The sequence below is a fragment of the Vicugna pacos genome, chromosome 21, assembly GCF_048564905.1.
Source record: "Vicugna pacos chromosome 21, VicPac4, whole genome shotgun sequence".
NCBI lineage: Eukaryota > Metazoa > Chordata > Mammalia > Artiodactyla > Camelidae > Vicugna > Vicugna pacos.
The window spans coordinates 17,679,084-17,803,941 of NC_133007.1; the positions used below are offsets into that span (position 1 = coordinate 17,679,084).

At 44.7% G+C, this 124,858-nt stretch overlaps 1 protein-coding gene across 2 annotated transcripts; it reads right to left on the bottom strand.

Annotated features, from left to right (window-relative positions):
• Nucleotides 1-38,542: 38,542 nt before the first annotated feature.
• On the bottom strand, nucleotides 38,543-104,516 carry UCK2 (uridine-cytidine kinase 2). 2 transcript variants are annotated; one of them, XM_072946206.1, is made up of 8 exons: nucleotides 104,088-104,516; nucleotides 69,857-69,910; nucleotides 54,520-54,679; nucleotides 53,555-53,651; nucleotides 48,906-49,048; nucleotides 42,623-42,720; nucleotides 40,361-40,409; nucleotides 38,543-38,967 (listed from the first exon to the last, which is right to left on the bottom strand). In XM_072946206.1, exons 1-8 carry the CDS (start codon nucleotides 104,184-104,186, stop codon nucleotides 38,828-38,830), a joined length of 840 nt encoding a protein of 279 aa, XP_072802307.1. In that variant the 5' UTR covers nucleotides 104,187-104,516; the 3' UTR covers nucleotides 38,543-38,827. The 2 variants fall into 2 exon arrangements, with proteins under 2 accessions (XP_072802307.1, XP_072802308.1); XM_072946207.1 differs by lacking the exon at nucleotides 69,857-69,910 and having other exon boundaries at nucleotides 104,088-104,505.
• Between the last annotated feature and the right edge of the window lie 20,342 nt (nucleotides 104,517-124,858).

A 124,858-nucleotide genomic window follows, 5' to 3' on the forward strand; every position in this document is an offset into this window, starting at 1 on the left:
GAGGGACAAGAAGGGAAGACAACATGAGGCAGACCATTTCAGTGTGATACAGGCGAGAGTGGGCATGTGAAGGGGGCACCTAGGAAGTTCATAGGTTTCACATCACTCTCTTGCACAAAACTTACAAGTGCACCCCATGTTCTCCCTAACTGCAGCCATCAAGTGCTCTTTTCACCAGTATCCGAGCTCTCTTCTTTCCAGGTCCAGAGTGGCACTTCCTTCTCTCCCTTTCTCATGAACATATGGCTTATCATGACCAACGAAAGTAAGTGAAAGTGATGTCTTACTTTAGGGTGGAAGCCTTTAAGAGCTGGTATGCAAATGTTCACATCCTCTCCCTCCTACCATAGCAAATTACAAACTTCTACATGGAAACTCCACTGGTATGAGCTCAAATTGAGGAGGACAGGGAGCAGGTTCCATGCTGACCTGAGATGGACTTGTAGCATGAGTTAAAATTAAACTTTGTTGGAACCCTCCTACACTGTTGGTTAGAATATAAATTAGAGCAGCCACTACGGAGGACAGTATGGAGACTCCTTTAAAAACTAAAAATAGGCTTAACATATGATCTAGCAATCTTACTCCTGGGCATAAATCCAGAGGAAATTATAATTTGAAAAGACACATGCACCATTGGGTTCCCCTTAAGAACAGGAGTCTTGGGGTCTCATTGGTCTTTGTGACCCACATTCCATTTATAGCAGCACTATTTACAATAGTCAAGACATGGAAATGACCTAAATGTCCAACAACAGATGACTGGATAAAGAAGGTGTGAAATAGATAGATAGATAGATAGATAGATAGATAGATAGATAGATAGATACAAACAATGGAATACTACTCAGCAATAAAAAAGAATGGCATAATACCATTTGCAGCAGCATGGATGGACCTAGAGATTATCATATTGAGTGAAGTCAATCAGACAGAGAAAGACAAATACCATATATCACTTATATGTGGAATCTTAAAAAATAATACAAATTATATTTACAAACCAAAAACAGACTCACAGACATAGAAAACAAACTGTGGTTACCAAAGTGGAAAGGGCAGGGAGGGATAAATTAGGGACTGAGGATTAACAGATACACACTATATATAAAATAGATAATCCAGGACCTACTGTATAGCACAGGGAACTATATTCAATGTCTTGTAATAACATATATTAGAAAAGAATCTGAAAATAAAAAATATATATATGTATGTATATGTGTAACTGAATCACTTTGCTGTAGACCTGAAAATAACAGTGAAAATCAACTACAGTTCAATTTAAAAGATTTTATAAGTAAGTAAGTAAATAAAATTAAGCTTTGTTGACTTAAGCTGCAGAGATTTCAATCTGTTTGTTGCTACAGCATAGCAGCCCATCTAAACTCCCTAGGCTGGCATTTAAGGCCTTCCCATACATCGGAGTACCTATTCTTTTAGGCTTTTGTCTCATAATATCCACATGAATCTACATTCTAGCTAAATGAGCCTGTTTACCATCTTCCAACCATATCCAGCACCATCTGACAAGCAGAAATTTTCTCAGGCTAGTCCTTCTGCCTGAAAAGCATCCTCCCATCTAAATCCAATCAGCCTTATAAAATCCAGTTTAGTAACTCCCACACCCCAGAGGTCCTCCTTGATGACCTGAGTTAGAGATGAGTCATACTGTGAATTCCAGTAGCCCTTTAAGTATTCCATTCATGGGTATTTACCTTACAGAATTTTCTAGAATATTTGGTCATTTGTTGTCTGTGCAGGGAAAGATTGTGAACTCCTTGAGAACAGAGCTTGCGGTCTCGTTGGTCTTTGTGGCTCACACTCCATGTAACACTTACTTTGAGCCCCTGACACATCACAGCTGATGACCATCGTTTGCCCAGGCTGGAACACTCCCTAAACCAGTTCTCCTGAGTCATTTTGTCTTATTCTATACAGAAAATATGGTGAGCTGTCTCAGGCACATCATAAATCTGAGCCACTACTAAATTCAACCTTCCAGTCTTTATCTCAATTTCTTTTTTATTTTCTGGCCCGCTATCTTAACCCTCCTTAATTTCTTTTCACCTCCCTCCTCAACACTAGTTGTTGCTTCCTTTCAGAGGCCGTTTTTCACTGACACTAAGCTGTAATCATTCCATGAGTTATGACTTCCCATGGGTTGAGATACAGGCATTGAGCAGCTCCTCTCCGCCAGCTAACTCCCTCTGCACCCAGCCTCCCAGCACAACACGGACTCAGCCTCTGAAATACTGCAGATTGCTACACACCATGGACCTCCAGGTTGCTTGAGAACAGCTGAACTGTCCGTGATAAATGCTGTTATTTCCACCTTGCAGGGTTCTTATGAGGGTTACAGACTAGCCTGGATAATACTTGATAGACAACAGGCGCTCAGTATGTGACAGCCATCGTTGTTACAGGGCAGCCTCAGCCAGGCCACACGTGGACATTCACGGCTGCCCTACATAGAGACCATGGTGAGATCTAAGTGATGGTCAGCAAGGGCTCCTCTTCCTCACCATGCCCCTCCAGCCTTGGTTGATTCATTCTTTCTCTCTCTTTCACACACACACAAACACATAAACACACACACACACACAATCTCTCCCTCTCCCGGTACATTATCTGAAATTCCAACCTTAGGAATTCTATCATTTGCATTTGAAAATACTGTGTCTGTCCAAGAAATGCCCCTTGGAAAACTAAAATAAGTTTATGTGGTGATGTAAGCCTCCATCATCTAACAACTCATAGGAGACTTCGTAACCAGGGGCCAATCCAGGGAACACGGCATAGGATCAGGCATGCTATCCTGGGATAATGGGGAGAGAGACCCAGAAATATAGAAAGAGAATTATTGGCTTTCAGAGCTAAAAGGATCTTGGAAGTCACTTAGACTAACCCCTCATCATGTGTATGAGGACACTGAGTCCCAGGGATGTAAAGTGACTTGCCCATTGTCCCAGACCCTTAATGAGAATGCTGGTTTTTCATCCCAGACCTCCTGACCCCCTGTTACTGTTTTTCCTACACCATGCATCTCCTGGGGGGCCAAGGATGGAAGGCCCCATAAACTATTTTCCTGGGCCCCATCCTGCACCACCACCCCTACCCTCTTCTCCCCATGTCCCTGGTGTCCTCATCCTACAGCAGTTCACACCCACACAGCAATCCCCTTTCCTATACCACCACCATTGACACAAAACGCCAGTAATTTTTTTTAAATGTTGCTGGAGAGGGGAGGAAAGAACAAAAAAAGGGGGGCTTCCCACACATGTAAAGTCCTGGCAGGCCCCAAGGAAATATACAGCTGCTCTAGCTTTCTGATTTGAGCTGTTAGCAGAGATTCCAGAAATTCAGCGGCTAACAGCAGCAGTGGAAGTCTTGCCTGCTCAGCCTCCCACATCTGCTCCCGGGCTTCAGAATGGGGAGAAGAGCCCAGCCTGGGAGGCCTCTGAGCAGATGGTAGCTCCGTTCCCTGCAGATGACTTCACTGGAATAATTACGACCGATGAGGGGGTAGGGAAGCCTCCTTGCTGGTGATAATTAGCCAGGATAAATAAACTGAGCCTGCTCAGAGGTTTAGGAGAACATGAAATATTAATATTGTGGCTCCCGGTCAAAGAGTACCTACTAAGTGCAAGCACTTTACAAACCTTTTTTTTGGTTAACCTTCCCTACAAACCTGTAAGGTGTAGGTTTTATGATTTACATTAAAAAAATAACAATAAATTCAGAAAATACTAAAGCAACACGCCTAAGATCACACAAGCAGGAGATAGCAGCTTCAGAGTTCAAACAATAGTCTGACCAGCAGGAGATCCTGTCTGGGTGCCACACACACACCATGATGCCACTGGTGATCCAACGTGGGCCTCTTTAACCAACACGATCCGTCCCCTGCTCTGTGACTAAAATAGTCCTGAGCCTCCAAAGACAAATAAGACACCATCCCTCACCCAGGGTCTCACTGTCTAGAGGAAAAACAGAAATAGAGACACCAGCAGTAATTACACCACCGACTGGGAAATGCCTTTGCAGAGCCAGGTAGTCACTTGCATGATTTGTTTGTTTGTTTGTTTGTTTACTTCTTTTCTAATTTCCTCAGGGCCCTAAAGGCCTTAAGGGCCATGGATAAATAATAAAATGATTTTGAGATAAAGAAGGAAAGATGTAATAAATGTAGGAAAGAAAGGAAAGGAAATTGTGTATCTGTGTGTAAGAACAGGAATCCCTAGACTAAGCTAAGAAAACACAATAGGGCACTTGTCACAGCCACTCCGGTCCTGGGAGTGCTGGCTACCAGTGATCAGTGCTGCCTCCTTCCACAGCTCAAAAACATTTATAGAAGATAAGCGGTCACTCAAGCCAGACATCCACCTCACTTACTTGACAAGAGAACCTATGGTTCTCCTCATATCTTCCCACCATTGGTCTTAAAAGGTCATCATGCCTCCCCATTGCAATCAACTTTGCCCTGAAAAGTAAGACTAGAAGCAGAGCGATTCCACACTCATTTGAGTTCTTATAAGGTCCTAAAGAGGTTGGATTGTCACCTTCCAGGTTGGGACAGGGGGCTTCCTACACTAAGTCAGAGAGCTCAATAGTCTGTAAGGTGCCACACTCCTCTGAGGTCCTATGCTATGTAAGGTGATCCCAGACAAAGAAAAGGAGGAGAAGAAATCCAATTAAGGCTTTTGAAATCATTGGAAGATGACAAAGGACCAAAAATGAAAAGGTAAAGAATGTCAGAGGCCAGTTTCATCTGTGAGTCTATTTACTGAGCACAGTTATTCACCAGGCAGCCGTTCTTAGGAGCAGTGGCCAGTATAGACCAGAAATCATCACCCTCAAGGCGCATATATTTTAGTGGAAGGAAGCAGACCATCAGCATATAAACAAAGAACTGTAATAAGGTAATTTCAGGCACTAGTAAATTCTAAGAAGAAAATAAAATAGGATAATGTGATCTAGAACTACTGCTGAGCTGCCTAACCAAAAAGCACGAGTAGAGACTCTCTGAGAAGCTGACATTTGAGTTGCGTTATGAGTGGTGAGGAAGAGGTAGCTCAGAGAAGAACATCACCCAGTGACAGAGTGAGGCTGGTTCAAAACCAGTGCTGCGAGATCTAGAGAACGAGGGGGAACGTGGAGAGAGACCTTGGTGGGGATCAGATAATAAAAGGTCTTACAGGTCATGATAAGGAGTTTTATTTTCTTCCCATTACCATGGTGAGCCACTGGAGATATTTAAGCAGCAGAGTGACATGATCTGATTTATGCCTTAGAAAGATAGTTCTGGCTGCTGTATGGAGTTGGGAGGGAAAGAATGGAGAGGGTAGGACAAGTTAAAATGTAAGTGGGATTCTGCACATTAAAACATTCATCTTCAATGGTGAAGCAAAGTTTATCTCATAAATATAAGGACAGTCCAATACTAAGGAATCTATGAATGTATTGTATCACAAGTTACATATGACAAAAGCATATGATTATTTCAATAGGTGTGAGAAGGGCTTTTAATAAAATCTGAATGCATTTCAAATAAACGACCCTATAAGATTTGAGACTAGACAGGTTGTTTCTCAACATGATAAACAGATTCCATTTCCAATTGCCATATCTATGTGTAAAATACGGGGGCCCAATATAAAGAGACCCACTGTTCCTATTATGGCTTACTATGTTGTTTATAAAGTGCTAGACAATTCAATAGGACACGAAACATAAATCAGGCGCGTGCATTTGGAGAGAGGAAAATTATCATTATTGATAGCGAGTATGATGTCTTTTTCCTGCTGAGAATCTAACCCTTGGCATGAGCCTACTGTGTGCCAGGTCTTCTGATATTCTATCTCAGCAAATCCCACTACACCTTAGGGGTGACAACTTTCTTCTCATTTGATAGATGAAGATCAGTCACCTTCCTAGCTACTAAGCTGAGATTTGAACATGAGTTTGTGATTATGAAGTCTGTGTTCTTACACTCTGTTGCCAAAACATGAAAAGAGAACATCAGAAGCCGCCAACACTTCCTCTCTCCAGAGTCCCCAGCGCTGCGGAAATTTCAGTCTGCTTCCAGGATCAAGGTAGGAGTTAGCACTCACTAGCATCTCAGAAGTCCCAGTGCCAATGAAGGTGACATGGCTGGCAGCTGCCTCCTCCCCTGAATCCTGTGGGCCATTCCAACTGGAAAGAGGTCCCAGAACCTCAGCCACTCAGCACAAATAATGCTGGGAACTCTGCCTTTAAGTGTGAGTCTTAGCCCTTCCAGGGAATATTTAAATTTTAAAAGAACACTTTCCACCCAGATAAATCTATAATTGCTTGAATTGTGGGAACAATATTTTAACAGTAGGAGGGGTAGTCTTTGGGGTTTCTCCTGCTTCCTCCAAGCTGCTACCACAGTCACTTCCCCTTATGCTGGAAGAGGCTAGAACCTTGGCCTCCACCTCTGGAAGTGTGCTGATTCTGCCCTAGAAGAAAGAGCCCAGGCCTTTGAAGTATTACTGCACAACCTGACTGCCCTCTTCAGATCCAGAGAAGGCCCAGCTCCACATCGAGGGTTGCCAAGGGTTGCCAAGGGTTGCCCCAAACCAAGGAACTCTGCTTCTGGGGGCTCCAAATTCCTGCCAGGACCATAGAGCTTTCTCTCTCCATTCCAGATGAGATCAGAATTAAGCATATCTCTCCCCATTTTCAAATAAAATCTACAAATCAAGGAATTGAGTCCTGTGGCCTCTCCAAGATAAACTGAACTGACATCTCTACATTTTCCTCATTACTCTTGCAAAGGTCGTGGGCAACAGGCAGCTAACCAGCTGCCTCACGTCTGTCTGAATCCACAGTTGGCAAGCCCAAACCGGCCTCTTCCCAATTACCAGATTCTTTGAAGCTTTTCATTTTCCTTTGGTTGTTTTCTTTCCTCCCACCCTGAACAACACAAAACCCACCTGCAAGCAGCTGCTGCCTCCTGGCCCTTCTCCCATCTCAACCCTGCAGCATGGAGCAGGTGTGAAGCTGGATATGGTAGAGAGAAGAGGGGCCTGATGGAGAGGACAAGAGGAGGTGAAGGAAAAGGGGGGAGAAGAAGGGCCAAGAGGATGCCAACAGAAGACTGAATCCACAGGCTGGCAGCACATGGCACCCGCTCTGTCTCAGAAGTACAAATCCTAGGGGAAGTTTCTGTACCGTGAGAGTCAAGCTATTCCCAGTTGTCTCAAGTCACATTCCAGCCAAGCAGCTTAGCACTAAACACTGTAGCATTCCGCTGCCCTGGAACCACAGGAAAACTGCCCTCAAAAAGGCAGTTTTCTCCTGGGAAGAAATGGCCAGCAGTTCCTGACAGCCGCTGCAATTCCCCATCTCAGAACCCTGGACAGCTCCCTGCAGCCGCCGCTGCCCCGTTCCTTTCAGAGATTTCCAACCCAACTACAGTTTGCTCCTCTTGGATTCCAGTCACATAAATGATAGAAACAGACAGACTTTAAAAAATAAATTTGTGGCTACCTAATCCACAGGCAGTGCTGGGTGTTCTGCAGAAAACCAACTCTATTTAAACATGGCTCCCACGTCTCCCTCAAGTTGGCCTGTTTATCATTTATGACAAAATGTTTATTAGCAGCAGGGCAGTAAACAGTGAGCGAACATCCGAAAACAGGGCTATAAAATCCTGTAAATCACAACTCCACACAGGCAGCCACCAGCACTGGGACAACCCTCCCTCTCCAGCTCTGGGAACCATGGCAGGTCTCCATCTGCCCTGGAGGCGTGTATCCTGCCCACGTGCTGTGTAGTAAGAAGCAGAGGGCTTTTCCTAGGCAGACTCACTTTGTCCCCTCCTCACTTTGTAGAGTCCCTACTGTGTGCCAGATGCTGCACTCAGTGTCAGGATCCGAAAACAACCCCAGGCTTCAGGGCGCTTACAATCCATAAGCAAGAGACAAGGGACCAACGCCAGACTTGCGTCCTTTACTCTCCAAAGGACCCAGTGCCCCACTGCTTTCTACATTTCTGTTTCCTACCTTCACCATGCCCCCTAAGCTCCTATCCCGTATGCAGGACCCTGAGGTGAGCTTGGCCATGGATTACCACTCAGCGTTAGTGATGATCCTCCACAAGAGCTGCCTGGCACAACTGTACTCTTGCAGGCCATAGAGAGGAAGGCTTGCCATGGCTGGAGAAATATTCAGTGAGCTTCAATACTGTCTCCATGGCAGAGGCCACATCATTGTAGTCCTCCACCTGTAGGCTCAGCTGGCCCCATTGCTACACCCACTTCCAGTCTCCCATGTTGCTCAAAGCACAACTTGGCGATGTACATCTCACTTGTCATACCTCCTGCCCCATGCATCACACCCCCTACACTGGGGACCCACCAAACCCCACTAAGCCCCTGTGCATACACACATTGATTGGCTGGCCCACGAGGCTCCTGCTGCAGGTAGACAGGGAAGGAGGGTGTGCCACTGGCTTATGGCACCACGAGTGTCTTAGGATCAGGCTTCCCCAGTGGCTTCCCACAGGACCCAGGTAACACAACCTAGGAATACAAAGGAGTTAAGGCCCCATGGGGGAGAACTTTAAGTTATCACAGCAGGAAGATAGGAAGAAGGCAGTGGATCAGTTCTTCTTCCTTCCTCCCCGCAACAGACTATTACCAGACTCAGTTTTCTGTACAGCCTCTCCAGAGACCTATCTGATGGAGCCATAGCTATGCTATTTGGTAAACTGTAGCCAGTCTGGTGACACAACTACTTGTATTTGCCTTCCCTTCCTCTTTGCCTCATTCCCCTTTTCCCCTCACTGTCACTTCCCTGGGATTGCACTCTTGAGACCCTCCTGGAGCATGAACTTGTAAGTTTTTTCCCAGCCTCTGTTTCCTAGGAAATGCAGGCCAAGACACTTCTCAACCATAAGTGACCAAAAATAACTTCTTCACCACCTTCTATTTACCCTACTCAGCCAGTCTCCACAAAGGCTGTTTCTGGCTTTGCCTCAGAGCCAACTTCCTGCTACAGGGGTTGGGGGTGGGGAGAGAAAATCAGGAAGGAACTTCTCATATGAGGTCTAATGGACGATAAAGAAAGGTTACAATTTGATAAATGGAATAAAAGCCTTTATCAGCCTGGGAGGGCAGGCTCCTCTTTGGCTGGGAGAAGCATGTCTCAAACTGGGAAACTAGCTTTTGACTGACATACACTTAGTACCCTAAGTTCTCCAGGGAGGATGATGGTGTATGTGATGGGAGAAGGCAGAACGACTATAAGGACCTTGGATTTGGAGCACCATTCAAAGCCATTTCCCAACTGGCCTTGGATAGGGCAGTTCTAGCTTTAGTGAGTATTTATGACATACTTGGCACTTTGCTGAAGATACAACAGTGAATGAGATTGCGCCTGCCTTTAGGGAGCTTATATTTCACTGGAGTGCATCAGGCTTCAAAATTAGCTATGCTTTTGCCCACCCACCACAAACCTTATCAAAACTGACTCAGACCCATGGTCTCATTAAGCTCCCCTTGTGACAAATGCCATGCTCTTGCATTACAACTGTTCTAGCGATAGGATGACGTCTGAGTCCATGAAATGGCCCATCGACTAGGGTGGAAGGTAAGCTTGCAATATGAACCTATTTTTAAAATATGTATTCTGTGCTTACTCTATACCGGCAGTCCAGAGGCTAAAAATACCCAGATAAATATGACCCAGATGCTGACTTCAAAAAGCTTAAATCTATTCTAGGACACCAACACTTTTAAAGTTTTAATATGATTTGGTATCATCACAGAAATGCATATGGGTAGTAAAAAGGAGGTTATCAGGGCTAGTCGGGAACACTGAGAATGTGTAAGAGGCAGTCTTCTAAGGGAAGGTGATACAGGACAAGGGAATGGCATATGAAAAGGCTCGGAGGAATTAAACCTTCCTAAAATCTCCTGCCAAGCATTTCTTTAAATGTTCCTCATTCAGAAGCCCCTGGCTGTTGCTACTGCTGCTGGTGCCACCACCGCCATCACCGGTCACACCCTATGATGGCATAATCCGGCACCCTCCACATCTGTTAAGGGCACTACCTACCTTTGGTCCTTTCCCCCAGAGCGTTTATAAGTATCTACTCCTTTTGTTTCATGGAACATTAAGCATTCCCTGATTATTGTAAGTTTTTTAGCAGATTCCAGAGTTCTGAAAAAGTTGATTCTGACAGGTTTTGCCAGTTTAATCATTCCCAAGGGACAGAGTTTTTCAGTTCCTGACTCTGTCATCTTTGGTGATGCCACTCTTGTTTATTCAGTATGTGTTTCAATGTTTCTATAAATGTTTGCTAAATGTTTTTGTAAAAACTCCAGGTAACTCTGATAAATTATTACTACTTCTCCTCATCCAAGCTTTTAAAACTCACTAGTTTAAACAAATTCTGATTTTTCTCTCTTCTGATTTGAGCAACTTTAACTCACTGCTCCTTTGTGGTGGTTCTTTAGGGCTAAGGAACCACCCTTCATCAGTGTCCCCCAGGTCTCCAGGCACGTCATGTGATCCTCTGTACCCACCAGGGCACCCTGTGTCAGCCAGCTCTGTTGGTTCATCCAGACATGATGGGGCATCACACAGAGCACCCAGAACAGGGCTTGCTGGACAGGTGTCAGTTTTCCTCGTCCCCAGCTGCGAGCAACCGTCTTCTGTTTTCCTGTCCTTGCATCATTTTCCTCTTATGATCAGCAGCACACAGAGAGACAAGTGAGGAAACTGCACCCAGATAAGCACACCTGCCATCCCAAGGACCGTGCGTTGCTAAACAAGGTTTGGCTTTGTTGTTGTTATTTGATTTTTCATCACCTTGGACGTTACTCACCCCCACTCCCCAGAATCCCCATCAGACCTTTGGCAAATGGGCAACGAAAGGGTGAGGCTTTCCCCCTCCCTGCACACACTTCAAGGAAAGCTTTTCTAACAGCTACATACACTGCTAAGCAGCCGAGTACTCCTGAATGCTTTCTCTGACTTTCTCTCTCTGTTTTTTTCCATTTAACCATTTTAGAGGATGTTTCTGGCCACCTAGAGGGAACGCTGAGTAACAGATCTCTATGTGCTTGTTTTTCCTAAACCAGATGCATGTAGCACCTGGCAGCTGAGTGATTAGAAGAAAACAGCTTCTTGTCACACCTTTCTGCACCCCATCAGCCCGGGGAATCACTAGGGGTTTCAGAAATGGTGGCGTGGAACCTGGAACCTGAAACGGTGGGGAAGGGAAACTCTGTGATGATGCTTTTTCTTCTGTGCAGGTTTTGGTTTTATCTCAGAAGAACAGGATGGGAGTACACGCCTTCTCATTTGTTAATGTTTTGTTAATGCATGACTCTATACATCATGCTACCCTCTGCCCAGTAGAAACTTCAGTGGCTCCTCACTGCCAGCAAGTTAAATCCAATATCTTTTCAAGTCTCAAACAAGCTAAACCTGGGCTCTTTTCCTAATCCCATTTCACACTACATAAGGTGCCATGATGCAGGCAAAATCAAGCATCGTCAGCGTTGGTGGTATAGTGGTGAGCATAGCTGCCTTCCAAAATCAAGCATCGTCCACTTTTGAAAACTGCCGCTCGTTACCCACTTTGGGCAATTGTGTGCATGTCACCTCTTCCACCTCAAGTACTCTCTCACCCCATTGTGCCTCCTGCAGGCAGCACAAACCCCAGCCAGCTCGGAGCTCACTTTCCCCTTCCCCAAAGCAGACGCCTCATTGCCCACATTCCACATTCTGCTTCGTAGCAACAGCTATTGATCAGCTACCTCTGTCCTTCCACTGTGTTAAAAGTTTCTACTGGGTAGGGAAGGTGGTGGAGTCACTGTTGTTGCTGACAATAGGTCACAGACACTCAAAAATGTTCTCCTGAATGAATGAATGAATGAATGAATGTTGAATGAAAGGGAAAAGAAGCAGCATGCCAGCCATGTCTCCTGGGCATCCAGCAGCTCCCAGGTAAAGTTAAGCCAGTACCTGTCTCCTTGCAATGCTCTCTTTAGTGCCATGAAGCCACTGAGTTTAGTTTCCCAAACTAAGTCCCAGCCAGCCAATGTAGTGCCTGCAGAATTGACTGATCAATGCGTAAGGGACTGAAAAACTCCACTCCAGTTGCCCTGCCTCTCCTCTTGCTAATTATCGCCAACGTCTCCTGAACAAATTGCTCCATAATCAGGAACTTCATCTACTGCAGAGAGGGCACCTGGGTCTGACTTAAGATGTCTGAAAAACAGCTCTGTCCTCTCCCACCTCCCACAGGGATAAGGGGGCAGCCAACAGGCCTGAGAATGAGGCCTCAACGCACAGAAAGGAAGCCGGCAAGAGCTCAAAGGAATCTTCATGATTATGCGGCCCAGTGTTCTCCTTTACACACAAGGAAAATGAAGATAAAGACTGGGGGGCACTTCCCCTGGGTCATGTAGGTTCCTTAAAGGTAGAAACGGGACCAGAACTCCAGAGTCCCGATTCCCAGGACCGTCTTTACCATTGATTATGCCGGTGTTTCCCCAAACCTACCCAAGCACACAGATCACCTTTTTGTTAAGAAGAAAGAATCATCAAAACTTTGTTATTACCATTGGGTTATGGGTGATGCAGAAAATACAGACTGAAAGGTTTCATGCTTAGAGGACTGGAAAAGGAGAGGGGCTTTAAACAGAGGAAGAGAAATCACAGGCTGATGCTAGAATTGCAGGAGAGGGTGGGGAGCAGTTCAATTTTTAGAAACGTTGACAGCTGCAAACCAAGCACCGAGCTAGACACTGCAGGCAACACAGAAGCGCAGCAAAACTTTTTATGATCTGATTGTTAAAAACTGGATGAGGGCATGCCTCACCAGCGGCTTGGAATTAAGCACTCCTGGCATTTGAAGGAGAGGAAATGACCGTGGTTACGAAATGATGAGTAAAGGCTTTCTTGGAAGAGGTAATGCTTGAGTCAGACCTTGAAGAGAGAGCAGGGCTTAAATGGCGCTGCAGAGGCGTGAGGAGCTGGCGTGGGGAGAGGAGGAGCAAGTGGCATGAGCCATCGCCAATTAAAGGGTCAGGGAGCCCCGAGAAAAAGTGTTAGAGTCAGGTCACAGGAAATGATGTTTCTCTCCCGTGGTCCCTTCCACCTCCCTCCTCTTGGTGCTCCTTACACACCCCTGCACGCTCACCTTCCCCACTCGCAGTGCCCTGGGCTTGCTCGTGACAACACCCCACTTGGATCTGTCCTGCCCTAGACAATGCCCACATTCTCAGCCTTCCCAGTTCCTCACCCCAACTCCCACCATGAACCATACCCACTCCCATAATGGAAAAGAAGCAGAAAAAATATATATGTATATATGCATATGTCTAACTAAATCGCTTTGCTGTACACGTAAAACTAACATTGTAAATCAACTGCTCTTTAATAAAAAAATTGTTTAAACGAGAAAAAATATATAAAAACACAAACAAAACACCAGACCAGCTGCATTTCTGATCACCTCCTGGCCTTTGCAAATGACTGGCTGCTGAAACGAACACCGAAGCGTCAAGGACAGAGAGTAAGTCTATGTATTATTCCAATAATAATAACACGTTAACAGTTCCTGAAGGCTTCCGATGGGCCAGGGCCTGTGCCCAACAAATGGCGTGCAACATTTCGTTGCATGCTCACAATTTAGTGCTTGTAATAAATATTGTTGTTATTGGCATTTAACAGGAGGTAAATAGGGTTGGTAGGCTAAATACAGCACCGATTCCAAAATGTTCACATCCTAATCCCCAGAACATATGTTACTTCCCACGGCAGGAAGGGCTTTGCAGACGTGATTAAGGTACAGATATTGAGATTGGAGCAATAATCCTAGACTCACTGAGGGGGCCCAGGATAATCGCAAGGGCCCCCATAAGGCAGAGCACAAAGTCCGACAGGAGATGCGATGGAGCAGAGAGAAAAATCAGTGCGTCTTGAAGGGGGAGGCAGAGCCACGAGCCAAGGAGTGAGGCGGCCTCTAGAAGATGGAAAAGGCAAGGAATTCGACTCTCCCCTAGAACCTCTAGAAGGAATGGGAGCCTGCCAGCACCTTGATTTAGCCCCGAAGACCCATGTCAGACTTCTGACCTCCAGCCTGTAAGATAATAAATTTGTGTCATTTTAGGCTAGAAGTTTGGGGTAATTTGCTCCAGCAGCAAGAGAAAACAAACACTCTGCGTTTTCACAATATTTGCCCTTAAACAGAGACCTTTACTATCTTAATTCGGTGGAGTTTCTTCCAATAAAGAAAATTTTGTAAAATCTGGCAGGCCAGTCGGGGGGGCGGGATGGGTGTGTGTGTGTGCGCGTGCGCGTGTGTGCCTGCCTGCCTGTCTGTCTGTCTGTCTGTCTCGTGGGGTGTGAGCAGGGAAGTGTTACAAGGAGTAGCTGTTGGAGGATTTGGAAATTCACCAAAATTCAACGATCTGTTCTGCTGGGAAGAATTCCCTGGGTGGTTCATGTCACACCCAAGATGAGATTCTGATCCAGGGGCCGAAAGAGACTTGGCCAGAATGGACCACGCAGAGACCCCGCTCCTCGGAGGGCTTTCCCCCATGCCTCTCTGCCTCTGTGCTTGCGCTTCCACTGGTGGCTTCTGTCTTTGTTCGCCAGGAGGCTGCTGTCGCCCTGACTAATTAGGGTGGTGCGGTGATCAGAAGTGGGAACCGTAAAAGGAAAACTGCCGAGCGGTTGGCTGCACATTAGAGAAGGGCTGTGTCTATCACTCCCCATTAATAAAGGAAAGGTGGGACTTGGCAGCAAACCTCAGCTCTACCGTTGCCTGGCTAGTTTTTATTGGCCATGGGAGACCCCGGGCAGGAGAGGCTGGAACAGTTCAAAAGCACTTTATTACACAAGATTCGCTTTGCCTTCAGCAAGGCAAGAGGAAAGTGGCTGTGCTGGTGATTAGCGGGTGGTGGGGCATCTGAGCATTTTGTTTTCAGGAAAATATAATTAGTTATCGGGGTAACTAAACCCTACCCTTGAGATGATGAGAGGTAAATGACACTTTACCTCTCTGATCTTCCCCCCAAAACTCACAACCCAATTTAATCATCAGACAATCATCAGACCAGTCCCAATTAAGGGATGGTCTACAAACTACTGTATATACTGGCAGCTACAGAGACGGCCATTCCCCAGAGTGTATGAAAGCTCTGACCCCATGCTATCGGTCCCTTACCACTGAGGCCCCCCAAAAAGCATTGCCTTAAGACCCAGGCAGTTTTCCGAACTTCAGAAATAGGCATGATAAGTAAGCCCCCCGACTTGCACTTTCAGAGCTCAGGAAGCAGGAGACACGACCTTGGACGAGCTGTCGGCTTTTGAAGGCCATCTTCCCATTTGTCCAACAAGGTGGTCAGTCTAGATCAGTGCTCGTCAGTCTCTGACTGCAGGCACACACCTGAGGACCTTGTCAAAATGCAGAATCTGATTCAGCAGATTTTATGGGAGGCCTAAGAGCCTTCATTAATAACAAGTTCCAAGCTGAGGCTGATGCTACCAGACCACGGATCACATTTTGAGAAGCAAGGGTCTGGATCCATAGTTCTCAGGTAGAGACAAATTTGCCCCATAGGGGACATTTGGCCAAGTCTAGAGATACATTTGGGTCTCACAACTGGAAGGCAGGTACTGCTGGCATCTAGTGGGGAAAGACCAGGGACACTGCCAAACATCCCACAATGCACGGGACAGCCCCTGCTGCAAGGAATCATCCAGCCCCAAATGCCAATAGTGCTGCGGGTGAGAAACCCCGGTCTAGATCAGTGTGGTCCAGACCAAGCTTAGTGTAAGAATCACCTAGAAGTCTTGTTAAGACACTGACTGTGGGCCCCTTCCCCAGAGTTTCTGATTCAGTGAGTCTGGAGTGGGACCCGAGACTCTGCATCTAGAACATGTTTCCAGGTGATGTTGGTGCTACTGGTCCCGGGTCGCACTTAGGGAACCACTGGTCTTGGTGATGGCTCAGACCCTTGCATCTCTGGCATGCCTTCTTCTCCCACTTCCCACACACAGGAGGCAGCATCGCAGTCAGAACTTGTGGATTCCAAGGTAGGGACAGGCATGGCTCGCCTGTGACGGTGTTAGAGTCAAAGATTAGGCAGCATTAAGAGGGTGGAGGGGGGTCCACTCCATCCTGAAGGCTCTTCCTGAGACATCTGGTCTCATGTTTACATGAATCCACTTTCAAGAGAAACTAGGACGGTCCTCATTGTGAAGTTCAAAACAAAGCATTGCGAGGACAGCCTACTCCCAGTTTTACTGTCCCCTCCATTTTTTTGTTGCTTACAAGTGACCCATTAAACGTCAGACCCATGGCATTCAGCTAATAAGCAGTGAACATTGGCTGTCCATCTAGGATGACGTCTTGGCAGGCCCATGAGGTAGCACAGAGTGCGACCAAGCCACCCCAACCCCTTTGCCCTCCCCCCATAAAACAGCCCAGAATAAAATATCCCAATTAATCAGGGTGACCTGGGAATGGCTATGCGTGCTCTCACCTCCTCACTTGCCCACTTCTCTGTGTGACCTTGGGCAAGACACTTCTCCTCTCGAAGCCTTGGTTTACAGTCCGTGAATGAGAATGACACAAGTACCCCACGGGGCTATGATGAAGATTCAAGCGTGAGACACATGATCAGCCCCCTACTATATGCCATTTTAAGCATCGGGCCAGAGCAGTGAACAAAACAGACCAAAACCCCTGCCCTGCTGGCTCACGGTAGGCCCTCAAAACTTTCTGCTGAATTTACCCGAGGGAGATGGACGGGGGCACCTCCCCCTAAGAGAGCTGTCAAGTGCAGCCTCTAATCTGCTCACAAAGAAAAGCTGCAACAGGCAAGGCAGCCAAAGCAGAGAAAACGGAGGCCAGCGAGGCCTTCTGCGGGATGACTTATCTTTAGCTCAATATGGTGCAGGGCTGTGGCTCCCAGAGCTTTAAATATTAAGGGTTTCATCATGACTACTTCATCACCTTGAACAGTACATGGCAGGAGACAACGTGGTTCAGTGTGACCAGGCAGGAGGGGAGTCTGGCCGGTGTCCGAAACAGGCTCCTGTTGGGCAGGGAGCTCCTGGAGGCAGGCCTGGGTCTTGTGCAGAGATGTGGGACAGGCCCCGCTTAGTGCCGGGCGCTGGGGACACAGTGGCCCTCGGGAGGGGTGAGTGATTGGCCCTGCAGCGGACTGCCAGGCCCTGCCCCAGGACGGCCAAGAGCCAGAGTGCCTTCTGGGTAAAGGCTTCTTCTAGAAGACTGTCAACACAGCAGGATGGTCCAGAACCTCGGCAGGCCCCACGTCTGGTTCAGCTCAACGGGCCAACACCCTTCAGCCCACCTCTGCCCTAAGCCTGCCTGCTGTCCTCCATCACGACTCCTTTTTCGAGCCCCACCTGGGCCGCTTCTCCCTGTTACCGCCTCCCAAGGTGAGACCTCTCCCAGGGACCGAGGCCTTCCTAGTCGCACTTTTGATGCTTACCCAGCTTGTGTCCTTTTCTCTCTGCCCCCACTCCCTGCTGTTTAAGGCTAACTAGATGTGGTCCTCTATCCCGAGGCCTGAGTCAGTGGTTGCACCTTCACCAGCGTTGCCCCTCCTGCAACCCTGATTCATTAAACATAAATCTAAGTATTTTCTACAAATCCCTTGGAGATGATTTCTTAACCCAAGGGGATAATGGATGTGGAAATCTGTGGATGTGGGAAAATGCAGGGAGCTAAAGATAAGATGGTTGGGAGGGTATTTGTTTATCTATGAGGGACTGCATAGGTCACTGTAACCCTAAGAGGTAGACATTATTGAGACAAATTTTTCCAAGTGAAGCATCTGTGGATAAGAGCGTTTAAGGAGCTTCCCCAAGGGCCCCACAGCTGACAAAAGACCCGCCGGCATTTTCTGAGTCTAAAATCACAAGCCCATCACTTCCCACAGGAGGTGGGAGAACCCGTGCTGATAAAATCCGGGGTGGAGGAGCCTGGAGACACAAGGACTCCCCTGACATCTGCACTGATCCACTCCCTCGCTGTCACTCCCAGCCCCGCAAAGCCCGAGACTGTGGGATGGTGTCGACGGAAGTAAATGCTCAGCCTAGAAGTTGAGAGTTGCCTTTTATCTGGCGGGAGGACTCGAGCAGGGATGACAGCCCCTCAGATTGCTCTGAGGGGCTGCTCCGAAGAGGTAGGGGAGGAGCTGGGATATAGAGGAGCTTTAGGACAAAGACCAGGTAGTCGGAACAATAAAAGATTACTTGTTACCTAAAGAAAACCAGGCATCTCAAGTTAAAGAATTTAGTGCTTTTCTATGTATGGGAGGAAGCAAACATTTGGGCTCATTGAATCCATTCCTTTGACAAGCACCTAGCTCTCTAGGGCCAGTATCCTGTCCTTTCTTATTCTGAGTCCCCTCAGGGTGCACCACCGTGAGTGGCTGCAGAGGCCAGGCTGCAGGCCTGTCTTCACTGGGGGGGGGGGGGTGGCAGCGGCTGATGACTTGATGGTTTCAGCATTTTTTGTTTGCTGATGTGGTTTGCAGTGTTTTCATTCACAATGAAGACGAAGCGATTAGAGAAAGCGGCCCAGCCCCTGCCGATGCTGCGAATGAAAACAGTTCTGACGTCCCCAACAGGAATCGCAGTCCAGACCCAGGCAGCCACCTCATCTGACAGCAACGTGGTCCAAACCAGCCAGTTCTGACTGAAGACAGCTGCCCCACTGGAGGGCCGCTTCTCCAGGCTCCATCCTGGGGGCTGAGTGAAGCCAGGCTGGCCAGCTGAAGCAACATTCCACCCAGCAGCTGGTGAGTGGTGGCTTAAGCCATCAGCCTTCCAGACTCTGGCACTGAAACAGCCATCCCCACTTTGCTGCACTGGAGAGAGGGCGACGTGTCTGAGAGAGAAGAAGGCCTTTCCTAGACCCAGAAAAGTTTTTGATTCCCCAAGTGCTATTTTTCTATTTCTTACCTAAGCCTTCCCACCAAGGCTGCTTCTAGTTTCTTTCCTCGTGATGGGGCGGGCTCAGGGCCCCCTGCCTGCCTCTTTTCAGCAGGGCATCTTAGCCTCAGCTGGGGCTCCTAATCAGGCGAGGGCTCCGGCTAATGGGCCCCCTCGGCTCTTCCCCAGCTCTGGAGGGGTCCCTAACGCCCTTTCTGCCGCTGCCTTCCTCCTAATTCTGGGCCACCAGACCCTGCCTCACCCCACTCCCGTCCCCAAACCCGCCTTGGATTTCTGTGTCTCAGACCCGGGGACTCTGACTACCATGCTCCCACCAGCTCCAGAGCACACTTGCTAGTCATGTCTTCCACGTCCCCTCCCCTGACTCATGGCATCTCACAGCTCACCCACACGTGCAGGTGGTGAGACACACAGGGCCTCGGGCTCAGAGCTCAGCTATGCAGGTGTGATCCCAGCTCCACCTCTTGCTAATGGTGTGGACTAACTCAGGACACGTCATCTCTGAGCCTCAGTTTACTCACCTGAGAAAGGGGGGTGGGTGGTGAAACTAAGACCTTCCCATCTCCCAGCAGAGCTCTTGTGAAGGTTAAGTGAGATCAGTCATTCAGGGGCCAATAAATAATATCCCCGTCCTCCCTTCCTGGGCTCCAAACTAATTAAGAAAAAAGACAAAAATGAAACAGTGGGTTTTTTAAATCAGTTTAATTGGTAGAGCTGAACTAGGGAACGTGGGTTGCATCCGTGGCCGGTGGTCCTTCCTAATGTACCCCTAATGTGTCCCTCCTGAGCTGGCGCGTGGCACCCTGGGCCAAGGGGTGTGCCCTTTTTATCCCCCCAAATCACTCAAGAGACCTGAGGCTGGTGTGACTCTCACCTGTTACGGAGGCCCTCAGAGATGAGGAAGCTCGCGTCAGCTCACACAACAGCTAAGTTGCAAGGCTGGGTTCTGAACCCAAGTTCATTGATTCTGCATCCCAGGCTCGCACCGCCAGCCAGCAGGTGAGCGGCTTTCCTGCCACTGGAGGTGGAGGCAGCAGACAACAGTCTTAATCTACCGGTAACACTTCCACTTTTCAGGGTGATTCCCCACGTGTTACCCCGGGTCATCCATTCACCCGTTGGATGAATATGTATTGAGCATGTTAGTAAGATAGACAACCTGCTGAACTCAGAGGACATGGCCGGAAGCAGCCCAAAGTCCCTGCCCACAAAAGCGTACATTCTAGTGAGGGGACAGACCCGAAAGAATTACCTATAGAAGGGAAGATAGGTAGGTGGATATAGGTGCAGACATAGACAATCTCCATGAAAAATTAAGTCAGGGTTAAAGGATAAGCAGATGGTCAAGGATGGCTGCTCCGAGCGTCCAGCAGAGACGCCAACGAAGAGAGAGAATGTATCGGGGAAGGGCATTCCAGGCAGAGGGAACTGCCAATGCCAAGTTCCTGAGAAGGGAGCGGGGCGGGGATCAGGGACGAGCAAGTAAGATGTGATGGCTGCAATAGAGCAAGAAGGAGGGGGTGGAGGGATCTTAGAACTGGGGGCTCTAAGCGAGGGGAGTGTGTAGCCTTGTTGGTCACAGGAAAGACTTTGGAGTTTATTCATAAATGTGTTGGAACCTGGAGGATTATAGAACAAGAGGCGGCTTGATTTGATTTACATTCATTAAGTGCGGCTACGGCTGTTTGGGGGAGAACAGGCTGCAAAGGGCGAGGGCAGAAGTAGAATCCTCATCCAGTTATAAAGCTGGAGTGTCTCAGACAGTCGTGGCTTGTACAGGGTCAGCGGTGGAGGTGGCGGGAAGTGGCTGGATTCGAGATCTATGGCGGAGGTAGAGACAACAGGATTGTGATTCTCACAACACACCTGCGAAGGCAACAGGTGAGTTTTTATCCCCAGAAGCAGAAAAGGAAAGCCAGAGCCCCAGAGCAGAAAGGAGAGAGTGAGTGTGTGCTGTCGGAGGTGACCAGGGAATGCGCACTGAGCCCGCTCGGGAAGCAGCTCCCCTGACCCTGGCCGGGACCTCTGCTCTGGTGACACAAGCATAACACACGGTGTCTGGCTGGAGGCCCAACACCAGCCACGCAGCCGTCCTTGGTTCCCTGCTCCTCCCCATGTCAAGATGGCAGGCCAGATGCACCATCTAACTAACGCGTGCTGTGTATTTTTCAGGTGACATTTCCCCAGTAGTGGAAACACAGCATGCCACTTCAACACAAGATGGTGGAACAAAGGCACAACTCCAGGGGAGGCACTTCAGATCCCTCCCGTTCAGGGAGCCACCCTGTTTGCCCCCCCAAGAGGCTGGTGCTGCTTCGTTTCAATACATGTTCCTGAGCACCTGCTTGCCAGGTGTTGGCTGGGGGACTACACTGTACCTTACAGGGCACAATGCTCTTAGCCTGGTGGTGGGCAGAGGGGCTGGGGGACACAGGAGGAGGAGGGAAGGATAAAGCCGGGAGTAAGGGGGAAAGACCAGGAAAAGGTCTTCAGTGTGTGCCCTGAGCAGGATGTGGGGATGACAGTGTGTGAGCAGAGGCGTGTCGGTGTGAAAGGTTTAAACTCCAAGCAGTCCCGTGTGGGGAGAACCTGATGTGGCCCGAACATCAGGAGCTACAGTAAGAACAACTAATATCCACTGAGCAATGTTCCAAGCAAGCCCTACACTGAGAGCTTCAAATCATTCACTCACCTGGTCCTCCCAACTCCGGAAGGCAGGCGGCGCCACAGCCCCATTGTGGGATGAGGAAACAGGCTCAGAGAGCTTAAGTGACTTGACCAAGATCATTTAGTAAGAGATGAAATCTAATGTTTAAAATTTTTATTGATGTATACCAGAGACAGAAAAAATTACAAATTCTAAGCATACAGCCAGATATAGTATCACAGAGAGAATACACCTCGTGACCACAACCCAAGTCAAGAAGCAGCATCTCACCCTTGCGAAGTCCCTCTCTGGCCCTATCCCCAAACCCTTGCTCTCCCTCCTCCCCAAAGCTCAGCGCCATCCTGACTTCTGACTCCACAGACTGATTTCTGGAGTTGAGATCTGCACCCGGGACTGCGGGACACCTGAGGCCAGGGCTCTTGGTGGGCACATTCTGGCTGGGTCTGCACACCATTGCCAGGATTGTTTTCCTCAGCCACAACCCCTTCTCCATTCTGTGCCACTCTCCTTGCAGCGTCCTTAGTGGTACCCAAAGACAGGCGACAACTCTACAGCAAACTCTGGAGACAAGCGTGGGAGCCGCCTGCACCCAGGCCAGGGAGCCCCTCCCTGTGCTCGTTGACATGGATACGGGATAGACTGTAGGTCAGTGAGGTTCCCCACATCCCATCTTCAAGAAAATATGATTTAATGACAAGTCTAACCTTTAGGAGCAAATCAATAGCCCTGGACAGAGTCCTTGAATAGATTCAACCATATTCTCCAAGCTGAGAGTCTAATTTTGTGAGAATGTGTTGGAAACAGTATAGTGACGGCAAAAATAAAATAAAATAAAAAGACTCCGGTGTGTCAACTGGACAATAGGACACAGCCTCCATTCCCCCACCTCGCCCCCAGTCTATGTTCTGGTACAAAAACAAAAAACTAAAAGGGGATGGTGTAGCTCAGTGGCTTAGCATACATAAGGTCCTGGATTCAATCCCCTGTACCTCCATTAAAAAAAGAAGACTTTAAAAAAAAACTGCTTTATTTCAGTTTAAAACGGTGGAAAAAAGAAGAGTCTATATAAGGAAAAAAATTTTTTTAAGCGTAAACTTTGCCGAGAAAATAGCTAGTTCAGGTTCTTCCAAAGCCCTGAGTAACACCAGCTCTAACCCATGGGCTGTCCCCTTCACCCCTGATCGTGTCTCAGCCAAATCCTTAATACAGGATTCTGTGGTCCGCTCTCCTCCTGGCAAACCTTAGTCTTCTGTCCTTTCACTCAGGACAGTATCAGGTCCTGGCTTCCCCAGGCAGCATCGCTCAGGGCCCCGCTCTCCTTCCCTGGCAGGCCTGACCAGAGGACTGCTGGTTGGAAACAGTCTAGAGAAGACCCCTCCCCTCTCAGCCGCTGTGAGTTTCGAGGAGCCACTGAAGGGAGACTGGGGCCAAGCCACAGAGCCAGTGGAAAGAACTGCGGATTCTATGAGTGTGTTTCTGTTTTATAATTAAGTTCATTAGTGTCACTTTTTTACATTCCGCGTATATCCACAGTGATATCATATTTGCCTTTCTCCATGACTTACTTCACTTAGTCTGAGAATCTCTAGGTCCATCCATGTTGGTTGGGGTGGGTAGGGGAGGGATAAGTGGGGAGTTTGGGATTAGCAGATACAAACTACTATATATAACATAGGTAAACAGCAAGGTCCTGCTGTACAGCACAGGGAACTATATTCAGTATCCTGTAATAACCTATAATGACAAAGAACATGGAAACAAATACATAAGTATCACTGAGTCAGTATGCTTACACCAGAAACTAACACAACACTGTGCACCTCAAGAAAGAAAAAAAGGGGGTTTGGGGGTAGGGTATGACTCAGAGTGCACAAGGTCCCAGGTTCAATCCTCAGTACCTCCATTAGTAAGTAAATAAATAAACCTAATTCCCTTCCCCCAAAACTTTTTAAAATAAAAATAAAGTTGAAAAAGAAAAAAAAAAAAAAAGAAATACCCCCCCCCCCACACACACACACACAAAAAGCTGCAGCTGGAGTCGGAGGCGTCAGTGATGAGGGCCTTTAAATGCAGATATGATGGATGCTGTCCTAAGCGGGGATGCTATACACGAGGCCCCAGGCCAGGTGGCCGAGATAATCGTTTCCTGGTCAGGGGCGCAGGGACCTCGCGGGGACTAGCTTAGCAGAAAGCAGTAGGAGCGCTTGCACAGATATCCAGGTCGGGGAGGCTGGGAGGCCAGAGTTCAGCCGTTGGGACAGCAGGACAGAGGCGGCAGCAGGGTGTTTAAACTCTGCGATGGAGAAAACATGGACACCAATTCCAGCATTTCCATGCATTGCTGACTCGGCGTAATTTACTTAACCTCTCCTAAACCTCGGCTCCCTCTATGGAAAGTGGGGTAATATAATCCACCTCACAGAAGTCAATTGAATTTTGAAACAAAGTAATGTATTTCAGTGACAGACGTACAGCACGGGCTAGATTCACGGTTGTTGAATGAAAAGATTAGGAGAAATTTCATTTACGCCCCCTGGTGGAGTTTTGAAGCCTAGCATGTTGCAGGATGCAGGGAGCATTTAGGAGATTAGGAGATAACGTGACTGTAGGATCTGTCCTGGCCAGGGCACGTGCACACACACACGCACACGCACACGCACAATGCAACCAAGAGAAAAGTCTCCAGATCTGAGTGTGTCCAGAAGCTGTATTATAAAATATGGTGGTGTTGCTTACTGAGTCATCTTTGCAGGAATACACAAATCTCTAAAACAGCAGAGAACTAATTAGAATCATCTCGGAGCAAAAGCTCTTCTAAAACACAGTTTCCTAGGGGAGGGTATAGCTCAGTGGTAGACCGCATGCTTAGCATGCATGAGGTCCTGGATTCAACCCCCAGTACCTCCGTTAAATAAATAAATAAAAATCTAATTACCTTCCCACACCCCCCAAAAAAGGAGAGGTGATTGTTAAAAAGTCACCTCCCCTTTAAAAATAAATTTAAAAAAAGACTTTCTTTTGATGCTCATTCCCACCCCCACCCATTCCCTAAACACACACCCCTCAAAATGTCTGCATGGAAATCTCACTTCAAATGAAGTTTTAAAAACACTGATGGTTTTGTGTGTGTGTGTGTGTGTGTGTGTTTGTTTATATATTTTTTTATTGAAGTATAGTCAGTTAACAATGTTGTGTCAGCTTCTGGTGTACAGCACAATGCTTTAGTCATAGATGAACATACATATATTCATTTTCATATTCTTTTTTCACCAGAAGTTACTACAAGATATTGAATATAGTTCCCTGTGCTATACAGCGTAAACTTATTGTTTATCTATTTTATGTATATATTAGTTAGTATCTGCAAATCTCAAACTCCCAGTTTATCCCTTCCCACTCCCGTCTCTCCTTGGTAACCACAAGTTTGTTTTCTATGTCTGTGAGTCTGTTTCTGTAAAAAACACTGATTGTGACCAAATCGATTAACACATTGTTTTTAAAATAGACTCTGGTGGCAGAGGGACCCAAGAATCCCCCTGGGGTGTTCCTGGGTGCAGCGGGAAGATGAGCATGATGACCTGTCTCCAGGCTGTCCTCCTCTCCCCGCTTCCCATGGAGCATGGATAGGTACCTGGAATCTCCAATCAAATGGAGTCATCGATTCCCTTCCCTCAACAGTGAGTGAGGATGGGAAAGCCCCCACGAAACACAGGTTCCTCTATCACATTGGTCCTGAAACATGACAGGGGCTTTTCCCCTTGGGAGCTTGTTTCAGGGGTTAGGACGGCGTCTCACTCAGCCTTTACAGCCCAACTCCACTCCCAGTGGCATCTTCCTCAAGGCCCCTGCTGGGGGAAGGAAAGCAGCCCTTCTCCCCAGGTTAAGGCAGGTAGGTCCCTCCCACAGAGCCTGAGACAGGCACTGTTACGAGAGAGCCCCCTTCTCCGATGCCAGGCTGCATCAGGCCCAGGAAGCATCAGAGCACGAGGCTCAGCCCAGCACGTCAGTGACACTGCCGTTTCCTTGGCCCGGAACCAGCCTGGCGCACATCAACCAGCTTGGGCCTCCTCTTCCGGAAAAGCTTACATTCTAATCCATTCAACAAATGCCCAAGCGGGCCTAAACCTTCCCTGAAGGAGTTTTAGAGAAATGTTTGTGAACGGTTATTTTAATCCTCCTAAGTATTTGGCGCTTAGGGATTTTCAAAGCATCTTCACCTTTAAAACTTCACTTAAATATGCGACAGCTCTGGGAGGCGGTGAAGACCGATGTTGTGATCCCGAAGTGAAACTGAGGCTTAGAGTACAGTTAACCCAGGGTCACACAACCGCATGCATCAACCAACCGCAAAGCGAGGCCTAGGAGGAAACCCCGATGGCGATGATGAGATACGTACGCACGATGCAGCTGTAAGAAGAGGTTGGCGGGGAGACTGGGAGGGGGTGACACGATCCTGGCGGCTTCCGCCTCGTAGACTGACCAACCTGCGCCCTGCAGGGAAGCACTTCCTCCTTGAGACTCCCTGGGTCTAGGAACTTGAACCTTTGTGCACATTCCATCTTGCCTTGGATAAGCCTTATTTCTCTACATGAGTGCCCACTGGCCAGATATGAGGTCACTGAGGGCAGAAGTCTTGGCACAGTGTCTGGCACAGGAGAGATGTTCAATGTTTTTGAATTGACTGTCGTCTTCCAGCTGCTCTGACGGCTGGAGCAGGACTTGACTGTGCTGTGGCTCACTCTCGCCATCTCGTGGCCAGTTCGAGGAGAAACAGCCCACAGGTGGAGCTGAGTTTCCCAGACCAATCTGGCAGCAGAGCCACACCTTCACCCTTCCGGTCAGGAACAACTCAGACAGAGATTCCATGACACCCTTTAAAAATACGTATGCATCTCATGCTAGCCCTGTGCCTGGCTCCAAAAAAACAGTCAAATAGATGGCCATCGATCATGTGGACAAGTACTCTGCAGGAGCCCATGAACATACAAGAAAAGCGCATTTCATAGCTCCTGAACTTAAAGCGCCTACAGTTTAATTTGGAGGAACAGCACCCCACATCCAGGCATCCCAGCACACCAGCACACTCACATACTTACAACAGTGGATGTTTTAGAACTCCAAGTCATATTTGACCCTGTAGACAAAGCAGAACTTTTCTGGAGAAAAAAAAGTTTGAAAAAAAAATTAGGAAACTTTTTTTTTCTTCACTATTGTGACTCAGATAAGCAGAAAACTCTTTTGCTATAAAATACTAGAAATTCTAGCTAAAATACAAAAAAATTGTGCTTAATGCATAGTTGAATACATAAGAAAATTAACAATTTTTATAGGGGCCAAGAATAGAAATTGAAAACATAAGGATAAAACACTATAGAAAAATCAACAAACAGATTTGTAATAAGATAAAATAGTTTTTCTAAAAGCTAAAAATATGGTCAATGAAATTAAAAGTTCAATGGATAAGTTTTAGACAGCAGACTGAACCTGACTGAAGAGATAATCGAATTGGAAATAGATCTGAGAAACTTTGCAAAAATGTAGTTTAAAAAGAGAAAAAAATAGAATGAAAGAGACTTAGAGGAAAGAATAAAGGGTCCTACAGATCCAGAGGGAGAGAATAGAGAGAAAGGTGAGGCAGCACGCAGAAAATATAATAGCTATGGACACTCTAGAATATATGACACACACAGATCTGGCCAATCAGGAAGCAGAAGCAGGATAAATAAAACTAGATCCACATCTCAACACTTCATGGCAAACTGCAGAACATCAAAGACGAAGAGAAGTCTATTTTTTTTAAGTAGAAAAAAAATGTTCAAAATGTTGAAAGGAAATATACAGCTAAATTATTACTCAAAAGTGAAAGTAGACATTTTCCAACAGAGAGCATGCCGTTAACACCGTCTGTGAAAGAATCTCTCAAGGATGTACTTTGGGAGGAAAACTGAATCCAGAATGTAGAACAGCACAAAATGACATAGTGAACAAAGGCATTAATAAAAGTCTGGGTAAATATAAACAAGCACCTACAGCATGAAACAATAATGATGCTTTAAAAAAAACAATGATAACTAACTTAAAAGATATAAAAACCAGGTGAAAATAAAAACTTAGCAACACTAACATGTAAGCTAGACAGCATGATCAGAGTTAAGGTTTTCCAAAGCTCTCATATTGTTCAGTAGGAGATTAGAGATTTTTTTCAAGTCAAGCATACATGTTAAACAATAATCACTAAAGTAGGAAAAACACAACGTGTAATTTCCAAACCTGTAGAGATGACGGTGGACACAGAAATCTCAGGATCTTCTGGTTGAATGTGGTAGATTGAACCAGTGTTTTATCTCTGCTCACTCCTGAAACTACTCTAAAAGTAGTATTAACATTGGTGAGTTTAGCAAGGCTGCAAGATAAAAGACCAGTATACAGAAATCAATGGAATTTCTATATGCTAGCTGCAGCCATGAAACCACCGTATATGCCCTGGGCTTCCTATTCCAAGGCTTCTTTTAAGGGAAAAATTAACTACCTTGCTTAAAGCTAATTATTTGGGCAGTTTAATTGGTTTGTTTTTCTGTTATTTGCAACTGAACCTAACCCTAATTGGCAGAGCCTCTTTGAACGATGCTTGGTAAGGTGAGCTACTTGTCAGACTTTGGGAAGATTGGACCTCGTGACAGGTTGACACTTTGACCAAAGAAACGAACGTGGTCTTCGTGCTTCCTGTAAGGTCACAGGCACCGCCCCAAAGCCACGCTCTCCGAGTGGCTGACACAGGCTTCCACGCCACGAAACCACTTCGCTGTTTTCATTTGCTCTCGCCTCCTTTCTGGCTACTTACAGACATCTTATTTTCGACATCAACCCACTGGTCTGAGTCCAACTTGATAATTTCTTAATACCACTGTGGCCCAGTTACACTCTCCACTGAAAATAAGTAACACACTTTATGTTCGCATGACAGTATTTATTGTTTCTAATTCATGTTACCGCAGTTCTTTCACGTGCTCTACGAAACCATTAAGTTGAGGAGGGCAGAGAGGATGCTCCCATTTCTCAGAGGGAGAGGACCAGCAGGAGAAGTGATGTGACTTGCCAACATCCCAAGAAAAGAGTGGATGCTGAGACCAGACAGCAGGTTCCCCGACTCTGTGCCTATCCTGCAGTGCATGCAGGGTCTCTCCCCCTCACAATTTTATTCCCCTTTGCTTTTCAAAACTTTGTCAAACACCTGCTCCATGGCAGAACTATGCCATGCCAAGCACTGGGGAATACTAAGAGGAGCCAGACATGCTCTCGGCTCTCAAGGAGCTCCCCCTGCAGGAGAGACAACGTATTACACATACACAGAGTACCTAGCCGGAGCGCAGCGGTAGGTGACTGAGCTGTGGTGAAGATGACTCCCTGGTGTCTTCGCTGATCTATTTTTAGGAAAGAACCAGGGGATTCTGGGATTTCCCCCTCTTCTCTTTTCATTACCAGTCATTTCCAATCACCTCCTTTTGACTGTTGTGGGATAAATGGATTTTTAATGTGCTCCCATCTATTCAAAATCATCTCAAAGATTTTGCCTCACTATATTCCTTACTGATGGTTTCCTTCTAATTTCCCTCCACCTTCAATATACCATTTTATCCTCATGCATTGCTGAACCAACCCATATTCTTCCTGCTGTGAAGTGACCCCCTTCTGCCGTTGCCCAATCTCCCTTGAGCCCTTTACTCCCCCTGAGATTTTCTCTCTTTAGCTGCTTTCCTGGTATCACTCTTCAGCAGGGGCACCTCCAACATGTGGGCCTCTCCTGAAGGACTCAAGGCCTTCAGGACCCAGGGCTGGAAAAAGGTCATTTTTTCTGAAGGGCAGCATGACCACTAGACCAGGGCCTCACTAAGTCGTGGCTCTCTAGCTCACCAGCTATGATCTTGGACAGATCGCATCTTTCTCTGGGGGCCAGTATCCCCTTTGAAAAAAAAAAAGGAGAATATTCAGCTGGGGCCCTTGCCTGGTCCAGACACAATATAATTCTAAGTTGATCTGTGCTGTCCAATAAGGCAGCCAGTAGCCATGAGCCATGGAGCCCTCAAAATGTGTCCAGTCCAAATAGAGATGTACTGAGTGTGAAATAAACACCAAACAGCAAAGACGTTGTATGAAAAAAAAAAAAGCAAACTTTCTCATGAATAATTTTTACATAATGTGTTAGAATAATAGTATTTTGGATATATGGATTAAATAAAATATAATGTTAAAATTAATTTCACGTTCTTTTTACTCTTTTAAATATGGTTCCAAGAACATTTTCCATTATATTTGGGTTCCTGTCACACGAGAAGCCCAGTGCTGTGGCTGGGGCCTGACTCACCCAAGACACACAGCAAAAGCGGACACCTCTGTCTACCTCAGTCACCAGGTGACCTGGAAGATTTGGATCTAGGCCAGGGGTTCTTAATCTAAGGATTAAGGACAGAAGCTTTGGGCAGAATTCAGGTGGTCTGTGAACTTTAAAATTTGCAGCTTTATTTTCACTAGCCTCTAACTGAAATTTTGGCAACTCCTTCCGTTATGAATGTAGGCAACAAACCCGAGGAATGTTAGTTGCAGCTGGACTTGTTTGTCAGCCATAGAAATCAGAGTTATTTTCATAACACGTTACAGTTGTTGTAGAATTTCAAAATACCACTTAGGTTCATTACTGCGACACAGTTGTGGTAGTTATTAGACCTGCCAGTGGATCATGCTATTTGATGTGTCAGTAAAGAAGCACATATGTTACTGTATCCCAGGTTTGGTTTTATACTTTCATAACTGTGTTTCAATGTAATTTATTTCCTTTGATGTGTTTTGGATGTTTTTTCATATATGTAAAAGCATTATTCTGAGAAAGCGTCCTTAGTCTGCTAGAAGGGTCCATGGCACAAAAAAAGACCAAAAACCATTTTGAGGGTCTAAAAAAAACATACCATCAAGTATTTGGATCCATTTTAAATTGCTAAACAATACGTACAATAGATTTCCTTCCTTATTCCATCCCTGAATCCAACTCCCATCTCAGAGCCTCACACCAGGGGAGGTGTCAGGGTTGACAGGAGGCCCAGAAATGGGTGGATCTCAGTCCGGGAGGCCCACAGCCCCAGGGGCTGAAGCTCTGAACCCTGCTGGGTAGGTCTCTGCAACACGGACAGACCTAGGGACTATCACACTAAGTGAAGTAAGTCAGACGGAGAAAGACAAGTATGATGTCACTTACATGTGGAATCTAAAAAAAAAAAAAAAAAAGATACTAATGAACTTATTTACAAAACAGAAAGAGACTCACAGACATAGAAAACAAACTTGTGGTTACCAAAGGGGAAAGGGGCGTGGGGCAGGGATAAATTAGGAGTCTGAGATAAACAGATATTACCATATATTAACTAAACAAGAAGATCCTAATGTATAGCACACGGAACTACATTCAATATCTTGTAATAACATGTAATCAAAACGAATATGAAAAAGAATATAACTGTGTATCTGTTAATCTTATGTATATATATATCACTGAATCACTTTGCTGTATACTAGAAACTAACAAAACATTGTAAATCAACTAAACTTCAATTTTTATAATGTTCAAACATAGCTTTATTGTTTTTATATAAAAAACAGAATGCAGGCATTATAAAAAAAATCAGACAAGTCTGGAAAATTAGGTGGAGGAAGAAATGATCATGGAAGTCCTCTCTTCCTCATTGTAAATTCTTTTTTTTTCCTACCCGTAACTGCACAGTTGAGTACTGCCACGACTCCGTATATACATTCAATTTTTCCTCACCGTGATGGGTGGTAGTTATTGCTTGTTGTTTTCTTAATCCTCGTTGCTTATTTTTATTTATTTATTTTTAATGAAGTATAGTTGATTTACAATGTTGTGTTAGTTTCTGCAAAGTGATTCAGTTACATATATATGTATTCTTTTCAGATTCTTTTGGTTTTTTCCCCTAAACTTCAATTTTTTAAAAACCGTATTTTGGTTTTGCTAAACCCTCCTCTGGCACCAGATGAGGCTGGCCTGGGGACAGGGCTTGAGCAGCATCTATAGAGAAATCTAATTACAGATCCTTCCCTGGGCTACAGAGAAGAAAAAGGCCTTCCAGGGACTCGGTCTCACCCGTCCAACCCAACTACTAAGAGCACAGAGCTAGCCATCACTCCCTGGGCACTTGACGCTCGGGCAGCCCTGCCTCTCCACCTCACTCAACAGTCTGGGCGAATCAGGGGTGTTACCCCTGGGGCACAGCCTGCCTAGGCCATTATGTGAAGGAGTCAACATTTAAACTAGGTCTGTCAACTCCGGAGTGCCTTCTCCAATGGGCTGCCTCCCCTTTTAGCTGAAGCCAGATGACCCTGAAATCATTTAGCAGAAGGTGGAATCCCTTTTAGGGAACTCAAGCTGACACCCGACTCACCAAATGTAATTTTTAAAAGGTGTTCGATTCTCTCTCTTCATTCTCCTGCCTTCCACCAACAAAGTGTGCATTACCAGGGCCTTCCTCCTATAGCTGCCCAAGAGTCACCCCAATAGCAGTGGGCCATCCCAACTTCTGCCGCTGACACCTCCCCGGAGACGCTCTGAAGGACTTACTGAGTCCCTAATCGAGTCCACTGCAGACCTAGAGCCCCATGGTAGGATCTTGCCTCAGTCACTTTACCTCTGGGCCCTCGTTTCCTCATCTGTCAAATAAAGAGCTTGGACTCCTGTGGTTTCAAGCAAACCCTGAGGACTCTCAAAGGAGAAGCTGCTTTCCCATTTCTACATTGAGACTCCAGGGAAGACTTCATGAAGGGCTCCATGATTAAAACATGCTTGAAGCACTGGACTAGATAACTTCTAGACACTTGCGCTCCTCCCAGAACCTCCTAGGAGCTTTCCCAGGGCAGACATAGTCTAATGTCTACTGATTCCACGGTGGCGGGGTGGGGGGTGGTTCTTTCAACCTAAAAGGGCAGCCCTGGACTTGAACGAGCCTTAACGCCCCCCTTTCCAGTCTCCATGCAGGCAGGGAAGGGCTTTAAACAGCACAGATGACATTTTGGGGAGAAACGGGCTCCCCCGTGCTGTGAACACCACAGATTTAAAACAGTCTACAAGATTACAAACACAAGGCCTCTGGTTTTCAAGTCTCCCACGCATCCGATTCACCTGTAGTTTGTTCTCTCCCTAGACCTGCAGAATCAGCATTCTCAGGACTGGGTCACAAGAGCATCTTTATCAGGTCCCAGGGAGGATGATGGACAGCTTGAGCACCACTGCAGTTGACTGCGGCAGCAGAGAAACTAAGAGGCGGGAGTTGATACTCCTGCCTGCCCTAAGGAAGACTTTAAAAAATATATCCCAGGAAAAAAAGAAAAAGAAAGCAATAAAGAAATCACATCAGTATTTAGACTTCTAGGGCCCTCTGACAACGCTTAGAAACCACGGTAGACAAGCAAATGACGTCTGTCCCGCAACCCTCCTGTTGAGAACTGAATCCCACCACTAGAGGGCAGGCACGCACCAGGCATGCTCATCCCACAGCTTGTCCTTCTTAACTCCGTTTTCTCTTCGGTAAAACTGGAGAAGGATCACATTCCTTACATACTTTGCAGGCCAGTTTGAAGTCTGTGAATGTTATCACGAAAGTTGGGAATTTCAGGAACTAGAAAGAAAGTACATGGCATTCACAGATAAAGGGGCATCCGGACACATCCAAACTTGTAATCCCCTTAGTGAGAGCATCTTGGGCTTGTCAGGTAAAAACGCCGCGGGGCATGTGAATGTGTCAGGCAGAGGCCATGCTGGCCTCTCCAAGCCCGGGGCAGTCAGCAGGCCATTTCATCTGGGGCAACACATCGTGGACACTGCTGATCTAGTCCAAGTAGATCCTCAGTGTAAAAGGGGTTGCCAAGCATGGGCCGGACTGTATGAAAAATAAGTCTGTGCAAGACGCAGTTTCACCTTCTACCCTTTACCTCCGTCTATTCATTTGAGAAGAAATGTCTGGATTTAGTCCTAGCTCAAACTGACTCTGCTGGGTTTTTTTTAAAATTATATTTAGTTCATGGTTTATTGAAAAGATATATAAGCATATATGTGCATATAGCCAAAGATTTAGCAAGGAGGTTAACTTCATTCTGGATTTTTAGCAAATAATGTTTAAACTCTGCTTTAAGGTAGAAATCTAAATATCCCCCAGCACCAGATGATGACAGAAATCAGCCCCTGTGGTCCCACCCTCTCAAAGCGGACTCTTCCGCATCCCAGGTCTCCTTCTTCTCCTGTTTTTGAAGGCTTTGGGCAGGTCCTAACAGGTTTCACTTCATCTGAGCTGACGAATACTTTGATTAAGGCAGCCCTCACTCGTCAAACGGGTGTCTCCCAGCTGCAGGGCAGAAGGTAGCTCAGAGGATGTCGTGACAGATGGGTGAGGAGAAAGCAAATTCACTCAAGGATTCGCTGTTCCTCCAATTACAAGGAAGCAGAACTCAGTTCTGAGAAATGAGCGGAGTCCCAAGCAAAGCATCCAACTCCAAAGGTGGTCCACAGAGTGGGGAGACGTGAGGACAAGGCACAGAGGAAACCTGCTCACACAGCCACTACCTGCATGACACTGACTCACGGTCTCCATCTGCCTGCAGGTAAAAGTCCAGTTTGGTAATACTAGCGCCTGTAGAGACACCTAAGTGTTATTTAAAAGTACAGCAGCCTTCTGGGGGTGTGTTCCTCTTAAATGCAAGTTCTTTTCAATCTGCTGAATTCCTTGACGGTTTGTATCTGTCCTTGGAACAAGTGGCTGGAAACAGCAGGGCGGCTCTGCACGAAGGTCATTGGTGCTCAAGAGGCAGTGGGTGAAGGAATGACAGGTGAGCTGAGAAGGGTGGAGAGGTTGGGGAGTGGAGAGGTTGGGGGGGGTGGGGACTGGGGGAATACTACGAAGAGCATAAAAGCCAACTTTTGAGATTGATGGTGGGTGACCTAGACCTTTTGAAAACAAGGAGGTGGATGATTATCTGCATTGATGGATGTCTGAACATCAACTAAATAGTTATGTTCATTCAGAGTCATCACACACGAATGTACATACGTCTGTGTTTTCAACCTGAAATTGTTCACACTGTCATAATGTAAACTTTCCTCCACCCAATCTCAATAAAGTTTTCTTTATTCAGAGGGTTTGTTTTGGCTTTTTATTGTAAAAGCTGAGGAAGGGATGGTGAAGGGAGGGCAGAGAGGAAGGAGACTGCAGGAACCAGACCTCAGTGGGAGCGGCGCCAGCACGTCCCAGAGACCTCGGCCCGGCTTTCAGGGAACATCGGGGGATGCTTCAGTGCACACGGAGGCCTGGGCACAGGCTGGGGCGGGGAGGCTCAGCGACAGCAGGCCGCGGGCCCGCGTCCACCCGGCAAAGGCTTGGAGGCGCCACCCTCCTGTCAGCCCACTGGCCCCAGTCCCAGCTCCTCCGGCCCGAGCACCACAGAGAAGGCAAGAGTTGGTTCTTTCCCATTCAGTCTTTATTTACAGCAAAGTACATAGCATGTGGTCACTTTGTAACTGCTAACAATAAAGGCAGGGCAGCAGAAAGTAAAGGGGGACGTACAAGCGTCTGAAAGGAAAAACAGGCCTAAGTCCTTATCTACCTACTTGCCCTGCTCCTGAGGCAGGACCGGTGAGGCACTCACCGCCTCTGAGAGAGGCCGGGACGCTGCTCTGTGACCAGCCACCTGCCTGAGGAGGGCCGCAGATCAAAGGGGACTCAGCTCCAGACTCACCCCTGTTTGCTCAGACACCGACACCTTCCCCACTCCACCCTGAGGTCGGAGGAAGGCCCGGGGGCAGAGAAGCCCCGCTCTGAGACCCAGAGCCGCCTAGCCTGCCTCACCCACGCTGACAGGCAGGTGGGAGACTCCAGGGCAGAGGAAAACATTTTCTGCAAGAGGTTACCACTGTCCGCCAGTGGCCCTGGGCCCAAGCGCAGGTCAAGGCTGCTGCATCGAGGAGGCTACACCAGGACACCAAACGAGGTGACACACAGACCAATCGGGCTCCAGCCCGTCCTGCTCCCCGATGGCTCTGAGAGGCACACAAGCCTGCAGCCCGACCTCGCGGCCTTGTGAGACTGGCAACCCACCCCAGGCACGGATACAAGTGTGCCAGCCAGCCCGGGAGAGGCAGGAAGCCAGCGTCCATGGCCGCCCCGCAGCCAAGACTAGAGTGGGCTGCTGCAGAGACTGGTTTTGAAGGGCGAACTGGAGACCTTTCCCTGCCACCCTCCCCAGCCTGCTCTTCAGAGACCTGTTGCCTGAACCCTCCCCTTCGAGGGCCTCCCCTACCCACCCCAAATCAAGGGACGCCTGAGGTGACAATGCTTCCATCTTCCTTACACGCACTCCCACCTCTGGGCTCCTATTGGTCTTGGGCCGCCCAGGAAAAACCCAGAGCAGCAGGAGTTCCATGAGCGTGAGGAAGCGGGCAGGGCCAGGCCCTCCCATGATACAACGCTCGTTTCCTAAACACCTGGTCCACGAACAACTCCTGGGCAGCGGGGAAGAAGCAAGCACCGCTGGGCAGCTCTGAAGCCAAGGAACTGCCGTGCACACAACACAACCAACGTGACCCCACTGTGCTCATCCGAGCTGCCTCCCTGGACAGCAGACAGTCCCCAGGTGACTCACGTGGTTTCTGGCCTAATGATTCTACCTGACTCTCCAGTGGAATAAGAGACACACTGGTTCTCAAAATGCCAAGTCCAGGATCTGCCACAGAGAAAGCTCAAGTTCAGATATTCAGCTGGCTAAATGCTGGGGTTGCCACGTAGGGGCAGAGCTTCCTACCCTGCTCCGTCCTCACCCCAGACGTAGTGTGTCACAGAACCAGAGGAGTCACCCGCGCGGCCCAGCCACGACAGCAAGAACTGGTGGTGGTTGTACCAAGAGGCAGGGCAGCAGCCCTGGAGCTGTTTCCCCAGTGAGGACTGGGCTACTCAGAGACACTGGAGGCTTGGTCCCAACACCACGAGTAGATGAGGAAGCGGCTAAGTAAGTCAAGGCTCAGAGATGAGAAGAATCCATCTTCCAAGGCAGTGGGATAGACAGCCAAGGCACTAAATGGTTTGGCACCTGGAAGCTTCAAGTAACGTGGAGCGTGCTACCCACTGAAGGGCCGAGGCTCTCCCAGACAGGATGGGCTTCCCCTGAGCACAGGCAGGAGGCCCTCGGGTCCTCAGGATCCTAACCCAGGCCTGCCATCTACCCTTCACCTCAGAACCACACAAGGCATGACTAGAAAGAGAATCAATACTGACATGAAACACACACTCCAGAACTCGGCCATCCCGCCTTCAGAGCAGGCACCAGGGAGCCTGTCCCCGCTCCAGCCAGGCGGCTGCTGCCCTCAGGGGTTCGTTCCCTCCAGAGCCTGCGCACCGTCTCCTGAATGTCTCAGGGGTGCAAATCTCTGCTGGGGATTAGGTTTGACTTTCTGAAACAGCCAAACTGAGTTAAGAGTCGAATGGAGTCCACAGAAGGGGATGCCAGTCAGAGGGTGCCGAGCGTACACAGACAGTTCGGCGTGAAGAAGGTAACGGCATGAGATTTATCCGCATGGCTCCAACAGGCTATGAAAGCAACAGAAAGAGCAGGGGTCCCCAAAAGGCTTCAGGCCATAGCAGCCACAAGGGAATAACTAAGGGTGTCGCCTACCAGGCGCTGAGATGAAAAGGGTCCGGCTCCTCCGCAGTCAATGTCTTTAGGCGTTATCATCGTACCTCCTCCGTCTCGCTTGGTGCCCCTGTTTCCTTCACCCCTCCACCAGCAACCTTCAGGAACCTGTACTTCTTCCAAAGAAGGAAGCTTCCACCAAGAGGGGCCCTGGGGAAAGCAGGGACTCTCCACTCTAAACGTTTTCAGCACAAGACTCCAACTTGTGACTTAAATATGCTATTTGCTCCTCCCCGCCTCTAGGTGCCCCGTGGCTGCCATTTGACGTCGCTGTACGGTAAATGAGTGAATCCGCGTGGCTGTGATGCTGTTAGTGACAGTCCCTGCTACCCCCGCCTCACTGCTCATCCCCAGGGTCTTGGGGAACAAAGGTTACTATGCCCTACACGGCACAGCTCTCCCGCCACCTTGTGACGGGGCGCCAGCAGGAGCCCTCAACCAAAGCCCAGACTGCAAGGGTCCACTGTGCACTTCACAAGGAATCTGACCAGCGACTTCCGGGGGACACAGGAGCACCCAGCGTCTCCTCAGACTCTGACAGACACAGTTCCACTCCCTCCTTCCCCATTCAACCAGGGCCCAATCCCATCAAAGCCCTCTTGGGGAGGGAGAGATGGGAAGCCCTGGCTTTCAGAGAGACCGAGAGGCAGGTGAGTAAGAAAGGGCCTGGCAGCTGCCAGAGCAGCCAGAGGTGGGGCAGAGGGCAAGAAGAAAACACATAAGACTTGTTCACCTCGGTGGGCCTCTTCCCTGAGTTTGGTTTTTGAGTTGAGGTCTTGCCTAATTTCAACTCAAAAAGAAAAGAAAGAAAAGAAAAGGAAAAAAAAAAAGTTATCTCTCATCATCACATCTCATTAACACCCCAGCTCCAAAAAGGTGGCATCTGGCAGGGGAGGCGGGCAAAGGTTGCAAACTCCACTTCCAACGTGGTCCACAGACACTCAGGGCTGTGAGCCTCCGCCTCCGCTCCCCACCTCCCTCCCACGCGGACGCCGGAGCCAGCCCCACCAGGAACACGAAGGACAGCGTCCCCTGGGGAAACTCCAGCTCCAGGCCCCAAACACTCAAGTACAGGCCCTCCTGCGGAATACTTACGGCAAACAGCTGTACAGTATTTGTACATTTACACAAAAATAGATCCTTTTATATATATATGTATATATATATATATATATATTTATAACTGGTTACACGTTGGATTCATAATTAGGCATCACCAGTAGGAGTTGGCACAGTTTGTCGTTTAAGCTCAGGGTCAAGTTCTGTTCCATTTCGCCGCTCCAAGTACCAAAAAAAAAAAAAAAGGCATTTCATCATCTCCATGGTGTTTTCTTAAATTCTTAAATACAGCAATGTCATAGGAAACCATATGTATAGATGAACAGTGCCTCTGACCCCTCCTCCTGGTCCCTTGGAGATAGGGGCCGGGGTCTGGAGAAGACGGGGGTCAGTGCGGCCGGCTGCTGGACTCTGAGGCCTGCCTCTTGCGTGAAGGGGTATAGCCGTTGAGATAGCCGTTGGTCTGCCGTTTTGAGAGCCCTCCGTTCAGGATGTCCTGGATGTGTTGCACGATGAGGTTGATGGCCACTGTGGGGCAGAGACCGGCAGACTGTTAGGGACGCGGGGAGACGGGGGAGCATGTGCGCAGGGCTCTGTGTCTGTTTGGGTGGAAGGGCACACAGGGACTGGAGGCTAAAAACTTCCAGGTGACCGGCTTTGCCATTCGTGGACCTGTCACTCAAACTCCCCAAGCCTCATGGGGCTATGATGAGCTCCCCAGCAGAGTTCTTAGAACAAGACAGTTAAGGACATAGTAAGTCTTTCCTTAATGAATGCGCTTCTTTTCAGGACCTGATCAGCGGCAGGGATGGATGACAGCCATCAACCCAAAGTCTGTAGATGTGAGGGCTGGCCTTCCTTCCAACACCGTCAATTAGCTGTGAGACCCTTCCCCTGGGGAACTCACCAGCCCCCTACCCCAAAGGAGAGCCACCCCACAGAAGGCCGTCTCCTCCAAAGATAACGCAAGAGAGGGCTCTCTCTTCTTGGCCTTAGAAATAAATCACACGCTTTGAGCAAACGGGTAACATTAACATCCCCCAAAATGGGATAAACCTCAAGTGCTTTCTGAGGTGATGCACCAACAACGTGCCCCTCCCGTGGTTGTCTCCAGATTGCGTGAGACGAAGCCAATCTCAAACCCCAGTTTCTACAAAACAACAGGCCTGTTCTCCTCGAAATGTCAGTGTCACAAAAAACAAAAAAAAGGCTGAGGAGGGTTAGAGGAGATTAAGTCAAAATTAAGCTTCCTGGGGGTAATAAGCACTGTGGCTATAAATGAAAATGGCCTTGTCTTTAAGAAATATACGGCAAGACGGTCATTGCTGCGCCTAACTCCCAAATGGCTCAGCAGAAATAAATAAATAAATAAACTTTCTAAACGGAGGAAGATGGAAATAAACTATAAAGAAAATGAGAAGGCAAGGTCTTCTTACACATCAACTCTGCCCCATTACACCCGAGTCCAGAGATACTCCTGCTTCCCAGACAAGTGAAAACAAATGCATAAATGCACTCGTGGTAGCAATGAGCTCCCTTTAGGGAAGGCTACCTGGATGGGCATCATCCAGGCTCATTCTAATTTAAATGCAGGAAATCTGCCTTTGCTTAAAAATGGCTTCAGATATTTGGTATCAGGTGTCACCACGGGGAATGACAGTAGAAGGTGGTCTACTGCCCTCTGATCGCTGCCAGAAAAGCACAAGTTCACGTCTGTCCCCATTTATGTCCATGCGTATTTACAGAGGCCTGTTCCCAGGGCCAGGCATATAGGGAGAAACTCCTTTTTGGCTCACAGCAGCAGCCTACTGGCTCAGCCACGTCTACAGAGCCCTGCTGAGTCACCATATCCTGCCCCAAAGTGTTAACTGACAAAGGGCAGGCGTTACGCCCCGCAGGATAACACCCCACAAGGACTCACCCAGGTTATCTGCACCTCTAGGAATTATCACATCAGCGTATTTCTTTGTCTGTGGAGAAAGACATTTACAACACGTTAAAGAGAAGTTCAGAGAGAGGCTGGCCCACGCCCCTCTCCAAGAGAATACTGGGAAAGGACCAGCCTTCTCCTACCAACCCCGGAGGGCGGCAGCTATCCGTTACCCACTTTATCTGAATTACAATGAATCAGCTTTTTCTTGAGTTCTCATTAACATTTAATATTGTTGCAGCTTACAACCTGCACTGTAAACATGGTCTCTGAAACCAAATCTGTAACTGCCTCTTCACTACCAGGAGAAGTATCGACTGGTAAAACCGAAACTTGAAAAGGGGCGCAGCTCACCTTGGACTTCCACACACCAGTTTATCTAGCACAAGGGTAAACCCAAGAAAAGCCATCCCCATGGATGACCGTTTTCACTGGCTCTGTTATTACACAGTGAAAAAAAGAATGGGAGGGAGGGAGGAAAGAAAAAAGAAAACAAGAGAAAACAAAAGGAAAGAAGCACATTTTGTTTGTTTACTGAGATTCTGTGGACCGTTTTACAAGTAACTGTGTCCTAGTGAGACAATATAAACGATGCCTCAGGACACTCTCTACTCTGTGCAGCTTCCAAGCTAGACTGTTGAAGTGCCCTGAGTCAGGCTCTGACCCAACTTGAACGAGGCAGGTGACTGGTCAGGTCCAAGCTCCCAGGAATGACCTGCTCTTCCCTAAGCAGAGTGGCTGGACAGTGCGAACTAGCAGACACAACCCAGAAAATGTTCACGTAGGATTCTGAGCTCCCTTACAACTGAGTTCACAGCAGGGAATTGGCAGTTGACTCTAGTTTACACCCAATAATAAGTTTACTTTGTGTTCTATTATTACGTTAAAAAGAGCAGGAGAGGTCCTCAGACAGACAGATAACGGATGGATACAATGTCCCCTCTGCCCTCTTCCCAGAAAAACCTAATTCTGTAACCCCGTCCTCACCAGGGACGTGAACAGTGAGCAGGGCTTCAGGGTTACTCAGGCTGACTCATAAAGTCCACCTGCTCCTGATCTGAAACACAAGCCAAGTCTGGTTTGACATAAAACCTAGTAACAGACTTAGAGAAACAAAGACGGCTTGGGACCATATTTTTCCAGGAGAGAAGAAAGAAAAAAAAGTTAATTATGAGGAGAAGCAGAGAAATTCCCACACTCAGCCTCACTCGATACCTCTTCTCAGTACCCTCCAAGATGCCCGTCTCCCTAAAGGTATCCAATTTCAGACTAAGACCCAACCTCTCTCCTCTCAGGGCTTGATTCTAAATCATTAGGGAGTTAGACCGTAGTCTGGCCAACCTGGAGAAGGTGACACAGAGGTGTAAGAGTCTCCCGAATTAAATACTTCTCCTTCCAAAACTAGGCTACCCTCCACATCTGCCCTCCACCTGCCCAGTTCACCTGTCTTTCCTCAGGAAGCTGGGGTGTCTCCTAAAAGCTGAGCATTCCCCCTGGACTCAACCGCCCTTCTCTGAAAGCCACCTCGCTAGAGAGTTCCCAGCAGCCGTGGGGAGGCCTGGTGAGCCCGTGCTTGAGCAGGACAGAAGCCCGTTCCACACGGCACGTGTTCCCAATGGAACTGACACAGGGGCCATGAGCAGCTCGAAGCAGGGCTCCAAAGTCGTGGCAGAAGAGATTCAGAAGAGAGCACCTTGTAGCTGCTGCCTCCCCACACCAACACCCCAACCACCACAGATCTTCTGAAGATCCAAGTGGCCGAGTCTATCCTTAGATACGACACACCCTTGGTAAAGGGTCTCACACCATGAGTCCAACCAAACGAGAAGGGGACAGTATGCTGGAACCAGACAGCCAGAACCTGAAAGGCTACCCCCCAAAAAAGAGTGGCAGGACAGAGCTCCCGGAGAACACAGTGGAGGGACAAAGCACCAAAGGTGGCCCTTTCTTGGGACTTGAGGACAGAGGCGTGCTCAGAGAGAGACCAACTGGGGAGATCAACTTACATCTCTTTATTTGTGTGGCTAAGGATTTTTTTTTTTAGAAGGCATTTTAAAATTTTTTAAAAAAAATTTGGGGGGTGGGTAATTAGATTGATTTTTTTTTTTTTTTTTTACTGGAGGCACTGATGGAGATTGAACCCAGGACCTCATGCATGCAAAGCATGCGCTCTACCACCGAGCTATACCCTCCCCGCTGTACAGCTGAAATTTTAACGTCTAAATTCAACAAGAAAACAAGAACACAACTCACTGGCAAGCAGAATTCCTCAAAGGCAGGCTTGACGAATGTAATGTACTGAGACAGAATCTGCTCCAGGTCCCTTCCTCTTTCGCTGATGTCCCTTAGTACTAGGAGAGAAGGAAAAACAAAAATCCAAAAAACGGTGCCTGAGTCAACACATGTCCGCCCCTCCCGAGGCCGACCAGGATCACACAGGCCGCGCGATTACTTGGGATGATTCACCAGCTGGATTCCTGTGAGACTTGACCAAGAGCTGGTCAGCAGCAGCTTCGGGAAAAACAAGATGCGAGTTCACATCTTGCCACAGTCAACACATCTGCCATGACAAAGGGCTCTCCAAAGCAAAAGGTTGTCTGGGCCAGGCCAGTAGTCTTCTGGTTTCAAGCAACATCTGACCCCCAAAAAACTTCACTGTGAACAAAAAGAAGAGCAGGATGCTCCTGGAGAGCTCATAACAGGAAGCAAACAGACTGGGCCTAGAGAGGTGGTGGGGCTTCCTGGCAAAAGGCGGGGGTGGTGCCAGGAGACGTCTCCTTTGCCCACCTTGATCCCGTCCCCTAGCACGCACTTACCTGAGCTCAGGCTGGCACATCTGCTGTGGGCCACCTCTTCCCAGCCAGCTCCCACCCACACTCAAGCCCCTAGAGCAGGTGGAAGGCAGGCTGAGGGCACAGCTGTGGTCAGCCATTCCTGCCCACCTCAAGCACAGAGGTTTGCAAATAGAAGACCACTTAGTGAAAGATGAGAAAACCATGTAAGAAACTGTGGGCCGGAGCTGTGAAGCAGTCCAGATAGACCCAAACACCCCATCTTCTAACATCTTCTTCCTTAGGGGGGTGTTACTCAGGGACCAGTGTTAAACACTGCTTTCAGCAGTCTTTTGTCAGAAAACAGAAAAGGGTCTGGAATCCTGGTTCTGCCACTATACATTAACCTCCCTGGGACTGAGGTTCCCCTAAACTCAGTAGTGAGTTTGATTCTCTCAATCAAAACAGCCCCTCCCTCCAAATGTTTTCCATCTTGACACTATGCACTGTTGAATCTTTCCCTCTCACCCCAAAAGGGTATCAAATCCATCCACAATCATTTGCGGTGGCCCCTCGGCTTCTCTCAATCATTTCTCAGGTAAGAGATTTAGCATGGGATGAAACCCGCCGTAAACATAGGGAAGACTTGGGAGTGAATTTCCAGAAAGTCGCGTCTGTAAACACTTCTGTGTTTACACGCAGGCACGCACATCTGCGTGCATATACACACATACACACACAGAGGCACGCATGCATGTGGATGGGGCAGAAAACAGAGAGAGTCTGCGTTTATGATCCAGGCTGGCATAAGTCTGTAAGATCAAGCAGATGGCTAGAAAACCGTCAGGGAAGCCACATTCCAGAGAGCTAGATAATAGACCGCCACCACCACCTGACTTCTCCACCAGCTCCTCAATTTACCAGGTTTTCCCCCAGAAGCCCTGCCAATAAAATACTTGGTTGGTCCCTAATTTGTCAGGACTTGCCTCATGAACCCTGCTGACAGCTTGCCCAGCCCAGCCAGGAAGCAGTCTTCTCGGGGATTTGGGCACGGGGCCCGGCTCCAGCTGCCGCCACTGCCCTGCCAGGGACACGCGGCCAAGGAGGAGCCCCAAGAGCTGCCACGTGGCTCCGCCCCACGAGCCTGTGCGGCCAACGAGCCCTGCTCGCCAAAACACACAGCCCGGGTGGCCTCCAGCTCTTCACACGTCGCCAGATAAAGCCCAAAGGAAAAAGGAAGCCAGACCAAGAGGGTATCAGAGCTGGGACAAAAGCAAACACACGCCTGCACTTAGGCAGCTTTTACTTGAAAGCCCTGCAGGAGCCTGATGCTGGGTTGGTTTGTTTCGCAAGACGTGCATTGCACACAGCTGCCGACAGCTTCAGCGCAGCGCCGTGGGAAGTTCCCTCCGTCCATCCTCCCCCACCGGACGGACACACACGCGTGCATGCTCCCCTTTCAAACGGCTCTGCCACTGCCCTCAGCCCAGGCCTGCAGCAACCTTGGGTCTTGCAGACCTGAGAGCGTCACCTGTCACATCACATGAGCTCACAGGAGCGAGAAACAGGCCAGGGAGAAAGTGGGTGGAGACGGTGAGTCACGCGGCATCTGCTCCAGGGATCAAAGCTGCTTCGTGCCCCACCGATGGCGCAAGCCTGACCCGGATTCGAATCCTGACCCCGTTAAGTGCTACCGCTGTGGCCTTAAACAAGTCACTTGGCCTCTTTGAATCTCATTTTCCTTCACTGTAAAGCAGAGACCGAAATCGTAACTTTCTCACAAAGCTGTCACTTACAAGGACAGTCAAACTGTTCAACACGGTGGCTGGTACATAGTTGATGTTCAACAAACCCGAGTTTCTATGGTGATGAAGACAACAGGACCTGAGGCAGATTCGGGAGAGCAACGGCTCCCTGATAGAGCAGGCCAGCACAGATAGGAACTATGAACTCAGGTAAGCAGGCTGGACCCATCGGAGGGAGGAGGGGTAGGGAGGGATGTGGGAGGGCAGGACACAAACATTTGGGAAGACACGGTGGAGAAGAAGAAACGGGGAAGGCAGGAAGGAGTCATCTCAGTTTCCACCTCGGAAAAGGAGACAGAAGCAGGTCCGAATGTTGCCCGGACACTGGGAACAGGCAAAACCAGAAGGCATCCCCCACCCCTGCTCCTCAGGGCCTTCCGTCCAATCATCACCTTGAAGAGACCAAGACCCCTCCGTGAGCCAAGGACAACCCAGGGCCAGCCGGTTCACGGCACTGAGCTGCCCTCCTCCTCAGGCACAGCCAGGAAATGAGGCCAAGCCAAGGACTGAGTCAGAACAAGGTCTCGGCCCAGACCGGAAACTCCAGAGACGCAAAACTGGCTTCACCATCATCACTCTGACTCTGCACGTTTGCTGGACCAGGACAGGCCCTCTCCGTGGCGGGGTAACGGGCAGGCGACAACAGGTCTGCCTTTCTCTGCCTGGCTTGCCCTCAGCCATTCCAAATGTACTAGTGAGGAGGCAGCCAAAGCTGAGAACAAAATGTGGAAGGACCCAGAACAGACATAATTCCTCAATGGCTGTCAACTCACTTTGAGAATCAGTTGAGGTGGGGAGGATACAGCTCAGTGGCAGAGCTTGTGCTTAGCATGCAAGAGGTCCTGGGTTTAATCCCCAGTACTATATATATATATACACATAGCTAATGACCTCCCCCTGAAAATAAAAAAAAAATTATTTTTTTAAGTTAAAAAAAGTTTTAACTTAAAAAAAACTGGACACCCAATGTTAAAAAAAAAATTAGTTGAGATGTGTGACTCTAGTAAAAGAACAGACTATCTTGGCGCCCACTGCAGCTCTAATTCCGTGGGAACTGCGCACAGAGAGCCACGGCGGGAGAGAGACCAAGAGCCAGCAGTCTCAGGCTCCCTCATCTTGGGTCTTCCCTGCCCCTGAATTCAAGGCCGGGCTTGGAGGAATTCACACAGAGAGGGAAGGTGAGGGCAAGCCCTGTGGGAAGGAAACCCATTCCCTGGAAATACAAGGGGGCCGCATGGGAGGGAGGTCAGTCTCTCCAAGGCTGTGAGACTGGATGCAGAACCCCTCCCGCGTGAGGGTCAACTCAGAATGTGAGGGCCCCGTGCCCAGGAGAGTGACACACGGACGGGTAAAACCACGGAGCTCACTCAAGTCTCCGAGAATGTCCGCATGCCCCACAGCCCCCGACTAACTCTCCCTCCCTCTCCCTTACCATGCACCCTCCCACCCCACAAGGCACATGCCAGGCAGGTTTTTTGTCCAACGGGGACAGAGAATGAGAAGTCCCACTGGAGTGACTCAAGCAGAGGATGACGAGAGAAGACAGCAGACCTGAGAGGCAGCAACCTGCCCCGGGAGACATCAGGGAAGCCACGGGGTGCAGAACGGGCCTTAAGAAACCCCCAAAGTGGGCCCCCATCACCTCAAGTCTCTTCTCCATTTCACAGAAGGATCCCAGTACAGGAAAGGGAGGGCGGGTTTTCAGTTTAATCTACCCCATAGACCATCTGTCAGAATCAGAGGCTAAGATTCATTTGCTTTCCAAGGACGTTGCCACTGCACACAACGTGGTTCTCATTCATTTCCTGTGCAACTTCTTACACTCCTTCCTCCTTCAAGCTGAACTGCATCCCCTGGGACTTCAGTACCACCTGCTAGACTAATGACAGTGTCAGCCCAGGTGTCAGCAGCTCCAGGGGACAAGACCAGTCTTGACAGCACACTCAGGAAAACAGAACTCCAGCTACCACCTCAGGCAAAGCGGATTTCTGATCTACCACATCGGTATTCATCCACTAAAGCCGCCACCAGGCATCTCACCTGCATTATCACTAATCGTCACAACTATTCCAGGAGTTCTAACTAATCAGTAGATGATCAACCAATAAGAAAATAAGGTACGAAGAGGTTAAAACATAATCTGCCCCAGGTCACACATCTACTATATGTTGAAACCAGGATTTAAATAAAGTCCAGGTCATTTGACTCTAGTGTTTCCCCAAGTATGCTCCCCAAATCTGGCAAGCTCACACGGATCCCTGAGCAGGTTAGCCAAGGTTGAACCTGCATTGGTGTGTGAAGGTGATATGGTGATAAGCCCTGGGGTCAGAGCTATGAGGGACTGTCAGGCTCCAGCCTCCATGACTTGTCAAAAAAAGACCATGCAACTCTTCCCTGCCCTGTGTCGTGACCCTAAAAACTAGGCCTGTCTCCCTCATACTGTCCATTAAAAAGAACCCCAAGCCTGGGAGGTCACAGGAGCCACCAAAGTCACAAAGCTAGCAGGAGGCTCTGCTCGACTAGAATTTTCCTTCTTTTTTTCTGTCCAATTACTCCCCGTCCACACCCGACCTGGGAGGGGATGTCCAGCTCTCCTGACCTAATGAAGTGTAGATCCTATTACTTCTTGGGAAGCCAAAGCCCGGGAACTCTTTTCTCTAGATTCTGCTGATCCCATTTATTCTTGTTCTTACGACAAGAGTGCTAAACTGGATAAACTACACATTTGTTTCATGAACCAAAGAGAGAAAAATTTCAGCCTTTGAGGGCAGAAGGCTCTGGGCTGGAGCTTACGAAATCTGAATCTGTGAGTGGTTTGCTCCGTGACTAGGAGCTAAACCAGGCGCTTCCTGTGTCATTCCCCTTCCGCACGATGGGGACTCGCAGCCTTAGTCACCTCTCATGCCTCCTTCGGTCACCCCCGCCCCACTGCCTTGGCTGGGTCTGCCTGTTCTCGCTTTGCTAGTACTTTCTCTTCTCTCCCCAGCTCTCCATCCCCCCTCCCACCACCTGCGGATGACAGCCCCACCTGTCGTCCAGATCAGCGAAAACAGTCCTGTGTCAGAATAACCTTCCAATAGGCAGCTGAAGCCATTTTGCTCAAAACCCCTTGCTTGGTAGCTCTTCCTTGTGCACCAGGAACCAAATCAGAAGCCTCAGTCCCCACAACCTGCCCCAAGCTACCTTCTGGGGGCTCTTTTCACAGCCCTGTGAACTCTAGCCACCTGCCTCTCAGAACGAGCCAAGGTGTCTCTGTTTGCACCATGTACCTCCTTGACTTGCCTACATCGTGATTCTACATCATATCCAAGTCCAGACCCTGCCTCCCCCATGAAGCCTCTGGTCTCTCCCACGGAAGCAAGGTCTCGGCTCCACGTCCTGCAGAGCAGAATTCACGGGCCCAGCTCCCCTGCTCGCCCCCGAGCAGCCCTGCATCTTCAGCACACAGGTGCCCATCTGGTAAAGGCCTGCAGAGGGAACTACTGCTCCCGAGCTGGATGGACAGTGACAAAACCACCACAGAACTTTCTAGAAAGCAAAAGGTGAGAGATGCAGGCTGGTGGGCCCAGCCGCCCGAAGCTGCAGGCGTAGGGTGTTCCTGCCCCCCGATGTCCTGCAATTATTTCCCATCTTGACTATGATGCCAGGGGGTGGGAGAGGAATCAGAAGGAACTGAGCGTTTAACCAAACCTCTCCCTTAGCCAAAGCAGCACGTAAACTTCTTTTTTCATCTCTGTGACCTCACAGGCCTTTCGTTATCCACAACAGTAAGTGACTAATCCCTTCTCAAATGTCACCGAATCCCTGGGCAGCAGAACATCCTGGGGCTGGACTGACTCAGCTGGGCTGGGCCACGTGGCCACAAGGCAGCCGGGGGGCAAGCGGGGGCTCCAGTCTCCTGGTGGGCAGGAGCCTGTCACAGGCCGCCAACAGGGCCATCGGAAGCTTTCTGGGACGCACCTCTGCGGGAGAGCCGGGTGTCCGCATCTGTGTCCACGAAAAGCTTCATCTGGAACAGGTCTCGCACCTCCTGGGAGTAGAAGGCCAGGATCCCTTCGAACAGCACCACGTCCGCGGGGTAGACAGTGACCGTCTCCTCCTTCCTGCAAACCACAGGGCAGGTGACGGGCTGGGTGGTGCCAGGCAGGAGGAAACAGGAGCAAGGGCAGCTGCCTGAGAGTCTAGGGCCCTGCCCCCTTCGACATAAAGGGGGCTGAGAGGGTTTAGCTAACACAGCCTCACAGAGCCCTGAAACCACCACTGAAGACCCCAAAACGGGGGCCAGGACAACTAGGGCAAAGGTTTCCTGAGCTCTGGCCATAGAGTAGCAAGGGAGGGCAGGCATCCCTCTCCTGAGAAGAAAAGACCTGCTGTTGAAGGAAGAATGAAGACAGACAAAAGCACATGTGGTCCCCAGGAACACTCAGGCCTGGCGTCCGTCCGTGGGACCTGACACTCTGAACTTCCAAAACCAGAAATGCAATTTTCTCCCAAGAGCCCCACCCCTCCCCCAGCCCTGAGGCCACTGGGAGGAAGAAGGAAGGGGCGGAGGGAAAAATAAAGCTTTAGATAAGAAGGAGAGGAGGATGGATCTACAGGCAAGTCAATGCTCCCAGCGTCCTGCCCGGTCTGGCTCAGTCTCGCTCCTAGAACCCTCTCCCTTATCAGTGCAGCAGGGTCATACATTACCTCATCCATCCACCCGAGGGCTGGGAGGCCCAAGGCAGACACCAGTGTAAACAAGACTTTTCAAAAGCAAGGGAAGTGAAACCAAACGGATAACAGGGGCCTGCTGGGTCCAGCTCCGCCCTGCCTCAGCTTCCCTTGCATTCGTAGGCTTGGCTGCTGTCCTAAAGCCACCTTGCATTTCACCTACTGCCTCTCCCCCAAAATTCACTGAACGGGAAGTGACCAGGTACCACGGCAAGGTGTACTACAGCCCTGACCGGCAGAGCAGCAAACATCTGTGAATAAAACCAAACAAACAGTTCTTCTAAAATGCCCTTAAGATGATAGGAAGGTTTGCACCTTGCCTTATCAGTGCAAACACAGGGAGGTCAACAGTAGCTGCCCACCCCCCCCACCCCCAAGGAGGATGCCTTTGAACTTCCTTCCCATAAACAAGCTTTGATTCTTGATTAGCTCAGACTTCTGGGTTCCTGTCGACATTCTAAGGCAGCACTGTTGAAGCAACTACCAAGGTAGCAAAATACAGAGCAGAAAAGACAGCAGAACAGGTTAGTAGTTAGGAGACTCTCCAGGACAGCAGTGTAACTCTGGATGCACACAGAATCATCTAGGGAGCTTTAAAAATATATATATACCTAGACTCTACCCGCCTGGGGCTCTGATTTCATTAGAGTGGGGTTGGGCTAAAGCATGGTTTTACCCTAGGTATTTCTTTTCTTTTTTTTTTTTTTAAAGTCATGAAGCTTTATTTCCTTAACCGCAGAGCTTTGAAGTATATTGAGCTGATATAAATACCAGGAGAAACCATATCCACATTTGTAATGGAGAGACTTCTAACTTCTGTATTTCAAAAGCTGGCTGATTGCAACAAATGTTAAAGGAACTTCTCTGGTCATCAAACCATAAGAAAAGAGAACGAAAAGAAAGAGAGAGGAAGAAAACAAAAGAGACCTACAAATTTTGCTTTGGCAGTTCGGGGTCTTCTATGGTTCCATATAAATTTTGGAATTGTTTGTTGTAGTTCTGTGAAAAATGTTGTGAGTACTTTGACAAGGGGTTGGACTGGGTTTGTGGATTGCTTTGGTTGCTTTTGATAATGTTGATTCTTCCAATCGAAGAGCACAAGGTATCTTTCCATTTCTTTGTATCATCTTCAATTTCCTTCACCAATGTTTTGCAGTTTTCAGAGTATAGGTAACCTCTCTGGTTAAGTTTCTTTCTAGGTATTTTTGTTCTTTTTGATTGAATGGAAATGTTTATGCCAGTTATAAAATTCTGGTTTTTGAAGTGGGGGAAAAAAAAGTGCATGAAGGGCTGCAAATGGCAAAATATCCTTCTTTCTTACGGGTGCACTGTATTCCATTACACATATATGCTGCATCTTCTTTATCCATTCATCTATTGATGTGCACTTAGGATGCTTCCATATCTTAGCAATTATAAACAATGTTGCTGTTAATAGCGGGGTATATGTGTCTTTTTGAATTAATTCTTATTTTGGGGTTGGCTTTATTCCTTTGATAACTATGTAAGTTTAAAAAGCTAAAGCTCTTAACATTCTTAGAAACAATGAACAGTACGTATACGTAAATTTTTTAAAAAGATGTGCAGTATATTGTGTATATATATTTATATGCAATACATTGTATATGTGCAAATTGTAACAATTCTACCTAATAAAAATGAAAAACAAAAAAAAAGCTGATTGATGAAGCAGACAGTGAAAAGGAAGTGGAAATTAGCAAGCATGTATGTGTTTGTACAGACACACAACTTTGTACAAACCTTCAAAACACCTCTGTAGCGGGCACAAAAACTGTTAAGTCACAATGGAATATTAACCAATTCCAAAGAGAAGAACTTACAACTCACCTGTGTATGTCTTTTTATGTATCCTGCCTGGGATTTGTAACACTTTTTGAATCTATGGATGTGGTGAGTTTTGTTAGTTCTAAAAAAATTAAGCTACTCTTTTTTCAGACATACTGCTTTTGTTCTTTTTCCTCTCCTGGTTAAATATTTTTAAGGTCTTCTCACTGTTTTCTATGTCTCTTAATTCCTTCTCTGTTTTCTTTTTCTTTCCTTAATACATTTGTGGATAATTTCTTCAGATCAATCCTCTAGTGTTTGAATTGTGTTTTTTAGGCCCCAGTCTGCTGCTAAATATGTCTGCTGGGTTTTAAAATTTTGCCACTGTGTTTTCCATTTCTAGAAGTAATGTTTGATCTTTTCTCATACTTGATAATGCTCATTTTTGTAACTTTTGTTTTTAATTTATGTTTTCTTCCAGTTTTCCTGATATATAACTGACATACAGCATTGTATCAGTTTACAACATGATACACTGTATAGGTGTAGAACACAATAATCTCATCACATACATCATGACATGATTACCACACTAGGTACAGTGAACATCCACCATCTCATATTGACTCAACATTAAAGAAATAGGAAAAAAATGTTTTGTGATGAGAACTCTTAGGCTTTATTCTCTTTCACGTATAATGAGCAGCAATGTTAGTTATTTTTATCCAGTTGTGCATTACATCCCTAGTACTTATTTTTCCTAAAACTGGAGTTTGTACCTTTTGACTGTCTTCATCTAATTCTCCCTCACCCCCTCCACCACCAATAGTGACAAATTTGATCTCCTTTTCTGTGAGTTTATTTGTTGGTCAGCTGAAGTATAATTGACCTACAATACTATGCTAGTTCCTGGTTCACAACAGTGATTTGATATTCCTATACATTTCAAAAGCAACACCATGGCGTATCTTGTTCTTTGAATCTCCAGCACAGTAGAATCGGGTCCACGGTAGGAAGTACTTCAAAAGATTCTGATGAGGGATGAAGGTGAGTACCAAAGCAGCTCTGCCTTCCATCACAATGTACTATCTTTCCTCTTCCTCCACCCAAATCCTTACCATACCCTCAAGCTCTGAGAAAGTTCACAAGAAGAGCATATACTTCATTCAAGGCTGAGATCCGTACTAAAGGGACGCACGAGAAGATAACGATTGGGCTTTTAATTATAGACACATTTGGCAGTAAAAGAAGTATGAGAGCTAATTTCCCATTAAAAAAAAAAAAACCAACTCAAGAGGGAATAGGATAAAGGAACCAGGAGGGAAAATGAAAAAGTAGGTGGGAGAAACTTTCAAAACAGCCCAAAGCTACAAACACTTGCTGAGCCATTACCAGCCCAGGAATATGAAGGAGCGACACGTGGTGCAATACACGATAGGGGCTGAGGTGTTCAGAGTGTGCCTGGGAGGTCCCAGAGGAGACCACGTGAGCAGAGAGCTCTGGGCAGCTCTGAAGGAGCTTGGGGTCTGGCTCTCAGGAGGGCAGTCCTCCAGGAGCCCCTTCCCATCCCTCAGAGGGAAGGAAGATGCCATGGACGAAACCACTCCTCTACTAATCAGGAGCATGAAACAGACAAACGGGGAGGACAGGTCTGATGTGAGGGAGAAGCCCTCTGGAAGGTCTAATCTCTGGGGAGCTCAGTGCCCTCACACTTCTCGGTGCAGCCCAACCCCAAGTCAACCCGGAGAGCAGAAAGAACTGTTCCCTTCGTTCTTCTGTGCTTCCTCCACCCCGCCCCCTGACATCTCACTCCAGGAATGACAGCTCGGGGATGTGGATGAGGACGAAGATGCAGTCACCGAGCCCAAATTCATGAACCCGTCTCAGAGTGGACAAAACATGACGATCGTGATCGGAAGGTTTCAAGCAGCGCCTGGATGAACTCCTGACCCCCGTGCACACCACACCCACAGGCACACTGCCACCACCGCGCTGTTAGACAGGCTGCAGTGGGCACCAGCAGCGGGGAGGCAGAGGCCTGGGACTCAAGAAGTCGGGGGCGCTCTGGGGAGCCCTGGGGAGCAATCCCTGGCCCAGAGCAGCTCACTTACCGGGAATGGGAAACAAAGTCATACACGGGAATCTGGACTGTTTTCCCTTCGGTGATTTCTTTGAGGGTTTTGAAAATGAGTTCATTGTCAAAGGCATCTGAAGGAAATCAAACTGTTAAAATGTTTCTGAATTGTAAAATGACTTCTTCTCCTATAATGATGAACTACACACATCGCTGCACACCCCTAATTCATGTGACCATATCGCACTCTAGAGAAGCACCCCCCACCCTGCCCACCCCCCACCCAAAAAAAGCCAGATTTCTACCCACAGCAGAATGCAAACTCCCTGGGTCTCAAACCAAACCGTATAAAGGAGTTCTGCCAAGTGGGTTTCTCCTTGTTTTGCCTTGCTGTCCTATCCCTGGCCTCGGACCTCTCTCTCCCCTTTCTAAATCCAGCATGTGATCACCTGAAAAGCATCCTCACGACTAGGGGGATGCAGCAGGCATCACACCAGCAAGTATTGACTCCGACAATCATAAGAAACCCAAACCAGCCAAAGGGGCAGTGTGCCCATCTGGGACCGTCTGGGCAAAAATCATTCAGGCAGCCATCCTGGACCCTCCGTCTCCCTCTCTGCCCGTCAGTGAGTTGAACACACAAATCGTGTACACACATGTGCTGGATGATATAAAATGGCTGCTTCAGATCAGAGGAGGCAGAAGAACCAGCCACGTGTTCTAGCCCGCATCTGGCCCATCCTGAGTAGTAACAGGCTTCTCCCAGTCACCCTTGTCCAGACACCGATTCGATCAGTATTTAAAGAGCCAAGAATGACAGGATGCTGCAAGATTCCTTCTTTCACAGAAGCCCCACCACAACCCTGCAAGGTTCCTATTGGCCCTCCCTCTTATGGATGGGAAACAAGACTCAGAGAGGTTAAGCAACTTCTTCAATCGACCAGCACACACACACACACACACACACACACACACACACACCCCTTCAATGCCCCAACTCACCCGGGTGATCAAAATTGAACTGGCCCTTCAGGGCTTTGGCCTTCTGTTCTGAAGTGAGGACACGATAGAAGCTATCCTGGCTCAGGATGACCACCTGCTTCTGGCGATAGTCCACCTCATTCTGTCCCAGGAGCTGGACAATCTTAGCACAAACGGACGACTGTAAGGAGAGAAGAGAACACCAAGGAATGAGGGAGGTCCGGGCACTGGGCTGACACGCATGCCCTGGGCCAGGGCTGTGGGAAGGAAGAACCCAAAGGCCGCCTCCTGTATGATGGGTTAGGAGGAGGGCAGCTACACCGGCTGAGAAGAAAGTCTGGGGGCCCCAAACATCTCCTCCTTCCCTTCCTTAACACAACTTACTAGGCTCAGGTATCCGCAGTGAAGGCGGGGGAGCAGGGCAGTAATTTCTACCTCCTCTTCCATAAAGCCACTAATAAAACATGACACGGTTTTATTCTTCCTTGCTTGAGCCCTGGTATAAATATATCCAAAAAGGCAGCAGCAAGTGGGGAAAGGGCACACTGATGATGTGCCGATGGGCCGAAGGGCCTCTGGCTCACAAAGTGACTGCGCTCCACACGACATCTCTCAGCCCCGGCGCATCTCTTCACATCAGCAGAATCAAAAACCACAGCGGGGAGCTTGGCTGGCCGGCAGTAAGGCCAAGGCCGTGGCCTGCACCCCCTACTTCTGTTGCCTTCTTTTGCTCTCATCCATAGGCGTGGACGTCATCACCTTCATAGTATACCGGGCAGCCTTTTCACCGAGGCGTGTCCCAATTACAGAGCTGTCACGATGTGGGACACAAACAGCACCAACAACTAGAGTGGGGGGTGCCAGTTCCAGATGAACTCAAACCTACATGCTTTGTGCTGTGTTGCTAGCAACACACACATCTGCCTCTTCTCTCCAAAAACATACACTCTTTGTTAAAAAAAAAACAAAACGGAAAAAAGACAAGTGCGTTCAAAAGAATGAGATCGTGAAGGGCTGTATTTACCAAATAACCCATTTCTCTCTCTCTTTTTTTTTTTTCATTTGCTATAAAGATGAACTTAAAGCAAGCATGTCAACACTACAAAATCTCTAGAAGCTGTAACTCAGGCCCCTTATGGAACTGGCGGACCTAATTACAACAGGTGAAGAAAAAATGAGCAAGGTTAGAGGTTTCTTGGTCTGTCTCAGGAGCCTGACCACTGAACTTACTTAACCAACTGATTTTAACAGGGAAAAACCAAGAAACTTTTAAAAGCTACAATTTTTTATAAAGAATGTATCTGACTTGTCCGAGCATAAAGGAAAACTGGCCATTCCTGTTGCACAAGTCAGTGCAAATTCAACTACGTTGCACATGTCCTGTTGTGCAAGTTGCGAAATACACTACCAAAGAGGGGGTCTGTGGAGGAAAAATATTTCGACTCAATTGATAATTAGGAAGTTTTCTTACTTTTATGACATTTTTGCATATTAACACAAAAAAGTACTTTAAGGTACTTCGGATTTTTGGAACTAGAGGTGTGCCACTAAAAAAAAAATCTTCACAGGAAGGTAAAGCTTGCACATGACAAACTACATTCAAAAATGAAAATGCTACAATAGAATCCAAGGTTCTACGCAATTATAAACTCTAAGTTTTTAATCATGTATAGACCCATAATTCCCTTTTCCTAACTTCCATCTGCTTCTTATACCCAAAGGCTATAAGAGAGTAATGTTTATAACTGTAGCCTTTACTAGGAGATAGAATTCCTTCTAGAAGTCCAAAGAATGAAAGTGAGAAGGGATTTATGGAGTAGGATATATATAATCTATCAGGTTATTCAAATAACGGTATTTTTGTTTATAGTTCAAACCCATTAAATGTGTGCGTTTTTCTAATAAGAACAGTAAGGCCACCGCTGCCCAAAAGAAAAAAAAAAAGGGAAAGAAATTTCACTACTGAATTTTGCAGATAAACAATCATTTCTCCAACCCAGGCACACCTAGGGCAGAACCTTCCCAATGGCCAATCAAATCAGGACCTGAACATACAAGAGATACAATCCTACAAAGTCAGCGCTCATCACATTCTCTATCAAGAGTAAAGGTGGTGGCCATTCCATTGGTCCACAGCTGCGTGTCTCAGCACCGTGTTTTCAAGGACCTGACTGGTAGGCCTTCTTTCCACAAATACACCACCGCCACTGCCTGCTAACATTTTAACTGCTGATTTATTAGGTGTCAGGCCCTCGGCCAAGTGCTCCATTATAACCGCCCTTAGAAGTCACAAAATGCTACCCTTCGCAGATGTGGAAACCAAATTAAATGACTCAGCTACAAAATCATACAATCCTGGTTCCTTATGAAGGGTGCTGGGGCTCAGGGGAGGGGGCAATGGGGAGTTGTTTAATGGGTATGTTAGTTGATGAACAAGTTCTGCCCAACAATGCGAGTATACTTAACACTACTGAAAGCTATGCTTAAATATGGCTTAAGATGGTAAATTTTATATTATGTACATTTACCACAATATACATTTACCACAATATACATAATAATAATTATTGGTGGGGAGGGATAAATTAGGAGTTTAGGATTAGCGGATATACACTACTATATATAAAATAGATAAACAAGGACCTACTATATACACAGGGAACTATATTCAGTATCTCGTAATGACCTATAATGGAAAAGAATCTGAAAAAGAACAGATATATGTATATGTGTGTGTGTCTATATATATATATATAGACACACACACACACACATGTGTAACGGAATCACTTTGCTGCACACCTGAAACCAACACAACATTGCAAATTAGCTATACTTTAATACAAGATGGTTAAAAGATTAAAAATTATTATAACAAGAGTACACATTTAAGGGGCAGTTTCTTCCTGTGTGCTAGATACTAGGCTCAACATTTTAAAATCATCTCATTTACTTATCACAGCCTTGTATGATGACTATTATTATTACACCCACTCTACTTACGGCGGAGACAAGTGAAGTGATTTACCCAAGGCAAGGAGCAGTAGAGACAGGACTCCAACCCAAGCGCCCAACTCCAGAGCCCACCCTCCTTCCAGCTGCACCTCACAGGCAAACTGGCACCACCCTGAAGCTGGAGGTAAACGTAGTTCTGCATGATCTCCCCACAAGTAACACAAAGCATCCAGAATGTGTCCTGTCCCTGCCACTCCTAGCACATTATTTGGGGTGGTGGGGAGGGTTGGGGTTGGGAGGGGTTGTAGTGATAAGCCACCTAGGACTGTGGCTTGCTGCCTGAACACAAAGTCAAGATCAGGTCAGTATGAGGTTATTTTTTGACAGAGAAAATCATATGGAAGAATCAGTGAAGGCGGTTTTCAGTTTCTTCACTTGTATGCCAGTTTTGAAGATGTTATCTCCCTTAATTCTATTACAAGACATTATTGTATCTTATTTGTCTCCCTAATGAGGAAACTGAAGCTTAGTGATTTCAATCAAGCTAAATGACCTGCTCAAGGCCATGAGCTGAATCCCAAACCACAGATCTCACTCCAAACGCACAATTCTTTTTACCGTTCCAGAACCGAGGCAGCTTTGGCATCAGCCTCAATGTTCCCCATAAATTTACTCCACTTTCAGAGAACAGGGAGGGAACTGGTTAGAAATGTAATACTGTTTTGTCCCACTATATCATTAAAGTCAGCATTTTATGTTAAATTTCACAGAAATTCATATTACTCAAAGCAGGCAAGTGATTTATATACCAAAAAGAAGTTAAAAGTACATATAGGGAGGGAGGGTATAGCTCAGTGGTATGGCGCATGCTTAGCATGCACAAGGTCCTGGGTTCAATCACCAGTACTTCCATTAAAAATAAGTAAATAAATAAACCTAATTACCCCTCCCCTACAAAAATAAAAGTCAAAAAATAAATTAAAGTAAATGGGGGAAAAGTACATAGAGAAACACATACACACGCATTTAAGGTATCTGGAAACTAAATTTGGATTATGTTCAAAAGAATCCAGCATTATATGAGCCAGTAATTTTGGGGGGCCCAGAAAATTCTTTGAAGAAAAACCGGTAGGACTAAATCTCACCAGCAGTTCTGGTGATGGAGGACAACTCACAATGACTTTAAGATTCCTCCCCATGCTGTAATTCTGAGAACATGCCCACATTGGACTTCACACTTAGGCCAGTCTGCCAGATGTGCTGACCAGAAGGGTGGACACCTTTCCCAGAGACACTGCTCATCCCGGAAGCCCCAGGAGCGGCCAACAGCCAATCAACAGGCCCTTCCAGCTAGTGGTTTCCAACAGGGCAGCTGTTGTGTCCCCACAGCTTCCTATATTGCTATCAGAAGCATATTTCTCTAAAACGATTCTCATACAGAAGCACAAGCTGGTAGCCCAGCCCTGTGGAGGGCTGCAGGCTGGCTGTGTCCCCAGGGGAACGGGCAGATGTTTCTCATGGGCGCCCACACAGAAGAGAATGGGCCATGTTGCGTAACATTTCAGTCCTATCAAGTGGTCTGCCCCGCTCTGAGTGGGCTACTGCAGAATCAGAGGGAGCAGCGCTCAGATGGAGGAAAACCTCGCAATCACACCCATCAGGGCTTCAAACAGCCAACCAGCCCCAGGTGAGGCGCCTTGACTCATCACTCCTTCCCCAGCCTTCAGAACGGAGTTAACACCTGCCCTGAACGCACCACCCAGCAGCTCAAGAGTGCAAGAAGGCCAGACGCTTGGCCTCCTCGGGCAGGAAGACCCCATGAAACTCCTTCACTCTGAAACTGTGTACAAGTCACCTCAATTACTCTTGACAGCAGCTCTCCCTGTCACTATCATTAAGTAAGAAACATACCACTAACTTATACGGTGTCCAGCACGGCCCCCAGACATTACATCACTCCTTTGGGGGCAGGGGTTGCTCCCCACGCAGCCCAGAAGCTCTAATTTACAAGTAGGAGAAAACTAAAGCCCCAGTAATTTGCCCTGAGACGCAACAAAGCTCAAACCTGTTGACTCGATTCCTGGTCAAACCCACTGACTGTGTGGCAGCAACAGGAAGGTGTCACTCAGTGCTTCCCCGGGAATACCTGTAAGGCCATCCAGCCTTGGGGCCATGAATGACCCCAGAACCCTCGCACTGCTAAGTGGGTTCTCCTGGCTATAGTACAATTACTACCACACACACACACACACACACACACAAAGATCTAAATCAGAAACTCACTAAGTGGCTATATAATTTTAAAAAGGCTCTTAGACACCAAACAGCAGCCACAAGTCAATCCAATAACCAGGACCAGTTGCGACTCAGCTTTTATTCCCAAGATCTGGCAGGCCGTGGCACCTGCGGGGCTCACGTTTAACATGTGGTTTAAATGGATTACCACAGGAAATGTAGGAATTGATGACCCAGCAGTTTTCTTTTTCCTTCAGACCTGGAAATTTCAAAAATGATAGTTTGCCTTCCTCATTTCATCCTAAAGCACGTAACATACTCAGGCAACACTTGGTTATATATCTAGATCTCAGTCCCTGAGTTTTAACTGGGCCACTATTTCTCAGCCTCCTTTGTAGTGTTTTGTGTTTGTGCTAAGTTCTGATCATTTAGATAAGCAGAAGTGTGAAGTGGCAGCTTCCTGGAGTCTCCTTAAAGGATAAGGGTCCCCTTTTGACTCAGCCTTTCCTGTTGGCTGGAATGAAGACTTGATGGCTGGAGCTCAAGCAACCACTCTGTAGCATCATACTAAGGGTAGTGGAGCAGATTAAATAAAGAAGCCACAGACTCAAATGACCACAGAACTGAGACAGGAATGAGATAAATTTTCTTGTTTAAACACTGTTGTTTGAACTTTTCTGTCACTTTCAACTTGAATAATCCTAACATCAACACCCACATACCCAGTATACTTCGTGTAAATGTCCTCTTGAAAGCTGGAGTAATTCTCCAGTCCTGGGTCAAGAGGCTGCCTTATCCATCACAGGTGCCACAAACATCTCATCAACCACGCAATTCCCTTGCGAATTTTAAAAGGTGAGATGAGGAGTATCATGCATGGACCAATCAATGTCCCAAGGCCACTGGACACCTCTCTGCCACCTGCCAGCCTCTCTCCCTGTATTTACTCCGATGTGTCAGAGTGGAATTAAACATCCTCCCCATCTTTCAGCACCTTGCTTGTGCTGCAGGCCAAGCTCTCCACAGAGAAAGCAGTAGCTGGGAGGAGAAAGCCAGAAGACTGTAAGCAGTGCTCGATCAAAAACTCCCACAGCAGAAGCTCTCAATTTTAATTCCTGATCCATGTTGTCACTGCCAACGTAGCCCAGCCTAGAAAAACCCAGATGTTAGCCTGCACCTGAGAAAAATGCTGGTTGATCAACAGTCACCAAAATAAACATATTCCCAGGACTTTTTGGTGAAATGTCAATCTTGTTAGGCTCTATTCCTAGGAAAGACATTTTAAAAATTCACTTCTGGGTTCATAAAATTACACGGCTGGCTCTGTTCTCTTTAGAGTCACGAGCCCCTACTGAGAAACCCCTCTCAAAGAACACTTACTCACGAAGTTATTAAACTTTTTGATTATTTTTTATTGATGTATAGTTGATTTACAATGTTGCCTTAGTTTCTGGTGTACAAGAGTGATTCAGTTATACACATATATACACGTATGTTCTTTTTCAGATTCCTTTTCATTATAGGTTACTACAAGCCATTGAATACAGCTCCCTGTGCTGTACAGTAGGGCCTTGTTGTTTATCTGTTGTGTACATAGCAGTGTGTATCTGCCAATCCCAAATTCCCAATTTATCCCTCCCTCCCCCCTTTCCCCCCTGGAAACCACAAATTTAAATTCAACTGATTTAGAATCGACCGAAGGATGACAAACAAGAGCTACTGCACAGAACGCACCGCATGCCAGAAACTGTTCTAAGGATTTCACATTTACTACGTGATTTAATCCTCAAACAACTCTGTGAGGTGCGTGTTCTTATGCCCATCTGACACAGCAGGAAACGGAGGCACAGAGCGGTGGACTGAGCGGCCTGGCCCGAGATCAGACAGCTGGAGAGCAGCCAAGCCGGTCTTCAAACTCAGGCCGGCTGGCTTCAGGGTGCCGGCTCTTAACCACACACGCCCCTGCTGACACTTTGTCAGAAGGGGACGGAAACCTCTTCTCTCCCCAGGAGCCACGGTGACCCTACTACAGACAGGTGCAGCGCCCACAACGGATACAGGGGAGCTGCCAGGAACAGAGCACTCTTGGCAAGGCTCTGTCACTTCCTCCCTGCGGGCTCTGCCCGGCACAGGCTGGCTGGACTTCCTTAGAAGTTCATTTTCCTGACAAATACTTCACTAGGGAAAGAGCAAGAGAAGTAACTTTGGATTCTCTGTACTTTGCTCTCTGGTAGAAAACAGGGGTAATGGGTGGAGAGGGGGATAAAGTGGGAGTTTGGGATTTACAGATACTAACTACTATACAAAAAATAGATAAACAACAAGGTCCGGGGGAGTGGTAAGAGTACGGGCTTGGCATGCAGGAGGTCCTGGGTTCAAGCAATCAAATCAATCAATCTAATTACCTCCTCCTCCAAAAGAAATAATGGGGAAAAAAAAAAACAAGGTCCCACTATATAGCTCAGGGAACTATATTTAATATCTTGTAAGGGCCTATAATGACAAAGAATATGAAATGGAATATATATATATTTATTTACTATTTATTTTTATTTATATATTTATACATATTATATATTTTATATATTTATTATTATCTATAATTCATTTATATGTATATAAATGAATCACTATGCTGTACATCAGAAATTAACACATTGTAAACCGACTATACTTCAATGAAAAAAAAACCTGAATCTCTACACATTAAGGGGCTCTGGGACGGATGCTCTGGAAACAGGTGAGCCTTCGCAGGTGCTTGGGAGCAGAAATGAGCCAACTCTTTAAAATCTCACCACGTTAAAACAGATGCAGTCCTACTGGCTGGTATGTTATGAGCTGGTGAAACCCTTTTAGAAAGCAGTACACAGTAAGAATCAAAACAACATTCCTACTCTCTTACCAAGTAACAAAGAGATCAATGAGGGTTACAGAAATAGGAGCAAATATGTGAGCAGAAAAGAAAGAATATAAACAGGGGGCGGAGGGGACCACTATGACCGTCACCATGTAAAAGATACCGGGGAACATGGAGGGGGAATCAGGAAGGCAACCTGGTCTGAAATGACTGCTGCAGTTCTCCTACCTCATCTTAAGCAAAAATGGAGAGGGAGGGGTACCCATACTCCTCACGTGAAGCCAAGTTCTAGTCTCACCCACAGCCTGGATAAGAGCTGCCACCAAACACAGGCGAAACATCAGGCAAGTCTAGGGACGGAGCATGTACTCAAGTGTTGATGGGGCCTCACAACTGCGTTACAATTACTCAGTACAGAACAATGATCGATTTCAGCCTCCTCTTGTGAATTGTGAGCCTGAATGTGCAATTTGTGGATACGTCCTTTTATTCCCCACAGGAAAAACACAAAAAGGCATCACCATCACCACCACTCCCAAAACTGAATGCATCCAGGCTTACTGCAGGCTTTGATGAATTTGTTCCTTACGATGCCTTCTGCACAAGGTAGGATCATGAGGCGGCCAGCTGGACGGTCAATTCTTAAAGCCTCGTGAGTGAGCTTGGATCTCCATCCTTCCTCTTTTATATGAGGAACAGGAGGCCCGTTGAGATGGTAAAACCCAGCAAACTGAGCCCCCGGACCGAGGAAAAGATGACATCTTTGGATATGGCAGGCGCGCCGAAACCCACCCACCCTCTCGCTGCAGTCTGGCTTACTAAGCAAGAAGAACATGCCTGTTACAGAAATCCTGGCCCACGTCCTTCTGGGAGAGAGGCACAAAAAGAAAGTTGACTCCCGCCCCACCACCCTGTTTTTAGAAAACTGAATGGATAAAGGCGAGCACAATGTGCCAGTTGGAGCCTCGGCTGAATCTTTCCCAACTGAAGGCCACACACGGGTAAACATTTAATGTGGATTTAACAGCACAAGAGTGCTTTGTTGTACAAAGTGTATTTGAGTTAACACTTTCTTCCCAGTAGTCCTGCTCCAAATTACGGGAAACCAGAAGTGAGACTACCTGGCTATGAAAAGTTGTTATTTTTGTTTTTTTTTTTTAATTTTCTAAGTCTCCTCCAGCACCTGTGTCTAACTACAGCACAGGGAGGTTGGCAGGGGGGACTGAAAGCATGTGCCAAGCACCCACTTCCCTTTCCTTCTTGAAAGTCTCCTTTACTGTCCTTAAAAACCCAACTTCTTGTTCATTCCTTACAGCAGCTGAAGAAAGGGGCGCAAATCCTCTATCAACAGACTCCGCTCCCTCAAGTTGTCCCTTCTGGATTTTGATGGGTTCATTTTTCATCGACCACCTCCTTGGCCCCCCAAACTCGTCTGGAATCAAACAGTAAACAAATAAAAGAACTGCCCAAAGCTATACCAAATGTGTTACTCTATCCATAAAGGATGGTGACTTTACCGCAATGAAGGTCATCCTGAATCATCTGGACTAATCCACTGTCAGCATTAAGAGGAGTCAAAGCACACACCCTTCGAAGAGAATGATTTTCATTCACTAATTTGCAAAAAGGGAGCAACTATCGGTAGACCCAGGTCAGACTTTTGTTTCAGACCCACACAAGTAAGTCCAGCAACTTTGATGGAGGTGCAAATGCAGTTCAGTGGAGAAAGGACAGCCTTTTGCAGAAATGGTGCTGGAGCAACTGGTCATCCATGGGCAGAAAGAAGAACCTGGGCCAAAACCTCACACCTTATATACAAATTAACACAAAACGGATCACGGGCTCATGTAAAACATAAAACTTATTAGGAAAAAACACAGAAAAAAGTCTTTAGGATCTAGAGCTTGGCCAAGAGTTCGTAGACATGACACAAGGATGACCCATAAGAGGGAAAGTGGATAAACTAAATTTCATCAAAAGCAAACCATGCTCTGTAAAATCTTCCTAAAGAGGATGAAAGGACAAGCTACAGACTAGGGGGAAATACTCACAAAGTACATGCCAAACAAAGGACTAGTAGTAATACACAAAAAACATTCTCAAAACTCAACAGTGGAAACAAACCCTCCTATTAGAACATGAGCAAAAGATGCGAAGAAGCACTTGGCCCAAGAGGGTGCACAGATGGCAAATCAGCACGTGAGAAGATGTTCAGTGTCATTACCCAGGAGGAAAATGTACATGAAAACCAGGATGACATTTCACTGCATACCTACCAGAACAGCAAAAATTAAAACACAGTACATGACACACATGAATGTATTTACAAAAGAGAAAGAGACTCACAGACATAGAAAACATGGTTACCAAAGGGGAAAGAGGGGAGGAATAAATTAGGAGTTTGGGATTAGCAGATACAAACTACTATTTATAAAACAAATAAACAACAAGGTTCTACACAAAGGGAACTATATCCAATACCTTGTAATAGCCTATAATGAAAAAGAATATGAAAAAGAATATGTATATATAGTCACATGTGTAACTGAATCACTATGCTATATACCAGAAATTAATGCAACATTGTAAATCAACTATACTTCAAAATAAATAAAATACATAGATACATACATAAATAAATGTTACATTCTGATGGGCTATTTAAAAAAAAATAGTGAACACACCAAATGCTGGTGACAACGGGGAGAAAAGCGATCGCTCATACACTGCTGGTAAAAGTGTAAATGGTTCACCTCCTGAGGAAACAATGTGCCACTTTCTTTAAAAGCTAAACATGCGACTACCATATGATCTGGCAATTGTATTCCTTCCTGGGCATTTATCCCAGAGAAATGAAGACATGTTCATAGAGAAACATGTACACATATGTTTTCGTAGAAGCTTTATTCACAAGAGCCAAAAACTGGAAACCACCCAGATGTTGACCTTCAGGGGGTGAATGCTTAAAATAAACTGCAACCACACCACGGAACGCCACTGGGCAACTGACAGGACTGAATGACGACCCGCAGGGAATCTCCAGGGAATGATGCTAAGGGGAGGGGAAAAATGGGGGGAGAGGGGCCAATCCCGAAAAGTCACAGACCGTATGATTCCATTTATATATAACATTCTAGAAATGACAAAATTAGGGAAATGGAGAACAGATCAGCGGCTGACATGGATGAAGGATGAGGAGGGATGGCGTGGAGGAGGCAAGGAGTGGCTCATAAAGGACAACGCACGAGGGAGGGCATCCTGTGTGACGGAAATGTTCTGCATCTTCTTTATTAATATCAATACCCTGGCTGTGTTCTGTAAGGTATTACCATTGCGGATACCGAGGAAAGGTACGAAGGAATCTCTGCATTATTTCTTACAACTGTATGTGAATCTACAATTACCTCAAAAAAAAAAAAAAGAGTTCATCTTAAAAAAAAAAATAATGGCCATCCATCTTCTGCGACTGGTTTTTTTTTTTTTAAATATCAGAAGTTCAACCTCTCGCCTTTCAATTTTTTTTTTACTCACAAACCACTGTTAATTAATAATTGATCAGAGTGAATGTATTTTGTACATGGGACAGACACTAATTTTGGGGGGGGTCAAGACAGACTGTCGTGGGTTGAATTGTGGCCCCACCCAAAAAAAGATATGACCATGTCCCAAACCCTGGGGCCTCAGAATGTGGCCTTATTTGGAACAAAGGTCTTTGCAGATTGTAACTGAGGTTGTGAGGATCTCGAGATTGAGATCATCCTTGGACTGGATGGGCTCTGACCCCAGTGACAAGTGTCCTTGCAAGAAACAGAAAGGGAGGAAACACAGACAGGAAGGAGCGCCACGTGAAGATGAAGGCAGAGGTTGGAGCCATGCATCCCTAAGCCCAGCAGCTCCACCAGAAGCGAGGAGAGAATGGATCCTCCTTCAGAACCTCCAGAAGGAACCAAGGCTGCCAACACCTCCCATGTGGACTCTGGCCTCCGCAAACCTAAGAGAATAAACTTCCGCGGTTTTAAGCCACCAGGTGTGTGATAATGTGTGACTGCGGCCCTAGGAGACAAATACACTCGTCATTTTTCAAGGGGTGAGTTCAATTTCTCTCATTTTTTTTAATCACAGAAAATATGAGCATGTTATTCAACTTCTATTTTTGTCTACTCCTGGACACAATGTTTTTCTTCTTCCAGAGGATTTATGCCATAAAGATGTGTATCATTTCATTTTATAATCTTTTCCCTGTTGCTTTCCGTTTGCTCTATCTATAAACTATTACTAGCTGGCATATAGATGTGTCTACTTCATCAAATATCCTGGTTAATAATTGTCATACACGCTAACCAATTTTTTTTGGGGGGGGTGGTTCCGGTTAATGGAGGTACTGGGGATTGAACCCAGGACCTTGTGCATGCTAAGCGTACGCCCCATGAGCTATTCCCACCACCCTCCACCAACTTTTTAAAGATTTCAACTACACTTAAAAGAAACTATACTCAGCACTGGGTTAAATCTACAGTTTCCTTAGTAACCAAGAAGCTGCTTTTAGACCCAGCCATGTGCTTCAGGGTCTTCAAAATGAGTAGCAATTATTAGGATGCAGATGTGTTAAAAAGTACCATTCTGTGTCTTGATAGAAATGCCCTACACTTCTGAGCAAGATAAATTTTTTTTTAAAAAAAGGCCAAGATGAACAAAAACTGCACACTTACCACAAAGTTCGCAAAGGCAAAAAAAATAGGTCCTTTAGAATCAGGCTGGGCACACAGGACCTGGGGCTTGATTCCCAACTCAACCACACCCACCTGCACCAGTCATATGTCAGGCAACTCAACCTCTCAGACCATTACTGTCCTTGTTGTAAAGAGTGAGGAATGGGGGAAGGTATAGCTCAAGTGGTAGAGCACGTGCTTAGCATGCAGGAGGTCCTGGGTTCAATCCCCAGTACCTCGTCTAAAAACAAAAAACTAATCACCTCCCCCCACCAAGGTAAAATAAAATAAAATGATACAATAGTAAATAAATAAAATATTTTAAAAAAAAGAGTGAGGGATGATGGCTATTCCACGGATGGGCTCTAAGGGGTAATGAGATACTATCCATAAGACAGAGGCTAACACAAAACCAATGCTCTATAAAAATTATTCTCACCTCTAAAACCCATTAAATTTTCACATCAACAAATATTTCTGGGAAGCAGTCCATTGCGAGGCGTTTCATTTCGTAACTCAATTGAAGACTTCATCGTGATTCACGCCCATTCATTTTATTTTCTTCATATCTATGAAACCACACAGAACCACGTTGTCTCTCGAGCTCTGAATTCCATAATTTGTCCCAGCTCTGTTGTTAAACCTTGGTACAACCGGAGCTGAAATTCTGGGTTTATTTTTCTTGTGGTTCTTACCTTGGTTTTTCTATTTACTTACTAATCTCAATTACCCTTGTGTTCAAGGCAGTTAGCTTTTTAAGAGGCAGTATCTACAACATGGTACCAAATCTAAAAGGTACAAAACAGGACAGAGTGCAAAGTCCATCTCCTTCCCACCCCACATTCCAACCACCTTTCTGACTCCTTCTTGGCAGCCAGTTTACGGTTTTCATGTACATCCTTGGAGAGGTGGTCGCTGCATATGAAAACACGAGTGTGTACAAACTTTTCAGACAAACGCTAACACACAACCCTATCTGTACCTTCATTCACGCGTAATAGTTTGAAGATTATCCCATCAGTACAGTTAAGACCACCTCCTCTTCACAGGGCTTCAAACCCCGCCATTGTTTGAAGGAACCGAAGCTATCACCCGTTTTAAGCGTGCCCGACTTTTCCTAAAACAAGCCCTACGAATATGCATATGTACATTTACATACCTGTTGGATAAATGTCTAGTAGTGGATCTGCTAGGGCAAAGAATCTGTATTTTTTAAATTTCCATACATAAGCCCAGACAGCCCCCCACCATCAAGATTTACATACACCCATTTCCTCATACTCTTAATATCTAACTGAACGCTACCTGCTTAATTTACCTTTCTATTTTAAGTAAGGATAAACAGCTTTTATATGCCAAAAAGCCTTCTGTTTTCCCTTTCCCCTAACCAGTCTATTGTATCCTCACTCCTCTGTTGAGTTATTGGTCTTTTCTTATTGAAAAGCTCTTTATATCTATTAAGAAAACTATTTCTCACTTGTTATCACAAATATTCTTTCCAGTTAACTGTCTCACTTTAAAAAAAAAGTGATGTTTCCTGAAGAACTTTTTTTTTAACTTTTTCAATTGAAATATAGTCAGTTACAATGCATCAATTTCTGGTGTACAGCATAATGTTTCAGTCACACATGTACATACATATATCTGTTTTCGTATTTTTTTATTAAAGGTTATTTACAAGATATTGAATACAGTTCCCTGTGCCTGGGGAACATTTTTATTTATGTAGTTAAATTGATGAACTTTGTCATTTTTTTTTATGATGTGATACTTAAAAAGGTCTTCTTCATGCAGAAGTTTATGATAAATTCCCCCAAGTTTTCTTTTCTCAGTGGCCCTTTCTTTGCCTTCAATTCCCAAGATCCCGACCAGATCAAGGGAGGACCACAGGAAGGCTCCAGGCCAGCAGCTCTCAGAACCCTGAACCCACAGGCCAGACACCCAGGGAGCACAGAGGGCAAACAACTGAGAGGAAATGAGATCTGAGGGAGTGGGTTGTGTGGAGCTTCCTTTGCTCATACAAAGAGCTACAGAGAGACCTGCAGCTGTGTCCCTCTCGAATTCATCTGGAAAGAGGCACACGCTCTGCTTTCAACCCTTGGGTGCAGCCCACAGCTGCACACGTGCTAAAGGATCGGCTCGTGGCACCACTCCTAGAGCAGAAATCAGCAGCGGGTCTGGGGTAGATCACCGACGAGCACCACCTGCAAAGTTATCTTTCTTTTGAACATGAGGTGCGTTTCCCCACCTCACACAGGGTATTCTGCTAAGAATGTGAAATTCCGGAGCGGTGGGTACAGCTCAGCGATAGAGTGCATGCCTAGCATGCACGAGGTCCTGGGTTCAATCCCCAGTACCTCCATTAAAAATAAATAAATATATACACCTAAATACCTCCCCCCAACCCCTTCCCCAAAAAAGAATGTGAAATTCTGTTTCTCCCCTATGATGACAAATAGCTAAAGTAAGCACGTACATCCTCACCAAACACAAACAATATCTACAAATTAAAGACAAACGGGAAATTTCAGCCCAAACAAGCCTCCTAACTAAAGATAGTAAGTTAAGAAGTACGTTAAACACCATGTGTTTCTAATCTTACCTTGATACTCTCCTTCTCCTTCCCCCTTCTTCTTGAAATGGCTCCTGCAGATTCCTAGGAAACGGACCACAGAAAGTTCCCTCAGGGAAGCCTCCTGTAGTGTGCTGTCTCCCCATGACAGAGTGACAATCTTGAACCACTGACTGGGGTTAAGTAATTCCTTTGAGTTGCAGCTAAGCATCTTATTTCACATATTAAAATTAGGAAAGCTAAACATTCACAGGCAAAAAAAAAAAAAAAAAAGAAGTTGGAACCCTACCCTACACAATATACAAAATGGATCAAAGGTCTAAACATAAGATTTGAAACCGTAAAACTCTCAGAAGAAAACACAAGAGGAAAGAAAGCATCCTGGCACTGGATTTGGCCATGATCTCTCAGATATGATACCAAAAGCACAGGCAGGAAAAGAAAAAATAAATAAGATGACTTCATCAAAATTAAAACCTTGTGTGCATCAAAGGACACTATCAACAGAGTAAAAAAGCAGCCTAAGGAATGGAAGAAATAATTGCAAACCACATATCTGATAAGCGATTGGTACCCAGAATACATAAAGAACTCTTACAACAACAAAAATTGATTAAAAAATGATCAAGACGTAAATAGACATTTCTCCTAATATATGAATGGCCAGTAAGTATATGAAAAGATGCTCCACATCACTAATCATGAGGGAAATGCAAACCAAAACCACAATGAAGATACCTCTTCACATCCATCAGGATAGCTATTAAGAGAAGAAAGTAACAAGTGTTGGGGAGGATGTGGAGGAACTGGAACCCTGTGCGCTGCTGGTGGGACTGTGATATGTGTGCAAGCACCGCGGAAAACAGTATGGCGATTCCTCAAAAAACTAAACATAGAATTACCATAGGATCCAGCAATTCCACCCCCAGATATAGACCCAAAAGAACTGAAAAGCAGGGAATAGATATTTGTACACTCATGCTCAAAGCAGTATTATTCACAATAGTCAAAAGGCGGAAGCAACCCAGTGTCTATTGATGGATGAATGGATAAACGATATGTGCTATATAGCCATACAATGGAATATCTATTCATGCTTAAAAAGGAAGGAAATTCTGACACATGCTACTACATGGATGAGCCTTAAAATAATCCTCAAGGGATTAAGCCAAATGAAATAAGCCAATCACAAAAGGACAAATGCTGCATGATTTCTGGATGTACCTATATAAGGTACCCAGAGTAATCCAATTCGCAGAGACAGAAAGCAGAATGGTGGTTTCCAGGGGCTGGGGCTGGAAGGGGTGGGGTGGCATGGGAATGAGACATTACTGTTTATTCACTACAGAGTTTTAAGTTGGAGAAGATGAAAAAGTTCTGGAGAAGATGAAAAAGTTCTGGAGATGAATGGTGGTAACAGATGAAGGACAACATCCATGTGCTTGACGCTGCAGAGCCGTACACTTTAAAACAGTTCAATTGGTAAATTTTAAGTTATGTATATTTAACCACAGCAAAAACTCATCTGCTTATACTATTATTGTCTTATCACTAAACTGCATAAATCACGGGCTAGGGTCTTATCTCATTCATCTCTGTACTCCTATCCCAGCGCCAAGCCCTCAATAAAAGTATCCTGAACCAAAGTCACATTTCTCAGGTAGAGTCTAAAACCAAGATTAAAACCAAGATGTCTTCCAGGCTCAGGTTCAGAGAGCTAAAAAGTAGCACCTGAAACCACAACTGGGGTAGGAGGGAGACACACTTTGTCACATAACCCTTTTTTCAGTTATAGAACCAATAACCTCATTAATACTTAACCAAATATATATATATATATATATATATATATATATATATATATATATATATATATATAGTTTGCATTATTAGTTACCAACTTCAAGCCAAGCTCTTAACAGGTGCCTACTTTCTGATATATGCTAAAAACACAGCATATACTCTAATCTCCCAGTTAACTTCCTCTTCCAGGAAGACCTCAAAGATTGCTCCCTGAAAGTGTCTTTGCTCTCTACCCTTCCTTTTCTTCCTCCCCCTATTCCTCATACTAGCCAACCACTCAGTTTTTCTGCAGCCCATCCTTGGTTTCCAGCCACACAACAACTGTGAACAAAACCCAGGTCAGTGAAAGAGAATTAGATCTTCCTGCTAAGTAGGTGAGAAGCATCAGGCTTGGTCTCACACCTTTGCAGAAGCAAGAATCCTGGCCTGAGTCCTCCCACCACTGGTAGAAGTACAATCTGATTAGATGAGCATTGTGTAATTAGTTATCACGGCCGTGGTTATCCTAGTTAACCATCCCTCCCTATTCCAAGCTCCCTCACAGGGTCCTTGGCTATGATTGAGGTGTGTTCCCTTTAGGTCACCTTTGCTGTCTTCCCATGGTGGGCATTTTGTTTGAAGAGCTTCCTACTGAAACAGAATAAAAAGTCAGTAGCTTGCTTTTTTGTGTGCAAGAGAGGCTTTTTGTTTTTTTTGTTTTTTTTTAGAGACAATTTTTACATGAAAAGCATAAGGAATATATAAACAGGGCTGAGTTTCTGAAAAGAAACTCCTCACCCCACCCCCCCAAAAAATGCAAGAGCAAAGAATGCAAGGAACAACTGTTTTCCCCGTTTTTCCTACTGCGGCTCTCACTGTGGCACTGACCATGCCTTACTGCGTTGCCACCCCAGCAACACATTGCATCAGAGACCCAGCTGTCCTGGGAAACCACTCACAGCGCTGCCAACAGCAAGCACTGAGGATTTTGTTCCCAGTTTGGCAAGAGTATGGAAAATGTTCATCCTTTTCACCTACCATTTGACTTCTAGGAATTTATCCTAAGGAAATAATTAAAGACGAACAAAAAATTTATGAAGATGTCCATCATTGCAAAAAAGGTAAGGACAACCTACTTAGTCAACAATGGGGAGATGAGGTTTGTTAATTAAATCTTGGTACACTGCACATGAAATGTAGCACAATTATCAAGCCATGTTTGCAAAAATTTTTGGTAATATGGGAAAATGCTCAGCATATATTAAGTTCTAAAAGACTATGTTTTTCTCAATTTTGCCCAAAAACAAAATAAGTTCCATGGATATATATATATGTATAAGTCCAGAAAGAAATATAATAGTTTTAACAATGGTCAGGTCTGGGAAAAGGAAGTAGAAATCATTTTCCTTCTTCTTTACACTAGTTTAATTATTTTTTAAATACCAAGGGGTCAGTTTCAAGCAGAAAGTGGTCCAACCCAAACTCCCATATGCGAGATGCTGATACCCAGAAAAATAGCAAAATGATATTTGTTCCTATTTCAAAAAAAAAATCAGTCTGTTTACTTTAAAAAGACTGCTAAAAAGGAAAGCTGTGCACTCGTGGTAAGGTTTACAACCCATTATCACTAGGACAGGTAGTGTTCCGGCAGAGATGGAAAAAATTCTGTGGTTTCCCATTCTCATTTGGCACCGAGTCTGATCATTACAAAAGCCAAAGAATGCACAAAAACAGGTGGCAGATCCAGGACCCTGATATGAGGGGTCACTTAACTGTTGATGGAAAAACAAGGGAGGAACTACTGAAAGTTAAGTGACAATGACTTTTTATAAACACACGGAAGGGGACTGCCACATTTAACAAAAATGTAATGCAGTTCATATACCATATACGTTTTCTATAGACACTTCACAGACCCTAATCTTTATCCCAGAACAAACCAGCTTGCAAACCAGCAGCTGGGAGGCTCTAAATGACTCCACTACCAACATCTGCATTTCTACACACCCTATTTGAGGTTATTCAGGCTCAACCACCCAAAGAGCCAGTCCAAAACTGATTTTGAGCATGCTTTATTAGCATCTGGTTCCAATGACTACCCTTTAACCCACAGAAGGCTCTGGCTTAAAAAGAATGTTTCCTTCTTTACAAAATACCCGATGAGCGGTCCCCAACTTAAAAACACGTTGCCATCCAAAGTTCGCTGGCTGTGTAAAAGCAGAACACATTTTTCCATACAAGTGAGTGAGGCCTGGGTTCCCGGCCTAGCTTCTAATGTCACCGAACCCACACTTGTGATCTGTCTACAAAATAAGAGAAAGCAATTTTTGCCGTAATGCTACGATTTAAGTGAAAACGAACACCAGTATGACTGAGCAAAGGCTGGGGCTTGAGGACATAGAAAGACCTGTCCCTGAAGCTTTTGTCTTCATGCCACTCACAGAAACTGCTTGCTCTCCAACATACGACCTGTGCACCTCCCTCCAGACCACTCAACCACACTAGTTTTCTGTGTGTCCCCAGAGACGAGCCCTCACGCGCATGCATCCTTCCTAGGGTCAACCCGCAAAGCTATTCTCTAGCACAGCTGGGCACCAGGCACAGGAGAAGACAGTGCCCTCTAAATGGACTTCCTAATAGCTGGACATTTCTTTTTTCGGGGTCCATGGGCTCACACATAATTACCCGTTTCCTAAGTTCCAGATCCAGCTGGGCGTAGTTGAGAACCAGACAGTAAAATTATCTCTAAATAGCCAAATGCCTAGAAAGGTCCCCAATTTCAGTAAAGCTCTGCTTTTTCTATCCAGGGAGAGTCTCAATGACAGGTTATTTACTCTTTATTTTTAACCATGAATCTGACAAGCTTCCCTTCCAGGTGTCAAGGCAAAGAGAAGGTGACTAACAACTGCTGAGTGCCTCCGTGTGGCATTATTTCTTCATTTAAGGATGTAAGTGTCTTGTCTTCTCACGGCCACTGGGCAATGACCTGGGACCCATGAGCTGAAACCAGACCCTACCTGGTGGCTGTGAAGTCCATGGAGGCAGAGTCACTGCCAGTAGCCAGCACCCAGTGGAGTGTGCTAGTAAGGTAGTGAAAAAAAAAAAAAAAAGCCAACACAAGTGTCAGACAGCAGCAGCTCCATTCCCTAACTGCTCCTTCTAGAAACAAAGGGGTGTCTGGAATACCCTTTTGATGGTTTCTCTCTAAAATTAAGTATTCCCAAGTGTTGGGACTGAAACCAGGCTCTCTGAAACATGCTAACCTCAAGGTTCCAGGGGGGCTGGGGTCTCTACTTCAAGGGACCTCATGCCTCCAGGCTTCTCAACTCACCATTCCCCAAGCAGTGGAGATGGCACCACACTACTGCCCAACAGGTGCTTTTTCTTTTTTTTTTTTTTTTTTTTTTGGATTTTGTTTTTTATTAAAGTGTAGTTGATTTACAATCGTAGTTTCCGGTGTAGAGCAAAGCGATTCAGTTATACATATACATGCACTTTTTTTTTTCAGATTCTTTTCCATTATATATTATGACAGGAAATTAACACGGTCCCCTGTGCTCCACAGTAGGTCCCCCCGACAGGTGCTTTTCGAGGTGGATGCTGTCCCGTCCTGAGTGTTTGTGAAGTAGCAGAAAGAGACGGTCCTTCCCAAGCAGGTGACAAGATTAGTTTCTGAGAGTCCTATCACCTGAGACTACTCAAAAGGAAAGGAAAACAGAGGATAAGAGATTACGCATGTGAATAGAGACTGATGAGAGCACCTACCAGGGGACTTTAATGTTTTCAGTCAAGTATTTAGTAAGTATCTCTACTGAGGCTGATAAAAGGACTTTGGCTTGCTTTTCAATAAGCAAGGACTTTCAAGTGGCAATCATTACAGAATAAAAAATGATGAGGGTCTCCCATCAGAACACCTATCTCCCGAGGGCTACCTAGTAATTATCAGTTTACTGAAAATGATAACATAATTTACTGAAATCTAAAAGCAGTTTCATGAAATCGGTATTATTTCCCTGGAGGCAAGACAGCATAGTGAAGAGAAAACAGCCTTGTGTTACAGTGATCTTCTGTGTTCGAAATCGAATGTGGCTGGGTGACCTTGAGCAAAGTGGTTCACCTCCTTCAGTCTCAGTTTCTTCATCTGTAAAATGGCTAAGTAGGGGACTTCTATCTTAACTGGCATGTGTGTATTCAATAAACCACCGCTAGTTCATTTTACTGATGCTAAGACACAGATTATATCTGACAAGTTGCTTTCTTCTCTTTTTCTTCTTTTCAAACAAAAAACAGCTTCAAGCACCTACTTAAGCCTGGTAAAGTAAAGCAAGTCATATAGATTCAATCCCTACTGTCTTGGAGTTTATCACCACGATCCCAGGAATAGGAACAAACAAGGGAATGAGAAAATAGATATCAAATAAGATTAAGAATTTACTCTCTATAAACACCATGTGTAACCTCGGGGAGGCCACACAGTCCCCTCCTCTTTTATTGATAGTGGAAAGACTTCAATAAAGAAAAAGGCAGCTCAACAGTGGTGGTGTGCAGACTTGGGGACAAATTCGAGGGTGGATGCGGACAAAAGTGGGGGAAAACAACAACTAAGAAGTTGATCCTGAAAGGCAGGCAGTCAACACAGCCTGAAAACACAGCAGAACAAGGTAAACAGCTCAAATCCACCCTGCAGTGCCCCAGGCGCACGTGAAGGCACACTCGGGTGCTGATGCAAGTCCAGGGCTCCTGTGGGACAGCAGGGGCTTGTCCTACAGCAAATGTGATGCTGCTGTGAGACGATTCAAAGCTGTGAGCTATGGGGAGGGTACAGCTCAGCAGGAGAGTGCGTACTTAGAATGCACGAGGTCCTGGACTCAGTCCCTAGTACCTCTGTTAAAAAATAAACCTAATTACCACCCCCCTCCAAAAATAAATAAAAATAAGTAAAAAAACAAATCTGTGAGGGAGGAATGCTAACAGCCTTGGCCCCACGGGAGCGACCAAAAGAAAGGACCTGGTCACCACAAGGAGGCGGGGTGGGCAGGTGCGCGGTGGGATGGGAAGACTGCTGTCCTCGATGAGGCAAGGTGGGCAGAGAGGGCAAAATCTGCACAAGAGAGGTGAGGGTCTCTCCCCAGATTCAAGTTTAGGAAAGGACTTTCACTTTCAATCCAGTTGATTCTGTTAACAGGGTGTTTTTTGGGTCTAAAATGCAGGATAAGATTTAGATAGTTAAACGTATGTAGATTTCATTACAGCCCTCCTGTCCCCATGTCATCAGTGTCACAGCACAGTGACCTGGTCTTATTTTTTTCAGTCTTCTAACCATAGAGTTTCTAAACAGGCTGTAGCAATGAAAAGCAAACCCAGCAGACACCAATCTAGGGAACTGCATTCACGGCTTATGCATCCCTTCCAACACTGACTTCGCAAACAAAACAGTCTCCGGAGCCTCAGAACGAAGACAGAGAACAGCGTGGGCTGCCGCAGCAATGTCTGCAGCTCCGAACACGGTGGAAGGCCTGGCCACTCCCCGTCACCGCTGCCTGCCTCACTGGCAACTCATCTGTTCTTGCAGGAAGGCCCCCTGGCTCGGCCACCGTGGACACCTTCTCCAAACTAAAGAAACGAACGGAAGGGAACGTTCCTAAGGCACAGGTGGCCAAGTCGCTGAAGCGCTCCCTCCCGCAGGCGGATCTCTCCCGGGCTGAGAGGTGAGCACCAGACGGGAAGTCAGTGCCGGCATCACCTGTAACCCAGCAGAATGGGATACGAAACAGACACCGCGAGCTCAGCAGATTCTGTGACATGTCCAGACACTTCTGCAGCAAGGCCTGGCGTAACCTTCCTGCACTCCGCCGTTGTCTCCAGGGACAAGTTCTCAGGCCTATCAGAACAGCTGCTGCTGGCTTGTTCATCTGTCAGCAAATTCGAGCTCATAGAGGCAAGGCTGCCAAGGGAGCAGACTGGGAACCATGGCCATCTTCCTCACAACACCCAGGGCAGTACCGCCAGACCCACTGACGGCATGCCACAGGCACACGGCACACAGGAAGAGTTGGACAGACCCATGTGTGAATCTTTGGGTCTATCCCTTATTGGCTGAGCAATCTTGGGCAGGTTACTTAACCTCTCTGAGTCTCCATTTCCTTCCTTGAAACAGAGGACCAGAACCTCACATATTCAGAACAGAAGGAAATGGGCAGCTTTTTATCTTGAGGTGCTAGGATGCTCAATAATGCTAGTGGTGCCTCACATGCCTATCTCCGGCACATACATGGTATCTCCTAACTTGGTATTTTTTATAATGGTCTGAAGGAACAGGCCTTTCTCCAGTCCTCCTACCATGCTCACCTCCCTCACTTTCTCAGAGTGCTGATTCTAGAGGCCAAGATCCTCAGAACGCCTTCTGAACCACTCTCTCCATCCCTCCAACAGACACAGACAGAGGGAAATCACTCCAAGCTGAGAGCATCTAACCCTGTAAAATGTGAGGCAGACACTGGCAGCCGAAGGCAAAAGCTGGGAAGAGTAAAAAGGAGAAAGGAAGATAAAGGGGCAGGGGTGACCAGAATGGCAGTCGACAGCCAGAGCATCAGGTGAAGGACACGTGGGACACAGCAGCCATGGGGCATCATTCAAACGCCTCCACTTGGCACACGGGGCTGCAAAGCTGGCCTCCAACGGCTGCTCCTGCCTCTCGCTCCTGTTATGTACCCGGTGTGACCACACACTGCTGTTCCCAGCACTCCAGTTCTGTCTGGAATGCCACCCTGCAAGTGTCCCCACCCCCTTTCCAATCTGGCAAACTTCTCATCCTTCCGGCTCCAGCTCAGTCATCACCTCGCATCTCTGCCTTCTCCAGCTCCCCACCCCTGCATCTCCCCCCGTGTGACTCGCCCTACTCTGCACCCCACATCCCTGTTCCTTACCCAGCTGCACGGTCATCGCTTGTGTCAGTTGTCTGTCCTCTCCTACTGCCTTACTCATCCTTGTATGCCGGGTCCTAGGAACGCAACAGCCACTCAACATTGGCTGAATCAGTGAATGACTCAGGTGGTGCTCAGAGGACCAGTTTGCCTACTGCTTTGACGGAGCCTCGTCAGCTCGGTAGAAACCAGGATTCAGTGAACAGAGGGTTCAGTACTTGCTCTGTCACCTGCTGGGTGACTGGGGAAGACATCTGGGGAGACATTTTCATTTCTGAACCCCAGTTTTTCATGTATTAAAAGAAAGAGGGAGGGAGAGGGCATAGCTCAGTGGCAGACAGTATGCTTAGCATGCATGAGGTCCTGTGTTCAATTTCCAGTGACTCCATTAAAAAAAAAGGAAAAGAAAAGAAAATTCAAAATAATTTTAAAAAAAAGGGGGGGGATGAATGCTACCATCTACCTTACATGACTGTGATTGACCTCAGGGTCTCGAGAAAGCGGGTGTGAGAGGACTCTGGTCACTCTTCAGAGTCCACACGCTTCCCAAGCCCCTAGGAAACGTTCTCACCACAGAGAATGAAGCCACGGCACGTTTGATGCCTTCTCAGTCTCCACTCCATCGACATGTTGCCAAATGTTTAAAAGAAAACCACAGAGCCTGTGAGGGGTGCATTTAAGGCATATCCGTGATTCTCAGGTTCTAAATGCTGGTCCCAGGTGACACCTGGAGCTGCCAAAGGAGTGACATTTGATTCGGGAAGTGTTTTCCAATTAACTTATCTATTAAAGCTTTCCAGCTCCCCCTAGATGAGCCCAAAGCTGAAGAGTTAGGAGGGTTAACAGTTAAATCACCACCTGGCCAACTGAACACAAGCAAGCTGACACAGTCACATGTCACAACTCTTAGCTCACTTACTGATGTCATTCCAAGTCTCTTTTCCTAAAAGACACGCCTCTGGCCAGTTGCATGACAAACAGACACTAAGAAATTACGACTAGGAGAGGACAGCATAGCTCAGTGATAAAGTGTGTGCTTAGCACGCACAAGGTCCTGGGTTCAATCCCCAGTATCTCTACTTAAAAAAAAAAAAATCTAAAAAAACAAAAACAAAAACAAAAAAGAACCAAGGGTGGAGTGGTTAAAAAGAGGAAGGGAAAAAAAAATTTAAGCCCAATGCTTTAAAGATCATTACAAGTTACTTAGGGGGAAAACATGTAAAAGACAACAAACAAAACTCATCTAACACCTAAAATGCCAGGTATTAGAGATACAACAGGCATCTAATGTTTGCAGAAGAAATTAATATATCAGATGGTTCCTTGTACTGTAAGATGCCTACTGCCTTGATGGACCCCAATTAGCTTTGTAGTAACCAGGTTTCAAAGAGAAGATTCAAGCGCTGACTGTGCCACTGACAATCTGCGTGCGCTTGGGGAAGACACTTATTTCTGAGCCTCAGTTTTATACCTATAGTAAGTGGGACTGGGTATCTATTTTCTATACAACGTAACACTGTTTAGAACACATAATACATAATACCTTCTACAATGGAAGATGAATGTCATTTCATCATGGAGAGTTTCTTAGGGTTTAAAACAATTTCATACGTATTTTCACACTTTATTCTCATGACATCTGGGTGCCAGAGACAGGGCAGATTCCTTCCCACTTCACAGAGAGGATAAAACATCGCAGAGGTCAGCTGACCGGCACCAGGGCATCCCCGGAGGCTGGGCAGAGAGCGGATGCAGAGTATTTTGACTTCTCTACTCTGAGACTCTTCCCCGGGGACAGGGAAACAGAGTTCCAAGTCTCCCCCCGACCGGGCTGGCTGCACAAGCTCCCTATCCTCACCTCTACTCCCGCCCGCACTTCCGGAACCTCCAAGTTCTACACCACTGGTAGCCCCGCTTCCACACGTGGGTCTCAGACACAGCAGCTCCCAGCACGTCATCCAGAGCAAGGTTCAGACAGCATGTATTCCAACACCCCGCCCGTGTGCAGACATCTATAGAAACCCTGGGATGTGTGACCTGGCCGACAGAGGTTCCGTGGGTCCCAGGCAGACAGGACAGAAGGAGCTTGAGACAGACAGCGCAAAAACTGGGAAGTGACTGAATACATATGTGAAAAGTTTTACTTCCTGCCGTGGCGGATTCTGTGCCTGCTGAAATGTGCTCAACCGTGAGCTGTTCTGAAACAAGATGCAAGGAAGTAGAGGATCGGTTGCTATATATAAGTGCTTTATTTTGGGACATTTTTGCTGCAAAATAAATGGAGATTCAGAGAGACTTGGAATAGGCGTTTATGGAATAAATTCAGAAAGCCTGACTCATTGTAAATAACCGCCACATACTAAGGCCTTAGACATGGGGTCCCGAAGAGAGCTGGGTGGACCCTGCCAATTACAATCTCTATCATTCCAGAGATAAAGAACATCCTTTCCATTTATTTCACAAGTGTCCAACTCTCCAAGGAAGAACAATTCAGAACAGACAGAAAAAAAAAAAACGTAGGCTGGCAAACATTCTGCACCACCTGCCATTCAAGCTGAAGAAGTGACAATCATCATTTTCCCCAGCAAGACACTTTAGATTCTGTCCCTTCTCTTTTCAGTGTCCCTGTGTGCAAGGTACCCAGCAAACCATTAATTACATCTTCAAAAGGGACCGACTTAACTTTCCAAACCCAGTTAAAAGCTTCACAATGATGTTCTCCTATAGTAGGGTCCAAGAAGTGCTGGGGATCTGTAGGAAAAACAGAAGAATAAGACAGGAAAAAAGAGAGTAAGGTATTATTTACAGACTCGAAAAGATACAGTGAAGGTAAGAGCCAAGCGGGGAGGATGAGGAATGCTTCAGAGTGAAGGGCTAAACAAAAATCAGGACGTCAACAGAGGAAAACACAGACCTTTTTTTTTAATCTCAAGAAATTCAAAAGATACATTTAAAAAAAAAAAAGAGGCTGAGTTAGAAACATACAGTTTAACTCTAAGAGGAGGTGTTAGGGCTGGGGGAGGGGACATAGGTCACGGGAAAGGCCACTGGCTCACCGCTGCCCATCTGACTGGTCGGGGCTGGTCAGGGGGCCTTACACTACCCGTCAGTTGTCTGCACTTTTCAGGTGACCAAGTCCTAGCGGGAAACCAGAGGAACCAGTTTTCTTTCCCATGGGATGCATGGGAATCACCTGGATGAAGTTAGGAACGTGTATCTTAGGACCAGCCATTTGTTCCCTGTCGCTCTCTGTGGCACAGGTGGCTTCAAAGGGAGCCCCTTCTCTCGGCGTGGGCTGGGATTTTGAACTCACGGTCCACAGTGCCTGGGGGAAAGGCATTCCAGCGTCCACTGCCTGACTGCCCCCGACCTCTCCCCCAGGAACTCTCAGGGCCATTCTGCCTCACCGCTGGAACCCCCGAATGAAGGGAGACACGAATGGGACCCCAACCTTCAAGCTTCCCAGGGAGGAGGGGGGTTCTGACAGCTCAGTCCGCGGGGAGAAGGCTGGTGAAAGGTCAGTGCCCAAGATTCCAAAACTGCTAAGGAAGGCTCTTGGCAAGATGAGATCTTTACATTTAAGTAACTACAGACAAGGGCTCCCATAAACGGGTGTTCCAAAAGCCCTGATTCCTTACCCAGAGCCTTGTGCTTGTGAAGTTAAGGGCTCCCAGGAAGATGACTCACTTGTCCCCAGCGGTGAAGGGACGTGGAGATGGGAATGAAAAAGTTCCAGGAGGTCACTAGTACCTTCACCTTGAATCGCCACGGGCCCAAAATAAATACTTTCCATCATCCTCACAGGTTATAGGCACCAAACAAAGGAAGGAGTGGAGAAGAAATGCTCTCTGTTTGAAATGCATTTTGACCAAGGATGACATTCAGGGAAGGAGGCAATTCCTTTTTGAATAAAGACCCTTTCTGCAAACACCCCCACTGGAGAGGGGAGAGGGGAAAAGCATTTAGCAGGCAGACTTCATACTCGGCCTACTTTTAAGAACACAACTTTTCTGGTCTATTTGCCATGCTTTGTTTATTTTTCATGAAAAACACCTCAGAAATGTACCTGGTAAGTTCAGGGTTGGAGGTGCAAGGGTCCTTTGACTTTGCAAATACAAGTGGGCATTAAAATCACTCAGATTGTCTGCTCTACGCTGAGTTGCTTCCCAACACCTGAATTTTCCCATTCCGCCCGCCCCCATCTCTGATCAGATCCCGGGGAGAGACATTGTCAGTAGATTCATTTCTTCCTGGTGTCTCCCGGTGCTAGTCCAAAAACCTGATGGCAATCCATTGCTTTAAAGTCTGTTCTCTATAATCCATGCGGTTTTGCAAAACTCTATGGGAAGGTGGCTCCTCAGAGCACACGGAAGCAGGACTGGGACCCAGATGATACTGACATGACATATAACTCACAACAAAAGGGGCAACTTGGAAGAAAAGACACCAGAGCCAGGGCCCTGGGGGGCGGGCGGCCTTGGGATCAAGAGCCTGCAAGAGGAAGACCGCGCTTTGATATTTGAGAGGTATGTGACTCAAGCCACAGCCAGAGCTGTACCAGCTTGAATTGACGGGGAGTCTCATCACTCGCTAAAAGGGCTTTTCAGAATGTCCCAGTTAAGCCAGACTGTACCAGGTATCCAGGCTGGGCATTGAGGTCACCCCTAAGAACCGCACCCAGATCCAGGGAGAAAAGAAAAACAGGGACACCAAAGAAAAGCTTCCTTCCAAACGTTCAAAGAGAAACTGAGACAAAAGAAAGAGCCTGGGAATCTGTGTGCTTGTGGGTGAAGCCGGGAGACAGAAGGATACACTAGAGACAGGAACCATCATCACGACGCCATTCACAGTGCTTCCTCCAGGGGCGAGAGAGACGGACCGATCTGAGATACCCGGGTACGCTGGGGAAGCTCCACAGATGAGACACAGGTCACAGAGGGAACAGAATCTTGTGTTTGCCCTTCCAAAGATCCAGACTATGCAACCTGGAAGGGACTTTAAGGGCTGTCTTAATCCAGGTCCCCTCAGCTTATACCAAAGGAAGGTGACTGTTCTGGGAAATGCCATGATCTCAGGTTCCTTCCCGGGCTATTCCATACCATTTCCGGGTCACTCCAGTCAAATCTCTTTCCTGTTGATCCTGTCCATTTCTCTGAGTAATGGGTGGTATTAATTTTACCTACTTTATGTAGCAGATGGTCAAGTTACAGAGGCTTATATCTTGCTAGTAACTAACTATTCAGCAAAGTCTGGTAAAGGCCGGATGAAAAATGTGGAATTAGGCACCCCACCGAGAACAGAAGGGAAGAAAAACCACTGTGAACAAGAAAACCCTCTGCTACTCTTCCCAAGAGACAAGCATTCCTAGCTGAAACCAGCTTGTCCAGCATCTACCGATGGCCCATACTCCCCCCTACAAAACCGGTCACTAACCCCCAACACAGAAAGGTTAAAGCCAAAGATGAGAAAAGGAACTCTGCTTTAAGATGAAACTAATCTCGAGTTTCTCTCCCAATGCGGGACCTGACCATTTTGGAGAAAACCATCACTAGTCCCCAAGCACTGGCCTCCCCAGGCCCCTCCACCTCCCCAGCCCCATCACCCTGCCCTGCCCTCTTCCCTCTGAAATCAGTGGCCAGAAAGCCCTAGACCAGGATCCCTTCAGGGCTACTTCATGAACTGCAGCTCCAGAGAGAAATTCGGCTTGGGTACTGGGCTTCCCCCATCCCCTCCTGTGTCCAGAACCCGCAATTTCTCCACGTACTGCACAAGGACAGTGTCTTGTCTCCAGGTCGGATTCTCAAGAGTGGAGGCATTGCACCACCTGACCTCCTCTATCTGGTTCGTGGGTAAACGCTTGAGATCCACAAAACCACAAGTCCCGCTTTGTCTGTATCCTCTGCCCCGACCCTGGGTAAGCTGTACCACAAAAAAGTAAATCAACACTGACATTCCAACTGTGAGAATCTGTCCAGCCCTTCTGCTGAGTGCGCATTTAAGACTCTGCTCTTTCCTACTACCATTCCTATTCACTCTTCATAATCATATTGGGATTCTGCCTTTTCCCACTTCGGGCTCATTTCAACCCACATCCACCGAGGTGGACCCCCTTGTGCTTCCCTTTTCTGAAGCCTAAGACTAAGGAGCTGAAGGGCACCAGGTACCAAAAGTTCACAGACCTACAGACCACCTGTGTCTGCTCCAAACTCTCAGCCTATCTAAAGTCTAATGTTTCTTCTAGGAGTTCAACCTCTAAGATTCCAGGATGGTTAGACAAACGAATGAGGTAAAACCGAACATCGGAGGACAAAAATGAGCAAGTCACAGAAACAAATGTTAACGGTCAGCAACCACATGATGACCTTTAACTTCATAGCTAAGAGCCATCAACAATACCCCATTTGTTTCGTTCAACTCAACATAGCAGTTGAAATGTTCCACAAAATCCAACACTCTCATACACTGTTTCACAACTCAGCAGTGGACAATGCTTGTAAGACCACAACAATGCACAAACCTAAATGTCACCCTAACCAAAATTTGATATAATTATACTACAAGAAGAGACATGGAGGGAAGGGGGAAGTGCCAGTTAAAACCTCATCACCTACAACAGGAAGCCAATGAAGACTGCCTATGTACAGATGGCCAACAAGCACGTGACAACATGCTCCATGTCACTAATGATCAGAGATATGTAAATGAAAGCTACAATGCGGGACCACCTCACATCTGTCAGATGACCATCACTGTTGTCCACAAACAAGAAATGCTGGAGAGGGTGTGGAGAAGAGGGAACCCTCCTACACTGTTGGTGAGGATGTAGTTTGGCATAGCCATCATGGAAAACAGTATGGAGACTCCTTAAACAACTAAAAATAGATTTACCATATGATCCAGCAATCCCTAAGCATATATCCATGGGAAACTCTAATTGAAAAAGATACATGCACCTCAGTGTTCATAGCAGCACTATTTACAATAGCCAAGACATAGAAACAACCTAAATGTCCATCAACAGATGACTGGATAAAGAAGTTGTGGTATATTTATACAATGGAATATGATTCAACCATAAAAAAGAATAAAATAATGCCATTTGCTGCAACACGGATGGACCTGGAGACTATCATTCTAAGTGAAGTAAGCCAGAATGAGAAAGAAAAATACCATATGATATCACTTAGACGTAGAGTCTAAAATAAAAGACACAAATGAACTTACAAAACAGAAACAGACTCACAGACATAGAAAGCAAATTTATGGTTGCCAGAGGGGAAGAGGCTGGGAAGGGGTATATTGGGAATTCACATTTGTAGATACTAACTACTAAATATAAAATAGATAAACAAAAAGTTTATACTGTATAGCACAGGGAACTGTATTCAATATCTTGTAGTAGCCTATAATGAAAAAGAATACAAAAACAAATATGTATGTATATGTATAACTGAAACATTACACTTTATACCAGAAAGTGACACAACATTGTAAACTGACTATACTTCAATTAAAAAAAAAAAGGAATGTGTAATATTGAGAGAGGGGACATCAGAAAATAGCACTGAAAATGTGATTTTTTGAGCTATGAGATAAATAAAAAGAGAAACAACCAAAAAGAGTTGAAAGTGTTTGTCTCTAGGAAATGGGATGGAGTCAAGAAGGAAGGCCTCCTTATTTTGGGTTTATAGGTCTTACTATAAATGGATGGAGTTACCCTTACTGTCATCATCACCTTCACAAGCACTAACACTTACTGGCTGTTTACCATACTCCAGGTAACATTTCAGCTGCCTTTTCTGTATTATTTCATGTATTATTTCATCCCTTTGAGAGGTAGGCACCATTTGGGTACCCATTTTACAGATGAGGAAACTGAGGCACAACAAGCAACTCTGCCCAAGATCACTGCACTAGGGAACAGCAGAGCTGAGGCTATTCACCTTTTTTTTTTTTAACCAGACGCATTTTCTTTAACTTTTACGAAAGTAATAATATACAGGTTAAATTTTTAATCATGTACCTGCACACAGGCAGCAGCATTTGGAAATAAGAAGAGCCAGTTAAATAGGAGGCTGTGAGCTAGGTCCAGACTACATGATAGAAGGTTCTGATGGGGACAAAAGCAGGCATGGCACTGCTGTCACACCAAATGTTTATTTAATCTGATCAGGTGCCCCCTATATACAGGCTGAGTCAATGCATTCACTCAGTTAGTGAGAATCTCTGAGTCCTAGTGAGGAAAAGTGCAAACTGCTCTCTCCAGAGTTTTATCCTCACCCACCTCATTTTCTCAGACGAAAAAAAAGCATTCCTGATCTCTGTATCAAGTCAGCCTCCAGGATCCCTGCAGCCTGAGAATGAGAGTGTGTTACATCCCACATCAAAAAGGGCTCTTTGAGTCCTCACGCTCACTTCTGGGATGGAAAGCAGCTCCAGCAAAATGTGCACGCTTAACAAAATTCTACACAGCTTAAGAAACTGAGAGGCCCTTCTGGAAGCCCATCCCAGGGCCTCAGACTAACCTAAGAGCCACTGCCCTACAGGGAAATCCTCCGCTCCCACTGAAGGGGAAGAGAAGAGAAGGCAAGACTTAACAACCTCTCAAATGTTATGATAAAATGCTGTTATTACACACACACAAAATTTTAAGCAGTCCCTTTTTCTCATCAGCACAATCATAGGAACTAGGAAAAGACCACAGTCAGTCACCAGGATGTTCAAACCTCCAAATAAGGTATATCCTCTGATTTAGCAGCATTAACTTTCTTAACAGGGGTGACGTCTTTCGGCACGCATCAACACAAAATAGGTCGCAGCTGCCACCTGCAGGGGCACCCCCTCCCCAGGATATTGCTGATGAGGCTAAAATGTTTCCCACATCTCAAGGAGACTGACATTTAGGTAACGTAAAACAACTTCAGTCGTCTTAATTGTCGCACAGCTAAGATAATGTTGCATCTTAAGGGACATGGTCCCCAAGGACTCATGGGAGGTGAAAAAAAAATTTCCCAAGAGGGGTAACATTTAGGTAAAAGGACTATATCTGTGCATAAGTGTGTGCTTGTAATTGAAAATAAAAGTCTTTATGAGGAAAACAACCAAACTGCACCAAGGAAGAGTGCTGAAGAAGTATTTTATCTTCATTTTTTGCTTGGTCTGATTCACCTTCATTCCACACACCCAGAGCAGAGCGCCACGCTGGAAGCAGGCGCACCTGCCCTGCCAAGCCAACACTGAAACTCAGCAGAGCAGAGCGGGTTTTTGGACTCCGGAGCCAGGCTACCTGGATTTAAATACCAACCCCACCACACAGTGCTTTGGCACTTGACACAGTTACTTAACTTCTCTGTACTACCATCTCCTCACCTGGAAATTGAGGATAATTTCAGTAACTTACGTCTTAGGGCTCTAAGGATTACAGGAGTTAGTACGTATAAAACGCTTGGGACAGCACATAGTCAGTGCTCGGGAAACATTAGCTATCATCTGTAAAAAGCGTTTTGAAAAAAATAGATAATAAATACACACACAAATAAATTCAGATAGTATTCATTGATATAAACAAAATAAAGGCACAAAAGGGCAAAAAAGGCAATAGGATAAAGTGACTGCAGGCACTCCAACAGTTATTATGCAGATGTTTTACAAGAGGATGTGTTACTTTCTCTTTTTTTGACTTTTTAAAAACAGCTTTATTTAGATAGAATTCGAATAGCACATAATTCACCCATTTAAAGTGTACAATCTAATACTGGCTTTGAGTACAGTCAGAATTGTGTACTCATCAGCATGTTACTTTTGATTAAGAAAAGAAGTGACAAAGATAATAAAAGTTGTTCTTCCTCATAAAAAAAACTTTGAACAGAAATAGACTCACAGATGTAGAGGACAAACTTACGAGTACCGGGGAGAAAGCGGGTGGGAAGGGATTAAACTGGGAGTTCAAGATTTGCAGATAGTAACTACTATATGTAAAATAGATAAAACAACGAGGTCCTACTGTACAGCACAAGGAACTATATTCAATATCTTGTAGTAATCTATAATGAAACAGAATATGTAAAGGAATACACGTATATATATATATATATATATATATATATATATATATATATATGATTGAAACATTATGCGGTACACCAGAAATTGACGCATTGTAAACTGACAATACTTCAAGTAAAAAAAAAAAAAAAAACTTACAAAAGTCCTTCCTAGTGAATTAAAAGTCTGTGCCACCCATCAAAATATCTGTCACCAAGTAAGTTCTTGAAACTCAAATGTCTGTACCTAACAGCCCAACAGATAAGCAATGGTTTTTGCTATAACCGCAGGGTTCGTTTAAAGCTGACTTGACAAAAACTAGTAGTTTTTAAATTCACGAGATCGGAAGTTTTCTACACTAGTCCCATGTTCCGAAACATCAGTGCACAGTCCATCTGCCATCTCCACTCCCACTCCTCTCTCCCTCCACACACCTACACACTCACATGGCAGGTGGGGCAGAGGGTAAGCCAGATCCAACAAGTGTGCCTCCTGCTAACACACTTCCTACCAGCACTAGTCCAATGTTCAGCTCTGCAGAGAGCCTACTGTGAAAATCTGAGATTCACCTTTCAGATCTCAAATTCTGATGTTAGAATAAAAAAAACAAAATGACCCAGATGAATCCATACACAACCCAACCCCACATTCATAACAAAAAACAAAAAAGACCCTCATTACATTCACTCAAGTATTTTGAGCACCTATGATATTCTAGGCATAGTAGACAGAGATGAAAGACATCGCTTTTAAAACTCAGTCTGCTGGGAAGACAGAGTGCACAGCATGCAAGAAGGAGGAGAACACAGGATGGGAACCGCAATGCAGAGTGCAGTGGACTGACAGAGGACACCTTCCGGGGAGGGGACTGGACGTCGTGTGAAGCAGAAGCAGTGACACATCCAGAGGTGTGGAGGTGAGCTCTCCGAGATCTGGGCGCTGACAACCAGGTTGGAAAGGACAAGCATGGAGTAGGGGGAGAGACAGGAAGTAAGGCTGGAGGGACCACGCCATAAGGCTTAGGGGGGTGGGCAATGCTGACAGCAAGACTGAAGGTGAAGAAGAACCACTGAAGCTTCAGGGGACTGACAGGCATGACCACTCCAGCAACAACGTAGAGAATGTCTTGAAGGAGGTCTGGACTGGCGGCTGGGAAATCAGCCACTGGAGAGTTATCCAGGCAAGAAATGATGGATGTGGGGGGACAGGGGTGGGTAACTTCAAGAGAAGTTCCACCAGGAGAACTGATGGGAGCCCAGGAGCCTGGACAGACGTGGGAGGATGGAGGAGTGCAAGAGAGGGACAGAGCTGATGCAAGGTTTCTGTCCTGTGCGTGTGTGTGGAGAGAAAACACCAGTAGTGCAGTATCTGTGGCCGGAGCAGGTGAGGTGAGGTATTAGCGGGCTAGTTCCGAATAAACCTGGTCCTGGAACAGGAAGGGTAGTGCCCAGGAGACAGCTGGATAAATGGGCAAGGACTCCCAGGAACGGACTCAGAGCAGGAAATAACCTGGGAGCCACCCACAAATGGAGGAGACAGAGGACGCAGAGGGCAAAAACCAGTGAGCCAGAGAGGGAGTTCTGAGGCATGACACCTTCACAGGCAGAAAAAGAACCCTCAGAGGTGACTGAGAAGGAACAGTGAAACAGGGAGAAAGCCAGCCAGCCTCAGATGGCGAATTCAAAAACACTTCCTCCAGAGGGAACGGTCATTGTCAAATGTTACCACAAGTAAGCTCAGGAACCAGTGGCTTTAACGGGCCTTGGGAACCAGGTGATGATTGGTGATTTTAGCAAGAAAAGCTTTTCCAGAGCCATTGACACTCTCCAACTCCTTTTAACCCCCTGACAGCACCATTTCCTTGACACCGGTCACACCTTCAATAATCAGACTGAATTCCTTTCTATGCAAAAGATTAGCAATAAAAACATAGACACCTGCAGTCCGGGGTCCTGGAATCTGGAGGTCAGAGTCTTGGATGGACCTGGAGGGCATCATGTTTAGTAAAAATAAGTTAAAGAAAGACAAATAACACATGTTATCACTTATAAGTCTAATCTAAATAAAACAAACTTGCGAATATGACAAAAAAAAGATACTCACAGATACAGAGAGAGAAGCGGGTAGGGGCAAGGTAACAGTAGGGGATTAAGAGATACAAACTACTATGTAGTAGATAAATAACCCAAGGGAAGGGTATAGCTCCGTGGTACAGCACATGCTTAGCATGCTTGAGGTCCTGGGTTCAATCCCCAGTACCTCCATTAAAAAATTAATTTAAAAATCTAATTACCTCCCTCCCCCACAAAAAAAAATTTTAATAAATAAATAAGCTATAAGGATATATTGTACAGCACAGGGAACATAGCCAATATTTTATAATAACTTTAAGTGCAGTATTAGCTATAAAAATTTTAATCACTTATGTTGTACACTGGAAACTAATACTGTAAATCAACTGTATCTCAATAAAAATAAGTAAAATTAAAAAGACAATATGGAGGAAAAAAAAAAAGTCAGAACTCTAACGGCTGACCACAGTCCAAGAGGGCGAATGCCACAGGAGAACAGTAAAGGGAATATATTTAGTTGGGTCTGGAAGACATTTATTAAACACCTACCACGCGGTTAGGCTCCGGGTTAGCCTGGTGAGTCAGACCTCGACTGGGAAGCGCCACGTGGTAAAGGGCTTTATCTGATCACAATCACTGCTGTGTTCCCAGGACTTGACAGTGTGTCCGGCACTTGGTCAGAAATCAACGAACATTTACCGGAAGAACAAAGGAATGGAAGGTGTGACCTTTTCTCTGGGAGGCAGACAAGGGTGAGAACTGCAGTGGCTTTATTTTCATACGTATGTATGTGTCTCCTAAAGGAGACGGAGTCCCACAAGTTGCGGTAACGCTACAGCTGTAAAACGCTGCCTTGTCTCCAGGAGGCCAGCAAGAGACAGCTGAGGGATGGGGTAGGGGGTAGTAATGGCGAGGGCTTTCCATGGTGCTGGTCACAATCTATTTCTTGACTTGGAGGGCACGTGTACAGATGTGGTCACTGTGATAATTCACTGAACCACATATTTGTCATTTTATACACGTTCCTACGTGTTCTATTTTTAAGGAAAAGCGTTAAAAAAAAAAAGCTATGTTATTTAATAAACTGCTTTTTCTTCCCCTAACTACCCTTTATAAAACAAGTCCACTTAACTCTTTTCAGAAAAAGGTCCAACTCAAGAACTTCAGAACAGAACCGCTAAGTAAGCCCTACAGCAAGCTGGTGATGAGAAAAGGAACAAGGAAAGGCCACCCGGAGAAGAGAGGGGCCCACATCTGACCCGCTGTGGCTTTGTGAGCAAAGAAGAAAGGCCACAGTCTCAAGGAAACAGCATCACGTTAGTAAGTGGGCATCACACTGCCCTACTGGGTCCCCACTGCTATCAACGCCACCGTGCCTGGATGCCGGCCAGGCTGATGTGCCAGGGAGCCATGCTGGTTACAAGCGACAGCAGAACGGCCAAAGGTCCTGCGGTGACAGCACGGCGGCCGCAGAGCAAGACCCACGGGCAGGTGGGTGATGTTGGCTCCATGCATCCCCCTGCGATGTGGGTACCTCTGCAGACACCTTCTCATGGGATCCTAGCAACTCTCCAAACAAGACGTTATCTCTTTTCACAAGTGTAGAAACAGGTCCAGAAGGGACAGATGAGGAGCGGTGGAGCTAGGATGTTAACACAGCGTGGCTGACTCTAAAGCGCATGTTCTTCCCACCCCATCGAGCTGTCTGGACTTACAGGAGTTCCACTCCAATCCGTGCATGAAGGAGAGACATCATAAAGCTTCGATTCTATCAGGCCAGAAAGACCTTGAACCACATCAAGACCTGCAAAAGGAGCCACATGGTAGGCTGGGGATTTAGCTCTTCTCAGATGTCCAAAACACAGGCTTTTCTACCTTGAGCGTGATGTCCCCTGATCATGCCCCTCCAGAACCCAATCCAGCACAGGCTCTGGCCAGCGTGTGTCCTTCAGAGTCAGAAAAGGAGGGCTCCACATGCATCGCCTTCCAGGAGAGTACTTTCTGTCTCTTTTACTCAAATACTATGTCTCACCCAACAGTCTGCTCCTCCTACTTTCAAAGGTTTGCTTTCTCTACTGAAAAAAAAGCAGAGAAAAATGAAGCCACTGACTAACCAAAACAGGATGTTTTACCTTGATAGAAAAATCAACAGGTCCCCAGGACATGCGCCCCTCCTGAAAGAGCAGGTTTCTGAACCAACCATCCTCCCCAAACTCACCGTCTGGAGAAAGTTCCCGCAGACAACAATATACCATAGAACAGAAACGGCTGCTCAGAAAACCTCTACTGAGACAACGGGCCGTCACGCCACAGCTGCTTGGGTAAAGCTGATTCCAGTGCACCTGTCGGCAGAGATGCCAAGCCATGAGCCACACAGATGGGACAGGCTACCCGAGGCCCCTGGGTATACATCCTGGGTTCTGAGTTCCGTTCCTGCTCAGAACTACTTCTTACTATCGAGTGTATCATAAATTTATCAGACAAGACCGTAACTGCTTCAGTTTACAGAGCGTCTGCATTTTTGTCAAGAAAACGTTTTGAACAGCAGCATCTCAGATCTTAACGCTGCTGTTTTACAGCAGAAACTGCAGTCTGTAATACATATAAGTATACATCACCCGTGTTGATGAAAGGAAGAACACTAAATAATCCCAGAGGGACAATTCAAGGTTACACATACAGCTTTGGAAAGTGTCTTTGCCATGTCAAGTCTCCCCAATTCAGTAAGGACATTTTCTATTCCTTAACAAGCCACACTAAAGCTCAGAAGAACCTAAAAAGCTGCCTTGTTCTCCCACCCTACGGCTCTGCTCAGCCCCTTCCCAACTCCCATCCATGCTTCAAGATTGAGACTAATGCAAGCTGCCCAAAGCAGAGACCATTTTCCTCTAAAGATGATGGATCTACCTTCCTCTAAGACAGAGAAGATAATCATTTTGGTATCAAAGATCTGCTCTTCGAAGATTTGAGTTAAAGTAAAGATCCATTTCATATCAACCTGCATTTCATTAAACAAAATTAGGTGACACCCCTAGTAAGAACTTGACAGCAAGATGTTAAGGTTGATTGCATATTTTTTCAAATGCATCATTAATCAAGCACCTAAGCCATGTATGTAGCATGTAGAGTTACACCAAACTCTGTGGTTGGCAATATGCCACAATCCTATCCAGGTGAAGGGACCCCAAGAGGAGATACAAATGTGACCAGCAAAGGGACAATGATCTCCCGGCAACAGCCAAAGCAATTGGGTTTAAGCACTAAAAACTAGTATTAGAAGAAGGAACTGAGCAAGAAAGTAATGCACTCTTCACCCATTTATTCAGCAAATATCTGAGCACCTACTGTGTGCAATTTAAATAAAATGACCAAGGAGATGAAAGGGTTAACCACACAGATGTCTGAAGGAAGTGCTGTCCGCACACAATGAACACAACGCCAAGGCCCATTTGTAGGACCTTGTGGGTCTTTGGAAGGACTCTCGCCTTTTACTGAGAGTCAGATGGGAAGCTACTGCAAGGTTCTGAGCAGAAGCAGGGGAACTACTACCCAGCCTTCATTTTGACAGGATCACTCTGGCTGCTGCGATGAGAACAGGGTAGATCAGGACAGGGTAGGTCAGGGAGATGAGTCAGGATTCCACTGCAATAACCCAGCTGAGAGGTGCTGGGGGCTTGGACCAGAGTGGAAGCAGTGGAGGTAGAAAGTGGTCAGACTGTGGACAGGTAGGTAAGAGGGCAGGGACAGCAAGATTTCTTAATGGATTGGGTACAAGTGAAGGAGAGCAGTTAAGAATGACTGCAAGGTCTTAGGCCTGAGCAACTGGAAGGATGAAGATGTCATCAATGGAGATGGGGAAGGATGCAGGTCAAGTATGTCTGGGGGAAGGTCAGGAGTTAAATATGAGACTTACTGACACTCTTGTTCTACATCCAAGTGAAGATACTACAGAGCTCGAGAAGAAGGTCCTTAATATCTGGTTATTTAACAAGTATTTATTGAGAACCTACCTAAAGTGTTTTTAGCCCATGTGTGAGCCTCAGGCAACAGTGAGGAAAACCTCAACCCTGATCCTGAGAGCTCAGTCTAGAGGGGAAGACAGACTAACGAAGCAAGGTCCACGCTGGCTGCGGGAGAATTCCAAGCACCTGGTACGATGCTTCAGCAAGACTGCAGAGGGACACTGAACCATGCCAGGAGGACCGCCTGAGAGAGAGAGCGCGCATGGAAAGATAAGCAGGGGTCATCCAGGTAAAGAAAAGGAAGGAGGGCAGAGGGACGAACTTAAGGGAAAAGGAGTGAGAGAAAGCACATATGGTCCCAGGACCTGTGAGGAATCCAGTTCAGGCAAGTGTTGCCAAGTGGCAAGATGTCAGTCTCTGCCTTAGGCGGGTTCGGAGCACTTGGTATGTGTGACTAGTGGTGAAAAAAAAAAAAAAACAATTACAGGATATTCAAGGCAAGTTACAGAATTGTGGAATGTTAAGGGCTGAAAGGACCCTCTTCTCTATAAATGAATATACCTAATAAATAACTGGCAAAGCTAGACTGGAACCCAAGTTTCCCAAATCAGTGGCCATAAAAGGGTGATTTGAAATACTAAAGTTGATACTGAAAAGTGAATAACCAGTGAGGAGCGTACGGTGGTAGAGCACATGCTTAGCATGTCGAGGTCCTGGGTTCAATTCCCAGTACCTCCATTTAAATAAATAAATAAACCTAATTACCCCCCCACAAAAATGTAATGAAGTTAAAAAAAAAAGGGGGGGGGAGGGGAATGACCTAATAAGTGGGTAACAAATCCTTCTATAAATCTGCAGGTTTCCAGTTTTCTGCTTTCAACAAAATCAAAGGAGGTGGGTGGCAAGCTAGCTTATTCACAAAGATAGCATCAGGTTCTGACATAACTTAAAAGACAAAAAGTGAGTGATCTTAATATGACAAAAGTTCTTCCATTCTCATCTACTTATATCAACAAAGTTCCTCAAAGTTTATATCTATACAGTAAAAAATCTTATTCTAGCATCGAGTAGTAATAGTAATCATCCACCAACACATAAAATAATGGGGTGGGGGAGTGCCATCCATCTCATCAAGTTGCCTTCCAACAAAACTCCCACCTTCTGTGTTTACTTATCAAAACGGATACCTACTTGTTCTGATTAATTTATGCTAATAACTGTAGTAACGTGATCCAAAAGAAGTTAACACTGAAAAGACTTATGAGAACAGGAAATAAAAATCATTCCAATGTGCATACATATTCTTGTTGCAGAAGGATGACAGGATGTTCAATAAAGATTTTCAAGCATAAAAATAAATTAACATTTTGTGGGGAAAGTGGAATTGAAAATGGTTTCAAGGAGAAAAATTGAAAAGTTAGCATTTCTGATTCAAGTACAAGCTTATTCATGTATTTTTCAAATGGATAATTCAAATTATTACAGCATTTAGAGGCCATCAGATACATTTAAAAGAATGAAACAATTAATATTTTAAAATGTCAACATTTACAATATATCAGAAATTACATCCTTTGCTACTTTTTACTCAAGATGAAAAATAAACTGATGTCAAAATCACATGAGGGGCCTCCTACACTCTTGGTGGGAATGTAAACAGGTGCAGTCACTATGGAGACAGTATGGAGGTTCCTTAAAAAACTAAACATAGAGCTACCATCTGATCCAGCAATCCCACTTCTGGGCATACATCTGGAGAAAACTATCATTTGAAAAGACACCTGCGCCCCAATGTTCTTAGCAGCACTATTTACAATAGCCAAGGCATGGAAACAACCTAAATGTCCACCAACAGATGACTGGATAAAGACGATGCAGTATATACATGCAATGGAATATTAGTCAGCCATGAAAAAGAGTGAAATAATGCCATTTGCAGCAACATGGATGGATCTAGAGATTATCATATTAAGTGAAGTAAGTCAGACAGAGAAAGACAAATATGATATCACCTATATGTAGAATCTAAAAAAAAATGCAAATAAACTTATTTACAAACCAGAAATAGACTCACAGACATAGAAAATAAACTATGGTTACCAAAGGGGAAGGGGGAGGTGGGTAAATTAGGAGTTTTGGATTAATATACACACTACTATATATAAAATAAATAACAAGGGCCTACTATATAGCACAGGGAACTATATTCAATATCTTATAAAAATCTATAATGGTAAAGAATCTGAAAAAGAATGTATGTGTGCGAATATATATATGTATGTATGTGTGTGTGTGTGCACGTGTGTATTTTAAAAAAAACACTAAACATGTGAAAGAATAAAGAATTCTCCAACATTCTCTAAGGAGAAATGGATGCAAACATGTTTAAAGACTACAGTCCAAAATCCCAGGTCAGCACTCTGAGCATCCCATTCCACTACACACATTCTCTGTACAGCCTGAGAGAGACTACCCACCTGCACAGGGCAGAAACAAAGCTCAGCCTCCACCATCTGGGAGAAGGCGATCCCAGAGACATCTGTACAACTCTGGACTTCCTACAGGACAGGCAAACAAACAAAGGATGTTTGCTGAGATAGGACAAAGCAGTTCCTCAGCCAAGGGGAGAGGAGGTTGGGAATTGCCAGACTATCATACCAGACAGCACACTTACAGACTGATTAAGGCAATAAAGACGCATAACTTCAGCTCCACATGCAAAAGTCTTACACTTCCACCATGTACACAGCACGCAAAATTCTTAACAGAAGCCCTACAATAACGTGCCCCAAGTCATACAAAAAGGCAAGTGGTAGAATCTTCTCTGTCACTACTCTTGCGAAATGAATGCTCTACCCAAAGGAAGTGTGGGGGACCACGTGGGATGGGAAGAGGAGGCACTGCTGAAAACCACCGCAGGGTACTCCAGGTTCCTTCGCGGGGAACTCGAGGTTCCGACGTAGGGCGTGCAAGGTCACTAAAGCAAGTGTGAGAGGAACAGAGGTACTCTTGACACTTTTTCTGCAGTTTCAAAGGGAGTCACCATGGGAAAATAATTGCTTTTTAAAAGAAATCTACACTATGAAAAAATCATTTTTAATAGCCAGGTGACAAGGCAAACTGACCTTTTTGATTATCACCGTCTTCTATCATCATACAAAATTCTCAAAGCATACACGATTCATTTTAGAACCATCGCCCCCATATCTAATCGAGTTACTGTTTAAGACAGGCCTGAAAAGTCCTACGTTTTATGATTCTTTTTATTTTTCAGGTTAAATAGTCTATTGATGGTACTTTTGTTGATGGTAAATACTTTGCTTCCTGAATGAACTCTCATGTTAGACTTAACCTCTTGCGTGTATGTGAACTGAATGCTGATGACTGTGTCTTGTCAAAATCTGACAACTTTTAGACCTTTTATTTTGTCTTCTAGAAAATTCTGTCTTTTCCTTTTTATTTTCATGTAAATTTTACAGTTACTTGTTCATTTGGAAATATTTCACTTTCAAAAGTAACGTTTTTGACTTGCTGTTTTTATGTAGGGTTGAAAGAAAAGCAATACGTGTATTAAAATCAAATTATCAAATTCAATGTTAAAAAAATATTTTGAAAATGTTTCCACTGTTAGGCAACTTAGTTGCCAAAAACTATGTGTGTGCCTATAAAACTCATAAACAGAAAACTTGGAAAAACCTGCAAATAATTCCAAGTGAGGATCCTGAGTGGGTTTTGAGTCCACTAGTTAAAAAGCATTAAGTGGAACACCTTGGTCTACAAAAATAGCTGAGGGACAGCAAAGAAGATAAAAATTTTCTTGCTGGTTTTTAACAACAGCCACTGCATAATTGGGGGATGGGACTACCATGATTTGGTACATAATACAAATGATGAGTTTCTTGTACTTGGATCATTTTAGGGAATAACTTTTTCAAATATGGTCATTAAATCAAGATTCATGAGACAATTTAGAGCCAAATCTTCAGCCTTATATTATCACTAAGAGTAAGATCACCAAGATCATCCAAGATGCACGAATCACGCATTTGAAATAAGCTTCCTAAAAATTAAAAAAATTTAGTCACAAATAAAAAATACTTCAGTAAAAGACTCAAAAGGTTTTATACCATTAAAGAAATCACAATGTTTAAGTGTTTATTTCATTTCCTCATCTTTTCAGAATTCTTTTTTAATTTTTGTTTTTTGTTTTTAACTATGTTTTTGCTTTTAATTATGTGATAATTTTTTGTTTTTAATTATGTATTGATTATACATATATAACTTACATATACAGATACATTATAACTATGACAAGATAATCACATGCTTTAATGATACATTGGCTTAACGATAAAAATAGTTTAATGAAAAGAAAGCATATATACATATACATGCACACACATGGAATATTCCCTCAAGCCTTTTCTATTGATTAAAAAAAGTGAGATACACATTAAAAGACCTCAGAGATCTTTAGCAGTTCTAACAGCACCATCTCAGATCCCACTAGCAAAAAAAAGGTCAGGTCTTCAGCCATGAAATTCCCAAATACAATCTGTCTCCATCACAGAACCTCATGAAAGCAAGACTCAACAAAGAGGCAGAAGACCTATGCCAGCGCTATAGGTACAGAGAGCAGGAGTTAGGTGACACCAGACAGCCCGCGCATCAGAAACCACACTTCAAAGGCTTTCCAACAAGAAATAAAGGAGGTGGTAGCTGACCAAAGGCACAGCAGGAGAGGAACCACAGGAGGCTGTCTGGGCTTCCTTCTAGCAGGCACTGCTAGGCGCTGGAGTAATCAACCAGAGGGGAATTTCAGCTGGAACGAAGAGCCTTGGGCAGAGGGGACATGTAAGGGGCCAAGCTAGGGCATGTGGCTGGAAAAGAGAGGAAAGGGGAGAGTGGCAGGGGGTCTGCAGGGCCAGGGCAGCAGCTTGGGGCAGTACAAAGCTGACAAGGTCAGCTCTGAGCAAAATGCAGAGGGACCAAAGCAGTCCCATGGCTCTGGGAGCCCCTGATGGGGCGAGGGTGTAGAATGAGCCATCTGGCCAGATGGGGATGGCTGCTGAGGTTCCAGGAACAGGACAGTGGGAGCCAAGGCGAGGCAGGTCCAGGGCACATTCCAGAGCGCTCCAAAGGCAGATGCTGACTCATGGTGAAGCCGATCTGAGGTGACAGCCCCCACCACTGAGAGGGCTGCCATTTCTTCTCCAGGTCTGTATTAATCACACAGTCTGACCCACCTCCCTCCAAATACCTCTGAGGACTGGTCGCTGCTGGGGAGACAGCTCAAAACAGGCAATAGATTTAGAAAAGGGAAAAATCTGGATTCCAATCCACGTTCTATCACTGCTGCATGACCTCAGGCAAGTTAATTCTGCTCACCTCATCTTCCACTGTTATCCATCAACGGGGAAGACACCTGCCTGACTTCAAAGGGAAGAGATAATCAAATGCTTTAATGATAAATTGGCTTGATGGTAAAAGTGGTTTAAACAGCTTGTCACTATAAAATACTGACAGAGACTTTCTCTCATATTTCCTTATATTCCCCTCAACTCTAAGCACATAATACAGTCTCTGCATAATGACATTCACTCAACAAAATGCCCATCTAGTACACAGGAAACAAACACTAGGCTCTAACTAGGCAATACCAGTGTATCCTACCACATTGGTTCAAGGGGCTTTATATTGTTTGGTCACTTCAACACCAAGAGTACAGTTACGTATGGTTTCAACCATGGCTTCAAATTCTAATCCAAATAGCCTTATAAATTACAAGAATAAGGGGACAATTATAAATTATGGTCTGCCTAACTCAGTTCAGCACATGTCAAATACCCACACCACATCCAACACTGTAATGGCCACGATGGCAGAAATAAGGACACGCTCTTACAGAACTTTTATCATAGTGGGCGAGGCAGTCAACCAATAACCCTGGCACCACGCAAAACGTAGTGAAAGGATGGATGTTAGAGACAAAAAAATAATTCTGATTAAGGAAATGGATAACAAAGTTCCCTCGGGGAAGGACTGACAGAACTGAAGGCCTAAAAGGATTAGAGAGAAGACCAGAAGCAAAAGCATAAGTGAAAGCAGTTCCACAGATGTTGTCTGTGTGCACTGGGGGGTCGGGGAAGGGGACAAGCGTGGAAAAATAAACAGTCTGGGACCGCATTTGGGGGCCGGGGGGATTTGCACTGTGCTGAAATATCTGACCTGTAGTCTGGGCAATGGAGAGGCGTTAAAGGTTTCCAAAGACAGTGACACAGTCAGAGCTGTTAGGAGAACCCATTCTGCAGGCAGGGGGAAGGAGCAGATTGAGAAGCTATTTCAATTGGCCAAAGAAGAAGTCACAAGGGCAGAAACAGCAAAAATAAAGAGGGAATGGCACCTAAAGCCACGGGTATTTACGCAGGTAAAGAAGTTTAAACTAGTTGCTTTTCCCTGTTACTTCTGGCTCTCTCTAGACCTGGCCTTCAGGAGGAAATACGAGAACTTGATTTTTAACCTACAGATCAGAATTACTTTCTAAACCCACAATTTCAAGATGAGTTTTGAACAATGATTTGCCATGGCAGCCTAGCAAAGCTTACTCTAGAATTCTAATTCATCTTCATTTATAAAACAAGCTAAAAAAAAAAATGTGATATACAGACCAGTTATCACTATGTTTGCCTTCTAGCACCAAAACAATTTAGCCTAAGATAAAATGCTTATAACTCAGGGGAGCCACAACATGGAGACAAAGCAGAGTTCTCAAGAGCACCTCAACAGGGAGTTGTCTTTTCTTATAAAGAAGGAATGGAGGAGGGGAGAAATCACTCAAGATCTATACTATGGGGCCACTGGGTTCAAAGCAATCTGCATTTCCATTTGCTTTTGGGTCAAGTACCTCTGACACCATTCTGTAGCCATTTCCAAGTAGCCCCCTTCCACGCTGAAGATGTAAACTTGGTTCTCTGCGTATACCTTAACATCAATTCTTAAACAAGGCAACAGCAAGGACAGAGCCGCACAGGGCTAGTTCCAGCTCCACCACTAACTGAATGATGTGAATTCGTTAGTTTTCTCATCTACAAGCCATCAGATTCAGTGCTGGGATCCAGGGCCTTTGAGGTCCCTTCTAGCTGTAAAACTGTCATTTCTGATGATGCTCTTAGGCCTTGTGCCTCCTCCCAAATTCCTTTAACAGGCCCAATGCAAATACCCAGGGGGGCAAAGTATCAACCTTGCTTCCAGACCCCCTGTACTGTGGGAACATTCAAGCTTGAGGCTTTCAAAGAAAGTCCAGTTTGTTGATGCTGACCATCCTTTAAAAGAAAAAAAAAAAAAACTTCACATTCCTCGGAAGAAAGGCACTAAAGACAAATATAGAATCAAGACATAATTGCAGCAAACCGACTACAGAACGGAATTTTAGAAGTCCATTCAGTGCTCCCTTGGGCTTTCTTAGGAACCAAACAATTATCAAATAATCTTAAACAATGACAAAGTATTTATAAGTGCCCCAGATGTACAACGTGCTTTAAAAAGTGCATGAAAAGACACTTTTTTGGTAGTAGCTTCCTCCTTGAGAAATAGGGACAGCGGAGTTAGCTTCTCCCTTAACCGCTCACTACTAGCTCCTACTTGACACGTTACCTAAATAACACTTAAATTTATAGTGATTATCGACTGAGAACAAGTGATAATTGAGGCGAACACGAGAAGGAGGAGAAGGGAGTTATTTTACCTTTTAGGATCTCAGTTTCCATCTCTGTAGTGACTCAATTACTTAGATGATTACCAAGGTCATTTTGTTCCCAAATGCTATGCCCATCTGCCTCCTTCCCCCTAGGAGGGCTGGACCTCAGGTTAATATTTGGGCTCAGCTATATGCCACGCATCGTGCTAGGAGCTCCGGGAATACAGCCCTGAAAAACCACCAAAAAAAAAAAAGGTCCCACGCAACACGAATATGCTATGGAAGGAGTGGGGGGGGGGGTGCGGTAATTATAATAGAACAGGTAAACTTCCTAAAAGAGGCGGAATCCTGGTTTGGCTGTGACTTACTAGTAATACTACTCGTAGAGAACGTTACCAAAAGAAAAAAAAATTAAAAATAAAAATGCATTCAACTGGGGAAAAAATTCAACATAAACTTCTGGGGCCTAAAACAGGCAGATTCTTACTCCTGGGAGCCACCGACGAGATTAACTAATCAATAAAGAAGTTCCCCAGCGCCAGCTGCCGAGTCCGGGCCCCATGCGCCAAAGCAGTCCAGACCTGGAGGGGGAAATGTGCAACCAAAATGGAGGAGGGGCTACGGCGGAGTCGGCTCCGGAGTGAAAACCTCGTGGCTCGCTCCTCATGGCGCCAACCAGCCTTCCTGCTCTGCTCTCCCCAGCCTTAGGAGGCATCATCCCGCCTCGCCAAACCTACAGCGCAGCACCCATCTCCCGCAAGCTACCCTGGAGGAGTTCCGCGCACCAAATGAACTGGAGACTGTTAAAACTGTAAAGGAAACAAGTAGCCACATCTTAACTGCAGGAGAGCAAAGAAACATCTGGGAGGACTCCACCCTTCTCCACCTGCAGAAAAAGCCCAGGGTAAAGCTAGGAAAGCATTTCCCTAGCCTCCTCTTGTCTTACTGGGGGGGGAAAAAGACAGACAGAAGGAAGGATCCTAGAGAAGTCAGACACCAGAGGACGACCTCTTTCCGTGGATCCAAGACGCGGGTGCCCCAGACCTCGAAGAGCTTGGAGCCAGAACAACTTTCTCATTGAAGCGGACCGCGTTTCATCTTATAACAAAAAGAGAGAGAGAGAGAGAGAGAAAGCCCCGACTATGATCATTTCACTGATGTCATCTCGCCCATCTGGCTCTCAGGATTTTACCCGGAAACCCCTGCAATCCCCAGCTCCCGCGTCCAGCCCAAGTGGGGCTCCCCTTCCCCGGGACGCCGCCTCGCGCGTTCTCGCAGCCCTCGCGGTCGGGCTAGCCGGCTCGCTCCGCCCTTGGCACCCGGGCTGCGCTGCTGGGCGAGCACATCAGCGCCACGCCGGGGGGGAAGACGGGGGTATCGGGGGCTCTTGGAGGACCCTGCTTAAAGCCCTCTTTCCCACGTCTGACTGGCAAAACAATAAGCATCCGCTTTCTCTGCCCCTCCCCCATAGGACCCCGGCCACGAGTTACTGCCGCGGGGGGGAAAACCGAGAGGGAGGGGGCCAGCCCCGTGATCGGTGGCCAGGGTACCCTGGAACCTCGTTGGCCCGAGTCCCCGCCCTCCGGCCCCCGCCGCGGCGCCCGGAGTCCGCGCGGGGAAGACTCGGCGCTGGCACGCGGCCAGGAGCGGAGGCGCGCGGGCCACGCGGTGGCTGCAGCCACTGACACGGCCCGCGGCCGTCGGCCACATGCGCCGCCGCCGGGCCCGGGCCCGGGGGGCGAGCGGAGGGCAAGAGAGCGCGGTCCCCGGGCCCCGCCGTACCTTGCCGCTGGCCGTGCCCCCGCTGACGCCGATAAGGAAGGGCTCGCCGCCGTTGGGCTGCTGGTGGTTCTGCAGGGTCTGCTCGCTGTCCCCGGCCATGGCTCGCGCCGCCCCTCCTCCCGCTGCCGGTGCGAGCGGACGCACGCTCCACGCCCGCTCCCGCGCCGGGCTCGCTCCGCTTCCCGCAGCCGCCGCTGGGCGCTGCCCAGGTCAAGGCTGCCGCCGCTCCCTGCGCGCCGCTTGGAGCCCGGTGCTGGGGCTGGCTTCCCCGGAGGAGCCGAGAGCCTTCCTCTGCCCGCAGCAGCCGGCGCCGGTTTACATCCCAGGCAGAGGTCAGCGTGATGCTGCTGCTCCAATCCGGGCGGGCAGCGCGCTGCTATTCGCCGAGGCAGAGGCGGCGAGGCGTCTGGCCCCAGCCTCCGCCCCTCCCGGGCCCCGCCGCCGCCGCCCGAGGTCTCTGGGAAAGGTGTGAGCCCGACCCTCCTCCCCATCCGCCCGGTTAACCCTTTCCCGGACCATCTGCGGCGGACCGAGGCAAAGAAAAAGGAGCCAGCTGCGTTTTAATTTGGTATGCTACCACCCATTTCAAAACGGTTAAAAGGCTAAAAGTGCAGATCAAGTAATGGAGGGGATGCCCCCAGGTTTCAGAGGCAAAATTCGAACTTGGACAGTTAAGATGATACAAAGAGTTAATGTCATTTACCCATTATCCAGGCTAAAAACTTGCGTTCCGAAAATGAGATATTTTTCCCCTCCCGTTTGCCAAAATAGTATGTCAGCCGCTGGCTTTAAATATTTCCTGTCTTGGAAACCCCCAAACGCCGTCGTCCTTAACAGGCGACTCTGAAGTCCTTCCTAGAGAAGGGTAACTTGAAGGTCTCCTCTGAGGGGCGCCCTCCTTCCTAACATCAACGCCCTTTCTAACCATGGTTTGGAACCCCAAACGTTGAGGTTCCTGTGGAGTTAGGGCTTGTGGAAACATTCATATAATACTTAACGTCATGTGGACTTATTAATACGTTTACTTGAACTGGTTTTTCAGAGATGGGCAATTAGGCACTTGGTTACAAAGGCAGTAGCTGCGGATGACTCAGAGCAGTGCCACCTCTGGAACCAGATTTCTGCATCCACAGGCAGTCCCAGGAGCAAGTTAATCTCCCTTGCTCAAGGATCTCATCTGTTAAATGGGAATGATAATGGCAGTTACATGCTAGGATTATTGTATTAAATGAATTATTATATTGAAAGTACTTAAAATAGTACTTGGCACAGTTACAGACCCTATGTAAGTGTTCTATGGGAAAAGACATCTAAAGGGCTGGAAAGGAAGCCTTTGTTGGGGCACAGGGAAGAGAGGTAGGAGTAAGACTAGTAGACTAGTGGGCTTTTCCCTCTTCTGCCCCTAGCGCTGGCTCACCCTCACATAAGGAAATTCCTCTTGTCCATTTAAATTATTAAGGGTATTCTCAGCACTGGTGACCTCGACAAGGACTTCTGCATCTTTACTCTCTATAAAGCCAAGCAGGCTGCCTGTGCTATTCCCTGTGCTGTGTCATCCTCTCTTGGGAGCCTGGTCACCAAATCCCATAGCTAGGGATGTTCAGATCACATTAGAGCCTAACATAGCAATTACACAGCAGATTCTAGATTAAGTGATTTCCAGCTGCCTGCCTTCCCCTCCCACTGAGAAAAAAACAAATCCAGAGCTAGAAAAGATTCAAGGAAATACATTTTCTTGGTTATCTGTGAGAATTGTTCATATATATCCAGATATGTCTGATCAACTTCGGGTCTAGTTAACATTTGGGAATGAGATTAGCCTGAATGTGCAGATACAACTAATCAAAGGAGGGACTTTTCTGTGGTTGCCCACAGCTGGAGGAGTCAGGGGGTAAATGGGGAGTGGCAGCTAATGGGTCCAGGATCTCTTTTTAGGGTAAAGGAAATGTTCTGAAAGTGATTGTCATGATAGTGGCACAACTTTTGCATAAGAACTAGTGAATCATATAAATTGGTGAATTGCATGGTATATGAATTATATCTCAATAAATGAGTTTTTAAAAAATAGCTCTCAACCAGCAATCTAGGAGGAGAAAGATTTTTCAGACTTGGGAACAGAAATGGCATAGGCACAGAGAAAGACTGAGAATTAAAAAGACAGTGTCAAAGGAGTTTGTAACCTATAAAACAGTACACAAATGCAAGTTGTTAATTTTGTTAAATTCAGTATATTGATTTTTGCCCACATGCCCTTCCCCTTCCTCAGAAAGATAATATTCATACAAGGGCCCTTAGACTGTAGTTGGTCCAGTTTCAGAAATCTCATATGCCCCAAGAAATCTTCCCAGACTTTGAAAAAGTTAACATATAGATTTGAGTTCTAGAGATTTTCTGATTTTCTCTCCCTACCTTATAACCAGATTTTCAAATGGGATTCTATGAAAATAAGACTTAATAAAGTCAGGAGATCAGTTGTCTTGTCCAGCCAGCTCCCAGCACCCAGTAAGAGCAAGCTCCTGGCTATCCCCATTGTCTTCACGCTCCATCTTCTAAGCCATTTAGCTTCTCCTGTTCCCAGGTCTCATCCCCGACCTGTATCTGACCCTTTGCCTGTTTCCCTATCACCAGACCACCACCCAGCCCAGCCCACTTTTCTGCAGTGTCTTCCCTCACCTTTCTCAATTAGCGCCAAGGTCGCTTTCTCTGTAAATAAGCTACATCTACCCCTCCCCCTCCCCCCTGGGGCTGATGCTCTGTCCATTACACCATAATGGATGCATTATAGTGGGTGATGTACAGAGCTGGGACTAGGGTGAGACAAGGGAAACCTCTAGGGTGCAAAACCCAAGGGGGCTCTGACTCTCAGACAGGGCAAGTGCTTAAAATGGAGTCTTCCTTACAGGTTTGCCCTCAACACCTTCCTGGCCTCACCCCAGCTCCAGCCCTGGTGATTGTCAACAGGAAAACCAGAGGATGGTACAGCTGATGGCATCAGTCTCAGGGGAGGCGCTCCCTTTAATCTGATGGCTCGGCCAAGGATGGCGGGTTTGATTGTCCTCAGGTTGTTGGGCTGAGGTGCCAATTGGTGTTGGAGGCAAAATGAGACTGCAGATTCAGCAGATGAGTTTTTGCTCAGGGTTCAAATGGTATGTTGCTGAGAAGTTCCTTTGGTATCTCAAAGCGAACTCTCCCCAGGTCATTAGGAAAGAAAATGAGTTCAGTTCTGCTTCATGATGCAATTGCAGCTGTTGTTGGTGGCAGAGAGGCCTAAGGCTTTGAGGGATGGAACCTCGTGTTTCAGAAATAGTTTTAGTCAAAGACTAAGAAAACTAAAATAAGCAAGAGATTCCTCCAGGAAACACACACAAGTAGAATTTTGAGTATAATTTACTCAGGCCTGACATAGCCTCACTTCTCAGCCTGGTGGCCGGGGAGGGGGAGGGTAAGAGCAGCTTCAGAGGAGAGCACCTATTACCAGCAGAGCAGAAGTGTTAGTTCTTCCTAGGGACTGTGGGCCACCTCTGCAAGCACAGAGGGTCCAGGGCCATGGTGCGCACAGAGGCAGCATCCTCAAAGGCATCCATTCAGATGTCCCCAGCCATATTTTAGGATCCTAGGTTTTATCACCAAGGCCCTAACATTTTCCTAATACTGCTGCCTTGACTGACCAATGCAAACAGCTAATGAGCTCTTAGCCTCTCTAATAATTAGGTCTTCAGCCTGCTGCTCAAATGTGCCTCCCCTTTGCACAAGGGATCAGGGCCTCTTTGTAAGCTCCCAGAGGTTTCCTGACTCTCATGCTTAGCCATTAACTGCTTGCTAACAGAAGCGTATCACTACAGCTTAGCAGCAACCATCCAACTCCGTTCTTTGTAGACATTGGTCCCCCATATTTTTGAAAGGCCTAAAACATTGTATCTGCCACAGCTTTCTCCTCCACCAGGGCATTTTCCCAGGTCACCACTAGTGATATCTTCAGCAACTGAGCCTCCACCTTGTGCCATGTCCCACTTCCCAACCAGGATGGCATCTTCTTCATCTGCCGAGCAGTAGGTGAGCCGATAGGACCGGCTCACCTACTGTTTTCTTGGACCACGCTTGGTACCATTTGTGCTCATCTGGGTCGTCTAAGAAGTATTTGCCAAGATGAGATTAAACACAAAAAGATTTATCAGGGGAAATGGCTGTGAGAGGAAAGAAGGAGCTGGAAAAAGTTTGGAAGAAAGAGCTTTCAGATGACAACACAGGCCTGACCCTGAGTGAGGGAGAGCGGTAGGGAAGGTTGGGCAGAAGCATCCTGGACCACAGTACAGACTAAGAACATTTCAGCCTTTCAGTCTTTCCAAGCTGTTGGGAGTCCTCACATTGAAGTTAACAATCAGAAGAGCCTCATCTCTCCTAGGGATGGGCCCGCCTTAGTAGTCCAGTGACATTCAGTACTCCAGTTGGCTGCCAGTCGCCTATGGGAAGCATGGTTAGGGAACAAATGCAGCAGTTTATTTCAGAGCACACTAGCTGGGGCTCTTGGTCAGTCATGTCTCTTGCAGGTGGAGTTCTTTGAGGCATTTCTCCTGGCCACCACATACAGTGAGTGAAGTCTTGAAATCGCCAACTAAAATTGTTGAATTATCCATTTTTCATTTCAGTTATGTCACTTTTCACTGCATGTATTATGGAGATCTTTTGTTAGGTATATATACATTTATGAGTGGTTATAAATAACATACCCATCTCTATATATGTGTATGTGTATGTAACACATATGTGGACGTATATCATATACATATCCTTGTTCATTATGAAATGTCCCTGTTTATCACTAGAAATAGTCTGTGTCCTAATGTTACTGAGCTCAGGCTTGGCTGCTTGCTGCTCGAAAGCCAGTACTCAAGAGACAAGTGTTGATTGGAAAAGGAAAGGTTGCTTCACTCAGGAGGCCGGCAACCTGGGGAGAAGGCAGACTCGTGTCCAAAAAAACAACTCTGACAATTCTGCTCAACCATAAAAGTTTTTAGAGGGAGAATCATTGTGGGAGGGGGTCAGAGTCTTCATTATTTTCACCTGCATGAAGACATTCTTCTAGTTGATTGGCGGTGAAGTAGCAGGGTGGTGTTCCAGTAACCTTATGCTCAGCCTCAGTGAGGGCCTTGGTTCCTTGGCAAATAACTCAAAGGTATTATTATGTCTGTTCCTTGAGGGGGAACCAGGACACTGCTTGATCGCTGCACTGTTGCTTCTTGACTGTTCCTTCGTCGTCTCTGCATCCCCTCCCTTCCCTGATTAACAACTGTTTGAATCTGCCCTGTGGAACTCAGGGAACGTCAAGGAGGCTGAATGAATGAAACCTATTTCCTACACACAAGAAATGGGGGGCACAGAAAGTATTTGTACCCAGGAGGACCCCACAGGGCCCTGCTCCACTTCACTAAAGCCTATTTTGTCTGATACTAATAAGCCACTCCAGCTCTTTTACGATTACTGTTTGCATGATATATCGTTTTCCATCTTTTAATTTTAACCTATTTATGTCTATGAATCTCAAGTGTCTTAGGGGCAGGATATAGTTGGATCTTGCTTTTTTATACAGCCTGACAATCCATAGTAGATCTAACAGTATAATAAGTCTTCCAGTAACATGTTTTTTCAGTTTTGCTTATCTGGTAATGTCTTCATTTGAATTTCCCTTTTAAAGAAAGGTTTTACTGGATATAGAATTCTTGTTTAAGTCAGGGAGGGTATAGCTCAGTGGTAGAGCACATGCACAGCATGCATGAGGTCCTGGCTTCAACTTCCAGTACCTCCGTTAAAAATAAATAAATAACCTAATCCCCACCCCCACCCCCAAATTCTTTTAACAACAACAAAAAAGAATTCTTGGTTAAGAGGTTGGTATTTTTTTCCCTAGTCCTTTGAATATGTCATTCCACTGTCTTTCTGGCCCACATTGTTTCTAATGAAAAGTTAGTTGTTAATTGTTTTCCATCGATATGTGATAAGTCATTTTCTCTTGCTACTTTCAGGATTTTTTTTCTTTCACTCTGGCTTTCAGAAATTTGCCTCATTGGGTCTAGGTGTGGTTCTCTTTTAGTTTATCCTATTCAAATTTCATTGTGCTTTTGGGTCTGTAAGTTAAAGTTTTTCATTAAATTTTGGAAGTTTTCAGCCGTTATTTCTTGAAATATTTTTTTTCTACTCCTTTCTCTCTCCCATTCTGGGACTCCCATTACATTTAAGTTGGAATGCTTGACTCCAAGGTTTCCAAGGCCCTGTTTATTTTTCTTTATTTTTTTTCCCCTTATGTTCTTTGGAGTGGATAATTTCTAGTAGTCTATCTTCAAATTCACCAATTATTTCTTCTGTCATCTCAAATCTGCTGTTGAGATCATCTAGTGAATTTTTCTTTTGAGTTATTACACTTTTCAACTCTAGAAATTCCATTTGGTTCTCTTTTATACTATTTCCCTATTTGGAGTCCCTTTTTGTTGGTTTATTGTTAGCATTTCTGAAATTATTTGAACATGTTTGTAATAGCTGGTTTGGAGTGCTTGCCTGCCAAAGCTAAAAGCTGGTTCCACTCACAGTCAGTTTCTTCTAATAGCTTTTTTCCCCCTGGATACGGATAGAACTTTCCTGTGGTTTTTTTTTTTTTTTTTTTGCATGTCTAGTAATTTTTTTTATGCCTAGTAATTTTTTATAAAAAACTAGACATTTTAGATAATATAGAAACTCTGAATTCCATTTTATAAAAATGCTAGTTGTTGGGGGTTTTGTTTTATAACATGCTTAGATTTAAACTGCCAAATGTGTCTCCCTCATGTGCAGCCACTGATGTCTCTGCTCTTTTATTTTAGTTTGTTAGTTTGTTGTGTTGGCTTGGTCTGGCTCCCTAGGTATTGGTTCTGTGACTGCATAGCTTAGTGGTCAGCCAATATTTTGGGCAGAGATTGTGCTCAAATATCTTGAGTCAATTAGGCTCCCACCCTCTGCTGATTGATTTGTGTATAGATTGGGGAATGCCTTCAAAGCTTCAGCCAGTCCTCAGGTCTCCCTCCTCTTTCACTTTTTGCTAGGCTCTCCGAGATCTCTTGGGTCTCCTCTGTCCATGTGTAGTGTTCCAGTGAGCCAAGGATATATGACAAGCTTATCTCAGCTATCCTATCCTTGTCTCATTTCCAGGATTGCCCTGTTAAATCTCTGGCTGCTTTACCACTTGCTCTGAACCAGAACCTCATCATCAAGCTGGCAGAGCTGCTTAAAGCATTTTCCCTTGCACCCAAATAAGTCCACTATTTATTGCTGGTGAGGCCTTGGGGCTGTATCCTCTACACTGAATGGGGTCTGACTCCTTCTGCAGAACTGAGATTCTCTTACAAAATTGGAAACTGTCCAATGAAATAAAACACAACAAAATAAAATTCCAGGCTCTGATCCATTCACCAGTGACTTCTACCGAACATTCAAAGGAGAGTTAATACCAAGATGTCACAAACTCTACCAGAGAGAACAAAAAAGATGGAACACTTCACAACTCATTTCATGAGGCCAGCAGGACTATAACACCAAAACCTGGCAACATATTACAAGACTGGAAAATGAAATGTTAGTTTCTCTTTGAAGCATAATATGTAAAAACCCTGAACACAGGCACAATGTTAACAAACCAAATCCATCAATACTTAAAAAAGATAATCCATCATTAACAAGTTTTGTTTATTTAAAAAATATATGGTTAGTTTAATATTTGAAAACTCTACATCTTCAATATTCTAAATCTGGCTCAAAAACGATGTGCAATGAGCAGGGTGTCTTGAGATATTGATAAATCCTGTGATAAGAAGGTAGAGTCCTTTGTACCCATTACTATGAAAAGAACTCTTTGTTGAGCACCCTAAAGCAGTGTTTCCCAAAATATGTGCCTTGGAGCAGTGGTTCTGGGCAGAACAAAAGGTATTGGGAACAAATAAGTTTGGAAAAACCAAGTACTACAGTTTATTCCCACTTTAACTTCTGGGAGGGAATCATAATGTTCATTAGCGTATTAAACACTATGAGAAATACTGCAGTAAAGAAACTTACTTATGTTTGTTTAAACCAGTGTTTTACCAACTTAACAAAGCACAGAATCCTTTTTTTTTTTTTCTGTATGCCTGTACCAAAGGGCAGAACTAATGTTCTGTGGAGCTCACCATGAGAAATGCTTGTCTATAGTAAGCAATGGTCCATACAGCAAATTGTCTCCTGCAGGGAAATAAACAGGATTTTTTAGCTTGAAAGAAGTCCTAAGAGACCTATTTACATTGAGAAAGATATTTATTGAATTCAGCTTTCTATTAGATAGATATCTCATGTTTAATATTCAGTTATTAATAATGTATTATAATTATTTTCTGGCTTAAGTTACAGATGTTTAGTGTATAAAAATCAAATGATGTAGAAAAGTTTTATATAGAATGCAAAAGTTCTTATCAATCCCCTCCCTTAAAGATAATCATTATTACCTGGTTAGTTTATTATTCAGTTTTTAGTGTTCATATTTTTTGCAAAGAATAATTCCTCGCTGGCAGAATTGGTTGGTTTTTGCTATTTAATGAGAAACGCACATATTAATATCATTAAGACGTTTATGCTTTCAATTATGAAAATAAATATCAGAGTTTTAAAATATATGTGGGGAAAGAGAACATTAAAAGTTAAACACAATAGGGAAGATGAAAGAAGGGGAAAAAAAAACCCTCAGGAAAAGAAAGCTGAGGACTGACATCTGATTAACTTCAAGCAAGAAATGGAACACACCAAAGATGGAAAACAAAGAGATAATTTATTTATTTTTGGATGCACAAAACACTTACCTTTTGAATGCTCTGACAGTTTCATTAAAAACAGCTTCCATGATGGCAATTATAAATCAAGACATACTTACACCGGAAAATATTCACGGGCATGAAACTATTGTTGATGCCAAAAAGAGCAAATGAATAAAAGATATCAGTAGTTGACAGTTATGATTGAAGGCGAAGAAGTGTCTCTCATCCCCAACAATTCAGGGTTTGGAATGAAATGAGGGTCAACAGAGGAGGGGCTCCAAATAAGTGTCAGCCTGTTGACCAGTGAAGCACCACTGTCACCCGAGAGAACAACAGCTAGGCGTTCATTTTCCCCTCTCTGGTGGTGGCATTTCTAGGGATCAAGTGGGAGTTGAAATGACAAGGGGGGTTTGTAAATAGGGCCTTCGGAATAATCATACTGGATCAGTCTTGTGGGTCATGTAATTCATGACAGAATATCTGACAATGGCACATTTTGTGGAAGGGTCTCATTTTCCTCTTCGCTGACAACTGCAAAAGTTCCAGGTCCAGTCCCAATAATTATTTTCTTTTCGCAGCTCAGGCTGAAACATCTGAATGTTTGTATCCTATTCTTTCAACTCTCAGATCAGTTAGATTTCCTCCTATGGCTCTTTTCAAGCTCTTTTCCCTATGTGAGCACAGAACTACATACAATGTTCCGGATGTAAACTTTTTTGGGCCCAGAACTACATACAATGTTACAGATGTAAACTTTTCTTTTTCCTTTACCATGCGGTCCCTGATGACCCCTTATTTTTGTTGCTCTTTGTGGTTGAAGAAGTAGTCTGGACCAGGATGTTCAGATAAAAGATGATTGTCTCTGACTTCCGTTTTCCTTGGTTTAAGGGATAGTCAATCTTTAAGTTTGGTGAAGAGAGAACTAGACCAGCAAGTCAGGAGACCTGGCTCACGGTGTGATATTATCAATAATGAGCTATGTGACCTTGTAAGTTATTTAAATTGTATTGGCTTTAATTTATTCATCTATTAAATGAAGGGATTGAATTTCAGATGTTCTATGCTCCCTCCTAGCTCTGAATTGATATAATTATGACATTGTAGCTTATCTACCACTTTTCTCTACATTCTTACACCTCATAGGACCTTTTAGTAGTATATTTCTTTTTTTTTTAACATTTTTTATTGAGTTATAGTCAGTTTACAATGTTGTGTCAAATTCCAGTGTAGAGCACAATTTTTCAATTATACATGAATAGTAGTATATTTCTATCTTGGCATTTCATTTACTGCCCTTGGTTTGTGTCAACTACAAATGTAAATATTTCACCTTAAAATCTTAAATCTTAATGTAACCCACACTTCTCCATCAATGTGTAAGGAACCCTCATCACTGTGCTTTTGAAAACTTCAACCATTTAGTACCTAGCTCTAAATCACAACTCAATCCATTCATTCATTTATACATTCTTTCACTAGATATTAAGTTCCTATTATGGGCCAGTAAAATGTTGTTCCTATTCTTATTGAGCTTACAGTCTACAAAGACAGGTACTGGAACAAGCCATGACAATAAGATGGGGTCCTAGGGAAAGTACCAAAGAAGATAAAGCAGAGACATCTAACCAAGTCCCAGAGCAACCTCAACTTTTTAAAATAACCGCTGACTTCACTATTTGAAACTCTGAAAATTTAAATAAGTTACATCTCCTTAAATAAAGTAGTCCTCCTTTATTTAAGGCAAGGTAACTTAAGTAATAGCATTTAGAAATTCTCCTTTCCCTAAAAGAGTAGCTATATTTAGGCACCTTCATGTCAGTAACACCTCACAACTCAGGGGAATATTCTCCAAATGGCTTCATCTTTCCTAGTAGGTAGGGCGCTGCGTCCTTCCTTTTATAAGTAAACGACCTGACATTTTCTCCAAGTATTGTGCAAAAGTGGCCTGACATAGGTGAAATGAATCAAATCCAATGGGATTTACCCATTGTTTACAGAAATGTTTCTCCTGTGTTCTACATGGAATACCCCAGGAATCTGTGTAACGCATTCGCTACAAATGAACATAATTGGCCAATACAGACAATGTTTTTTGTGTATTTAAGAGGGTAAAGTTTCACTGTTGTTACTGTTGAATATGTTTTAATCTTAAATTTAATGATTTTGACTTCTTTGACTTTTATTATTTTTCCATTCTGTAAGTAACGTAGAACTATAGACAAATTAGAAACTCTTTGAGTAGAAAGAAAACAATCACCCTTGAAGTCCCAGTTAGAAATAACTCTCACGAACAGTTCCGTATGTAACCTCCTAGATGTTTTTTTCTTCTTTCCTTTCTTTACTGTTTTTTTAGTGGAGTTCAACTGCACAAATTTGAAATAACCATAACCCTTATTTTGTAACATATTCTCATCATTGACCCTCATTATTTATTTAATAAGCTAATAAAGATTTGCCACCCTATTCAAGGTCTAGAATATTGACAATAAATTGCAAGTTATTGTCAATATTCTGGATGTTTTTCTGTGCTTTATATATATATGTAACTTTTTTTAAAAAAAGGTCCTTTTTAGCCAAGATCTCCTTAGCCAAGTACCCACAGCTAAGAGATTGCACTAAGGAGCAAAGATTGTCCCAACACAATTACCAATGAACCAATATAGTCACATGATATGTTGTGAACTTTCAATGCAACCAATACACATTTATATCATTTTAAGTACTTAACAGTATTCCATTGCATACATTTGTTATAATTTATTTAACAGTCCTCTTTTATAACATTTAGATATTCTGCTTTTTCAATTAGGTAGGGATATGAAAACATCCTTAAATATACTTCTTGACCCAATTATCTGATTATTTCCTCTTATTGGATCAAAGGGTATGCACATTTTTAAGGCCTTTGATATATCTGGCTAAGTTGCTTTTGAAGGTCAAACTAATTTAGGTTCCAGTGACCTCACGAGAGGAGCAGAGGCTCCTGATGCTGGATGATCTCAGGCAGCTAGAAGCTGGTGGAGTAAATACAACAGTCAGACCTGAGGGTTGGCAGGGCACTGACAAAGTCTGCTATTCTTTAGGAAGGAAGAAATCATACAGACCAAGAGTACAGTAAATCCCACAATGGAATAAAAAGCCACAGAAATAAAGCTTAGTGTGGCCAGAGGTGCAAGATTCCATCAGAAGAACCAAATTATATGGAAAAGAGTGGAAATCATTTTTTAAAAAAATAAAAAGCATATCTGTTAAATCCTAACCAATTTTTATCTGTGGTCATTAGGACAACTTGAAATGTGCAATATGTAAGCCTCCAGGGAGATGAAGACCTGGAAAAAAATTTTTAAACTTGTACTTTTACACACTTCCATATATACATGTAACAAACCTATATTTAAATACTTTTCTAACCTGAATTTTGTAATATTCCAACATCATTCCAATTTCCTGCTTATCATTTATTTTAGGTTTTAGGAATTGTAAAAAAATTTTTGTAAAATTATATCTATTAAGTAATATATCCACAAGGTTAAAAAAAAATAAAGCAACACTAAAGAGTATACAGTTATAAAGTAAATCTTTACCATGTGTATTCACAATGTTACTACCCAAACGCATTCACTCCTAATGGTTTTTCATGTATCCTTAAGATAGTCTGTGCACATAGCAAATGAACACACACACACAAATATATGTGTGTATTCTCCCTCCAATTAAAAAAAAAACTAGCATATGCTACAGACTGTTTTGCATTTTATTTTTATCACTGTATCTTGGAGAACATTCCATATCAGCACAGAGATATTTGCCTCGGTTAAAAAAAATAAATTTTAAGTTAAAGGCACAAAACAAAATATTTCAAGGCCTAGAGGAAATTACTTTTGAGGAAGGCTAAGTAGATATTCTGAGATATGTTATTGTAACAGGAAAAAGATGAGGGAGATATCCATTTATTCATTATGTCACTTACTCATTTAACATGTTTTGAATATTTACTAAGTATATGGAACTTTTCAGGTATTTAGAGTATAAAGATGAATTAGAAACCAGTTCTACCTTCCAGGAGTCACAGACTGTTAGGAAATACACTCACACAAACAATTAAGCAGTTGTAATACCGTACGGTGTGATATTATGCTATATAGTGGCAACACAAAGGATTAAGTAATCAACTCTACTTGTGCCAGGAACAAATACTAAGCACTTCATGAGCATTATTTCATATAAGACTCACCACACCCCTATTAAATACCTACAGGGGGTCTTTACTAGTCAAGGTCTTATTAGAAGTCCCCACATTTAAGAGATTGCACGAAGAAGCAAAAGTTGCCCTGCTATATATTTACCAATAAACCAATCTCGCTCCTCATATAACATCTTTCTGTTCCCATTAGCCTACTTGCAAATTCATTCCAAATTGTTTGCAAAATGAAATTGCCAATCTCTTGCAAAAGATGCAGGACTTTCAAGAAATCATGGAAAGTAATAGTGAAGAATTGCCTACATTGTAAGCAAAGCCACCAACAAAGATAAGACTATTATGGAAGTATACTAGTTAATAATTGAAGAGGAGAAAACCCACAAAGGTACGGGTATAAGCTGGCATTTCACAAGAAAATGATTTGAATAGAAAAGAACTGAACAGTAAAATATGTTTTATGTATCATGCTAACCAAAGGCAAAAGTGATAGATACACAAAGGATGACAACAAAGAGGTAACAGTAAGTATGCCACTACAGAAAATCATCAAATCACAATAAGAGCAAAAGAAGAAGAAAGGAACAAAGAAAGTACAAAACAGCCAGAAAGCAATGAACAAAATGGCAACAGTAAGTCCTTATCTACCAATAATTACTTTAAATATAAAAGACTAAATTCTCTAATCAAAAGACATAGAGTGTCTGAATAGATTGGAAAATGCTGCTATATGCTGCCAATAAGAGACTCATTGGAGCTTTAAGGAAACACACAGATTAAAAGTGAAGGGTTGGAAAAAGGTATTCCTTTCAAATGGAATCCAAAAGAAAGCAGGAGTAGCTATACTTAAATCAGATGGAATACACATTAAGCCAAAGACTATAATAAGAAAAAACAAAAGTCACTATATAATGATAAACGGGTCAATCCAAACCCAGGATATAACATTTGTAAATATTTATGTACCGAAGTAGGAGCACCTAAATATATACAGCAAATATTAACAGATCTGAATGGAGAAATAGCAACTCAGTAATAGTAAGGGACTTCAATAATCCACTTTCAACAATGGATAGACAATCCAGACAAATTCAGTAAGGAAAACATTGCACTTAAACTATGTTACACTAGATGGATTTAACAGGCATTTACAGAACATTTCATTTAATGGCAACAGAATACACATTCTTCTGAAGCACACACAGAATATCTCTAAGATAGATTATATAATATTCCACAAAACAAGTCTTAATAAATTCAAGAAGATTAAAAGCATATCAGGCATCTTTTCTGACCACAAGGGTAAGAAACTAGAAATCAATTACAAGAAGAAAACTGGAAAATCCACAAATATATAAAGGTTAACATGCTACTGAGCAACCAATGGGTCAAGGAGGAAATCAAAAGAGAACAATACCTTGAGACACATGAAGATGGAAACACAACATAACAAAATTTATGAAATATAACAAGAGCAGTTCTAAGAGGAAAGTTCATTAAGGAGTAACAAAGATCTCAAGTAAACCACCTAAGTTTACACCTCATAGAACTAGAAAAAGAAGAACAAATAAGCCCAAACTTATTATAAGGAAGGAAATAACAAAGATCACAGTGGAAATAAATGAAGACCAAAAAGAGAATAGAAAACATCAATAAAATTAAGAGCTGGGTTTTCTTTTTAAAGATAAATAAAATAAACAAGTCTCAAGCCATATCTACCAAGAAAAAAGAAAGAGGACCCCAGTAAATAAAATTAGAAATGAAAGAAGGGACATTACAACTGACACCACACAAATACAAATATAATACCAGAGGCACTGTGAACAATTATATACCAACAAATTGGATAACCTAGAAAGAAAAATAAATTCCTAGGAACATGCAACCTACCAACTTTGAAACTAGAAGAAATAAAAAAATCTGAACAGACTGATTACTTGTAAGAAGACTGAATCAATAATCAGACATCTCCTAACAAGCAGAAGTCCAGGACCAGACGGCTTTACTGGTGAATCCTACCAAACATTTAAAGGAGAATTGGTACCAATCTTTTTCAAACCCTTCTGAAAAACAGAAAAGGAGGGAACACTTCCAAATTCATTTAATGAGTCCAGCATTACCCTGATACCAAAACTAGACAAAGACACCACAAGAAAAGAAAATTACAGGTCAATATCCCTCATATTAAAAAAATTGAAATAAGAAAAAAAAGTCCCTGATAAACATAGATGCAAATATCCTCAACAAAACATTGGCAAACCAAATTCAACAATGTATTGAAAGGACCATGAGCATGATCAAGTGGGATTTATTCCAAGAATGCAAGGATGGTTCATAATCTGCAGATCAATTTGATACCCCTTATTAACAAAATTTCCACTTCTGGCTATTAGCTATATTTTTGAATTAGTTTTTTAGAGGTTGATCTAGAGTTTACAATCACATCTTTAAATTACACTCTATCTTCAAGTACTATTACACCACGTCATAAAAGTATACATAAAGAGTATAGTTACACTTCTCACATTATTATTTGTGCTGCTATTGTCATGCATTTTACTGCTACATGTGTTATTAACCTCATAATACACCGTTACTATTTTTGCTTTAAACAGATACCTTTTAAAGAAATTATAATTTGTTTATGAGAATTACTTTATTTACCATATTTATTATTTCTGGGATTGTCATTCCTTTGTATAAATCCAACTTTCCATCTTGTATCATTTTCCTTCAGCCTGGAGAACTTCAACATTTCTTTTACTATATACAATATTTTCGTGACCATCTGTCTCAGATTTGTCTGAAAATATCTTTATCTTATCTTGATTTTTGAAGAGTATTTTTGTTGCATAAAGAATCAGATTTTTTTTTCCTTTCAGATTTAGAAGTGTTCTATCTTCTGACTTGCCTCAATTCTAATGAGAAAGCTGCTGTCATTTTAATCTTTGTTTCTCTGTACATAATGTATGTTTTTGTCCCTCTTACTGCTTTTCAATTTTCTCTTTATCAGCAGCGTTTTTCAGCAATATGATTACAATGTTCCTCGATGTGCTCCCCTTCTTATACTGATCCTACTTGGGGTTAGTTGAGATTCTTGAATCTGGGGATGGGGGCACAGTTAAAAATAGCATAAAACAGTGTTACATCTGTATTCCATATGATCAAGAAGCTAGAAAAAGACTGGATATGCTAAGTAGAGACATGGAAGATACTAAAAAAAAAAACCCCACAAATCAAATTCTAGAAGTGAAAACTATAATGTCTTAGATGAAAAATTTGCTATGTAGAAATAAGAGCATATTAGATATTGCAGAAGAATGATGAGCGAATTCGAAGATAAAGCAACTGGAAACCATCCCAAATGAAACCCAGAGAGAAGAGGGGAAATTTACCTTTAACTTCTGAGAAGAAAAAGGTGAATTTATTGAATAGAAATGAGATGAGCTCCAACGTGATAAAAGATGTGAGGGAGGTGGGAAAGATTCTAAAATGGGAGTGGAATAGGGGTTTAGCAAAAGGGATAGATATAAAGATTGTAAAGAGCATACAAGACCAATCTGAGTTTGTATAACATGGTTTTTGTTATGAATCCATTTTCCCATCAGCCACACTAGAAACACCGGAATGATTTTTGCCATGTTTCTTTTCTCTATTCTCCAAGCTGCAGTAAATTAGTCTCCATGAATGACTTTCCTGGCTTCTCTAGCATTCATCTTTCTTTTCACTGACACCCTAGTTCTGGCTCTTTTTTCTGTTTGTCTAGACATCAATATGGTCTTCTAATTAATCTGCCATCTATTCTGAATTGTGTTGCCAAATTTGTTTTCCTAAGGCACCACTTTGATCATGTAACTTTTTTTTTTGCCTCTAAAATCTTCAAAGGCCCTACTGTCTTTTGTATAAAATTTGTGCTGTGTTTCACTTGCAATTCAAAGTCCTGCCTGTTTTTCCAAAGTCTTATGATATATCTGTACTAAACTTTCTGTATTTCCAACAAACTTTCATTTTATTGCCTGTTACTTACTCATTAATGTAAACACTTACTGAGCACTTACAATGTGGCATTAGTCTAAACGCCAGGGATAAAGTCACTTTCTTTCAATCTAGTTTCATAGAACTCTGATCACCTTCATATGAATCCATATAATGAAGTTTCTGAACTTCCAAAGTTGCAGATCAGACCTCAGATACAGGTACAATCACAATGGTAATAGTTACTTAGGAAATTTTACCTGAAATAGCCAGCTGGCCTCTATGTTCAGAACATTATGGAATGAATTATTTGCATGGAGTTCAGGAGAGAACGCTGAGAACAGACCACAGGAAAATGTGTCAGAATCATATTGAAATGAATGATAAAGGTCTTATTTGTCCTGTAGAGAAGAATTTCCCTATGCCTAGGAGAGAATAAGTGATTTGTACTACAAGAATGTTACGTTAAAACTTCCCTGTGCTTTGGTGGAGTGGTTTTGTATGTAGAACATTTCATTTTGTATGTAGATGCATTTCATCCCCTTGACAAATATTTTATAGTAGCTACCAGTAAGCCCTGTGCTAGACATATAGGTCAGTTTGAGACTGATCTCCTGAAAAAGCCTAGAGTCAGAGAAACGAAGCTATGAACATTTAGTAGTATTGTTTACAGTATTTATGTTTTTCCATGAATAAAATCAGTGCCTTTTTGGCAGCAAAGTGAATTACTAAGGTGAAGGGTAAGAGTTGAAATAGTAAGTAGGAGTGGATTATTGGCCAATAGTAGTCTATCACAGGAATACTGAGTAAGCATGTCACTGTGTATTTTCAATGGGAAAAGTCACCTCAGATTTTAGGTTTCTATTAAGATGGCCCATACTCGCATATATCCAGATGGAACCCTAATTCAAAAAGACACCTGCACCCCAGTGTTCATAGCAGCACTGTTTACAATAGCCAAGACATGGAAACAGCCTAAGTGTTCATCAACAGATGACTAGATAAAGAAGTTATGGTATATTTATACAGTGCAATACTATACAGCCATAAAATGACAACATAATGCTATTTGCAGCAACATGGATGTACCTGGAGAATGTCACTCTAAGTGAAGTAAGCTAGAAAAAAGAAAGAAAAACACTGTATGATATCACTCATATGAGGAATCTGAAGGGAAAAAAAAGAAGACAAATGAACTTAAATATAAAACAGAAACAAACTCACAGACATAGAATACAAACTTATGCTTGCCAGGGGGGAGGTGGGTGGGAAGGGACAGACTGGGGGTTTGAGACTGGTAGAAACTGACAGGTATATATAGACTAGATAAACAAGTTTATACTGTATAGCACAGGGAAATATATTCAAGATCTTGTAGTAGCTCACAGGGAAAAAGAATATGAAAATGAATATATGTATATTCATGTATGACTGAAAAATTGTGCTATATGCCAGAAATTGATATAGCATTGTAAACTGACTATAACTCAAAAAAAAAAAAAAGATGGCCCAGACTCACACATGAGAAAAGGAATGTGGATTTGTTTAGATATTTAAGCATTCTTAAAGGCCCCTTCTAACTCTTAATAGTATAGAAGTTTATTGTAAAAACTTAAATTTTTATATTTTCGTCTCTTAAAAGGCTAACTTTCCCGGACATTCCATGTCAAGTTTGTCAATATACAGATTAAAATTCAGACACAGACTTAACCATGAAATTAATGAAAGAAACATAAATTTTTGCAATCCTGAATTGCACTGACCCCTTTTAAATAAAAAAATAAGTATTTATTTTTATACCTAGTTTCAATCTTTAATTCCATATTCCTTCTCAGAAAGAGAGCCCAAGAATTGTATAAGCTTTAGATCACATAAAACCTAGAAATGCCTCTGATAGAAACCTTAGAACTGTTGCAGTATTCTTATTCACCTCATTTTACTTGATTCTAAGAATTACTATTTCATCTTTCAAAATTCTCTTGGATTTTCTTTCTTCTCGATTTCTGCTGATACTACTTATTTAGTTCGGGGCTTTCTCACCTGAAAACTGTATCATGATGATAGCCTGACACTCGGTTTTCCTGACTGCAATCTCTCCCCCAAATGAATCTATCCTATGTAAAGCTGCCAGACTAATTTAAAAAAAAGAAAAGAAAAGAAATATTGCTTATTTTGTAAAATTCCCATCCAAGCTCAAGGTATTTTGTTGTCTTTCCACTATCACTAATCTTCTAAACTTGGGATGCTTAAATGCCCAGGCAACAGAGGCAGTCAATATTAGAGGGTACTTGAAGACATAAGAGAAATAGGACACCTTTTCTAGAGTATCATTTTTTACTTGATGGCAAGTAATTTAAAAGATTACTTCCCCCTGCTTCTTCTCTTTACTTATTTCAAACTGTTATGGAGTTGAATGCAAAAAAGAAAAAATAGTTTTGAGCTCAGATGCAGAGAATTAGATTCATTATTTATTCTTGACTCATGACATATTCACCATTGATTCATTCAAGATCCTCAAGCATTCGTTCATCTCATTTAAAATGATACAACAAATACCCATGAAGTCACCACCAACATGAAAACTAGAACATGAATTTACACTTAGACTCACCTCTTTGACACTCCATTGCATCACCCAGCCTCTTCCTATTCAAGGTAACTCTACCTAAATAATCATTCTCTTGCTTTTCCTTTTAATATCACAGATAATTATATTACTAACTAATGTTAGGGGTGCTTAGAAGTTATTAACTTTATAAAAAGTCTACCGCATGCTTTAGATTCTTTTTACTCAATATTATATTGCTAGGATTAATCCATATTATGGCTATAGCTGTGGCAAATTCATTTGGAGTGCTATATAAATATATCCTAATTTAATTTACTATTGTTCTACCTGCAGATGCATTTGGGTTGTGTTCAGGTTTTGGTATTAAGGAGAATGCTTATATGAACAATCATGTATATGTCTTGGTACTTGTTCAAATTTCTTTTGAGTATATATCTAGGAGCAAAACAGTAGGTCCATATAATGACAAACTTTCGAAGGGGGCTGTACCAATTTACACACCCACCAAAAATGATTAAGAGATGCTGCTGATCTGTATCTTCTAGATATGGTCTAACTTAAATTTTTTTTTAAATTATGGTAACATATGCACAATATCAAGCCTATCATTTTAACAACGTCTGAGGGTACAGTTCAGTGGGATTAAGTACATTCATATTGTGCAACAATCACCCACCACATCCAATTCGAGAACTTCCCAAACTGAAACGCTGTATCCATTAAGCAATAACTCTCCATTCTCTCCTTTACCCAGTCCCTAGCATCCACCGTTATGCTTTCTGTTTCTATGGATTTGACTACTCTAAGTACCTCATATAGTGGAATTAATTACATAGTATTTATCCTCTTGTGACTGGATTATTTCACTTAGCATAATGTTTTCAAGGCTCATCCATGTTGTAGTATGTGTTAGGATTTCCTTCTTTTTAAGGCTAAATTATATATATTATATACATGTTATACATATATACATATACACATTTTGGTTATCCACTCTTCCATCTATGGACCCTTGTGTTGCTACCACCTTTTCACTAATGTGAATAATGCTGTTAGAACATACAGATATCTGTTCAAGTCCCCACTTCCAATTCTTTTGGATCTATACCCAGAAGTGAAATTGCTGGATCATATGGTAATTCTATGTTTAATTTTTTGAAATCCACCATACTATGTTCCACAGTGGTTGCAACATTTTATATTCCCCCCAGCAATGCACAAGGGT

What these genes read in the sequence shown, in the direction of transcription:
- UCK2 (XM_072946206.1), bottom strand. Translation starts at nt 104,186, where the DNA reads ATGGCCGGGGACAGCGAGCAGACCCTGCAGAACCACCAGCAGCCCAAC. An exon ending in AGGAGAAGGAGAGTATCAAG is followed by an intron (nt 54,680 to 69,856) that starts GTAAGATTAGAA and finishes CTCTCCTTACAG; the next exon opens with TCGTCCGTTTGTGCTAAGAT. An exon ending in TAGAGGTGCAGATAACCTGG is followed by an intron (nt 38,968 to 40,360) that starts GTGAGTCCTTGT and finishes TCTGCCCCACAG; the next exon opens with TGGCCATCAACCTCATCGTG.